This window comes from Eubalaena glacialis, chromosome 4, assembly GCF_028564815.1.
Source record: "Eubalaena glacialis isolate mEubGla1 chromosome 4, mEubGla1.1.hap2.+ XY, whole genome shotgun sequence".
Taxonomy (NCBI): domain Eukaryota; kingdom Metazoa; phylum Chordata; class Mammalia; order Artiodactyla; family Balaenidae; genus Eubalaena; species Eubalaena glacialis.
Window position 1 is genome coordinate 5,119,669 of NC_083719.1, and position 144,179 is coordinate 5,263,847.

At 48.0% G+C, this 144,179-nt stretch overlaps 1 protein-coding gene across 1 annotated transcript; it reads left to right on the plus strand.

Annotated features, from left to right (window-relative positions):
* Positions 1–20,120: 20,120 nt before the first annotated feature.
* On the plus strand, positions 20,121–64,611 carry UBE2QL1 (ubiquitin conjugating enzyme E2 Q family like 1). The gene is made up of 2 exons (XM_061187640.1): positions 20,121–20,946; positions 63,310–64,611. Exons 1-2 carry the CDS (start codon positions 20,173–20,175, stop codon positions 63,439–63,441), a joined length of 906 nt encoding a protein of 301 aa, XP_061043623.1. The 5' UTR covers positions 20,121–20,172; the 3' UTR covers positions 63,442–64,611.
* Positions 64,612–144,179: the final 79,568 nt, after the last annotated feature.

A 144,179-nucleotide genomic window follows, 5' to 3' on the forward strand; every position in this document is an offset into this window, starting at 1 on the left:
CAGACCCCAGATTCATCTGACCAAACCAACCATTATTAGCTGAAGAATGTAAATAATTACATTATAGAGACCAAAAGAAAGTCATGTAAGAAAATAGAAAGCAAGGAAATAAGTAACCATCAACTTCCCAGTTGGCATTTATTAAACTTAAACAATGTCTTATCACATCATAGTGCAAATAAAATATTAGGTACCAAATAAGACGAGTGTTCCTTTTTCGCTGACTTTGTCACCTTGGCATGTTTTCTGATGAGTCTCACATTAACAACGGTGGCAAGAGCCCATATGACATTTGCCCTGTGAATCCAATGTCAGCCGACAGACAGGCATGTAATTATACCCACAGGAGACTGAGCTTACTTTTCCAGCTTCACATGTTACAATTTAATAATATCTCATGTAATTATACATTGTTACAGCACGTGATGTCAGACTCACTCAGAACTCTTCTTTTGGGGGGATTTTTCAGTGCCTAAGCTGCACCCAAACGCTTTCCCAACCTTCAAGATGTTCTAATCTTTTTACAGATCTAACTAATAAAAATAAAGAAATAGCAAGGCAGCTGCTAAAAAGGGTCTCTTTACATTGACTGTCTGTGCCCTCACTGGTACTTGAGTGCCATGGTGTTTATGGATGTGATGCTTGTCTTGTACTGGCCATCATGTGGAAGGTACAATGGAAACAGTCCCCAACTTGGGTAGCATCTGCCAAATCCGTGGACTGATCCCTGCTTTTGTGATGCCCCAACACCTGTGTGTGAGTTTCCTGGGGCTGTCGTAGCAAAGTACCAAAAACTGGGAGGCTTAAACAGCAGAAATATATTGCCCACAGTGCTGGAGGTCAGAAGTCCTAGATCAAGGTATGGACAGGGCCATGCTCCCTCTGAAGGTGCTGGCCTGTCCCAGGCTTTTCCCCAGGACTTGTAAATGGCCACCTTTTCCCTCTGTGTATTCCTGTCCCAGCATCCAAATCTCCCCTTTTTATGAGGACTCCAGTCACATTGGATTAGAGCTCACTCTAATGACCTCATGCTATGGACATAATGTTTGCCCCCAAATTCATATGTTGAAGCTTAAATCCCCAATGTGATGGTATTAGGAGGTGGGGCCTTTGGAAGGTGATTAGGTCATGTGGATGGAGCCCTCACAAATGGGATTTGTGCCCTTATAAGAAGAGGCTGGAGAGAGCCGCTTCCTCTCTCTGTGCCCTCTGCCATGTGGGGATGCAGCAAGAAGGCAGCCATCTGCATGCAGATCCTCAGCAGACACTGGATCTGGTCTTGGACCTCCCCCTGCAGCCTCCAGAACTGTGAGAAATAAATGGTTGTGGTCCACAGTATTCTGTTATAGCAGCCTGAGCTAAGACACCTCACGTTAACTTAATTACCTCTCTAAAGACCCCATCTCCAGATAAGCTCACATTCTGAGGTCCTGCTTGCATTGGTTTGTTCCTTGATAAATGTGCTGGGGGGACATGTTTGCTGAGGGCCAACAGAGCACTAGGCCTTGTGCAAAGTCCTTTGTACACGTTCTCAGAGTTGATCCCTCCACAAACCCAAGGGGGTAGGTTAAATTTATTCCCAGTGGTACAAAGTGGCCGAAAGGACACCTAAACGAGCTGATCCACTCACACAGCTGGGTGTTGTAGAATCAAGATTCAGAACTGTGTCTAACCAACTCTAAAGGCCATGCCTTTCCCCAGTCCAACCTGCTGCTTCCAACTGCTTCTCTTTATCCTGGTAATTAAAGTAAGGTAGCTTTAATTTAGCTCTTATAAGGATCTGAGAGCCCTCAGCGCCCCTAGAGAAATCCAGAAGCCCCTTGTATGTCATTAATGTGTCACCTGGAGACTCACTTCCACGATTTTATATTTTCAACATAGGAGACAAGTCCAGCCTTTCAGCTTTGCAGTGATTTTTCCAAGTCTTGTCGTTAGGGTATTGGAGAGCCTGCATCTGATTATTTGCTTTCTGTTTTTTCTAAAGACAGAACTTCTTGCCTTTGAAGCAGGAAGCAGTGCTGCACAACTCCAGGGGGTACGTTCATACCGTGATGCCAGTGAGGAAAGCTTCCAGGGCAGTGGGCATTGTCATACGGACCTCAGATGGATGGGGCCCTCAGGGACCAGACTTTGAAGAACGTGCTTGAGGTCAGGATTGCGGGGGATGTCATCGCTTCTTCCTTCCTCGTTTCCACTCTCACCTGCCCCGTCCCCACTTCCCAGTCCAGCCAAAACGTGACTCGACTCGGAAGACAGACTGTGTACTTAGCCCCGCAAATCAAAACATTAGCCTTCTGCCGATTTAAGTTATGTCCATGACATAATACCATATTGACAAATGGAAAATCACTGTCCTGGGAGTTGGAATGTATTTCATGGGGCAGTGGTAGCAGGTAGAGGGCTTCTGATGGTCAGCAAGTTCATATAACAAAGGCCCCCTCCTGGGTCCCCAAGATTCTGTTCACCATCAACACCATCTCCTTCTTACTCTTTCATTCATTGTTTGCCACCTTCCATCCACTGCTATTTTATTTTTTCTCACCTTCTGTTATGGGTTGAATTGTGCCCCCCCAAAAGTCCTAACCCCTGCTACCTGTGAATGTGCCCTTATTTGTGAATAGGCTTCTTTATAGATGTAATCGGGTTAAGAAGATGCCCTTAGGGCAAGTCTAACCCAAAGAGTAGTGTCCTTAGAAGAGGAGATGCCATGTGAAGACACAGACACACAGGGAGGTCACCCGGTGGTCACAGAGGCAGCTGGAGTGACACAGCCGCAAACCCAGGAACGCCAAGGACCGCCAGCGCCACCGGAAGCCAGGAGGGGGCAAGGAAGGACTTACCTAGAGTTTCAGAGGGAGCTCAGCCCTGCCAACACCTTGATTTCATACGTCTGCCTTCCAGAACTGTGACAGAGCAAATTTCCATTGTTTCGAGCTGCCCAGTTTGTGGCGCTTTGTTACAGCCGCCCCAGGATCTAATCCTACTTTTTTCAGCCAATCACCTCGCCTGTTATGAGTCAGCTGGGGTCCAGTGGGGAGGCACCGACCGTTTAAATAAAATTCATCAGAGAACTTTTGCTAGTGGTAAGAAACTGAATTCATTGTAGACTAAAACCAAAAGCAAAAACAAAAATAACACCTCCTTTGAAAATGAGTGATTTCCTAGTATTATGGGCAGGACACAATATTCCCACTGTCCCTGCCCAGCTGTTTTGTCAGGAGCCGGGACTTGAGCTTGTGCTCGGGGTGGTGGAGTCTCTGAAGGGGACCTGGGACGGTGGTACAGATCAGCACCGGGCAGAACGCTGCCGGGTCCTCAGTGGGAGACCATCCATGGGCACTTTTATCACCAGCGGGCCGGCGGCCTCTCTCCTTCAGCCATCTTCCTGAGTTATTGCCAACCTGCCTGGCTCAACTTCTTCCATTAAGAAAGCACACTCACTGGGGAGAGGTTTTGTGGGTCATGAAAATGAATATGGACTCAGACTTTGAGGGCCGAGGAGGGACAAAGAGAAGGTCACATGGAAAACAGGAAAGCCCTTACTGTATATAGTCACCTACAGCACTGCTTCTCCATCCCACCTCGGACCCCCTCACCTGAAGTGTGCTAGGAGGGGTTGGTTCTATGGAGCACTTGTGTGTCTATCAATCTTTTTAATAATGGCCATTAATTGCCCAACAGTTTCCATCTAGGACAAAACAGAGGAGGGAGGGAGTGCTGATTAATTCTTTTCCCAAGAAGCTTCTAAACAGTGACCCGAGGCTGCCATCTCTGCAGCCCTTCTTCTTCTCGGTGGAATTCCCGACTCAGGTCCATGGTCACCGGGGCAGCGGCGGGTAACTCACTGCCCTGCCCCAGCCAGGTGCGTGAGTCCTGTGGGAGACCCTCTACACCATCTAGGACGATTGTGTGTGACTCACCACCAACGCCTGGAGAATAGACCAGGAGTGACCCTCGGGTGACCCGCCAGCACCAGCAGTTTATATGATTGTTGTGTCAAGTGACACGAGTCGTCCCTCTCTCAAAACCTGCCCTGTGCCCAGCTAGGTGCCTTTGGGGTTCCAGAGCCAGTGAACGGCCCTGGAGGAGAGTACTGTCCACTCGGGGCCATGCTTGGTTCCAGCCACTCAGTCACAACACTGGACATTTAAGTCATTGCCCAAGGCACAGAGGGTGATGGTTTCCTGCCTGTCTCACCAGGCCAGCAAGCCCAACCTGGCTACACGTGACACCGGGGGAGTTGTCAAATTACCCAGATCTAAGCCTCACCCAGGAGGTTCTATGTTTGGCCCTGGAGGAGTGGGCATCAGATTTTCCCAAGACAGCCCCACATGCCCACCCAGGTGAGCCTGTGTGTAGCCAGGTTGAGATGGCTGAATTAGAATATTATCCCCTGAAGTTATGGTGTTGCAGTCTATACATTTCTTTTAATTACTGATATAAAAGCCTAGCCTAGTCTATCACATTTAACAAATGTTCCTTGAATGAATGAATGAATGAATGAATGAACAAACGAATGAATGAACAAACGAATGAACAAACGAATGAAGCCTTATGTGCCTTCCTCAGGTTAAGAGGAAGAGTTTGTATGTGATTTGCCAATTCTGAGATGTAAAGACGAAGGTTACTTTCCTGCTAAACTGTGATTCGCTAGAATTTGTTATTTGACAGGAAAAGGGCAATGCTCTATGAAAAGTGAATGACACATTTTTCACGCCTGCAAAATTACCTAACAGCAGACCTCATTTGACCCAAATAAACCAAGAGTAATTTGACTTTGGAATAAGATTAAATATGGAGAGTTGCAGACATAAGCCACAACCAGGGAAATGGAAGCAAATGGAAATCGGTGAGTAAAACGGAGTTTCTAATAAACCATTTGTAAGTGTGACCGTGGCAGTGAGCTGCCAGGGCCATGCTGGAACTTATTAAACTTTCTCATTCTTTGTACAGGAAAAACCTGGTTAAACGACATCTTACTTATCAAGCTTCAAACAAACAACATCTCATTAAATTCAGCTCTGGATCTTTAATTCCTCTGACCATTCCATGAAGAATTTGGGGCTCCTACATTGGTTGATATCACATAACTTATTCCTACTTTCCTTCATTACTTACACATTTTCAAAATTATTTCTCAATGTCTTGATTTTCTGAAGGATGTTTTCCTACTGTGTAAATGTATGAGCCCAGAGGAATTAAAGATGCAGCAAATTCCCGGTACCAGGTATTTTCTTTAGGGGTGGTCATAGCCTCAAAATCACATGATTTTACCCAAATTTCTAACAATACAATTCAGTCACACAGTAGTTCTCCATGGAGTCTCTTTTCTGTGTTAAGTACCCATTCTTCTCTTGGCAAAGACACGCTACCAAGGAGACAAGGGAAGGAGCTACAGATGTGGCATCTGGGGAATCTTCCAGACTTGCTCTATTCCTGAAGTTCCATAACGAGAAACTCTGTCCTTTTAGGTTAAAGCAGTGTTCTCAACCAGGAGCAATCTTGCCCCCAGGGGACATTTTGTGAGGTCTGGAGACATTTTTAGTCATCACAACTGGAGTAGGGGTTGCTACCGGGATCTGGTGGGTGGAGACCAGGATACTGCCAAACATCCCAGGATACACAGGGCAGCTCCCATAACAAAGAATTGATTGGCCAAAAATGTTAATAATATCAAAGGAGAAAAACCCTGGATTGAATCAATGAAGTTTTAGGCATCTGAAATGAAAATAAAGCTAAAAAGGAGCATTAATGATGTCTTTTGGATCACTAAGGGAGGATCCACAGATATTTACTGAGTGGCTAATATGTGCTGGGAAACTTGGAAAATTTATTGTATCTAATTTTATCGCAATCCTTCGGAGGTAGGTATTATCCTTACTTTATTGATGAGGAAATTTAAGTTTCACGGAATTTAAATAACTTGCCCCAAATTATGTAACTCTTATCATGATGCTCCAAAATCAACCCACCATTTCACCAAAATGCCTCTACTTATCAAGTCAAAAAGCTTCAACAAAGCATGAAAGATGAAAATCTAAGACTGAAAGAAGGATGGCCTCACATGGTTGTGAGTAAGTTTATGGAACTCAATACTCACAAAAGTCAGTACCAGCTAAGCATAAACACAGCCCCACAGACACTATATAAATTCATTAATAACATTACTAATGGCATTCTCATGGGGAGATAGGCTGTTTGGGGCACTTCTCTGAAATTGACATCAGAAAGGACAATCACCTCTTTCCGGAAGCATCTCATACTCAATAGTCAATCAACAACTGCGTGTCAAATTAGTCTGAAATTCTTGATGTTCTGGTCAAAGACAAGATTCAGTGGAATGGGTCACAGATCTTTACTTGATAATATCTATGTTTATATGTTCTTAGCTGGAAGGAAGAGAGAGAAAGGCAGGGAGTGGGGAGAGAAGGAAGGAGGGAAGGAAGGAAGGGAGGGAGGGAGGGGGAAGGAAGAAAGAGAAAGAAAGAAAAAGAGAGGAAGGAGGCAAGGGAGGGGGAAGGGAGAAAGAAAGAGAAAGGAAGGGAGGAAGGGAGGAAGGAAGGAAGGAAGGAAGGGAAAGAGAGAGAGAGAGGGAGGGAGGAAGGAAGGAAGGGAGAAAGAAAGAATGAAAGAAAGGAAGGAAGGAAAGAAGGAAGTATGCAAGGAAGAAAGGAAGGAAGAAAGAAAGAGGGAGGAAGGAAGGATGGGAGAGAAAGAAAGAAAGAAAAACTGAGAGTGGATGAATTCAACTTCCATAGTGAGTAGACATGGGGTAGCTAAGTTGAGGAACACGTAAACATGTCTCAACTACCAGTTCAGGGAACTCCCCTTGAAGACAGGGTAATGTCCGCAAGCATATCAAGACTTTCTCTATTTACATATTTTTTCCTAGTTTAACACTATTTTCATACCTGGATATTTTAATATTAGTCCCAAATCTAAATATTATAAAATGTTCCTATTTTACAAAATCCAACAAATCCTAGACCTTTAACAAGGGAGTTCTCAGGTGTCTTCATGACCTCAGACTTGGTGATGTTTGCAAATAGTCATGAGATGAATCACATTTTCCACTTTGCATGCAGACTGTTCTATGTCACAGACACAGCTTTTGCATATTACTTTTAAAAATAGCTCACTCTGTTTCCTGGGCTGGCTCGTCCTTCCCCTGGGCTGGCTCGTCCTTCGCTTCTGCATTCCTCTGCAGAGGTTCCCAGGCTGGAGGGGCGGCAGGGCTGTGTGGGAGACTCCGGAGCACAGCCCAACCGAGCCTGGCCCTTTGCGACCCAGGGCTCAGGGACTCTGCCATCAGCCAGAGGTCCAGGGCACTGCTTTGACTTCCACCTCTGAAGCCTTTCCACGAGGAACTACCAACTAGTAGGAGTTTATCTCTGAAACCTGGGGTTGGACTAGATATGTTTTCAGGGCTCATCCATTGGGAGATGGGGGAGCAAGCAGCTCGTGGCCCAAGAAGCTGACTCTCCTCCCCGCACAGGTGCCAGCTGTTCCTCCACGACAGGTGCCGGCCTCTCCTCTGCCACAGGTGCCAGCCTTAGCTTAGCAGGGTGACCCCTCTCCCTGCCTTCCTTCCCTTCAGAGCCCTTAAGGCCTGACCCTTCCTCTCTTCAACAATAGTGCAGGGGGACAGGGGAGAGAAGAAATTTTCTCTCTCTGGGTGCAGTTGCCCACGTTAGGGGAGAAGAGGCCGGAAGGTCCCCTCCACTTCCACACCCCCCACTGAGGTCACAGCCTCCGTCAGCACAATCCCTGGGTGCCGGGTGCGCACCTATGGGCACCGGGTGCTCTGCTGGGCATTGAGGGCTGTGGAGGAGAAGGTGAGGTCGCGACTCACAGGCAGTCAGTTCATAACCCGCTTGGAGAAAAGAACAAGCAGAGCCATCAGTTAAAGTGATGTGCTTCTAAACAGCAGGGTGAAGGCAGTGCTGCAGTACTCAGCTCCCCCCGCTCTGCCCCTCTGTCACAGGTCCCACCTGGGTCACACCCAGAGCCCCAGCACCACCTCCTGGGATGAGCCCAGGGGAAGCTACAGGGGTCCCAGCAAAACACAAAGGGTGAGCCCTCCAGGGCTGGGGGTTAAGTGTGTGTGTCTGCCTGAGGGTTGTGAGGAAAGGCACAGAATGAATGGCCAGGGAGGAATTCCGCATTTAAGGTTTCGAGGACCACTGTACGGCGGTCTGGGCACATGCTCACCGCACATAATAGTGTTTTAGGGACAAATAAAATGTGTGCTCCAGCAGACTTAAAAGTGAGCCTTGGTGACACAGTGCTTCCCAGACTAGCTGGAGAAGAAGTTTGGAATGAGAAGCCACGGCCATGCAGAGCAGGCCAGGACTCTGTGCTGAAGAATCCCACCCCCTCCGTGCAGGGCACGATGGGGACTCATTGGGCCAACAGGCTTCTTCAAGGGTGCGGGCGTGGGTGTATTCGTTTCCTAGGGCGGCCATAACAAAGTACCATGTTTTCACAGTCCTGGTGGCTAGAAATCCAAGATCAAGGTGTTGGCAGAGTTGATTTCTTCTGAGGCTCTCTCCTTGGCTTATAGATGGCCACGTTCTCCCAGTGTCTTCACGTGGTCGTCCCTCTGTGCCTGGGATCTGTGTCTTAATCTCCTCTTCTTACGAGGACACCAGTCATATTGGATAGGGGTCCACCCTAATAACCTCATTTTACTTTTATTACCTCTATAAAGGCCCTATCTCCAAATATAGTCACATTCTGAGGTATTAGGGGTTAGAACTTTGACATGTGAAGCGGGGGTAAGGGACCCAATTCAGTCCATAACAGGGGAAAATTGTGAATGGTTGTCTTGAGGCATTCATAGACCTCTCCTCACCCTCAACCCATGCTCAAGTTGACTAATTCAAATAACTGGCAACCCAGGGGGTCACAGGTAACCGGGGAAGGTGAGCTGAGGGGTCTCCGGGAGCTGTGAGCCTCTGGGGCTGGGGGTATCATTTTCAGGCACAGAGAACATAATCGGGGTGGGGTGAGGGACAGGCCAAACCCAGTGCAGGGAGGAACTCTGCAGGAGGGAGGGGACAACGGGGCTGCAGGGTGGAAATAAGGGCTGGATCCCACCTGCTTCTCGTTAGCTCAGAACTGGCCCTGCTGCTTGGATGAAGCTGGTAGTTCAACATACACATCTGACATGAGTGAAATGACTGACAGCCACCAAAAAGGATCCACACCTCAACCTGAGTGGTTCCTCTACCTCTTGAAAGATATATTCGCAAAAATGTTCTGCCCTGCAAGACAAGATTCTACATTCAAATTCCTCTATCCCAAACCCCAAACATTGTTTATATAATGAGTCTGAAAATAAAAGAGAAATGTTAGAAGACGTTCTTCATGAATTCTGATAAGGATGTTATTCTTTTTGGAGGCATCCTAATTAGGAAGCTACACAATAAACCCCAATTCCAACAGAGTTATTCTTCTCTATCAGGTAGATGGTAATTGCTTTTAAAATGTATATATATATGTGCACAACTCGTGGCTTATCTGCTTAAGCTATCTGTTTGGGGGAAGTAATATCTAATCTTCTTAAATTGCCTAATTTTTTATTCTGCAGAGTCTCACTCAGAATAAAATCTCTTTTAAAAATATTGCTGCCTAGATGAAAAAGCAGCATTGAAAATATAGAATATTTTCTCAGAAAAGATGAGGTTGCAGAGTGATAGATTCAGAGGGGGGTCTTATGAGTGTTTGCTTCCCAGCTACTTGTGAATGCAAAGAACAGCCATAAAGGTTTAGGCTCTTCAGCCGCTCGGGCTCAGACACATTGGGCAGCTTGGGATGGGGGTGGCCTCCAGGCTCATCCAGACCCCAGGAAGGGGGTGGGGGAGTTCCAGGCATTTTAGGAGTAATCCAGTGTTGATTACCCCCAGGGTCACAGAGAACCATGACAGTAGAAATGCTGCAGTGCCTGGATTTCTACACAAGGACCACTGCACAAACACATTTCCAGCCAGGCAGTCTCACCGGTGGGATTGCTTTGATCAAAACACAGGCTTTTCTATTTAAATATTCATTACTGGATTAATTCATTTATGCATGTATTCGATCATTCAGTAAAAATACGTTCCAAAATGCCATCCTGGGCTTCCCTGGTGGCGCAGTGGTTGAGAATCTGCCTGCCAATGCAGGGGACACGGGTTCGAGCCCTGGTCTGGGAAGATCCCACATGCCACGGAGCGACTAGGCCCGTGAGCCACAACTACTGAGCCTGCGCGTCTGGAGCTTGTGCTCCGCAACAAGAGAGGCCGCGACAGTAAGGGGCCCGCGCACCACGATGAAGAGTGGCCCCCGCTCGCCGCAACTAGAGAAAGCCCTCGCACAGAAACGAAGACCCAACACAGCCAAAAATAAACAAAAATAAATAAAATAAAATTTAAAATTAAAAAAAAATGCCATCCACTGAAATATAGAATAAATTTTATCTCACATTGCTTTTGAAGATATTCGTTATATATCTTAAAATCTCTTCCGTTGTTCTTTGAGCTTTGTTTCCTTGGATGTTAGTTCTTTGGTTAGGGTTGCTTTTCCTCAAATATTTGGTGGTGTTTTATTCTCTGTGCATGTGGGATTGCTCAGGAATCCCTGCTCACCCCCTGGGGAAGGCTGATTCTGAATTTGTTTTCCATGATTGAGGGTGAGGGGCACGCTTCCAGAAGGAGTGAACTGGTACTGGTCATCCAGGGAAGCAGCTTCCAATTCATCCTGGGATCTCCAGCTGCACCCATGCTTTCTCCTAACTCTGGGTGCATCTTCCAATGTTGCCTGTTGTGGCACAGCCTGGGTCACCTCAGTGACTGTTTGGAGTCCCCATCCTGTCCTTTATCTTCATGCAGTCTGAAATAGTTCCAGCCTCTGTGGCAGAAGTTCCACGTGTGTGTTCACTGAACTACTTTTCTCTGACAATCTTCTTCAATCTGCTATTGTCTTTCAAGGATGCCTCCAAGTTTCATGTCCACTAATGATCCTCTTTCTTGTTTTCTAGCAGTAATGCTGGTGGGAGTGTAAAACAGTTCAATCAACATGGAAAAGAGTTTAGAAGTTTCTTGCAGAGTTAAACATATGCTTAGCCTTTGACACAGCCATTCCACTCCTTGTTATAACCTGAGAGAAGTGAAAACATATATCCAAAAAGACTTGCACCTCGGTGAACATAGAAGTTATATACACAATATTCAAAACTGGTAACAACCCAAATGTCCTTCGACAGGAAAATGGATAAACATATTGTGGTATATTCATGCAATGAATACTACTGATCAATAAAAGCAACTACTGACACATACATGACATGGACGAATCTCACCATGAAATCATATACTGATTATATATCATTGACAGAAGCCAGATATAAAAGAGTACATATTGTATAACTCTATTAATATAAAGTTCAAAAAAAAAAGCAAAACTACTTTATGGTGATACAAGTCAGAACAAAGGATGCCTTTGGTGGAGGGTTAGGGTAGGCTTGACCTCAAAGAACATAGGGGAACTTTCTGGAGTGATGGAAATACTCCATATCTTGATTGAGGTGTAAGCTACACAAGTGCATACATTTTTCAAAACCCACTGAGTTGTGCAATTAAGATCTGTGCACTACACTGTATGTAAATGAATCATCTATTTAAAAATTTTTGAAAATAAGACACTATTTGAGTACCAAATTTGCAGAGTTCATTTTTAATTATATTTTTCAAAGCTGACATGAGAGCAATAAGACATTTATTGTCATACACTGCTGTTAAATAGCAAAAAAAGGTTCAGAAGATTCCATTATACTCTAACGCTTTGAAAATGCATAAGATAAATATAATACATGTTCTCAGTTTCAGCTAATTACAATATTTCACTCACCACCCCTCAGCTTGCCAGGAAGCAGAACTGACTTTTCTTTCTCAGAATACTATATTTGGACCTATATTTAGACCTAATATTTAAGGTAACAGTGAGTAGAGACACCACCTTGACACACAATATCAGCTGTCATTTCACACTTCCACACAACGAGAAAGTAACTGTCTTTGCCTCAAGCAAAGATGAAAAGGACAGGAAACACGAGATGATTATCTCTGGAAATCTCTCCAGGACCAAGCAGTTTCTTCTTCAGAAAAGAATGCATGACTCATTTCATCGGTCAAGCATGCCTTCAACTGCCAGAGAAAATCTAAATTCCGTTATTACAAAAGCCATCTTCTCCACTCAAAAAGCTAAGTAGAGCCCAGGAGGAAGCCTTCAGAGATCGTCATGGCGACAGTTCACACGGGTCCTCCAGGCAGTCCGCACACTGACCCGCGTTTGGACTGGACCACCTGACTTTTGGAAGTCATGAATGAACAAAGGGGTCAGGATGTTCTGATAGCTCCTGAAAGTCGCTGCAGAGGGGAAGCAGCAGCAGGCCGAGGCAGCACATGGGGATAGCACACAGCACCTGTACAGCCATTTCTGGCACTGATGGCAGTTCTGGGAGGTGAGCAGCTAAAACCTAAAGGCAATACCCTTCTTTCTTTTGGCTTCCTCAGCACCCCTGTTTCTTCTTTTGTTTCTCAAACACTTCAGTGGCTTTGTAACCAATTATCTGGATTAAATATCTCCTGTTGAAAACACTTAGCATAGCTCTGTGTTCCTGATTAGACCCTAACTAATACAGGGCTTAGGACCAGGAGTGGGTCCAAAGACTGAGATGACCAGCTAATGGCTTTGACCTCGAGCACAATGATGGAATCGATGCTGGTGGAAAATGGAAAATTGGTAGTTAGTGTAAAGCAGCATCACAGTTCCGTAATGATCACCACCTGTGGTTGCCTGAGATGTGGGACATACTTGAAAGGAAGGTTTGGGGAGAGCAAGTAGCTGCTGCACTTGACCATGATGGTAGAAATACTGATGACAGTGGAAAGGCGGAAGATGAGCTCCTCTGAGCAGTGGAGAGAGAGCTGGCAGAAGGAAAACAACAAGCTCAGAGATCAGAACACTCGGTCCAAGAAGAGTCAGAGCAGGCAGGACACTCCACGATGGCCCCATGAGACTGTCGTAACCCTTAGAGCGGCAGGACCGGTACAGCGCAAGACCAGTCCCCAGATTTGATTCTTGAGGATGCAGAATTAGGAAGTGCATTGAATTCACAGCCTTGCCAACACTCTGATGTGGGACTCTGAGCATCGATTGGGAAGAAATAGCACCTGAGAACTGAAATGGGCCCATTTGGGTGACTCAGAAAGCTTTGAGAACCTGCAACCCTGACACTCCTTGCCTGTGAAAGTAGTCTCTCCACACCTGAGTGAAAATACTAGCTCCTTTGCCTGAAGACCCCATACTGATCTTGCCCAAGGGAGTTGCCTTGCAAGGGAAGGCCTGTTCTCCCCAACATTCAGCCGCCACCCCTCACTGCCACCAAACCAGAGCCCAGCTCACCCCAAGGGGACAAAGGCCATGTCTGACCCAAGAGGAGAGAGCTTGTACTCCAAAGGAATTGCAACGCAGTGTGAGCTTACACCCAATCCGAAAGGCAGAGTGAAGAACTGCTCAGGTGCAGGCTAGAGAAAATGCCCGATAAAGATCATGTGCACACATGATCTGAACTTCTTCACTTTGGTGTACTCGCCTAACTTAGCTATTAAGTACAGGTGGTAAAGACTTCTACCTGACCCCCAGAATCCATACCTCCCTGTTTCTTTCTAGTGAGTTTAACCTGGCACATGCTATCCAGTGAAAAACGACATCTCCCGTGCCGCCTTGGAGATGGGTGTGGACTTGGCTATGAGTGGCATATGGAATTCCCAGGACATTTAATTACAGCTACATCCGGAGTGAGCAAAAGGCAGCAGGTGAAGCCACCAGGGAGGCCACGTGGCAACTGTCTTGTCCTATTACATACAAGAGAAATAAACTTCTTATTCAAGCCCCTAGATTACTTTTTGTTAAAGCAATCTAACCAGTGCTCTACCTAATGCAAAACATATTATTTCAAAATAAAAACACTGCTATATATTACTTAAATTTTCATGTGAATTAGTTTGACCAAAGTGTTTTCCTTCCAGAATCCTTGAAGTTAAGTCCAAGATGGCCTGCTATGTGGGATGACACCCAGCCCCTGTAGCAGACGTCCTTAACTGATGACCACATTCTCCTCTAAGCCCAACATCAATCAATCCTTCTCAACGCAGCACCTCTGGCAACTCCTAGTCATTGATCCAAGTTAGTGAGGAGATAAAACCCGTTGGCGCACCTGAGTTAGGTTTGGATGGAAACCGCAGACTGGGGTGGTCACTGAAGTGAAGGCTGAGAAGCAAGAGCAGCATGAGGGTCCCATGAGTCGGGGAGTGATGGACGGTAAGTCAGGACAAGCACTCACAGAGCACATGCTCTGTGTAGACGTGACTTCCGGCAGGGGCGTCGACATTGGAGAGAAGTTGTATAAGTCAGAGTTCTTGGTGACAAACAACAGAGTTCATCAACCAAAAAGGAACGAGTAGATGTCACTTGAAGAATCTCCAGGATGATCAGAAATTTGATTTGAAAAATTGATAACTCATAAGGACCTACTGTAGAGCACAGGGAACTCCACTCAATACTCTGTAATGGCCTATATGGGAAAAGAATCTGAAAAAGACAGGATGTGAGTCACTTTGCTGTACAGCTGGAACTAACGCAACATTGTAAGTCAACCAGACTCCAATAAAACTCAGAAAATAAAGAAATTTGATCTGGAGGCCTCACAACCTGAATGACATATCAAATTATACCACTGAGCCACCCCAAGCAAGACCCTCCTGTTCCACCCCAGGGGAACAAGCACTATAAACGGCACCATGGCCCCTGAGCTCGGAAGCCCCATGAGGAGTCGTTGCTCCTGCCTGAAAGCTGGGTCACTAGGTCCACTCACCAGGACCAACCCCTATGGGGCCTCCATCTTCTAACCTGAAGTTCTGCTTTGATGCGTCGGATTGGCTGAGACCAGGTCCCATGTCTGTGCCTGGCTGCAAGGAATCTGGGAAAGCACGTTTCTGGCTTCGAGGAAGTGAGAATCAGAAAGACTTGTACTGTATTGGTTATCTATTATTGTGTAACAAGTTGCCCAAAACATGATGGTCTACATCAACAGTGTTCCTTCTTATCCCTCATGGTTTCTTTGGGTGGGAAAATCAGTCAGGGCACAGTGGGGATGGCTGGTTTCTGTTCCTCAATGTCTGGGGCCTCAGCTGGAAGGCTCAAAGGCTGGGGGCCAGAACCGTCTGAAGACAAGTTCACTCACGTCTGGTCCCTGCTGCTGGCTGTCTGCAGAGACCTTAGCTGGGTTGGTGGCTGGACACCCACACGTGTGGCCTCTTTAATGAAGGTTGGGCTTCCTCAGAACATGGCGGCTGGGTTCCCAAGGCAAGCATCCTGCCAGAAAGCAGTCAGAGCCCTGTCCTCTTATAGCACAACCTATGGAATTTGAAGACTGCATTGTGATAGCACTGGATGAGGCATCAGGCCTGGGGCTCCGGGCTCCCTCTCCATCACCTCCTGTGACTCTGGGTAAGATCCTCACTGCTGTGACTTCAGACGTCTGTGCTGTAAAATGAAAGGCTGAGTTTTCAATTAAGTAACAAAATACATCTGCATCCATCGTGGGTCTTGAGCAAGTGCAGAGGTGAGTATGGAACATTCCTTGACATCCTCAAGCTCTTTCCTTTAGAGCCTGCTAGAGCAATTTTCTACAGAGTGCTCAGAGGGTGATAAAGACATCCTCCCCAGAACCCCAGCTCCAGGAGGGCAGGGTTTCTTCACTGCTGTCTCTGCAGTGATGACTGCATGCAGTAGGTGCCCGCAGAGCAATAGTGCAGCACCATATGAAACTGTCTGGGTTTGAATCCTGGCTTCACTGACCATTCACTGTATTATTTTGGACTAGTTACTTAATTTCTCTATAAAGTAAGGCTAAACATGGTACCTACTTAGAAGTTGTTATGAAGATTAAGTGAATATCTATATTTATATAATATATATATAGTGCTTGGGATGACACTTGAGATATGAAGTGCCATCTAAGCACTGGCTTTGATGATCGATGAACGAATGCCATAATAGGTCAGGTGACCTGGTGACATCAGAGATCAACACTATGCTGCCTGGCAGTGAATTCTAGCAGAAAATGTTTTTGAATTTTGATTGTGATCTTAACACCTTTGTTCAGGGGAATAAACAATGTGCATGAATTGGGGGCTGATATTTTGAGCTAGTCTGGTTGATGCCTTTATGAGACTGGGGCTCCTAAAGAAACAGGACCAACTGGAAAAAAGTGGGATACAGTCCTTTGAGACAAAGAATAAATGGGCAAACCCAGTTCTGCATCTCTTTATAAAAACTGCCACTGGAGACAGCTGGCCCCTGGCACCATTGATTCAAATGCTCATGGGAGCATCACTGGCAGGTACAACACAATTCCCAGACGACAGACAGACAGACGGCTGTGATAACCAGCTGCCCTCCCTCCCCCCCTCCCTCCCTCCTTTTCTCCCCTTCATGGCAGATTGGCCTCAGCTCTCTCTGCAGAGATCCCCTAGCCGTTCCCCTCCCCACCCCATCACTACTTGCGAAGGGAGGAGGAGATAGAGACCCACAGCTGTCCTTAGAGATTATTTTATTTTGCTAAACGCTCTCAATTCAACTGCCTTAATGTTGTAAACTTAATCACCAATAAGCTAATTTTTAAAAACTTGCTAACAATGTTTTTCATTGTAACTGCAATATATTCTTTTTCAGAGTATTTGAAAATCAAATAAAAGAGACTAATTTTAAAAACAAAATGCAACCTCTGGGTAGGTGCCCGTTCATTCCTCTGGTGACGTGGAAATTTCTAGAATCTCCTGGGACAGGAGAAGGAGGGGGCCCTTCTTCCCACTGCTGCTGCTAGCATCCCGTCACTGAAGCAAATGTTTGAGTCCATGGACTGCAGAGTTGAGGAGGGGGTATGTTGAGAATACCTACCTGTACCAACGTAATAATTGTTACCATTTCAGTGTTCCTCCTTCTAGTCTTTTTTCCTACACATAGTTTTATGCAGTTGTAGCTATAGTGTGCATACAATTTTGCACTCTGCTTTCTTACTTAAAACTATTATGTACATCATAAATATTTTCATTTTGCTATATAATCTTCATAACTGTAATGTTATTGCTGCATAATATTCTCTCAAGTGGATTAGGTATGATTTACCTTCCACTTACCCTATTGTTGTAAATTTAGGTTGTTTCCAATTTTTAACTAACATTTGCCTTTAGCCCTTTAACGAGCGGATCAGAGATGCTGAAAGTGTGACAGATAATAATTAAGATGACCTTTATCTCACCTGTCAGTCTGTCCTGCTTTGGCCTCTTGTCCCAGCATCAGTATTAACTGTGATCCTTTCACTTTCCAAAAAAAAACAAACAAAAGCCCTGCATTCCAAGAATAAATTATATGATCACCCTAATAATACTTCCAATCAGAATTAAAGCCCTTACAGATGGCTGCCTGGGATTTCAGTTACACCATTCCCAAACCACACTGGATGACACCCCTGCTTCAGGTAGGAAACGTTTCTCCAAGGCCTCCGCCTAGGTCAGCTGGCCTGTGGGGATGACAATCACACCCGCGGACACTTTCTCACCTCCACCTCCGGGATTGGGACTGAAAGCCAACCCCGGCAGAAACCCTGCAGTGCAGTGTACTGTCTGGGGCAGCTGGTCAACCTCAGCACAGGGCTTGGGGGCACAGGGACCAGGATGTAGGTCCCAGCACACGGCTGAGCTGGGCTAGCTGCTGAGCTTCTTTGAAACACAGTTTCTTCACCAATAAAATGGGTCAGATAAAACCCGAGATGGCTTCTGTGGCCGTGAAATGATAAAACATGTAATGCCTGCCTGTCCCCACCAGTGTCACCTCCCGATCTTCTCACATCCCCTCTTCCCATAGGTTAAATGAACTCAGGGTACTTTACAGACAGACTTTGTCATCTTCCTGCTCAACCTCTCTTTAAAAATCAGAGCTGGACAGAACGGGTCACAAAAAAGCCCATGAGGCCAGGACAACTAGATCTCAGTCAGTTGCAGCCAAGATTTGGTCACCAGCCACTGGTCTTGCCTGGGCTGCTGCGCTGCCCACTCCCACCCACTGGAAAACAGCCTCCGGGGAAAGGCACCTTTATATATAGTCACCGATCCAGGGGACCACGTCCCAGGGTTGCATGCACTTGCCACAAACCGGTGAGGATTGGCGGGCACCTCACTCTACCGGGAAGCAACTCTAGAAAACCGAACCACAGGCCCATTACATCTGAACTTACTTCAGCGGTGATCTGAAGAGTTATTTTTCACAGGGAAAATTTTTAATAATTTATAAAAAGTGAAAATGGTAAAGACGTTTAAAAACGATCGTCACGGTGACATCAGAATGAACGCGCTCTGCTGATGAATTTAGAGGCTCCTCAAGATGAAAGTCAAACCAGGAACAGCGGTGAAGTTTGGAGTCAGTCCTTGGCCATTTGGGTTTTCGGGGTGATTCCTCCTATATTGCGGGGATCATCACCGCCCCTCCCCTTTGTGCAGCTGGGCCACACACACTAGACCATGCGCGGCAGCGCGATTCCTGCCAACGTTGACTCTTCACGGCTTCCCTGGTTGTTCCAGCTTCTGGGGCTCTGAAAGTGCTTTTTGCTTGAAATTTCACCAGATAAAAATAAGTTTCAATGAGTTAAAGGCAGAAAGGGAGGGGAGGGATGAAAGCGTCCAAGTTGAAGGAGGATCCCCACCCCTTCCGCGGCCAGTCCCGAGGTCACCCGCGGGTACCGGGGACTCCGGGGCCGCAGAGGGCCCGCCCCGCGCCCTGAGCACCCGCTGGCGCCAGAGTCGGATGCGTTTCCCCACAGCCTCTTGGAAACGACTCGAAAGCCAGTGCTCCGTGGTCCCTTCCGTCCCCTTTCGGAACGCAGGGACCCCCTGGCGTGGCGGGGAGGAGAGGAGCCGGGCCCGGTCGCAGGGGTGAATTCGCGGAACGGTCATCCTTTAAAGTCGGGACTCGAGGGGTTCTTTAGGGGGTTGCGGAGAGCACGCTTTCCGCATCCTCCTCCCCAGGCCCTGATTCTTTGATCAGTCCTTAGGAGAGCACTGGTTCCACAGACCCCGGTCCAGGATTGCGGTGCGGACACCAGTCTCCATCTGGTACACACGGCAATCGATAAACAGCTTGCTTTCCATCCTTCTCCGACGCCCCTTCCCCTCCGGATTGCTCCAACTAGGTTAAGTGAGGTCGGAGGCTCGGGCCGGGGGCCGCCGAGCCTGGATCCCGGGCAGAAGGACCCGGAGCCTCTGAGACCCTCATTAGCGCGCGCGCACACATGCCCCTTCTCGCCCTGCTCCCCACCCTCGCTCCGCTCCGGCCGGCCGGTCGGCTCCGCGCGCCGCTCCCCCGCAGCCCGGCGCGCGCCGATGTCTCCCCCCAGCGGCCGTGCGCGTGTCGCCGCGGGAGCCGGGCGGCTGGCGGGCGGCGGGGGAGCGGCGCGGCGCAGGCAGTCCCGCGGCTCCGCCCCGCGCCCCCCTCCCCGGCCGGCAGGACCGCCCCCTCCGCGCCGCGCTCGGCTCAGACTGAGCAGCCGCCTTTGCAATGTCAGCAGCCGCGGCGGCGGCGGCGGCGGTCGGGGCCCCGCGGTAGCGGCCAGCGCAGCACGGCCCGGCGGGCGCGCACGGCGCGAGCCCGCGGCCGCCTCGCTGCCTTCGGGGCGCTGCGGACGGCTCGGCGCGCCCCGAGGCGGCGCTCGGACTCGAAGCCAGCCCGGCTGCGGCCGCTCACAAAGGACCGCGGACACCAGGCTCCGGGGGGCTGCGCGCAGGGACCGGCCGGGGGACGGCCCGCCGCGGCGCGTCCCCTCCACGCTTCCCCTCCCCGGGCGGCTGGAGCCCGAGTCAGAGCGGGCCCCGTCATATGACGGCGGCGACCCAGCGGCCGGCGAGCGCGCGTGCTGCCCGCTCGGCTGCGCCACGGCCGCCGGCGCCAGGGGTGGCCCGCGCCGCGCCCCGCTGAGTGGTCGCCGGTCGCCGCCGCCCCGCGCCCCCCGCGCCCCGGCTCTCGGGCTCCGGGGGCAGGAGCCGAGGGGAGCCCCGCGCCGGCGCCGAGCCTAAAATGGCCACGCTGCTCCGCAAAATCGGGCTCATCCGCCTGCACAACCGGGACACCGAGGACCCCAAGCATCACCACAACCACCGCGGCGGCGGCGGCGGCGGCCAGCAGAGCGCGTCGCTGCGCGGCAAGGGCGGCGCCAAGAGCGGCGGCCACAAGCCGCAGCAGCAGCATCCCGCCGGGGGCGCGGGCGACGCCAGCCCCGGGCCCGGCAAGGGCAAGGGCAAGCGCGCGGCGGAGCTGGCCCCGCGCGACAAGCCGCCGCAGCCGGCGGCGGGGGCGGCGGGGGCGGCGAGCGGCGGGGGCCCCCGGGAGCGCGCGGCGGGCGCCAGGGCGGGGCCGGGCCCGGCGGCGGCGGCGGGCGGCAGCCTGGTGCCCGCGGCGCGCCAGCAGCACTGCACGCAGGTGCGCAGCCGGCGGCTCATGAAGGAGCTGCAGGACATCGCGCGCCTCAGCGACCGCTTCATCTCCGTGGAGCTGGTGGACGAGAGCCTCTTCGACTGGAACGTGAAGCTGCACCAGGTGGACAAGGACTCGGTGCTGTGGCAGGACATGAAGGAGACCAACACCGAGTTCATCCTGCTCAACCTCACCTTCCCCGACAACTTCCCCTTCTCGCCGCCCTTCATGCGGGTGCTCAGCCCGCGCCTGGAGAACGGCTACGTGCTGGACGGCGGCGCCATCTGCATGGAGCTGCTCACGCCGCGCGGCTGGTCCAGCGCCTACACCGTGGAGGCCGTCATGCGCCAGTTCGCCGCCAGCCTGGTCAAGGGCCAGGTAAGCGGGGAGGAGGCCGGGGGCGCGCGGGGCTGGCCCCTCGGCCCTCTCGCTCCCGGTGCGCGCGGGGCTGTGTCTCTACCCCTGCCTGCCGAGGGGAGACGTTCCCGGGCGCCTCCGCTCCTCTTCCCTGAGCGTTCTCTTCTTTCTCTACTTTTCCATCCCGTCTCTGCGGGTCTCCCGCTTGTTCCCGGTCGGTCCCCATCTCTCTAGACTTCGCTCTCTCCCTCTCCGCACACCCACTCTTTTCTCCTCTGTTCCTTCTTCCCTCTGGCTCTGCCCCTCTACCCTCTGCCCTTGTCTCCTAACCCGCTGTCCCCGTGTGCTCCTCCCTTTCCCCCATCTCCCTCTCTCCCTTTCCTCCTTCTCCGCCCCCGCCCCAGGCTTCCGCTCTCTCCTCCCCTCCCCTCCCGTTTCCCCCCTTCTCCTTTTTCTTGGCTTCTCCCCATCTCCGGACCCCATAATCTCCCTGAGGGTGGAACTTCACGTGGACTTAGGAATCTGAGTATCCAGCCCAGTTTATTGCCCCCTTCCCCGCCACACACACAAAGTTCCCCCCCAACAACAACTCAGGGGGGCTCTGCAGGTGGGGGGCTCTGCAGAGGGCCTGCTGCCTGCTGGTGAACCTGCCCCCCTGCTCTGCTCCCTCCTGACCAGCATCTAGCGCAAAGGTGAGAATTTTGCTCTTGAGAAATTTCACTGGAGAGGCAGAGGTGTGGTGTGAGTGTGACAAGGCCAGGTGCCCTCAAGGAAATGCGTGGTACCTGACTCTTTCCAGGACCATCACCTCCTGGGTAGTTGTTCAAGGTCTTGGTCTCTCTCAGACCTGTTTCTTCCTTCAGGTTCCCCCTGCCCGGGGGGGTTAAATCCATTATCAGAACTAAAGATTTTTAACTAAATACTGAAATCAGGGGCAGGCTTGGTGCCTGAATCTTCTCACCTATTGCACCAGACGGCAGCTTTACCAAAAGAAACCCCAGAGAACTTGAGAGCAGAGAATGAATGAATCTTCTGAAATTTGTTCCCCCCCCCAGCTGCAGGCAGAGGCATGATGGTTTTATCTTCCCACATTATATGCTCCTGATCATGTTCAAGTTGGTTGAGGTTTTCCCAAATCGCTATTGAACATTACTTAATACAATTATAATTTTATATGGGTGTCTTTTAGATTTATGAAGAATCCCTGTTTTGTTTAGGAGACCCGGAATGACCTCGATTTGATCTTTCTACAGCTAGCATTTCAGAAGCCATCAGTCCCCTGTCACCTGCCTCTGTCCCTTTTACGGCAGGATCTTGCACACTAATCAAATAATGCTTGTTCTGCCAATTTCACTAGAGGTGGAGCCCCTGGGATTCCAAGCAAATCGCATTGTGACTCCAGTGGAGAAAGGCACTTAATTCTTGACTGAGGGCTGTTGTTACCAAGGACTATCTTGCTAGTCCATATTTTCTGGGGTTTAGCTTCCGCTTATTTCTCGCGTTCGAAATAGGAGGGACCTGGCGGCTCTAGAAAGGTGAGGTTTAATGCTTTAACATCAGAAATTCACTCTGAAGCCTGTGGTTCAGCGCTGGCTCTGATGGGAAGAGGCTGTGATTCGATACAAGCCACGGGGGTGGGAGAGGGTCCTGGTTTATGTTATTATCAGGATTTATACAAGTGATGGGGAAAAATATTTTGCAGAAATGCTTCTGTTATTTTTTCTGAAAGCACTGCTAATCAGAACTCTCTGGAACACTCTCTTACCTTCTTTCATTCTTCACAGAGATGACTTTGGGGATGAGGGGCAGAGGAATATCATTTTGCCTTATAATCACAGAATCATAGCATTCAGATTTGGAAGAGATCCTAGAGGTCACCTCAGCCACAGCCTGCATTTTGAAAGATGTAGGAAAGTAAAGATTTCAAATGAGAAGTAAGGACTTTTTTTTTTTAGAAGAGATATATCTTAGTAAGTTAAATGTTTTCCACGTTCACATTAATGCTGTGAATGATAATTCTCTTGGTGCCCCTGCATTTCTATTAAATTAGGCAGGTCCTTGTGTATACATTTCTTTTCTTTGTAATCCAAATTGAGAGTCTTCATACAGTCAGCAAGTCAGAGACCTTACTGTTGAAAGTAATGATCAATATGTTTATTTATTAATTTCAAAATCTTACTTAGTTGAACTCAGGGCCCTCCACCTAGCATATTGTGTTATATCACCTATTCTAAAGTCTAGTTATGAAATATCTGAAAGGAAGGTGAGCACTCAGCAATTTATAAAAATACCAATTCAATTTCTTTGCACTTTTCATGCTGACTTCAACATCCAAAAGAGAGTCGTGTAGGATATACACAAACAACTCGAAATGCAGTGTAAGAACAGGAGAAATGAATGCTCATCAGTGTTTCAGGATTCTGTGCAGGAAAGGATCCTAATAGTGTCTCAGGGCCCTCAGCGTTATGGTGCCTTTCCTGCTTTTGTAAATTTCCTACCTACAGGTTGTTCATTGCACTTACTGTAGTTACCGAATTATTTCCGTAGTTAAAGGTAGTTAAAGGACTTTGGGAAAGCAATCAAAATACCTGATTAGGTATTCAGAGAGAACCAAGAGTGCTACCAAACCAATAATTACTTTAAAAGGCAGAGCCGTTCCATTCTAGTTGCATTCCTCCATCTGTTGGCACTTTCGTTTTTCTTAAGCAATGAGATTAGAAAAGGCTCGTTTTCCTCTTTCATCAACTACTAAGCTTAACTTTCTGAATTGGGGATATCCTAAGTTGATTTTGTTTCTCTACCTTTAGAGAAATCATAAAATACTTTTAAGGGTTTCATTGGTAATATTAAGAAAAGATCTGCTTAACCATTTTGTGGATAGTATTAATGTTGGCGTTTATCACACGGTGTGACAGATTCAGTCATTTCACGAGACCTTTACCTGACTCTTGGTGCCCATGTTATCAAAATCTCTCATGTGCTACCTTATGGATTGTGGTGGTTTTAAATTAACTTAAAAATTTCTTGTATGATATATTCTTTGTAGAGATAATGACATACATACCTTGCCTATTTGTTTATTACCAAATCCTCTTTTGACTACAAAGAGACATTTTAGGTAACTCTTGGTTCCTGCAATTAAATGAAAAATCCCCATACCTGGGAGGGTCCTGCCCAGGCCGGGCCTCAGCGTTCACTGGCGCGTGTACCAGGTCTCGCACCTGGGATGATAGATGATGCGACAGAGACCCTCTCCTTGCAGCTGTGTGAGCAGAGGTCACCCAAAAGTGGCCTGAGGGCGCACTAACTCAGGGTTCTACTTTCACATCAGTTCGCCTCCTGAGTGTCCCCTTTTTAATTAGACATCACCAGGGGCAGGGAACCAGATGGCACTTGGAAGACAGTTCCTTACTCCTCCTCTGTCCCCTCAGTGCCAGCCACGCGCCTCAACCCGGCATGAGGACGATGTGGCAATAATAGCAGCGGCATTTACTGTTTGCTCCGTGCCAAGCTCTGGGCCAGCGAGGCACTTAGGGTGTTAACCTTACCTGATTCTACTGTTTCAGTGGTCACTGTACAGGCGAGGAAACCTCAGCTCCACACGGTCAGGTGAGATTAATGCAGCCTCGTGTTCTAACACTAGCAATGAGTGCGAGGCTCTGAATACCAGTGCACATTAGTAAAAGTCAGCAATGGCAGAGTCACGCCCGGGCCACCTGAGCCCCTGGCCATCTCCAGCCAGTGGTTGGCGGTGACCGGTGTGATCATCATTTGTGTCCACAGAGCACAGGTACACAGTCAGCTGTCAGCAGAAGAGTGAAAGCAACAGGACTAAAACACCTTCAGGTCTTAGTGTTTGAATTAAAAATTGCTAAGCGATTCCGGAACAGTTATGTTTCCTGACAGCACTAGTTTCTGGAATTTTTGAGCACAGAAAACTGGCGGATGTTGCCACGTGTCAGTGTGTGATGGAGAAGTAACAGGCTCTGCAGATCAGCTCTGTTTGATGATAAAGTGCATCTCTGAGGTCGACTTTAGGGCTTAAAGTGTTCTGCGCCATGGGTGTCACTGAGAATCTTGCACATGGGCGCGCACACACGCACACACACACAGAGCCCGTCTTCAGAACCTCTTCCAAAGTACTAGGCCTGGAAATAGCTTTTTCCTTATGGCTACACAATCTCCAGGTCTTATCAGAAAAAAGTAATGAAGATAAACAGCCCTGTGGGTTCCTAAAGTTTATTGGCTTCTGAACTATTATAATTCACACAACATTTTTGAAAGCCCTGTGTGAGTGTGCTAGGGCTGCTGTCACAAAGTCCCACAGACTGGGGGGCTTCAACAACAGACATTTACCTCTCACAGTTCCGGAGCCCAGAAGTCTGAGCTCAAGGTGAGAGCAGGGTTGGGTCCTTCCGAGGGTGTGCAGAAGGATGAGCTCCAGGCCTCTGTCCTTGGCTTGCAGACGGCCATCTTCTCCCTGTGTCCTCACGTGGTCTTCCCTCTGTGCCTGTCTGTGTCCTAATCTCCCCTTCTGGTGAGGACGCCAGTCGTATTGGATCAGGGCTCCATCCTAATGACCTCAGTTTAACATGATGACCTCTGTAAAGACCCTGTCTCCAAATACAGTCACCTTCTGAGGTGCTTGGGAGTAGGACTCCAACATATCAATTTTGAGAGATCACAGTGTAGCCTATAACAAGCCCAAACAGGAATTTCTTAACCAGTTCAACCTCTCATTTCTCTAGAGGCTATTGCTGGTTTGCAAAGTAACATAAATGATGTCCATCCGTGTGAACACAGGACCACACTGAGGAGACCCCAGGAGGGCCTACTTGGAATAGAGAGATGGTGGCCGCTTTAAAGGGAAGCTGGGAGAACCTAGCGTGTGAACAGTGACAGCCAGGGGGTGGGTCCTGCCATGTGACTCACCGAGGAGAGTGGATTTGTGGAGGAGTCTTATGAGTCACCATGTTGTTGTGTCCTGTGCCCGTGTGTAGGTGACGGAGGTCATTACCACCCAGGATGACTCTGCAGCTTGAGATCTCCATGTGCTCGACTGTTCGGAGAAAAAAATAGCTTGTTCTTGTATCAAGTAGGACGGGCAGGAGGACGCAGACAGGACTCTGCATCCTAAAAATAGTCCCATGCCAACTTGGCAAAAGCTCCCACACGCCTGCTCCCTGGCAACTCTGCTCATCCCATGGCTGACGGTGCAGTTAATAATAGTAGTGGCTTACTTTACCCAGAGTTGTAAACTTCGGAGAATGTAAACTTGCAAAAAGAGGATGCAAATGCATTTCTGTTTACTTTTCTGATTTATAGTAAAGGGTGTGAGAGGATTGTTTTCCTTTTTAAGGGTCAGGAGAGTTTGGGGGGGTTTGTTTGTTTAATGGAAAGTGCCAACATGAACGCTAAGTGGAAGTTTGTTTTAACCCAGAATCCTGCCCTTTCTCATCCTCACGAACAGGTGTGTGTGAGTCCAGGTTTAGAAGGAAGGCAGCCTCAGTGGTATCACTCTGGGGACAGCTAAGGAACCAGCCAAATGGCTTTCATGGTTTTTTTTTAAGCAGCCACTAATAGTGAGTTCTTTGAGTCACATTTCAAATCTCCTGAATCCTAGATTTTTGCTGTGTTGATAGGGTCGTGGGGAGATGGGGCGGAGGATGGGGAGGGGGTAACTCCTTTCCTCTCTGCTGGTGGTCCTCAGCCCCAGGTTAATTAGATGCTTCGGGGAACCTTTAAATTATTCCAGTGCCAGGCCCTTATCCTTGAAGATTCGTACTTCTTGAGGCTAAGATGAGGCCCTGGTAGAGGCCTGTTGGAAAATCTCCTACGTTGATTCTAGCAGATAAACCAGGGTTGGAAAAACCACCCTGGACCAGAATTACTCATCACGTCTACCATCTTCGGTACATCCTCCCACCAACAGCCAGAAGAGGGAGCTTCAGGTGATGGTGGGTGTAATGAACCCCTTACCTTCCCCCCACCCACCTTGGTTGCACTCACTGTCCTGTGTCCACCCCGACGAGCCCTCTGGAAGCCCTACTTTTGTAGAGGAGGTCATCATACAACCCGGTCCTTCCCCCCTGGACCAAGAAGAAGTGTGAACCCTGAAAAAGGAAATGTGCTCAAAAGAGTTCCTCACCCCCGGATCGGACACGGTTGTGAGGGCTTGGGTGCACGGACCCCCCAGAACTGTGGATAATTAGCTAGTTCACACAGCACGGGTACTGAGTGTCCACTCTGTGTCGGGCACACACTGGGCACACGTTGGTGAATCAGATTCACGGAAAGTGCCAGCCACGGAGAACTGTCTGTCTAGCGGGGATAAAGTGAAACCCACTCACATTTGTCTGTGATGTGCCAGGCAGCTCCGCAGTTGTCACTTGCTTAGTATTTGGGTGAGTGCCCGTTCACTGGTGCAAGCGGACTGGACACCTGGCAGTGGCCTGCGTGTGCGCCAGGGACTTGAGAGAGGTGGGGTCCTGGGGTCAGCTGGGTCTTCAAGACTTCTGGGTGACGTTCCCAGAAGGAATGCTCATTGCAGGAATGCTCACTGTTATGTGATTGTAACACTGAGGGTTAGCCTGTTTTTCTGAACATAGTTTCACTAATAAATGGGAGGATCTGGCATTTCCCAAAACAGACAAAGAAGTCGTTGTAATGGCAGAAATATTTCCAATAACATCTGCGCTTTCCTACCCAAGGAGTCAGCAACCTAAGATAAGGTTTAATTGTTTTTTTTTTTTAATTAATTTATTTATTTATTTATTTATTTTTGGCTGTGTTGGGTCTTCGTTTCTGTGCGAGGGCTTTCTCTAGTTGCAGCAAGCGGGGGCCACTCTTCATCACGGTGCGCGGGCCTCTCACCATCGCAGCCTCTCTTGTTGCGGAGCACAGGCTCCAGACGCGCAGGCTCAGTAATTGTGGCTAACGGGCCTAGTTGCTCCGCGGCATGTGGGATCTTCCCAGACCAGGGCTCGAACCCGTGTCCCCTGCATTAGCAGGCAGATTCTCAACCACTGCGCCGCCAGGGAAGCCCAGGTTTAATTGTTTAATTCCCCATCATCACACACTTCATTCCTTCTTTCCCTCCTTCATTCAGGACCCGTTTGCTGAGGGTCTACCATGACTTGGGCACTGAAGACACATGGTCTTCAGCATTCCCGTGGCGACCTTTCCCCATTCTGTGTCACCCCCGGTCCTCCTCCTGGTCCTCTCCGCTAAGGGCAGGAGGAAGCAAGCCGAGCGGGAGGACCAAGGCCCCCAGATCGAGAACCTCTAGGGAGGAAGCAGAATTGGGACCAACCAGGTGGCAAAGGCTCGGGAGAGGAGGGCAGGGCGGGAGCAGGGCGCCGGGGGGAGTGGCCGGAAGGTGCCCTTCCCCACCTGGCAGGCCTAGGTGTGGTCACGGAGCAGGACTAACCGGGCCTCCTCGTTCACGTTCCCAAGCCTGGCTTTTCCTCTCCTCCCTGCCCTCCTGCCTCCTTAGAGGCTTGTCATCCTCTGCTTGGATCCCTGTGATGCCCCTGTCCAACCTCTCTGTCCCTTTCCATCCTCCCTGCTGCCACCTTCCTGGGTCCTCTAAGATGCACACCTGGCTTTCTCACACCCTTGGTTGTGACGGTGACGGAATACATCCAAGCGCCCAATCGCTGCCCAGCCTGGGTGCGGCTCTTCCACCTTCCACAGCCCCCAGGAAGGCCTTCTCCCACCAGCCCCTCCAGCCAGGGCACACCAGCAGGTCTCCACGTTTGCTGAGCTCACAGGTCCGCCCCCATCGGGAAAGCACCCCCTCATGCATCAGTGGAGCCCTGCCATCCCTCAGAACCCTGCCGAGACGTCTTAACTCCTGCAGAGGGCCCTGCGGTCACTCCTCCAGTAGGGGCAGTGGCTCCCTCGTCTGAACACCTCTGCGTTGTCTGGAAGGTGTTCATTTCGCGCTCATCCTGCTAGACTGCACTTGCCTATCCACAGCTCTGTTTCCCCTTCCCCTCGCCCAGTGCCCGATACATTGTATGCGCTGAATAAACGCGTCCGCTGTGCGACTAGCTCAACTGCACACACACGCCATCCCCTCCTCTTGTCCCTGTTTGGAATCCGGTAAGATTGTGAACTTACCAGGTGCTTACCGTGGGCCAGCTGCTGTGCAAAACACTTTAGTGGGTCACGTGATTAAATGCTTTCAGCGGCTTATGGGGTGAGTGCTGTTGTTATTCCCATTTTACAGAGGAGGACACCAAGGCTCGCTTAGCCTGGGGAAGGCAGGGCCCTGCCAATCTGCGGGTTAGGGTCTTCAGGAAGCCCCTTCCTCCAGTGAATGCCTGAAACTGACACAGATGAGCTAGGTGCCCACAGGCGCCACTGTGATCCCTCCCCTCACAGAACTGCTTGTTTTTCCTTTGATCACCTTTATAATGTATCCTATGAAGGATCATCATCTTAGAGAGCTCATGAAAGACAAAGTTTCCCTGACTGTAGGATCAACCAGTAAAATTACATAAAGCTTAAAGGAGGTTGGTTTAATTCATAACTAAAACTAATCTAATAAAAAGTGACTTTGAATTCTGCTGGATTGAATTACAGTGATTTTTGTTGTAGTAATTTTATTTAAAAGGGGATCCTGGCATCTGCCTTTTCATAGACAAGAGAGATGGACGCCTCTTGGTTATTCTCGCAGATCCGAGAAGAACCAGAGGCCCCTTCCTGCCACCTCTGACCCCAAAGGCCACCCTCAGCATCTGGGGACATCTGAAGACCCCTCCTCAGAATAATGCTTTTAAACGCACAAAATAAAATTCATAGGCTTTCAAAGGAAAACAGTCATACTTAGAAATAGTTATTGCTATTTTTAAAAAGTGATGAACTAAAATATGAAATTAAAAAGCATGTCTTTATTAACACATTTAATATCAAGGTCTAGTTACTGCCCTAACTGGACATAGGAAGGAGAACTGATGACATTTCAAGTTGTCTACAACAGCTGTCATATGATTTTTAAATGTCTGGGGTTTCTGTTGGTGACAAAATCAAGGCAATGCTAAATCTCTGCTTTGTTACTTCCAATCACAGTTAAATGAAGTGCTGGACTACAGTTAGAGTTAATGAAAATAAAGACATTTTTTTTCCATCCAAGTTTGTGTTCCCTGGGGATGCATGGCCCCAAGAACCCCAAGGTGGTACATAGCTCTAAGTGTTGACAGCTGTCTTGGGAAAGAACTTAAAGTTTATCATGCAGCTCATGGCCAGAACCTCTGGGAACGAGGTTTAGGAGCCCAACATATAGCTCAGTCCTACCGTGATCTTGTTGGGTGGGATTAGGATAAAGCCGTGGACCTTGAGCAGGGGCAGGGCTCCAGTACCACCCCTCCTCCCAAGCCTGCTTCCCTGCTGGGCAGGTAGCCACCTCCCTGAGCCTCAGGTTCCTCATCTGAAGATGAGGAGCATAAACCCACTTCACGGATGTGTCATGATGCTCAAAGGAAATGATGTGCGGAGGTGCATTGCATAGAGGAGGTGATCAATAGGTGTTCCTTCTTTTTATAAAAGTAGAATTTTATTGAAATAAATACATAAGAAAAGTATGACCAAAGACCCAGAATTGGGTTTACATTCAACATTCATTACATGAAGCGTTCTGCTTTCATAACTATTAGTACTTCAGAGCAATATTGACATACAGTTGGCTCAAAATTTTTTTATACTTGACCAGAATTTTATAAATATTCACAAAAATCACAGGGTAGCCTCCTCTTCGCCCTCTCAGAACTGCCACCTCTCCTTGTGGACTCTTGTCATCACCTCTGTTGACTCTCCATCATCAAGTCATTTTTCACCATCAGGTGTCAATTTCAGATAATAACCACGATCATGTTATTGACCAAGCACAGATTTGAGAGCTGTTTTTTCACCTCTACAGCCTTGCTCTCTAAGAATCCTATTTGTTAGCAGTATCTTTAAATTAGCTTAATTTTTTGCTGCTGCCAAGTTAGAAAATTACATAGAAGAATATAATTAATTCAAACATTTACCTTTATCACCTCTCAACACACACATTGATACTGTTCCACATTGTTGAGATTCTTTCTGTTTTACAGAATACGATGTCCACTTGAAAACTTTTGAGCTACCATTCTGTTTCAAGATGAAAAGCCGGTTCAGAAATCAAACGTAAAATTTTTTTCAAATGCTGTGGATTCCATCAGTTATCACAGGTCACACAGAATGAACACAAATTGCCTCAGTACAACTGAAAGAGAATTTCACTGAGTCAGTGATCCTTTGCCTGACTGATACCTTTAGGAAAGGCTTTTTTCTGTAATGAAATTCAAGAGAAATCTAGTTGAAATGTTCGACCTACATACGTATATATGATATTATGACAATTGGAGGCTAATCAACAAAGAACACCAATCTTCTCTTATTGCTTAGCAGTTAAGGCCCTGAGCATCTAGGGTAAGGCTTCCTGCATTTGGTAGGAAAGTGACTAGATGTCTTCAGGGTTCTTTCCAGCTCTTAAGACTTAGATGAATGGAACCAGCATTCTCACAAGGAGTGGGAACAGTATACAGTTCATCGGTCCTCCAGGATTTTTATGCTGTTTTTGTTGTACGCTCACTGATTTCCCCATAGTTTAGCAATATTGAAGTCTGAAATTCGACCTCTGAGATCACTAGAGACATGAGGCATCCTCCTGTCCCCCGGGGTTCTCAGCCTGCAGTGTGTATCATTCTGAGAAGCGGTGTTATCTTCTTCGTGGAAGTGGAGTCTGTAACAATATCTAAATCAGTGCGTGGGCCTGGGTGGTGTTGCCATAACTACCACGTTAGGTTGGTAAAGTTTTCAGCATCATAGTCAGCAAATAGAAACGGTTCTACCCAGCACTGCTCAGATTGTTTTCTTCACATTTATGTATGTCTTTTTCCCACCTGTAAACTAATTACTTGGCTGTCATCAAATCTTTTGATTGAGGTCATTTCAGTTGCCCTACCCTAAGAAAAACATCCAAGGCCCTCAATCTGCAGCTTGGCCCTGACCATGTGCCACTTAGAGTCTCAGAGGCTGGCTGGTCGCCCCATTCAGATAAGGATGCGCCCAGCAGCTGTTGGTCCACACCTGATTTGATTGCCTCTGGGGCCAGGATGCTGCACAAGAACAGGTGACCCTTGTTTAACCCTTTCAGGCCATTTGAAGAAAGGATAGATGGTCTTACGCCATCTCTGTGGCCAGAAGACACCCGGAGACTTCAGAACTGGGTCTTGGTCAGTGCCCAACCCAGAAAGACACCCATGGCTCAGAACTCTAAACCCAAATGTGGGAGGAGATGTATGAAGGATGCAGCCAATGGCAGGATGTAAGAGGCATGGGTCTGCATGGAGGAAGGAGTGAGGGTGCTGCCAGCAGGTGCTGAATGGGGGTCTGTGATTGAGGTGGGCAAAACAGACCCCCATCCTGGAGCAATACTTGCATCCACTGTTGCTGCTTACAAAGCACTTTACTTGTGTGGTTTCCTGGAGGTCCGAGACGGGGTGGAGTCCAGCTGGGGAGCAGGGCAGGCTGGCAGCCCAGAGGGTACAGCAAGTGCCTGTTTTCTTGAGCTCCCAAGGGCAACGTGATTGAACCAGACCATTATTCCTCAAGTAGGAAGTAGGGGCTTAGTGAGAATTTCCAAGGGGCATCTTCTCTCCCTATTGTCTCATTTTGTAGCATCATTAAGTAGAAGTTGTCAAATATTCAAGTCTGAAGGACCACTAACTAGGAAGAAGACAGTCCACCCTGAAGGGCTGGACAGAATGAGCTTGTTACAGAACTCGGGGAGGTAAAAGAATGCCCTTGCTAGTGTGCATTCAGGACAGAATGAGCCTCGTCCAAAATTCCTGGGGACAGTCCCCATAGAGTCAATGAAAACTTACATACTGTGCCATTAAATTAAGTTGCCCCAAAAGGCTGAGGGAAATGTTAAGATTTCTGCTGCGAGGAAATGCTTCTGACATGTCTGCCTTCGAAACCTACAGTGAATTTTGTAATTTGTTTGGTCTTTAGAACAACGCAGTGATACCAACTAGTCTTATAAGTCAAGCATAGTTTGAGTGAGTGATAAAAAGAAGGGAGAGTTTTTCATAAGTAATCTTACCTTTCAGACATATGAATGTCTAAATCATCCATTTATTTGCTACTTAGTATTTTCCTTTCCTTTTCATGTTATTTTCTTTACATAATTACAGTGAATATTGGTGCATTGTACCCAATCTTCATTTCTTGCCAGTCTCATTTATCCCACTACTTTCTGCTACTCTTCGAAGTCAGTAAGTCACAATATTTACAGATCGGTAGCATTTTAGAAAATTTTTCAGAATGTTCTAGAAGGTTTTACTCTGAGGTTGAGTGAGTGAATCCTTTAAAATGTATTTCTTGCAAACCTTGAGCATGTACCATGTGTTAAATTTATAATACAGTGATTCCAGTATTTTTTTTACTTAAACAATAAGACTTTTACTATTGCACAAACCAGAGCCATGTGCAGCAGAGAGTCTGGGGAAAGAATACGGGTTTAGTAGTGACTGGAAGGGAAAAGAAAGCCATCAATGAAGAGGAGAGTAGTGTTTCCTCCGTGCTGGGCCTTGGGTGGGGTGCCCCTCCATTTCTCTGCACTGGTGTAGACTGCAAAATTGTAGGCCTGCAGTGTGGCCATTACCTGCTCCCACACTGCCTGGGCCTCAAGCCATGGTCAGGCCATAGAGACCAGGTGCCAGGCCTTCATCCAAAGATCTCCCCAAACCCAGTTAGGCTTAGCATTTGTGCTATGATTTTATACTGAATTTTTGTTCCAGAATATGCTAAGGTTTTTTTTTTTTTTAAAACAGATTTGTGGAATCTTGGGATTAAGCAGAGCTGGGGAAACACATAAACCCAGATTTCAGTGATGCTTACTGAGCTGTGATAACATTGGCATTTCCTTGCCATGCAAAGCAAATTCTGTCCCCAGTATAACATGGTTTAGAATTCTGTGCTAGGAACACCGAAGCTACAAGAGATTTGAAATCCTGCACCACACAAAATTCCAAAGTCAAGGTGGTGAGTTGTCTCATCAATGAAAAAGAAATGGGAAATAGCCCCGGTCAGTTCCAGGAGAACTGTTTAGCACACAGATTCTCCGTTTGTTTGTGCGTTTGTAAGGTTCTGAAGTCCTTTATCAGAAGTAGCTGATTTCACTCTCTCATATGTGAGGGCCCTTGTCCACTTCTGGCTGCTTTTCTCAGCTACAGCTGGACTGGACTGGTTATGTTGAGGTCAGAGGGAAAACAAACTCCTACCAGCCCTCCCTGGGGCTCAGAGGGTCTGGGGTCTGGGAAGGCCGCCTTTGCAGGCCTCACTGCTGGGCTGCACAGCCCTGCCCCGAGTGCACACACAAGCCTCTGGTCACAGCCAGTGGGATGCTAGCACCTCCCCAGGAGAAGCATCTCCCCACAGGGGGAGCATCTCCCCACAGGGGGAGCAACTCCCCATGGGGGCAGCAGTTCCCTGTAGATGGTGCACCTCTCCTGGGGGGAGAGCAATTTGGTGGGGTGTGTGGGATCCAAGGGGACTAGCCCAGCCCTGGACCTTAGTAGGCAGTCCACAGCTGTTGTGGAATGAAGTTGAGTTGATGACCTTCAGGTACCGCAAGGCCATGAATCATCAAAGGAAGATTAAGAGTGATGAGTGCACTGTAATTGCAGTGTCGGGAAAATGGACATTTTTAGCAACAGACACTCGGTCAAGATGGTGTTTTCTGGTTGATGCTAAGTACCAAAATAATTCTACCCTCTGCACTGTGTCCATCCCATGTGATTTAAATCTTTCGTTTTTCTCTAAACACTGTATTGATTGATCCTGGTGTCTTAGTAAATGAGAATTCATTTTATGAGGTTTTGTTTTTGATCATGTGCCCTTGAAATGTCATCATTCTATTTACCGGAAAATACAACAGGTGGACGCTGGATGGAGGCTGGTATTTAGAGTCCAAGAGATAGTGAGTGAGGGATCCTGCCCACTTCCTCAGATGATCAATCCACATGTAGGGTTCCGTGATTATTTTGTCAAGTAATTTTAATATGAAAGAGCTTCCCTGTAACCATCTCTTTTGTTTCTCTGTGGTCTTATCCTGATTGGAGGTTTCTGTGTTGCCATATAAATTCATTCTCTCCTCTCTCCCTTCCTCTCTCCCTCCTTCCGTTCAGCTTACCGGAGCCTGCAATGGCCTATGTTATTATTGGAGGGCTCACACCTAGTCAGGGTGGCTCAACAACAGACATTTATTTCTCACAGCCCTGGAGGCTGGAAGTCTAAGATCAAGGTGTCGGCAGGGTGGGTTTCCTCTGAGGCCTCTCTCCTTGGTGTGTGGATGGCCGTTTCTTCCCTGTGTCCTCACGTGGTCATCCCTCTGTGTGTGTCTGTGTCCTAATCTCCTCTTCTTACAAGGACACCAGTCAGACTGGATCAGGGCCCCCTCTACTGACCTCATTTTACCTTAATCACCTCTGTATAGACCCTGTCTCCAAACAGTCACATTCTGAGGGGTTAGGGCTTCAACATACAAATATTGGGGACACAATTAAACCCATAACAGATTCTTCCTTTCAAAGCGTGTGAGTTTTAGCCATTTGTTTTCCTCTCCTGACATTGATCTCCGATTTCCCATCTTCCCGTCCTTGTCCCGGGATCTGGCTACCTCCAGGCCCCTTGACTGAGTGACCAGACATTTCTCATCTAAGCAGCCCCTTTCCCTTCTGCCCTTTCCCTTCTGCATCCACACGTTCCTCCTCATCAGTGTTAGATTTCCCACGTTTCTTTGTTTTTCTTAGCATTTTCAGAATCTTTCTTTTCTACTTTTCCCCAGAAACGGCAATTGCCTTTGCTTTTTCACGCTTTCCTTTTCTTCTCCACCTGAAGGATTTCTTCTGGCTTTGTTTGCTGTGGGCTTCTCCCCCTACTTTTATTAAAGCCAGTGATCAGGGGCCCCCCATCTTCTCCGGCGCTCTCCCCCAGCTCCCCCTTTTTTCCTGCATGCCTTGTGATTTTTGCTCCACTTTTCCATGTCACGACTCCTATAAATCTCCCCACTCCTGCCCCCACGCTGCTCCTCCCGTTTGTCCACGGTTGACCGGAGTGTTCTTTTCTCTCCATTCTTTCCAGCCGTCACTGTCTCCAGTATCCCCGTCCACACTGGACCAGCCGCCCATCCTTTTGCCTCTCTCTGGTTCAGAGTTTCCTCTCCTCTGCTTCACCGGGGTTCTGTGCCGCCTTCTCCTCCCAGTCATCGCAGCCCTGGGAGCAGGTGGCTGAGAAAAGGGATGCTCTGCTCCGTGCATTTTCCCGGGGGCCTGCAGACAAAAAGAGGACTCTGGGCAAAGCCACGTTGCAGAGGGGATGGTGTCAGGCAGGCAGTGTAGACATGCCGGGTGGACCAAAAGGGAGAGATGCTGTTTGGTTGACGATTATTTCAAACAATGGCTTGGGATTCAGTGATCCTGGAAGGCTGCACTAATGGACCAGTTGAGGTCAAAATTATAGTGAATATGCTTTAATCCAATTGATTTTTATGCTGATACACCCAAGTTGATGCATTTTTTTAATCAAAAGTGATTTTTATCATTTTAGATGTCTTTAGATGTAGGACGCTTTCTGAAAGCCTCATTTCCATTCTTATGGTAATTTTATTCATTCAGTTTAGTTACGTGAGAAAACAATTCTTCACTGGTAAATTTATTGATCATGTCTGAAACAAGCACTTAAGAGTTTGAGGGATACATCAGATCGCAAGGTTTATCAGGGAGAACAATTTTATTCTGCCATTTGCACTGTGCATGCATTCTTGTTTTATTGAAAAGTAGAGGAATTCATTAAAATATCCCACAATATCTCCACCAGCCTGAGAACAGGCTAGGACAGCCCTTCGTGATGATTCCCGGCAGAGGCGAACGTGATTTATACACACAGCCATCCCCGTCTCCTTCCAGCGTCCTTGAACTCCTCTTGTTCAGCTTCGGTCCACCTAAACGATCCCTCCTATCTCTCTGGTCCTCTTGGAACCTGGAATTCTGTAGAGCAAGACAGGCTTGGTTTTATCACCAGCCTTGACAGAGGACAGTAACACTATTTGAGCCCTTCCTGCATCTCTTCAATCACAATTATGTTATTTCTGTGGGTCCAGACGAAATGCTTTGCAGATGACCCTCAGCATCTTTGCCACGATTGATTGCCAAGGCCAACTGACCCCAGATGTTACTTGAGTGGAGGGATTTTTCCATAAACTTCACAAATATCAGAGTCTAACAAAATGTCATAAGACTGAGCCCTTAATACATATAATCCAAGGTTTCTTATAAAATAAAAATGCATGTTTAAAGTATTAAGGTAATTTTCTTATTCAAACAGCATACACTTAGAGGTTTACATTTTAATTTCAGGATGATATCGCTGACTTTCACAGGATCATAATTAAAATGATCTGTGGGGTTTTTTTCTTTCACTAAATGCATTTAACCACAAAAAAAGCCAATTAAATGAGAAATAACAAATGGGTTTTCTCTGTTGCTGCTGACTTTGATCTTCCCCCATGATGATAATGATTTATTAGAGAAGTAGATGGCTCTCATTCGGTTCAATTTAACAACAGTTATTGAGTTGGAATCAAATGCCCTTCTGTGATGAAAGTGAGACCAGGAGATTTTTTTTTTAATCTTTATTTTATTTTTAATTGACTTTATTGAAGTATAGTTGATTTACAGTGCTGTGTTAGTTTCTGCTGTACAGCAAAGTGATTCAGTTCTATATATGTATATATATATACATATGTATGTGTGTATATATATATATATATATTCTTTTTTATATTCTTTTCCATTATGGTTTATCATAGGATATTGAATACAGTTCCCTGTTGTTTACCCATCCTATATATAATAGTTTGCATCTGCTAATCCCAAACTCCCACTCCATCCCTCCCCCACCCCCCTCCCCTTTGGCAACCACAAGTCTGTTCTCTATGTCTAAGAGTCTGTTTCTGTTTTGTACATAAGTTTATTTGTGTCGTATTTTAGATCCCACATATGAATGATATCATATATTTCTCTTTCTCTGTCTGACTTACTTCACTTAGTATGATCATCTCTAGGTTCGTCCATGTTGCTGCAAATGGCATTATTGCATTCTTTTCAATGGCTGAGTAATATTCCATTGTGAATATACCACATCTTCTTTATCCATTCATTTGTCAATGAACACTTAGGTTGCTTCCATATCTTGGCTATTGTAAATAGTGCTTCCATAAACATAGGGGTGCATATATCTTTTCAAATTAGAATTTTCATCTTTTCCAGATATATGCCCAGGAGTGGGATTGCCAGGTCATATGGTAGCTCTATTTCTAGTTTTTTTGAGGAAGCTCCATACTGTTCTCCATAGTGGCTGCACCAATTTGCATTCCCACCAACAGTGTAGGAGGGTTACTTTTTCCAGGAGGCATTTTATGATAGAGACTCAGGTAAGAGCCCGCATTGGTCCATGGCCATCACAGGCCAGCAACACCAAGGGGAGCCGAGGTGCAGGTGTGTTTCTGTGCACCAGCGCTGAGTCCAGAGACTCGAAGGTCCTTAGAAGGAAGCACATGGTGTAATGCCTTTGTCCCCTAAATGCAAGATGGTCCCTCAGAAGACTGTCCTTCCCAGAGGGCAGTCCGGGAATGGCCTGTGTCCACTCGAGGCAAGGATTGTGATAAGATGGTTATAAGATGCTATTACAGCTTTATCATCATCATCATCATTAATTTTTTCAATTCTTACCATGACTGTCAGGGGCGCAGGATTTCCTGAAGGGGCCACGAAATGCATAGATTTTGTGATAATGTACAAAATGTTGATGTTGTATGTTATTCTGTTTACTATGTAAAATTCTTAAGTTTTTTCTGATTATAGAAAGTAGTACATGCTTATTGTACAAAATTCATGCAGTACCAGAAAGTACAAAATAAAGAATGAAGAGATCCGGAATTCCACCTGCCAGAAATAATAATTTTTTACACACACACACACCACACATACACATACACACACACATACACACACTCACACACACAATTACACCAGTGTAACAACTTAAACAGTAATGGAATTATGCTCTGCGTGATAGTCTGAAGTTTGCACATCTTTTCTCGCCAGTGCACTGTGGATGTCTGAATATTAGGTCAGCTGATCTAGATCGAGGTGACTCTAAAAGGCCACAGAGGACTTCCCTTGTGGCGCAGTGGTTAAGAATCCACCTGCCAATGCAGGGAACACGGGTTCGATACCTGGTCCAGGAAGATCCTACATGCTACGGAGCAACTAAGCCTGTGCGCCACAGCTACTGAGCCTGCACTCTAGAGCCCGTGAGCCAGAACTACTGAGCCAACGTGCCACAACTACTGAAGCCCGAGTGCTTAGACCCCGTGCTCCACAACAAGAGAAGCCACCGCAATGAGAAGCCCGTGCACCGCAACAAAGAGTAGCCCCCGCTCGCTGCAACTAGAGAAAGCCCACGCGCAGCACCAAAGACCCAATGCAACCCAAAATAAATAACTTTATAATAAATAAATAAATAAAAGGCCACCGAGCACCCTGGGTGTGGAGTCGTGCATTCCTGATCTGTCCTCTGGGCAGCCTTCCCTCTTATCTTTCCTGTACATCACAGTCACTCACTTGCGCTTCTGTTACCATGAAAGACACTCCCAGAAGTGGGTCACTGGATCACAGGGTGTGGACACTCACATATTGATGGGAGAATGTTGTCAAATTGCCTGTCATCAAGGTTATGCCAGGTTACATCCCATCAACAGCATGAACTAGAAGCCTCCCCACACCCCAGTAACTATTATTCCAATCGTACTTCCTAATCTCACTGACAAAACAGATCTTTCATTTTCTTAAACTCTACACTTAACTGCCTCCCTATTTATTTATTTAATCTGTGTATTTGTGTTTTTTTTTTAATTGAAGTATAGTTGATTTACAATGTTGTGTTTCAGGTGTACAACACAGTGGTTCAGTTTTATATATATATATATATATATATATGTACATATATATATACACGTATATATGTGTATATATGTATATATATATATTCTTTTTCAGATTCTTTTCCCTTATAGATTCTTACAAAATATTGAGTATGGTTCCCTGTGCTATACAGTAGGTATATAGAAGTGTGTATATGTTCATCCCAAACTCCTAATTTAGCTCTCCCCGCCTTTCCCCTTTGGTAACCATAAGTTTGTTTTCTATGTCTGTGGGTCTATTTCTGTTTTGTAAATAAGTTCATTAGTATTTTTTTTTTTAGATTCCACATGTAAGTGATGTCATATGATATTTCTCTGTCTGGCTTACTTCACTTAGTATGATAATCTCTACGTCCATCCATGTTTCTGCAAAAACAGATCTTATTTGTAAACTTATGTATTTCTTATTTTATTGAGGTGTAGCATCTGTATTCGTTTGCTAGGGCCACCATAACAAAATACCACAGACTGGGTGACTTAGACAACAGACGTTTATTTTCCCACAGTTCTGGAGGCTGGAAGTCCAAGATCAAGGTGTGGGCAGGGTTGGTTTCTTCTGAGGCCTCTCTCCTGGGTTTGTAGATGTGTTTCCTCCGTGTCCTCACATGGTCGTCCCTCTGTGTGTGTCTGTGTCCTAATCTCCTCTTCTTATAAGCACACCAGACCTATAGGATTAGGGCTCGCTCTAGTGACCTCATTAACCTTAATTACCACTGCAAAGGCCCTATCTCCAAGTAGAGTCACTTAGAGATTAGGGCCTAGATCAGCTGAGGACTCTGAGGGCCTGACGGGGCGAGGACCTGCTTCCAAGATCACTGACATGGTGTTGGCAGCGTCCAGGGGCCTGGTGTCTGCTGGCTGGGGCCTCCCCTGTTCCCTGCACCTGGGCTTCTCTCGGGGGCAGCTGGCTTCCCTCAGAGGGAACTGGTGAGAGAACGAGAGAGAGCCCAAAACACAGAGGCGTCATCTCAGAAGGGACATCCCATCTGTTCTGCCATAGTCTGTTCATTAGAAGCAAGTGACAGGTCCTACCCACACTCAAATCACAGGGGCATGAACACCAGGAAGGGAATCACTGGGCCCAACTTAGAAGCTGCCCATCACAGGATGGGCAGTACTTGCTGGTTTTGTCAATATGGCCTTTTTTTTATTACATCTTCTAAACATTTATTATTGATATATAGGAAAACTATCAAATTTTCATATACACATAATGTATTTACATAGATATATATCAATTTACACCTCATTTTTACTGTGACTTTTTCTTTTTGCCTCAGGTGCAGAGAGAATTAGGTTAATCATGGCCCACCAGTCTTTCTCTCTCTCATCTTTTACTGAAGAAATGATCGCTAATTTTGAAGTAGTTTCATTCATCCATCTTTTCACGGCAAGAACTGTGTGTTAAGACCCATTTCCTCACCCTATATCACAAGATACACCCCTATATGATCTTCCATTGGCTTTATAACTTTACATTTTGCATTTTAAGTGTAATCCGTTTGCTTTGTGTGCCATCAGGTAGGAGCCCAGCTTCTTCATGTACTGAAGAACCACCTGGCCGTCTTCCACTGTCTTACTTTTTTGCCATTTTTATCGTGTACAAGTCCCATACAGATGGGATTCTCTTCCGTTCCACTCGTCTATCTCCCTGCTCCTGCACGAATATTATTCTGTCTTAGGAATACGGCCTCCTAGTCTGTCTAACATCGGGTAGGGCAAGACCTCCTCTTTGCTCTTCTCAGCTCTTTGTGGATCATTCATGCTCCATGTGAACTGTTTTCAATTGTTTGTCAAGAATTTTATCATAGTAGTGAGCTCTCATTTCTGCAAGAGAGCATCACACATCACACATCAGTATCACACAATGAACGTGTATTTCCTGCACACAGTCTGATGTGGGCTGGCGCCCCTCTCCATCTTGTAGCATCTCCATCTGGAGCACGTGAAGCAGATTCACAGATTCCCAGCAATGGAAGCTGAGGATGGGTGAGCCCAGCAGCTCTTACTGCCCACACTCAGAACGGATATGCCCACTTCTCACCGCCCACTGGCCAGAACTAGCCACACGGCCACAATCTGATGCCAGGGAAGTGGGAATGTAGGAGAAGCATGTGGCTGTTTCTGGAGAACCAGTGCTCTCTACCACATCAAGTTCCTCAAAAATAGCCATGTCTCAGACTCACCAAGTTGTACACGTTAAAATATGTACAGCTCTTTGCATGTCAATCATACCTCAAAGTGGTTGAAAAAAATTGCTAAGCCATTAGGATTTTCTGCATAGGCAATTGTATCATCTACAAATAATGAGGTCAACAGAATATTGCATCCCATGGCACAGGAAACCTCTTAATACCATGAGAGGCAGGCAAACAAAGCCAGAGCGAAACGATTATTTTTGCCGCTTCAAATATCAAGATTGAATAAGCTTGGGCTTCCCTGGTGGTGCAGTGGTTGAGAGTCTGCCTGCCAATGCAGGGGACACGGGTTCGAGCCCTGGCCCAGGAAGATCCCACATGCCGCAGAGCAACGAAGCCCATGCACCACAACTACTGAGCCTATGCTCTAGAGCCCGCGAGCCACAACTACTGAGCCTGCGAGCCACAACTGCTGAAGCCTGCGCGCCTAGAGCCTGTGCTCCGCAACAAGAGAAGCCACCGCAATGAGAAGCCCGCGCACCACAAAGAAGAGAAGCACACACGCAGCAACCAAGACCCAATGCAATCAAAAAAAAAAAAAAAAAGATTGAATAAGCTTGATTTTTGTATATTTGAATCTCAACACAAGCCAACGTAAATATTACATAACAAAGCCAGGAAGTTTTGAAAAATTGCCCTTGTACCATTTAAAATATCACTGCAAAATATACCTGGGATTAACTTTCCCATTACTGGGAAAAGGGCAGTTTTGCTGATTTACTCCTTCACTCCCTTTGATGTGTGATTAGTGCCTCCAAGATAAACCCTCCCCCAAATTATTGACTGTAAACATGTCAACCCATTTTATGAGGTACTTTCAGTAAAAGTGAAAGATTTTACTTTGAAATTTGTCTTCTGAAAATGTCGACTTTGTTAAAGATTCCTATTGGAAAGCTCTGATCAGAACTGGCGCGCTGGTTGGTTTTGAGTCTGCAGGGCTAATATGGATGTTGGTCTGCGCTCACAGTATCTGGCTGGTACCATCCACCACCGCAATCTGTGACTCCATGGAGATCACCCATCCAGCATGGAACGCTAGTTCTTAGGCTGCTACTAACAACTAGTTCAAGCAGGGGGCAGTATGGTGGAACGGGGTATACTGTGGTCAGATAAGGTTGGGATATCCTGGCTTACTCAGAGCCATTAAAACTTCTTAGAGCCAATAACATGGTGATATTTCTTGTGAAAGTTCAGACGCGGTTCTACGATGCAAAATTTGGCATCGTGGGTTTCAAGTCTAATTCCAGCAATAGTTGCTGAGGCACACTGCCGTTTACTACCTCTGCTGCCACAAAGAAGTGATTTGCCCTTTCATTCTCCACTGGATCATTTGCCAGAGGACGAGTGTTTCCACCTCCCGGGTGAGGATTAGATGAGCCAGTGTGTGAAATACCGTATGGGACAGGTTTTGGGAAATGGCAACCCGTGTACTACCTTTTCTTTGGAATTCTGGCTGGGACGTAAAGGAGCCTTCAGATCAGTGCTGATAATCCTGTAAGATTCCTCGTTCCCTCCTCAGGGAGTGTGCTGGTGCACACGCTGGGTGCCGGTTATGTAGTTGTGTGATGCTTTCATTGAGGCCTTGGGTACCCAAGACAGTGAGTAGAGATGCCATAGCCTCACGTGTTCATCCTGACACATAATGAGAAGTGGCTTTGTTCACCTCCAGCCTGTGCCCTGTGTTCACAGGCATACGAAAACAGGTGACTGTGGGAATAAAATACATAATCATAGCTGACCTGAATTTGCCTTAGAGACTAAATCCATACATTATATCCATGGTTAAAATTAAGTATCCAAAATTGAAATATAATTCCCTTAACTTACAGTAGGCTAGCAACTGACAGCCAGCATGGCTTTCTCATTCTTCCCACAAATGTTACCAAACCAAACTTGGGTCTGCTCACCCACACGCAGTAAAGCCAATCCACTGACACTGGGTTGTGGTGAAGGAAAGCACCGTGTTTTTTCCAAGGCATCCAACATGGGGCCAAGCAAGGAGAATGGGCAGCTCATGCTCAAAAGACCCGAAGTCCCCGACGGCTTTCAGGGAAGGGTTTTTAAAGACAGTGTTAAGGGTGAGGGTCAAAGGGTGCCTGATCAGCTCATGGACATTTTTTTATTGGTTGGAGGTGAGGTAACCAGGTGGTATTTCGGGAGTCAACATCATCAACCTTCTGGTTCCAACCAGTCTGGGGTCTAAGTGCTTGTGGGCAGCATTCAGTTAATTTCTTCTACCTGGTGGGGACTTCAGTATCTGCAAAACAGCTCAAGGATATGGCTCAGGATGTTATCTATAGCTCTTGAGAAGGAACTAAAGGTCCTTGACTTTGTTTTATGGCTAAACTATTAGTATTTTGTCTTGCTTGACTGTTTTCCTTTGTTTCTGCATTTTTCACTTCTCTGATTAGATTTGTTCTTTGGGACTCGGGGAGGGCCTAGAAGGCTAAAGCTTTTCTATAAACAAGAGGTGGGGCTGGGGGAGAGAAGTCTGTCCCCCAGAAGGCCCTGCAGTGTCCAGCTCGGTTTCAAAAGCTTAAAAGTAAGAATCTTCAAAATATTTGATGTATGCTGTTGTTTAATTAGAAATCTAATTTATAAAAACTGCATTATTTAATTTTATTACATTTTAGATGTCTTGAGAATATATTTGTACTCAATTTATATAGTTTTTATTAGGCTTAATGTAAAGTCTATCATTTAAAAAGAGTTCATGTATCTGCAAAACACAGTTTGTATGCATCGTGTGTGCAAACATATCTCTAGGATTTTTTTCTCGAAGGCTGTGTCTTTATAGAGGCACCATTGGGCTCTCTGTGGCTAAATCAGTTTTCTTGGCTACATTAATTGTTATTGTGTACAATTATATTGACCAAATAGTTACCCAACTTGATCTTAATAAAGGAAACTAAAGTAACTGGATTTGCCATGGTGTAGTCTTGACCTTGAGATTATGTTGCTAATGATGTATGAATCAGAGGTTCCTTTTGGTCTCACTTCTAAAATTCCCCAATCTGTGGGGTTTGGTAGCACCTAGGAAGCTGCTGCTACTGCCTTAGATAATGTGGGAGGAATGTTTAGGAATCCGATGGGGGTCCCAGCTCCAGTCCTGACTCCAGCATTTCTTGATGGGGTGACCCCATTCCCCACCTGCCAGCACCCACTTCCACCCTTTTTATCACTGAAGGTAATAGTTGCTCTCTCTGCCACACCAAGGAGCGAAGATGCAAATGAGAAAGGTCAGTTGAAAATGATGTAGAAACCATAGCAAGCTTTGCAGGGATTGTCCTCAATTTGTAAAACGGGTTTCGTTTACACAGCATTGTAAAGCAGAAGTAACCCGCAGGTCGATCATAAGTCAACCTGGCAATTCTGTCTCCATTACAACGCCCGCCCTTTGTGCTTTGGCGTGCTCTTTCAGCAGGATGTGTCGCACACGCATCCCTGCGGGTCTGTGGCTGCAGCTCTCAGCACTCACACGGGTTTTGATAAAAGACAAGCCCCCCGACCCGTCACAGGCAACAGCAGGTTCGTATGCCATGGAAAAGGACTGGAGGGAGGGAAAGACTTCTTCCTCTGGCTCCAAAGCTCAGTGCCTTCGTACAAAAGAGGAAAAGTAATTTGGGGAAACAATGAAATGACACAAATATAATCCTGATTGAGATGAGAGGAGGTGGTGGGGCTAGGAAAGGACCTAAGAGTCTGCTATAAATAAATAGTCTGATATAAATAAATAAAATGATCTTTTTTTTAAAGGGACTGGCACAATTGGGTATATTGCCTGAAAATTCCATTTAGCATTTAAATACGATTGTGAAATGCTCAATTAAAAATTGGACCAATAGCGTGCAAACCTGCTGATAATCTAGGCATATGTGGGAGTGAGCCACTGCAGCAAACCACCCAGTATTTATGTTTCCATCACTGATGGCTGCTTTCTCTAGTACAGCAGAGCACTGAGGGGCAGGGACTCTGGAATCCAACTGTGCGAGTTCAAATTCCAGCTCCACCACCTACCTGCTGTGTGACCTTGGACAGTTTACCTCCGAGCCTCAGTTTCCTCATCATGATGGCAGGTATAGTGATCTCTCTGTGGTGTGGATTGAGCGAGTTCATACATGTAAATCCCTCAGAGCTGTGACCGGAACAAGTTTTACCTATATTGTATTACAAAGTATGCGTTGTTTGAAGATTCCCAGTGATGTTTATAAAAATCACTGACTGAATTCTTTTCTCTACTCATTATGATTCTGACTTCATCAAAAGGAAAAGATTCTGTAACAACACCCTTACACAAATACAAGAGCTGAAATCAGAACATCCCTAAAGTAATGACCTAAAAGTAATAATAGCCATCCCAGGTGCTTGTAGAAAATCACTTTTTAATTTTTATTAGGTCAACCAAAATCAGCCCCTCAGTTTTCTAAGCTTTTCCGACAGAGACCAGAAATTTGAATTTAGAACCCACTTCCTTTCTTGATTACAATCTTGAGACTATTTTCTGGGAACAGAATACCACGTTTTCCAGAAAGATCCCCACCCCCTTGTTTCTCAACACAGAGCAAGCTACTTCATGCCATATTGTTGGCCTGCCTGTTCTCGCAAACAGAAAAAGCATGTGTTGGGTTTCCTCTGCACCGGAACCAACACCTGTATGACACCAGCAAATACGGATGACAGTATGTAGCCCTGAAATGGTTTGCATGCCTGACTTTTATCCAGGTCTTCATAGCACATGGCTGAGTGGGCTCTTCCTACTCCTAGTGTTTTCTTAATTTAACAAGAAAATGATGTAAGGAAGGCAGTGTAGGGAGGTAGGGTGGGGGAAGCCAGGGGAGGCAGGGGCACGATGCAGGGAGCACTAGACTCCAGCCTTGGACGTGAAATGCTGGCTTGTGATGGATGCTCGCGGGGCAGAAATGCACAGGCTTCCAGCACCCGTCCCAGTTATGGGTGCTGCATTTCACCCCAAGACCCTCCAGAAAGTACGCCTGATGAAACACATGTAGCTGTTCAGATCAAGTGCACTAGGATTCCTGTGTTAGGATGAGGTCTTCACACCCATTGACGTGGCTCGTGGGGAACTGCCTGCTCTGCTATCTGGGGAGTATCTGCAACCTCGGAGGCAGGGGGTGGGGGAGTGTTGGTGGCGCTCACACTTCCCTCCTTCCAGCCTCCCTGAGCACTGGCTCTGCCCCCAGCCCTGCCCCTCATTAGCACAGCATTGACAGCCAGTGCACAAGACGGTCAGAGTCAGTTCTGGGGCAAACACACCAGGCGTGGCTCAAGTTTACTACAAAGTGCTTGCTTACTAAATGCTTTCCAGCATGTAGCTGACCACTTTTCCCACGGGGGGAAAGCACGCCATTTTTTTAATTGGAGTGTAGTTGATTTACAATGTCGTGTTAGTTTCAGGTGTACCGCAAAGTGATTCAGTTACACATATTATTGTTCAGATTCTTTTCCCTTATGGGTTATTACAAAATACTGAGTAGGCTTCCCTGTGCTATACAGTAGGTCCATGTTGGTTATCTCTTTTATATATAGTATTTGTGTGTGTGTTCATCCCATCCTCCTAATGTATCCCTCTCCCACTTCCCCTTTGGTAACCGTAAGTTTCTTTTCTATGTCTGTGGGTCTATTTTGAAAAACCCCATTTTAAGACCATGGGGGGTGCTCGGGGGTCAGGGAGCTGCTGTGGAGGCGGGACCTGAAGAAGGATGGGGTGCAGGCCCCCACTTTGACTCATTATGGGATGGAACGGAAACTTGGGGGCCCCCTGAAGAAGCACAGGTGAATCTCACAAGTGTGCAAAACCCACCCCAAACCTACGCCAGTGTGTGCGGACATGCTGAGAAAGGAAAGGAGCCCCGTGAGTGACACGTTCCTGGTGACACTTTTCTGGCTCTTTTCGTTGCTTGGAATAATGTTTCAGGTCACATCCTCCTAGGCTGAGGGAGGGCCTCTGGGTGACATTCCAGACTTTGAGAAATGGTTGACTAGAAAGTTGGCGGGTTTTGTGCAAATTGGGGAAGTGTGAGGTACAAGCTATGCAGTGTAAAATACACTCAGGGGATGTATTGTAGAACACGGGGCATATAGCCAATATTTTGTAATAACTATAAATGGAAAATAACCTTTAAAATGGTATGAACAATAAAAATTTTTTTTTAATTTATGTAGAAATAAAAGGTCAAAGTAAAACTAGGGACGTTAGAGAGAAATTCTTTAATCAGGAAGGTAATGAGTTGGATGCTAGCAGTGTCCACGCAGAGGCAGCAGTGGCTGGCCTGTGGCACGTGTCCAGCAGGAAGTGACCAGCATCTGGAGGGAAGGGGAGGCTGAGGTGTGGACTCCAGAGACCCCGCACAGGGCATGTGTGAACCATGACCTGTGGACAGGAGACCAGTCTGTGTGGCTCTTTAGAGACTAACTGCGCATTCAGGGCTATCGTCCGAGGCTTCATCCACATCCCATCACAATCGTTTCCATCTTTACCCCGTGCTTCAAGAAAGAAAACCAAGCTGACCACAGACCCTGCCCTCTTGTACCCGTCCTAATAGAACCAGGTGAAGGGCAGGAATGAGGCCTCTCCAGTGGGCAGAGCTGAAATTTCACATCTTTCTGAACACCACTGCTTTACTGAAAATCAGTAAAGTAGCAAAGAATAAAGTAATCCACACAGAGTCTTTGTCTTGCTGTGCTTTTTCGGCAAAAACAGACACTTCTCAAAAGTAATATATATTAGAGAATTTGTGCTCAAATCATAACATTTTCACCTTTGAATTTTTCCGGAAAATACCTCTTGCAACTTCCAGTGATTCCAGAATCTCATTTATTTTTTTAATGTTGCAGAATTTCCTTTAGCACTTTGACGTTCCTGAACCAACTGTGTCGTGCGGTGGGAACTTTCTCTGTCACTATGTCACATTGCTCGTGGAAAACATTGATGCTGGGAGATGTCACCGTAAATTGCAAAGATGGACGTGCCTCCTGAAACTAGAAACCATCAAGCCATCCCGAGAGTGAAAGCATATGTTACCTTGGTTGCCTGTGAAAGTCTTGGGTTACTTCTTGATGTAATTTTTCTAGAACAACACAGTTTGGGATTCTTTCATCGAACTCTTGAAGCTTCAGCTGGCAGGGCCGAGGGCAGAAGGCAGCTGCCCTCTGTTTTGACAGGTTAATTCCCTGAGCTGATTCCTGTCACCTTTCCGAGTGACAGTCTCGGTCTCCTTTATTTCTCTGGACTTCCCACCGCTGGCATGGCCGTAACTCCTGTCTGTGCTCACCCAGAATTGCTTCTGTCGACGGGAGTGGGTAATGAGAGTGTCCAGGTCACCTGCTTACTGAGCGTCATAAAATCAACAGCAGACCCCCCCAGAAGGGCATCGGCTGGAAGCAGATTCTCTCCCCCCAGCCCTGCGCACGTGGGGTGAAGCTGCAGGAGTGAGCGGCCCTTGTCAGCACGGCCGCTTTCTATCGGGAGGGCACGGGGGCACGAGGTGTGGGCAGCGGGTGTCTCCTCCCACTGGCAGCCGCGAGCTCTGGCCACCCCAGGATAAAGGAAGACCCGGCCTCTCCCACAAAGCCCCCCCACCGCCCCAGCCCGTGCATCCCTTCTTGCATCTCCCCCAGGCAGCAGCAGGAAGGATTCACGTCCCCAGTGCCTGGTCCTTAAATCAAGGCTACGTGGCCGGACAGGGGCAGCCTCACATGTCATGGGGCCCCAGTGGGTGGGTGGCCGTAGGTCGGAGTCGGTGGGGTCCCACCCCCAGAACAGGGGGCTGCAGGGAATGGACAGGTGGACTCCAAAGCCAGTGGGGTGCTGGGGGGATGAACCACAATTCTCGTCCTTCTCAAAATGTGTTCCCAGAAGGGAAAACATGGTGCCCTTGGAAGGTTGCCTGTGTAGGACGGAGGGTTGGATTCGGACCTGAGAAGTCCAGTTGGGTAGGAAAATACCACCGATCCCTGTTCACTCGCCGGGCAGACAGGAGCTGTCCCAGCCTCCATGTCCCAGACATGGAGCTGTCCCAGTAAGAAGGCTGCTAAGTGACCGCGTGCTTGTCAGTGGAGCCAGGTGGGGAAGCGTGTCCATGCTGAAGGGCCGCCACCGCGGGGACCGTCCGGCAAGGCAGAGGGTGCACTCAGGAGCTTTTCTAGAACGCCACATGCCGGCGGCTGGACTCAGCTCACAAGTAGAAAATCTGGAAGCGGTGGCTGTGTTGTGGTAAACAGGCACTTCAGCCTTGAGAATGGAACACGCCGTCCTTGGCTCGGCCTGTGGCCAGCAGCTCCCCCTGCGTCCTGCAAACGGAAACCACAGATGGCTGGTGTCCCAGGGAACAGGACGCGTGGCTGAAGGAGGCCTCGCTGAGCGAGGCCCCCAGAGTTGGGCAGGGGCCGGAGGTCCACACGCCTGTGGCCAGAGGGCCAGGCTTTTGGTGGTGAAGGCAGATTCGGTGCTGAACGGCTCGGGGTTTCCATGGGGGGTGGAGGCCCGGAGCGCCACGTTGAAAGGAGGCTGCGGTGCAGAGGGATAGAGGGGTTCAGGGACCCCGGGGCCCACATCCAGTGAGGGAGGGCCAGGCCGGGCAGCGTTCCGTGCAGCGGAGGGTCGGTATCTTGTTCTCTCGCTGACACCTGCGAACCTTCTCCATGTTCTGAGAGGCAACCTGGCCTTGGGGTTCAGAGCGTGGCCTCCGGTCCTGCGTGGGGCTCCTGTGTGGCTTCGAGCACGTGATTGGCTTGTCTGTGTCTGTCTCCTCATCTATAACTCAGGGTGGACGGTAGCGAGCCCAGCTGGCGGGGTTCCAGAGAGGGTTTAAGGGGTCTGTTCAAGCCCAGTCCTGAGAACACTGCCCAGCACACAGCAAGGATGAGCCACCACCACCGAGACTGCCTTTAAAGGGTACGTCCAGCTGCCACTGCCTGTGTCCCTACACAGCTAGTGGAACCCACTGGGACCCAGCCACTTAAGCAGAAGTATTAGCGGAATCTCCAGAAAACATAATTTTGAAATGATTATCTGATACAGTTTGAAGTTTTAGCAAAAAGTTCCTTTTCCCCTGCTTGCTTCTTCCAAGAAAATATAATCTGTCTTAAAACAGATTCCATAATTGCTAGAACTTTCTTTAAAGTGTAGAAGAAAGAGATGCTTATGTTTTGCAAGAATCAAAAATATCCATGAGGTATGCCTTTGATGCTGCCAATGACTTGAGGATTTTTTAGTGATAATGAAGTTGTCCCTTCGTATCTGCAGGGGATTACATTCCAAGGCACCCATTGGATGCCTGAAACCGCGGGTAGTACCGAACCCATATACTATGTTTTTTCCCATATACTACGTGGAGATGCTGGACAAAGGGATGACTTACATCCCAGGTGAGATGGAGTGGGACAGGCACACTTCATTTTATTGCACCTTATAGATGTGTCTTTTACAAATTGAAGGTTTGTGGCAACCCTGCATCAAGCAAGTCTATCAGTGCCATTTTTTTTCAATAACTATTTTTTAATTAATGCTGTTTTTAAATGTTTAAATTGTTTTTTAGACATAATGCTATTGTGCACTTATACTATAGTGTGGTGTAAACATAACTTTTATAGACACTGGGAAACCAGAACATCTGTGTGACTCACTTTACTGCGATATTTGCTTTATTGCGATGGTCTGGAACCAAACCTGAAATATCTCCAAGATCTGCCTGAGCATGAGATTTCATCTCGCTATTCAGAACGGTGTGCAATTTAAATCTCATGAATTGTTTATTTCTGGAATTTTCCATTTAATATTTTTGGACCATGGTCAACCGAGGGTAACTGAAATCACACAAGGTGAAACGGTGTCTAAGGGGGACTACCGGGTTAGATAATGTGGTTTCACTTTAATTTCTATTAAATATTAATATTATCCAGGTTATATAAAACTGATGCTGACTTTGTCATCCTGAGAGGTTCACAAAAATCAAAAGGAAATATCTGAGGACATTTATCACCTAATAATTGGGAAGCTATTTTAGAGACTGTCACAGAGAGTCTGTCCTTCCATAAGGTTTCTCAATGGACAATTCTAGAATGTTCCACCAAGGAAACATTCCTTCCTGACTGCAGTGGCTTTGCATCCTGGGCATTATTCTCATCCTTCGCCCAGATGAGCGTCAATGCCGTGGAAAGCTGGCCTGTGGTCCTGCCGGGGAGGGAGCGCGAGTCTGGCCTATGGCACTCATGTGTTTACTCCTTCATGCATTCCCACGGCTGCCGCCCACGAGGCCCGGGCCAAGCCCTGGACATCTCCCTCACCTGCCCTCACCTGGTGTCTCCAGCAACCCGCACAAGGTCTGTTCCGTGGCAGGCACTTATTAATCTGTGGGAAATACAGTTTGCTCTTTTGGGACTTTCTCATAGCTAAGCTGCACTTTTCCAAAGAACTAGATTTTTTTTTAACATGCAGTGATTGCTAAAAAATAAGGTCGAGAAGAGTTTTTAAAGTTCTGATTTTATTACGAATCAAGCGAGCATCACACTTCTGAGTTGACTCTTGCTTCCTGAGGGCTGGACCACGGATGCTCTTCGGACGCTCGCAGGCACCCTTCGTGGGCCGCCGTCTGTGCCCCCCTCCCCGAGGTCCCCTTGCTGGGTCCAGCTGCTAAGCCCTCCGCTTCCTGCTTCTCCTTTTGCCTCACCTCCCACCCGCTCCCAAGGGCTCGTATCTTACCCTGGAAACCTGTTTCCTCCAGGGTCAGAACCTGGCTTCCTTCCCTCAACGACAGATCCCTCCCAGTCCCGCAGGCATCGCCCACCTGGCTGCTCTCAGCCCCTTTCCCTCCCCCCGAGTTGCCTCTGTCCTGGGCCAGGCCCTTGCCCATCTTCTCGGGGCGGTGGTAGTAACGCAGCTGGCCCCCACCCCGTACTTGACGGCCACCCACATCCCAAGTGACCCATCCCAGAGGAAACCCAGACCCTGCGCTCTGTCCCCTCCAGGAGAGATGCAGGTGCTGACCTTTCTGTCAGCCTTACCTCCTACAGTGGGGACAGTTGTGCCCCAAAGGTATATTGAAGCCCGTCCCCTCCCTCCCCTCCTCCCCCCACCCACCTGTGAACGTGTCCTTATTTGGACACAAGGTCTTTGCAGAAGTAAAGAAGAGATCATCCTGGGTCAGAATGGGCCCTAATGCCATGACCAGTGAGTGTCCTGGTAAGAAGAGGAAGTGTGACACAGGGACAGAGAGATGCATAGGGAGGAGGTCACATGACCTGAAGGCAGAGATCGGGGTGATGCGTCCACAAACCCACGGACGCCTGTGATTGACAACAAACCACCAGAAGCCAGGGGGAGGCATGGGACAGATTCTCCCCTACAGCCTCCCGGATCAGCCCTGCCCACACCTTGGTATTGGACTTCTGCCCTCTAGAACTGAGAGAAAATTAATTTCTGTCCTTTCAAGGCAGCCAGTACGGCACTCTGTTACGGCAGCCCCAGGAACTAACCCACCTCCCATCCCTGCCTGCTCCCTCTCTGTCCTCCCGGGAGCACCTGGACACGTACTCCGCCTGGTCTCCCTCCCTGTGTTCTGGATAGATCATTCCACTTGTCCTTGAGTCCAGCTCCCGAACCTCCTCCTCCAGGAAGTCTCCCCTGCCTGGCCCCCCAGGCCAGGTTTGGTGCTCCATCTGCACCCCGCACAGCACGCTCCTTGCACGGACTAGAGCAGGCTATCTCAACAGGGGGCGATTCTGCCCCGACCCCCGGGGACACTTGGCGGTATGTGGAGGCATTTGTGGTTATTACATCGGGCACAGGGCTGCTATTGCATGCGGTGGTTAGAGGCCAGAGATGCTGCTAAACCTCCTGCAATGCACAAGACAGCCCGACCACCAAGAATGATCCATCCCCAGATGCCAGTAGTGTCCAGGCTGAGACTCTCTGATCTAGAGAACACTCGCTTCTGCAGAGATATATTGTATGTTTCCCTGCTTGTCTACCCCAGTCCTGGTGGGGAGCACCATATCACCCACGGCTGTGGCCCAGCTCTGCCCGCCGCATCACCTCCCTTCTCGTAACTGGGCTACAGGTCGTAACATCAGACAGTCTTGTTGGTATCCATGGGAGAAAATAAGCGTTTAACCTCTTGGGTACAGTCCCTTCCATGTCGACGACTTTGATAGACCCAAGCATGTCTTTAAGGATCGGTCAACCACAAGGGTGACGCCCCTGGATGTGTGTGCAGTGAAAGGTTGTGTCCTGATGGGCAGAGAGTCACAGCTTCCTTCTGGGTGTCCCCAGGGGTTCACTCAGCCATCTTTCCAAAACACAGCATCACCTGCTGGTGCCCTGCCCGCCTCAGGTGGACGCACGCAGCCCACGATGCACTGAGAACATTTCTGCTCGGGAGAAACTGCAGTGCCTTTCTCCAGCAGACGGTATATCCACGTGTACGTGTGCACAAAGCTTTCATCCTGGTCCCTGAATGGAGGATCCTGGCCTTTTCCACCTAAAACCACCCAAGGGTGGCTCCATTCTGTCTACCTGGCAGTGCGGCCCCTCGTGCTCCTCACCACAAGTGCCCTGTCCCCAGCATCCTTTGTTCCTATGGAATGTTCTAGTGGTCTGTCTTGAAACTTGCTTTTCTAATAGCCTTTATGTGTGTGACTATGAATTAGTGCCCAATGTCAGAATTATAAAACAGACATTGTGTCCTCAAGGTGTAACTTCCAGAAAGATAAACTTAGCTTTTTGTTTCTGAGGTGAATATTTTGAGTTGACGATTTCTAGAATCTGCCTTACAGTCTTTTTTTGTGATTTATATTATAAAAATGAGACCTTTAATATATAGTAGAATCCTTACAACATTTTGTAACGAGGATATAGAAGTTTGATTTTTTTAATTGTAGCTGAGGTACAATATTATATGTTACGGGTGGTCGTTATAGTGCTTCACAATTTTAAAGGTTATACTCCATTTATAGTTATTATAAAATACTGGCTATATTCCCTTTATTGTACAATATATCCTTGTAGCTTATTTGATGCATAATAATTTGTGTCTCTTAAACCCCTACCCCTCTCTTGCCCTTCCCCCCCCACAGTGATAACCACTAGTTTGTTCTCTATATCTGTGTCTGTTCCTTTTTTGTTATATTCACTAGTTTGTTTTATTTTTTAGATCATACAGTGTTTATCTTTCTCAGTCTGACTTATTTCATTTATCACAATGCTCTCCGAGTACATCCACATTGCTGCAAATGGCAATATTTCATTCTTCTTTATGGCTGAGTAGTATTCCATTGTATAAATATACCACATCTTCTTTATCCATTCATCTGTTGATGGACACTTAGGTTGCTTCCATATCTTAGCAATTGTAAATAATGCTGCTATGAACATTTGGGGTGCATATATGTTTTTGAATTAAAGTTTTGGGATTTTTTTTCAGATATACACCCAGGAGTGGATTTGCTGGGTTGTATGGTAGTTCTATTTTTAGTTTTTTGTATCTCATGAAAGATCTTATCAACAAAATCTGGGGGACTTCCCTGGCAGTCCAGTGGTTAAGACTTCACCTTCCAATGCAGGGGGTGTGGGTTCGATCCCTGGTCGGGAAGCCTAGATCCCACAAGCTTCGTGGCCAAAAAACCAAAACATAAAACAGAAGCAATATTGTAACAAATGCAATAAAGACTTTAAAAATTGTGCACATCAAAAAAAAAAATCTTAAAAAAAAAAAAAAAGATCTGGAACTAAATTACAAATAGTTAGAGTGGGGTGAGGGGATGGCGTTAAATAAGTTTGCTATAGGATGTCGAAATAATGGAAGCAAATAGAAGCATGAGCTTCTGCTTAAAACCCAAGGAGGGCACAGGGACCTGAATGCCCAGCAGAGGGATGGGACGCAAGGAAGGGCTGAGCCTCTGTGTTTTTGGACACACTGATTGCCTGGAGGGAGCCCGCCAAGCCCCTCCCACCCCCACTAGCAAAGCCCTTTCCCTGGCGGGTTCTGTGCCTCCTGCGAGACAGGCCATGACGCATCTCTCCCTGGTCCTTCGACCTCGAGGGGCCTCTGGTCATCGCCCGGTGGTCTGGAGGAGGCAGCTGTGCTTGGGGGGGATTAAGCTGATCAGTGGAAGCCCACTTTCCTGACCAGCCCTGATGATCAAGCTCAAGTAGAGCGTTGTCTGTGGGAGTTTAATGAGATACTACGTGTGAAAGTGGCTACACCACTGCAGCACATCAGCAGATGTGACCGGACGTGGACCAGATGCCATCTCACTTGTGGACAGAGGCCACGTGGGGATTCAGGGCGTTTCACGTCGGAACCTGACACCAGCTCGTTAGCCGCTCAGTTGGCCTGACGGTCTGTCCCCACCACGTCATTCTGCCCCCTCCCCTTCCTGCCCTTTCAACACCCTCTGCTTCTCCTTCCCCACCTTGGCTGGTGCTGGGTGGGACCCCTGACGGGCAGCAGGTCTCCCCCCTGTAAACTCACCGTCCTCCTAATCGACGTAGGAGGCCTGGGGCTTCCCTCGGGAAGGTTACTCTTGGGTTCCGGTCACCGCAAGGACCCTCACATCTCTCCCAACACTACAGTCACGCACACACACACACACACGTGTGCACATCCAAACACACATGTGAATGCTCATGTACATACACACACATGCATATGCGCACTGGTATGTGCACACGTGAACATGCATGCACGCAAGCACATACACACATATGCACAGTCTCAGACCCATGGTAAGGGCTGCAGAGTCACATCAATGCATTTCCACCCGCCACTGCTTCTCTTTGATGCTCCATTGGAGAGGTCCAGCAGGAGTCCCTCCCTCACTGGTCAGTGGCTTCAGAGTCGTTGTTGTGATTTGGGAAAGTGTTTCTGTGAAGTAGTCTCATCCGTTGTAGAGTTTTATCTGTCCTTCAGAACTTGTAAGTTGATCTACTTTGAACAGCAGACCTTAAAAGAGAGGTGAAATCACTGCTGTCTCTCCGGGCGGACCTCCTTTCAGAGATGCTTGTTCCTGTGCTTTCCTCAAGCTGAGCATGTGACCCAGCTGAGCTTCCCCTCCACAGGCAGCGTCCTGGAGGGAGTCCACACTGAGCACAGCACATGCCTGAAACCGGCGTCGGAGGGTTAAGGGTGCGTGAGTGCTTTTAGACTAAAAATTACACTTTCCAAGACTTTAAAATCAAGTAGCAGCAGCTCTATAATTCAGCCCAGGAAATGAGTGAGGAGCATCAAAATTTTACATGAGGAGTCTGGAAATTCTAACTAGTTTTAAAGGAGCCTGTAATTCACGGGCAAGTGAAACACAAAAATGTCATGAAAGTATGTTTGCAAAGGAAAAAAATAGTGAGAAGGACAATCTAACCAAGTGACAAATACTGAATGAATATATTTATGTAAACAAGTTAAAATGACATTATCAAAAAGGCTGAGAAATTAGCCCTACAAATGCAAAGTACTAGATTTGCCTGAAGATTTTTGTGACCAAATAAGCCAAGTCATAATATCTGCACGAAGACAGAGAATTTTGTGTGTGTTTTTTTTCCCAAGAGGGCAGAATGAAACTAACTTTGCCAAAGAATAAGGATGAGATCCTCTGTGATAGTTTCAAAAATAAAAATCCACATTTATTGTGTTCATCCTGTGCCTGGCACTGTGCCAAGCATCTTATACGTTTTAACATATTAAATCCCTATAAAAATTCAGTGTCATATAATACTGTGACTATGCTTATTTTACAGATGAGGAAGTTGAGATTCAGAGAGGTTAAGTAACTCACCCAGGGTCACACAGCCAGGAAGTGTTGGAGCAGGGATTTGAAGTCAGGTCTATTGAATTCTGTACACTCACCCAACACACAGACACACACACACACACACACACACTGTGCCCTAGCTTCACCAAGTGTCTGCCCATCCTTCTCTGAATACAGCTGCATATTTCAACCACCACTTTTGGACCCCTTATCTTCACCCATCATGACCTGATAAACATTTACTACCCATATTTCAAGGCTCAGTTCAAGTGTCTTCAAATGTGGAAATCTTTCTGACCACACAGACAACAAACACTACCCCTTCTCTTTTCCTCTCCTGCAAGGTAGAATCCATCCTCCCCTCTGAGCCGTAAGTTCCATGAGGACCAAAATCATTTCCAGTTTAGAAAGCCCTGCAGTCCCAGTAACCAGCACAGTTCCTAACCCGGGGAGGACTTGTAGCGGTGAATAGAGATGGACTGTCTCCTCCTTGCTCTGGGCCGTCTTGATTCCATACACCAGTGGCTCTCATTCAGGAGTGATTTTGTCTCTGAGGGGACATTTGGCGATGTCTGGAGACAGTTTGGATGTCATAGCTCAGGAGGTGCTGCTAGCCTCTAGTGGGCGGAGGCCACGGACGCTGCTGAACATCCTATGGTGCACAGAACACCCCACGACAAAGAATTATCCAGCCCATGCTGTCAACAGTGCTGGGGCTGAGAAACCCCGACGTACCCCTGCTGTCTCAGCAGCGACAACACCCCCGATTCTCTCCCCGTAATGATTCTAAGGCCCTACAGGCAGGGGCCAGGATCACTTTGTCTTTCTAAACCCAGCACCCAACATACTGAGTGAGTGAATGAATGAATAAATGAATGAATGTACAGGAGGTGAAGAAGTGACAGAGCCAGACTGAAATTCAATGTGCACATCAGGGTAATGAAAGCCACGTAAGACCAGGTGGCCTGTCCGAGGACCTGAGTCTGGGGTCGCTTGTTAGCTGTGTGGAAATGTTTTCATGTTGATCATTGTGATTGGCCCCCCAAAAAGCTATAAGCAAAAAAAAAAAAGGTCAAACCAAAGCACCAACTAATGATTTTGTTTGACAGATGCAGCCCCAGAGAACTGTGTTATCATTAGAATTGCTTGGCATCAATATTACTGAGAGATTTTGAGATTTTTAAGGTTTGTTAGGTCAGAATCCTATGGTTGCACATAACCCTACGTTTACAATCTGGAACAAGACAGATTGATTGTAATCAGAAGAGAGAATTTACTTTTCTAACCTCTTAATGCTTGCACAGAGCTATCACAGTGGGCTAAGTAAACTGTCACATCAGGTCCTTTGGCATTAAATACAAGTAGCGGTATTTTAGGGAAAACAACAGTTATTTGAAGGAAAATCTCCAGAAAAGACTCTCTGAGTATTAGTTACATGGAAATAGATAAGAGAGAAATATCAATGTTAGGAAAATAAGAAAAACTGTTCTTAGTTGGTTGTACACACCTTAAAATTCTCAAAATGTTTTCAAATTCAATATCTTATCTGACATTCATAATGATGCTGTAAAGTGGGTTTTGTCCCTGATTTATAGAGGAAAATACAGAGGGTCAGAGGAGTTAGGCTGAAAGTTTCCCCGAAATCCAGACTCTAGGAGACTGTACCCTGGAAGGAAGAATGGGAGCTGCAACATCACTAATTATTAGAGAAAAGCAAATCAAAACTACAATGAGGTATCACCTCACACCAGTCAGAATTTCCATCATCGAAAAGTCTACAAATCATAAATGCTGGAGAGGGTGTGGAGAAAAGGGAAACCTCCTACACTGTTGGTGGGAATGTAAATTGGTACAGCCACTATGGAGAACAGTATGGAGGTTCCTTAAAAAACTAAAAATAGAGCTACTGTATAATCCAGCAATCCCACTCCTGGGCATATATGCAGAGAAAACACCAATTCAAAAACGTACATGCACCCCAATGTTCATAGCAGCACTATTTACAATAACCAAGACATGGAAGCAACCTAAATGTCCATCGACAGACAAATATATAAAGAAGATGTGAGATAGATATATATATGTATATATATAGATATATATGAAATGGAATATTACTCAGCCATAAAAAGAATGAAATATTGCCATTTGCAGCAACATGGATGGACCTAGAGATTATCATTCTAAGTGAAGTAAGACAGAGAAAGACAAATATCATCTGATATCACTTATATATGTGGAATCTAAAAAAATGATACAAATGAACTTACTTCCAAAACAGAAACAGACACACAGACATAGAAAACAAACTCATGGTTAACAAAGGGGAAAGGCGGGGGAGGGATAAATAAAGAGTATGGGATTAACAAATACACACTTCTATATATAAAATAGATAATCAACAAAGAGCTACTGTACAGCACAGGGAACTATATTCAGTATCTTGTAATAACCTATAATGGAAAAGAATATATATATAATACACATATTCTGGGAATATATATATATATATATATAACTGAATCACTTTGCTGTACACCTGAAATTAACCCAACATTGTAAATCAACTATACTTCAATTAAAAAAATAAAGAAGTTCCCTTGTGCCCTAGTGGTTAGGATTCGGCACTTTCACTGCTGAGGCCCGGGTTCAATCCCTGGTCAGGGAACTGAGATCCCGCATGCTGCATGGCGTGGCCAAAAAGCAAAAAAGAAAAAGAAAAAAAAAGAATGGGAGTTGGTTCAACATGAGAATGGCCCTGGCCCATCAGAGGCCCGGGATGGACAGAGTGCCCTCCCCTTCTTGGTGCAGTGGGCACCTCAAGGGCATATCAGCAAGAATAGCTCAGCCGCCCTGGTTTTCGAGCCCCATGTGTCGCTGGGTGATGCTTAAACAGCCCATCAGAGGAGGACAGGTGATCTATGAAAAGATATTTGTTAGCTGCAAACTAGGGTGTAAGACAGGGGGCGAGAGGGGAGTGCTTTGTGGCCAGCTGAGTGCAGTGAAGATGCTAAGACCTCCGAGTGCCACACACGGTCTCTGTCTCCTGGCTGCTGAATTGACTGAGTGCTGGTGCTTTATGTTCATAATTCTTCTCGGGAAGAAGAGGCAACAAAGACTGGTCTGTTCATTTGGGGGTTTATCTGTTGTTTTTTGTAACAATTGAGACTTTCACAAAGAATTAGCAAAGTATATGTTCATGCCAAGAGCGTTGGAATATTCCAAGATTATTGTGAGCTTGTATTTGTCTGGCTGCTTTTAGTTCAGAATTCTCAAGTCATACCATAAATTTTCAGTATTATAAAAAAGAATGATAGAGATGGTTAGAATCTGCATTTTATACAAAACAATAGCCCTTTACTTGCTCCCACTTATGTAAAAATTGATGCCGACATCCCTGCAAAGATGCATTTGCCTATGTTTAATGAAATAATGTTGGACTTTGATCTTGACCCACATGATGATGATTATAAATGTATTAGCTTTTCATAGTCCCTTTTTATAAGTGTAACTACACCACATAAGCAAAGCAGGAGAGACGGGGAAGTTTCTGTAAGTCAGTAAATGGTGGTTTCCTGTCTTCTTTTCCAGTTTTCCCTCACCCTTTAGCAGCTCATTTCTTGTGCACCAAGCAGCTAATTAGAAGAGGTGGTCTTGCCCTTGATTGGCGGATGGAAAAGCTCAGCCAGAGGGATGTCCAGAGCAGCCAGAGCAAAGCAGTAGCTCTGGGTTTCTGACTCGCCCCCCGCCCCCCAACTGGGCTTTGCTCTGAGTCTCCACTGTTGAAAAGACAAATGTTAAAAAGGAACCATAAGCTCTGAATTTAAATACGTGAAACAGCCTCCCATTCCCAGTTTGTAGGGATCCGGTGTCATTTTCCCCGTGAATGAAGACGTCTTCCCAGGGGAGTTATGGGTGGGTTATCAGAGAGACCTAGGATGGGAGGATCTTGCTCCCCAAGCCACACACACTTGGATGGCTGCTGCCCTCAATTCCTGTGCAAGGGAACAGGTATGCGATGTAGCCCAGCCAGGCCCTGGGGGTGAGGTCCAGGTCCCGTTCAGGTCCCCTTACACAGATGGCACATGCCCGCAGTGTGCTGTAACAAAAATATTACATGCCGAGGGCCTGTCCAGAGAGCATTGTCAGTGAAAGTTCATAAGCAACAGGAGACTGCTGAGAACGGTGTGCACGCATTTGCTAGTGGGTGAAACTCAGGGTGTTTCCATCCCACCCACAAAACACGTGCGTGGGATGCTCGGGAAGACAAGCAGATCTTCCAGGACGGACGAAGGGGAGTCAAGTGCGAGGAATTGTAGCTGAGAGGCTGAGAGAGCGTTTCCGTTGACGGGCCGCGAGGGGGGCGTCGTGGGGAGCGGCTGAGCCGGGAGCAGTGAGAGTGGTGCCGACTCATCTGATGGAGGGTCCAGCTCCGCCCACCTCCTCGTGGTCCTCTGTCTGCCCATTCCCTCTGAGGCCAAGTGAGCCTCATTCCCCAGGGCTCCCTGGAGGGGTGGTGATGGCCTGAGACACGGCCACCTCGGCGGTGTCTGCTGGTCCCTTCTCGCTCATGGTCTAGAGCCTGCGTCCATCCTGAGCCGAACCAGACCCTCTGGTCACTGCAGACCCAAAGGCTCCGTCCTTCAGACCAGAGCACCCCTGGTCACTGCGAGGGGCGTGGACCTCTCCCGGCACCAGCCCCCTACCACCGGCGATTGTGTGAGGAAGCACTGGCCTCCCCTGGACCCCTCACTGGGGACTCGAGGACAGGCTTCCGCCTCCGTGTAAATGGCCCTGCCATCTTCTCAGGAACTGGTTCCCTCATGGCATGAATTACAAGAAAGTCACTCATCGCTGCTGAGCTTGAACATAAAAAGTTGGAGTTTTAAAGTGTGTGCATGAATCTATAAATATACACATCTATACATAAACATGTATCTCTAAGTTATCATTAAAGGCATCCTGTGGTGGGAGGGAAGGGAAGTTAGAACAGCATTTTGCCTCCGGGATGACGGGCTCCGTTTCGCATCGATGCTCCTTTGATAAAGCTGGTCCTCCCAGCTTGGGCGCGGGACCTGGAGCAGCGGCCGCCTTCCAGCATCCTGGGATTAGATCGTTCTGAGCACGCCAGCAGCCCGCGTGTCTCTCTCTCCCCAAAAAGCTTGCCCGCCACCGGACTCCTCCATCCATTTGGTAACAAAGCTGTGATGTTCCGTATCTCTCCTTTCATCACACTGGTTCAGACATCAGAAATCCCCGCCACTTTGTGTGTTCTTAACAACGTGGGCGGGAATCGGGATTGCTGACGGGTTCTAACCCGGTTTATCTTTTCCTCTCACTCAGGGGCGGATCTGTAGAAAAGCGGGCAAATCAAAAAAGTCCTTCAGTCGCAAGGAAGCCGAAGCTACCTTTAAGAGTTTGGTGAAGACTCATGAAAAATACGGCTGGGTCACCCCGCCCGTCTCTGATGGCTGATGTTTGCAACGTGCATTAGACGCTTAAGCCGCCTCTGCACACACACAGATACCCGACATCTCCTCCTCCACGCTGAGCATCTTTCATCCTTTTTCACTCCAGCCGGAACTGAATCCTGAATGCCAAGGAGACGTTTAAGTTATTTATGACCAGATGTGTTTACAGAGAGAAAGAGGGAGCCAACGCTGTTTGGGATTAGGTTTCGATTATAAATGAATGATCATCTCTAAGTCACTTTAGAACAAATGTCAAGATGGTGACATTCCCCAGCCCGCCTGCCCCTCCGCCCGCCCCATCACTTTGGCCCTTAGCTTCTTTCCATGACAGCAACTCCGAAGAGCAGGCAGGAGACTCAGTGCCCCACGCTCGACCCGTTTACATGTAAAAGGCGCCGTTCGTATGTAACAGGGACGCCCTGCATCACCAGTACATGTTTGCTGTGCTCTGTATCTCTGTTTCTCTCCCTGGCAGGTCAACATAACTTGAAGACCTGTCTTCCTGTGGCCCCATGTCATGACATGTAGACCTCATTTGTGCTATGACCTTTGGCTCATGAAAACAAAAATTTAACATCGCCAGGTTCTAGTGATTTAAAACAGCAACGGCCCACTTGGTTAAACCGTGCTCCCAACGCTGATTTTGCAGTGTGTGTGTGTGTTGTCCACAGCTCAGCCCGTGCCCGTGGGTGAAGCCGGGCGTGCTGTGGCCATGATGGGGCGCACACGGTGCAGACGCCAGGGGCGCCCTCCCTGGGGCTCAGAGCAACGGTGGTGAGATGCGGACAGTCTCTGCCGATAGCCTGAGATGCTCCTACGACATTTGTGTTCCTGTCTTCTCTCTGCTGGTCAACCCACCACCAAAAGCAAAAGACAATGTCCCATTCACTGAAGTCACCTTACTCATTTTCTCCTGTGTGCTCGTGACAGGGAATGCCAGAACTGCCAAAGGAGACCCAGTGACCGTACGATGATTTGCATGGCCCAGTAGTCACTTGTGTGTCCCCGAGGCTGGGATGCGTGAGCACCCTTGCTAGGATATAAACTTCTGTTATTTAACTCCCCACAATTTCATTTTTCTCTTCTGTTAAGTTACTTAGAACTTTCTAAGAAACACCATGAAATGAGGAAACACTGTTTATAATAATATGCGGAAAGAGGTTAAAATGTTCATTCCAAGTGGAAAAATCTTATTGGACACATTTTAAATAAAATCATGCATACCTGAATCCAGTCACTGTGGGCTATCCTTCCATTTAAAATATTTAATCTATTTACAAAATTTAATATTTCAAATACTACAAATACCACGACAGCATTCTGCAACAAGGTGCAGGAAAAGAGTCTTAGGAACCCATGGTCTTTGCAAAAATCCAGTGGATTAAAATCTCCCCCAGAAGCAACCAGAGAGACAATTAGAAACTAACTGGAAGCATTAAGGGAATGATTTGGCCAAACTCGGATGTTGCCAATTGTATTTTGCCACTATGAAGGAAGGGCAATTTTCTTTGCTGATTATATTAAATTCTTCAGGCAGTTTTGGGTATTCAGAGACCTGTTCACTCACCCAGGTGATCAGAGATCTGAGACACCACGCCTCAAAGGACGGGGGTCAGCTCCTTCCAGCAGGTTTGGTCATTCCCCTAAATCTACCCTTTATTGCTACTTTTATTTTTTTTTTTACAACGTTCTGATGTGCCCCAGATATACATGCAGTTCTGTGCATGCAGCCAAAATGCTTGACCTTCTGCTCAAGTTCCCTGTGAATAATAATAGTCATGAAATTTGATGACAATGAACTTAAATTGTCCATTCACCTGATCCTCTACAGCGGAATTCTCCATCCTGGAAACCTGACGTTTAACCCATGGTCTTTGGGCCCCTGGGCTCCTGGTTGTAATGGAATTACACGGTGGATATTGAAGATCTAGGGCAGAAACACTGGCTAGGCAGAGCACCTGAGTTTCTTTCTTTCCAGATAGTTTCCTCTTCCAAATTTTAAAATAAAAACAACTTTCTTTTAGGAATGTATGTATATATTTGGACATATGTCTATATATCCAAAGCTGGGTCACTTCAGTGCTGCTTATTAGCTGATTGAAGAGCTTGGCCAAGAGTTGGTTCAGGTGTAGCCAGGAGGTGACTTATAACCTAAGGGTGGGAGAGATTACTGCCAACAGCAAGGGGGAGGGAGACCGTTGGCTCAATTTCAACCTCTCTGTACACCCTAAACTTGACTTTTTTTCCATGGCATTTCCAATAGGTTTTTTAGAAACTGGAAGTTATAGAAAAAATACTCTTTAGTAAAAGAAATATTATTTTTCGCTGAAATTGGTAAGACTTTCTTATTTTAAAAGCAGCAGAGAATAATTTAAAATTCAACTATTGCTTTGACTCTTAGTCTGAAGCAGGAACAACTCCCTTTCTGGGGGCTGGAGAAAAACATGGCAGTGTTGGCCAAACAGCAGAGCCCTCTGGCCATGGAAGTTTCCCGATGACCCCACATGTGGGTCCTGCTGGGCTCACATTCCCACACAGGCCAAGAGATCCAACCCTCTCCAGGCCGACAGCAGGGGAGTAATTGGACGGGCCTGCAGATGTCCATGGCCCACCAGCTCCACACGCCCGCTTACGGACAGGAACTTGAATCCAGCCAATGGCCACAGAACCAAGGGAAGGAAAAAGTACAAACTCACAGGTGCCTCCTTTCCATTCAGCGGTTTTCCTGGACTGACTGCCCTTGCTCCTGGGTGTCCCCTCCACAGTGGGCCAAGGGCTGTGCGTGGGACTGCACGTGGCTCATCGGCTCCATAAAGATCAAGAATTACCTCTGCTTTGGAAGTTCTCTGTGAGCAGTAAGGTTCCACGCTCACACACACATGCACACTCACACATACACACACACACACAGTCCCTGGAAGACTCACAATATCTAAAATTCATTACTCAAAACCAAATTAGGCCTCAATTTTTCAGCCCCCAAGTTTACTCCATTTTTCACAACTCAGCCTTATCTCATGAGAGGAAAATCTGTGGCCTCGTGAGAAAGACCCGGTATAGAAAGACAAATGCCCACGGTGTCTGTGTGGTACTGGCAAGTCACGTCACCTGCTTGAGCCTCAGTTTCCTCGGCCATAAACTCCTACCAGGTTGGCGTGAGAATTGACTTAAACAATGAGGGAAAGTGCTTGGGAACCAAAAATTGTCATATGAACTTTATGTGTCATTTTTATAGTGTGGGGAAATTATAGTAACAACAGGATTTCACTAGAACACACTTGGATAAAGACTCAGATTGAACAATTACAATGGTTCAAATACAATTATCTTATAACCCTACACTGGCTTTCTGTCCCCAATCCCTTACTTTAAGTCAATCAACCAAACTTAGTGAGCATCTCTCTACCCACTCAGATACAGGGAATGTAGAAGTTAAAGACATGGCTCCTTCCTGGAGAAACTCATAAGACAAGAATAACACACAGACAGCTAAATGCTAAATTGCGTTGCAGCAGTTGTCGACGTGGTGCAAGGCCAGAGGCTCCCTGACTGATAACCAGGGAAGATTTCAGAGTGAGTCAGGTTTGAGCTATGGCTGGGGGAGCGGGAAGGACAGGGGTCGGACATGGTCTCCATACACACTGGCCCTGGAGGGGGGAACTGGGCAGCCACTTGTCACTTCTCCCATGCAGGGACCCTGTCTGCAGATCTGATTTCAGGAGGCAGGACAGAGTCCAACCCCACAGCCTAACATGGCTTGCGGGGCTGGCCCCTTCCCTAAGAATTGGATTTTCCCTGTTTTATCTGAACTCCTAAAAGCATGCAGAATTTTCATGGAATTTTCTTTCTAGAGAAGCAGGGCTGCTTCCCATCTGCAGTGAGGGCAGACCCATTGAATCTAGGAGACATTTAGTCTAACTTTATACACCCTACAGTGGAGGCCATAAACCCAGAGAGGTTGAGTGGCTTTTCCAAAGTCAACTGGAGAGGTGAAGATAAGCCCACTGTCTGGGTGGTGCTTTCTGGTCCTCCCTGATGCTTCCTATGGACCATTTGGCAATTCACATGGACCACATCCAAGAGCACACCTTTTAGCTCACTGTTGGGTCAGAAGAGCCACAGGTCTTCCAAGCTGGCTGGGAATCACCCAAAGTCATCCACTCTGCGTTGAAAGCAACTGGGTGCAAAGGGCAGTTTTCACTCCCTACTGTTTTGGGAAGCCATGGCGAGGGGCTTAGAGCTCAGTCCATGTGGCCACGATCAATACTTTTTTTCCCTCCAAAGACATTAAAATAATGTACAGCTTCATTCCTTAACTTTATGCTATGATGCTATGTTCTATCTTATCTGTCTGATTTTTGCAGCCTCCAGTTTACATAGTATTGAATATCACTCAATCCCTGGGCCCATCTGACCTGCAGTATGTGACCAACGAACGAGGAGAGCCAAACACTGTTGTCATAGGGAAGGAAACAAGCAATGTTAGCTCTGTTCCAGAAGAAACACAGGCGCAAAGTGTGCTGGCCAAAGAGACATAATCAAGGCAGAGTATTTGAAAAGAGCGTAGATCCAAAAGTAACCCAGATTTTATCACAAGGTCATAATAACACTAAACAAATAGTAGAATGGACCTTGAGGAGTCTGGTTCCAATGTCATCCTCTTGGGTCATGAAGGCAGTATGTGGTGAGAAAATAAATACCTGTACTCCTTCTCACTGCAGATTCACCCTGTTTGTCCTGCAGAGTTAAAACAAGGAGGTGCGTCCCCATTTCTTCTATGGGAGGTAAATTAAGTGGCTGTCCTGCTTTATAGACATGCAATCACTTTGTATCTCTAGATCTTGGGCAATCACTTGTGATGACACTAACTGAGCTAAAATAGAATGGTTGTAAATTGATATGCTTGGTTTCACTTCCTGCTTGTCCCTTTTACCGAAGTGATTTTTTTTCATGAACGTTGTCGCCATTTTGACCATGGTAGGATGCTAATCTACACGCAATAGGCTACTGGAAACTTTCAAACTATCACCACAGTTGTCCTAGTCTGTGATGCTCAAAACGGGGGGTGGAATTGCATGTGCCATAAAATAAATAGGAAAGAAATATTGACTATTGAAAGGAGGTGAATGCACGGGTCACATAATCTAGAGGCACTGTCCTCATGGGGAAAACAATGGTGCTGAAAAGACTTTAAAACCAATAAATGTCTTTCCACGGAATGTTGGTTGTGTTCTTGCATAGTCTGTGTTCAGGATTTGTCAGAATTTCTCTGGGTTTCCATATGTGTTATCCTCTGTGGTCCATTGTGGGCAGCTCTCTGTCACGTGGTCCCCTCTGATTTGCTTTGATTTATTTGTGGTTTGCCAAATGAAAACTTTGAAGCATGTCACAGGTATTCTCTATAAAAGTCAATGAAATGTAATTGAACCAAATCTAATTAAGCTTTCATGTGATTTAGAAGATTTCTCCTTCAGCTGCCATATGCATTAAAAAGATTTGTAAACGTGTTTGCTGATGATTCCCATTAAAGTTTCTCAACATAATTGAAATTGTGTGCTTAGCACAATACTGTAGCCTAAACTAATACTGAATTACAGAGATACTTCTCTGGAAAACTCTTATAGAGTAGTAATTCTAGAAAGCAACAATTTTCACAAAACCTAAGTTCAATTTATTTAAAAGATACTTCAGCCAACTTTTCACACTAGTTGGCTTTCAGTTTTTATTTTATACTGTTTATCAGAGAAACTTCTCAGCCCTGTGTCAATATTTGGAACTGTTTTCCAATCAAGAGCATACTTTTCTTTTAAAATCTGAAAATATGACTATTTTGGTGTTGAATAGGCACGGGCTTTGGAATCAAACAGCCTTGAATCCCGTCTGCCTCTCATCACGTGTAGATAAGGAACTTGGCCACTCAGACACTGTTTCCACTTTCTAAACTAAAATTATGAAGTTACTATTTACAGCTGAGGCTGCTGTGACGAGACAAGCAGCAAGTCTTGAAGCCCTGTGCCTGGCAGGTAACTGACACTCAATACATTCTTTTGGAAACAACAAAGAGATTGATCTGGTACGGTCGAGCTGACAGCTTGAGTTGGCTGTTAGGATCTACTTTAAGTTGTTCACTTCATCCCAAGTGAATGTGCACCCTTTCCTTTGGGCAAAGGCATGGAAGGTCCTCCATCAATTGGGCACTGGCTCTGCCTTTCTCTTGGTGACGGAGATGGACGTGTGTCCAGTCACACTCTTCCCTGAAGTGTATCCAATCCCAGCTGGTGGGGGAGTTGACTGCGGTGGCCTGGGTAACCTGTGTCCAGGGACACGGTTTCCTTAAGGCAAAAGTTAAAGACCCAGAAGGATTGCAACTGACCCATCACCCTAAGACGTCAAGGTGTGGTCTGTGTCCGTAGGATAGGGGCTGGTCAAAACTACATAAAATGCGTGCTCTTGACCTCTGCTATGTTTGTCACTTAGGTGTTTGTCTTGAGTTCTATTTCCATGCTAGAATAACTGTTACATGTTAATGGAAACAAGTTACTTTGACTTAAACACAAGGATAAGGTAGAGATATTGAGGTAGATGTGTACACAATCTGTTGGCAAAAATGAAGTTTAAATCAATCGTGTTTAGTCTGGTAAGCCTTCAGGTGTAGAGATTGTGTATAATCTTGCAAGGATTGGTCCTTATAGAAGCAACAGGGTCAGAATATGGTGTTTTGAAAGCAAAACTTTTTGTTTAAACTTATCCCATAGCATTTTTAAAAATATTTTTTGAGTCATGAAAAGTTTCTTTAATAAATAATTTTGAAGGTTAAATCCAATCAAATAATTCTAAACAACATGAATAAACTTTCCCATGGGGAACTATTCCTTTTTTTTTTTTCCTTCCTCTTCTTCTACATTTGCAAAGTTTTTAATTTCTTAAAGACCTTTTAGAACTATCTTCTCATATCATCACCTTAGGCAACACTTTGAGGTAGATTTATAGGCAGTACTATGCCAGGCTTACAGATAGGAAGCAGGGGTTAAAAGCTTAATTGATTTTTCTAGTCTGATTTTACTTAAACGTGGTCAATTACTTTCCTGTGTCACTTAAACATTACATTAAGTTAATCCTAAAGCAACTCTTAAATCTCTAATTTCAAAGGATATTTCTAGCTACAACTTTCCAAAGTTTACTGCTTTTAAATGATACAGATCATTTTGCATTAGACAGTACTTCTTATTTTTACCAAATTCTGTGTGTCTACACACACACACACACACACACCTGATTTATGTAATCTTATTCTCATTGTTTCACAGGTTTTCTTCTTCCTTTACTCTAGTTTCTCCATTTTATGGTGTTGCTTTTCCATAAAACATGCTAATTTCTGAAACACTACACAATTGCATGCCACGCCACCGCCTCTCTTCCGCAATCTGGAGCTTCTGGGGGTCTCCGTTCTCACCTGCTGGGGGGCTTGTGTCCTCTGTCGGCTGTCCTCAGAGCCCTGGACTTCGTGGCATCCAGGGTCCAACTTTCCCACACTCAAATGGTGGGAATAGAAACTGTTTTTAGTAAATGATAGCTTGGAGCTTGCTCATATTTACTCTAGAAAGTTAGTGTTGGAAATAAAAGCAAAGGCTCTGTATTCTAATGTTCATGCCAATCATTTATTTAATAAATGAACTGGAAAGGACCTCAGCGGTCACTGGGAATGATTCCGGCATTTAATTTGGTTCAGTCGGCCCCAGGCTGAGTCCTCAGCTCAGAGCCCGTTCAAACACTTCCCTCCGATCACATAGGGCTTTTTGTTTTTTTTTTTTTAAATGGCACAACTTTTTTTTTTTTAACTTTGGGTTTATTTATTTATTTATTTATGGCTGTGTTGGGTCTTCGTTTCTGTGCGAGGGCTTTCTCTAGTTGCGGCAAGTGGGGGCCACTCTTCATCGCGGTGCGCGGGCCTCTCACTGTCGCGGCCTCTCTTGTTGCGGAGCACAGGCTCCAGACGCGCAGGCTCAGTAACTGTGGCTCATGGGCCTAGCTGCTCCGCGGCATGTGGGATCTTCCCAGACCAGGGCTCGAACCCGTGTCCCCTGCACTGGCAGGCAGATTCTCAACCACTGCGCCACCAGGGAAGCCCCATAGGGGGATTTTAAAACTAGCCTGTCCCAATGACTTCGACTAGTGAAAGGACTCTTTACAATAAAAGAAGTGTAACCTAGGGACCTCACTTTTCAGAAGGGTGTTTTTAAGGCACCAGAAGTTAAATTCAGAGCATCGTGAAGGTCCTCGTCCAACACACCGTGAAGCTGGGACCAGAGACGAGGGCCTTGCTATTCCGGTCATATTGTCTTAGATGTGCAAAATATATCTACACTCTCACGTATGTGTGATGCATCTAAGAACTAGGCATTGTCTTAGAACATAAAAAATATATATATGCTTATAGACATATAAAATATATATATATATAAATATATATGTAGTGGTGAGTTGAATAGTGGTCCCCCAAAAGATATGCCCAAGCCTTAACCCCCAGGACCTGTGAATGCAACCTTATCTGAAGTCTTTGCAGATGTAATTAAGTTGAGGATCTCAGGATGAGATCACCTTGGATTTAGTCTGGACCCTAAAGTCAATGGCAGGTGTCCTTACAAGAGAAAGGCAGAGGGAGATCTGAGAAACTGAGACACGGGGCCGGGGGGGGGGCGGGCGGTGGCGGGGTGATGTGAAGACGGAGGCTGCGATTGAAATGATGAGTCTACCACCCAAGTAATGCCAAGCGTGCCCGGCAACACCAGAGGCCAGGAGGGAGGCGGAGGAGGGATTCTCCCTCACAGCCTCTGGAAGGAACCAAACCCAGGTTTGGACTTCATGGGTTGGCAGGTTATTAGATGCTGTCCTACTAAAAGCCGTCCCTTTGAGCTTCTCTCTTTAAATCTCCGAAAATGTAAGTGCCAAGACGTTCACGACATCGGCACTCTCTTCCCTTGGGGGCAAAGATCACAGTGGCGTGATGGTGCCAGGGTGGCAGGTATGGAAGGAAGCAAGCGGGAAAGAAACGGAAAGCTTGCGAAGAGCAGACCCAGGAAGGAAGATGCTCCAGGTGTGTCAGCCACCCCTGAAGGTGACCCCCCAGTGAGTCGCACTCTTGTACAATAACCCCCCCACAGTGGAGGTGGGGCAGACCGACAGAACATGGCAGAGGTAACAGGGTACACCCCTTGATTATGTTCCGTTTCCTGGCAAGAATGAAGCAGTGGAGCCTAGTCTTTACCTGAAAGCAGAGATTCTCCTGCTGGCCTTGAAAAAGTCCACTGCCAAGTTGTGAGGGTGCCTCGTGGTGGGAGACTGCAGGGGCCTCTAGGAGCTGGAAGCGGCCCCCAGCTGACACCTACAAGAAACAAGAGGCCCAGTCCTACAGCTGCAAGGCCTGGGCTTGGAAGAAGACCCCCAGCTCCAGAAAGGAACACGGCCTGGCTGACCCCTGATTGCAAACTGGCGAGACGCTGGGCACAGGATCAAGCCCAGCTCTGCCTGGACCCCACACCACCGCAAAACGTGAGACAACAGACGTATGTTATTTTAACAGCGAACACCTACAATAAAAATAGCAATAAAAAGTTAATATACCAGGCGAAACTCACATTTTTGTCCTCCTCTTCCCCGATTGAGAGACGTTGAACTCCGTGGTGAAGGGAAGGTTCTGGTAGAGGACAGCGGGCCTGCACTTGCCCAGATGTTAAGTGATGCTTTCTTTGGGGCCCCTGGGCATCGCCGTCGTTTCCTGGGGCTGCCATAACAGACCACCACAAAGTAGGTGGATTAAAACAGCAGAAGTGTATTCTCTAACAGCTCTAGAGGCCAGAAGTCCAAGATCATGGTGCTGGCAGGACCACGCTCCCTCGGAAGGCTCTGGGGAGGCTCCTTCTTGCCTCTTCCAGCTTCTGGTGGCCCCTGGCATTCCCTGGCTTGTGGCTGCATTTTGCCAATCTCTACCCCTATCTGTGCCAGATTCCACTCTGCCTTTTCTTATCTGGGCACTTGTCATTGGATTTGGGGCACACCCAGATAATCCAGGATGATCTCCTCACCTCAAGATCCTTAATTTAATTACACCTGCAAAGACACTTTTTCCAAATAAGGTACCAGGGGTTAGGACATGGACATATCTTTTGGGGAGCTGCCAGTCAACGCGCTCCAGGCTTCCCTGCCCATGATGTTGAAATTCACACGCACGCCATATCCCAGCTCTGCCCTTGACTCTGGGCCAGAGCCTCCCTCCTCTGAGTCTGCGGATCACCCTCTCCCGAGAGCACCGTCCTGCCTGCTCCTCCATCAGCCCACACTCGGCGCTGGAAGCCTGAGCTCTCGGGTCCCTCTTCTCAGCATCCTGGGCCTGGGGAGGGGGAGGGGACGGGGGCAGAGCTGACAGGCCAGGCCACCCAAGGCCCTGCAGCGGGAGGGACAGGGGGTCCGCTGTTTCTCCAAGTGAGACCTTGGGGAGAAAGCGAGAGGAAGGCCGCCATGGTTCCGCTTGGTCTGCGGATCCACAGAGGACAACTCCGGGTCAGCGCATCTCATTAGGAAACCCCGTGCTGACTTCTCTGGGAGAGGCAATCATAACTTCCAAACTGCACCTTTCCCCTTGAACTGGATTTTCCTCTCTCAAATCAGCGCTGAATAATGAACACCTGTGGGGAGCTGTGCACTGAGTCACCAGCTGACACACCCATCCTGCCATTTGGTCCTGCAGACGCCTCCCCGCAGTCTTGACTCATCACCCTCTGCTCTCCCGGCTGAGAACAGACGGAAGTCTTCCGGGACCACAGAGCATGAGAAAGAGAAAGGGAAGATTGGTCTTGGGATAAAAAGGCAAATCTTCTCCAGGAAGGGAAACCCCCAGCCCTGTAAATTCATCACCAACAACTGTGAAGAAACACCACCACCCTCTGGGAAGCAGCTCTGCCTGGAGCCGACAGAGGAAGCCCTCCGCCCTTCCCTCAGCTTCTCCTGGTCACCTGGGGTACCCCCTCCGCTCTCTCCATTGGCTGGAGGTTCAAACTTCTCCCGAAAGAGTCTGTATGGGAGTTGCCCCCAGCACTACATTTCCCCGTGTTGGTTGTTCCTGTAGCCTGAGCTGCAACGATTCAGCCCCAATTCTGCTGCGTCTGACTGGTGCAGAGCAGATGCTGTAAGGTCTGCTGGCGGCTTAACTAGAAAGAGAGAATGTTTTAATTAGAGGAAGATGGGGAATAGAGACTAGATGCTCAGCATCACCCCCTTTTCCGGGCTGGCAGCTTCTGAACGGCATGTTCAAACAGGTGGGGGGTTCCAGGCCATGTAATTACTCTCCTTTCCAGAGCTCATCCAGGCTGGGACTCAGTGAGACACCAAGTGGTATGCGAAATAATCAATCTGCACTCAGATGAGATTCTCTACGGGGATTAGTTGGACCTGATTCTGATGGTTTCCACTGGAAACGATGGTCCTGGAGACCAGGCCCCCTCAGAGCCCCGGGGTCTGAGGGGCGAGTTTGCTGCAAAGGATTCGGGGGTCGGCTGGTGAGATGAGCCTGCAGGAGGACTTGTCCCTTCCGATTCCAAGCCTGAAACAGAAGACTGGCATTTCTCAACCACAAATAGGACACCAACCAGCAACCCAGGCAGGACCTGCACAGAAATATCCGTCTGGAGTTCACCCTATAATTTACTTTCTCTGTCATGGGGAGAACTATATTTTTTTCTTGCAAGAACTTCCTTCCCTTCCCCATAATTCTGAATGTTGGACGGAACTAGGAGATGCACCAATAAAAGATTCCTGTCCTGCCCCAGTGCCTGGCCAGGATCCACGTTTCAGCGGGCCCAGCGGGGCCATCAGAACAAAGAGGCCTCGGCGGGCTGGGGGCTGGGGGTTGGCCTGCTTGGGCCCAGAAGGCATAGAATTCGCACAGATTGGTCCAAACTGCCCACTCGAGCTTCCTAAGCTTCCTTCTATTTGTGTGGGTTCTTTTTTTATCATTTTTTTTTTTCCATCTTGGTAGGGAGGGAAAGCCATATATTTCCCATAATCTTTACTTAGAAAAAAGAGGAGAAAGCAGGAATGAAAAGGGAAATGCATGGTCAGAGAGAGTCGCTGTGAGCAAGAAGGGGGGGCAGAAATGAAAATATTTAAGGTGCTGTGGCTACATCAGGCCAATCGAGGGGGCAGACGCCGGGTTTACCTGGAGGCTGGGGACGGGGTGGGACCAGGGCATACGGACAGGAAGCCTCCAGCCAGGGCGCCCACACCCGCCTCTCTGTGTGCCCTTCTCAGGGCGTGCAGTCAACCTGGGGGTGTCTCCTCAGATCCCACACTGAAGGCTCAGGCCGGCCTAGGGCCCACAGGTCTCGGTGCCCCGTTGACCCAGGAGCACTGCCTTCAGGTGATCCAGGAGCAGAACTCAGCCATGAGGACGAATCAGACAAGATGGCTTAGGAGCGGGGGCTGGGCTCACTCAGGAGGGGGTGGGGCTTGGCAGAGGACACACCTGCAGCACGTGTCAGGCGTGACCTGCCCACAGATGGAGAGCCAGCACCAGGTGGTGAAAACCTAGGCCTGAACTAGTGTGGCTGGCAGACCTATGGCCCCTGAAGACATCGAATGGGCGTCCTAACCCCCTCGACCTGTGACCGTGTGACCTCCCTTCCGCGGCAAAAACAACTTTGCCGATGTGATCCAGTGAAGGACCTGGAGACGAGAGATGATCCTGGACTATCTGGGTGGGTTCAGTGTCATCACAGGTCCTTATAAAAGGGAGGCAGGAGGGTCAGCGTCAGAGAAGGAGATGTGAGGCCCGCCAGCAGAAGCCGATCGCTCTGGAAGCGGTCACAGGAGAGGGAGGCAGGCGCCGCTAGAAACTGGACTCGTGGCAAGTCCCCAACCTGTTTCCAATAAATGCGGCTGCTGACAGTGCTTCTCAGACGAGGCTGTGGATGACTCAGCGGAGTGTCTGACTCATCACGCGCGGAGCGGGGTGCCGGCGAGGGAGCAGAAGTTAGCACCAGCCCTGCTTTCCCTCAGCGCGGTGCCTGCCCTCGGGGGAGCGCCGGAGACCCCCAGTCCTGGAAGTCGGCAGGAGACAGGAAACCGAGCCCTCGGCGGCAGCGTCTGGGGAGCAGAGCAGCGGAGAGGCTGAGTCTCTTCTTGCCCAGGGGGGCTGCGGTTTCCCCCACGGCCCCCGAGCCCAGCCGCCTGCTCACCGGCCCCCACACGCCGAGCCCAGCGTGGTCTCCGGCCACCCTAGGCCTCCCAGCAGCACCCTCACACTGCCGGAGCACCCTGGGACTGAGGGTCTCCAAAGAGCCTCCGTGCTGCTCAGGGAACGTCCCAGAATCAGGAGCAGCGGGGGAGGCCGTCCCGGAAAGCGAGAAGTGAGGGCACCCCGCCTCAGGTCCCCCAGTTACGTTCTGCAAACGGCTGCCTGCAGGTGCAGAGCACAGTTCTGAAACCAGCCCTGCCGCCGTCGAGCCTGATCTCCCAAAAGTCAGTGTGGTCGACCAGCAACGTGTCAGGGCAACACAGTCTCCTCTCCTCGAGGGGACATGCGTCTGGGGCAGAGCAGAGGCCATCGTGGCATATCTGGTTCTGGGGCATCATTCCCAAGCCTCTCACTGTGTCCCGTGGGCACAATTACAGAATCCAGAGTGGGCAATAGCATCGTCCAGTAGATTCAAACCACTGGACAACCGTCCCCCGAGAGTGTTGCTCACTGGTGAGACGTCCACCCGATGTGAGATGTCCACAGCTGAGATGCCCGTGTCCCGGAATCTTTCTCCATCCCAACGCCAGGATGAGCCCTGGACACCTAGAGGGGTGGACGGAGCCATGCCCTGAGAATCACCTCTGCAAGTATCTCCCCTGGCCAGCATCTTGGCCGGTGGCCGGGGTGAGCTATGGCTGGAATGCTTATGAGATTTGCAGAAGGCCGGAGTCAGGAGGGAAAGTGATTCCACACATCATGGACTGAAGGCCCACAGGCAAAGTCAGCAGGCTGAAGTGCTCGCCAAAACAAACTAGGTGAAATTTGACAAACACCACTGTGAAATCCTGGATCCGGGTTACACAGATAGAGGCGGAGAGGCTTTCTCTGTAATTCACGGAAGAAGAGGATCGGGGATTCGACGCGGTGACACGCTTGCTGCCACCAACACCAATGTTTAGATCCGTGGCCGTCCGGGGACAGCCGCCATGTGGGCGTTGCTGGGACCACAATAAGCGAAATGATTTTAATTCCAGACTCCACACTTCTCTGCTTGACAAAATGTGGGAGAAGTGAAAAATCTGAAAATCCTGCCATTCCAATGGACCTATAAAGCCTGGGTTTTATATATATATTTAAAATTTTGTTCATGTTTAAATTGATAATGAACAGATGAGAAAGTAAGGAAAGTTCTTAGAAGAAACAAATAAGGCTGGACCCCAAATCCCTAGAAGTTAGGGGTCCCTGAGGCCAGAGGCTGATCCAGGACACTTGGTGATTCCTGTTCCAGGAGGTGTCCGTTTGTCTGGGTATGTGGGGATAGGACACAAGCTTTTAGTGAGACACCTCCCATACTTTTTTACAGCACACCTGAAGGACTCAACTCCACTTACAGGTGAAGAAGGAAAACCCGAATGATCGACATAGAGACACATGCCGGGTGGCAAGAGGAGAGAGACCAGGGTCCCGCCGGGCAGGTGGGGAGCAGAGCCAGCCAGAAGATGCTCAGTGGTCACCCAGGGCACTGGAGGGGGAGGGCTGGGCATCATGGGGGGCCAGCCGAGCGATGAGTGCCAGGTCGGGTGGATTTCCACTGTAGGCCTGAGGTCTCAGCCACCACCAAGGGGCAGGATCACGAGCCGCTGGGAGGGGAGGGGTCACAGGCCTGGGGATGGGAGACAAGAAGGGTGATGTCCAGGCTTAGGGAGGTCTCACAAACAAGTCCATTTATAGTCTCTTTCACAGAGAACATGGGGCTCAGGGTGGGGCTCACAGAGGACGGGATTATTAGAAAGAGGACTGATCAGCAGAGGGTAGAGGGTATTTCCAAGTAGGAGCCAAGCCTCACTGGCAGGGCTGATGCAGGAGGCGATGGTGAGTGAGAGAGGAGATGCTGGGACCCAGGTCCAGGTAGCAGTTAGACCTGCGTGGTCCCAGCATCCTGCAGAGCCAGAAACAGAGCAGAAAACAGGAGACGATGGATGGAAACCCTGAGGCTTTAGAAATGGCCTGTGCTTGACTCGACTTGCCTGGGCCGCTGTTCCCAGTTGTTCTGTCAAACGCTAGACGCGACACTGCTGGTATTTTAGGTGTGGCTAATGTTTACGGTAGTGGACCTTGAGTAAAGCAGATCAAGCTCCATGGTGTGGGTGGGCCTCACCCAGGCAATGCAAGGCCTCAAAAGCAAAGACTGGAATTTTTCCTCCTTGAGAAGAAGGAATTTGGCCTCAGGACTACAACATAGAGGGAATTCCCTGGCAGTCCAGTGGTTAGGACTCTGCATGTTCACTGCCGAGGGCTGGAGTTCGATCCCTGGTTGGGGAACCAAGATCCCACAAGCCACGTGCAGCAGCCAAAAAAAAAAAAAATGCACTATAACATAGAAGCCCTGTCTGAATGTCCAGCCTGCTGCCCTGCGGAGTGCAGACGCAGGACTGCAGCATCCACTCTCCCCTGAGTTTGAGTCCTGTCTCTTTCACTGGAGAGCCCTGATCATATGCCCATCTCTAAGTGGGGGGCATGGGAGGCTTCCCAGAGCACTCTATAAACCTGATCAGATACTTCAAGGACCACAGAGGCTAATGAAGCTTGGGACCCCGTCGGCTCCCGGCGTTGGCGCCCCAGTTAGAGACTTTGTCCTGCCCCCACAGCATCCGCACTGTCTCTGATGGGGTGTAGTCACTCAGGTTCGGTTGTAAGTTCTACCTCAACGCAGCTTAGCGGAGAAGTGCTGATGGGGCATGTGTGAGCCTGGCTGGTTCCAGTTCTGTTTACCTTTGTTTCACGGGATTGAAAGGATCTTTTCTTCCACCAAAGTGCACATCTACGGACAGGTTTTGATCCGTCTTCCTTGTTCTGTACCTGCCCCCTCGACCTGGTACTGAGTGATGGTGAGAATCTCCACGTTGCATCACTGTCATGGAAGGTTTGGAGAAGAGAAGTGTGTTGGAACAATCCTGTGGGAGTGGGATGAATTGGGAGATTGGGATGGACATGTATACACCAATATGTATAAAATAGATAACTAATAAGAACCTGCTGTATAAAAAAAATTTTTTAATAAATTAAAAAAAAATCCTACGGTGTTCTGTCTCGGGCCGGCCGTCTCTATTCAGGGAGGGGCATCACCACCACCAGGGGAGGGGCACCCAGCTGGGGACGACGGCAGGGGTGGAGGTAGACGGTAGGAGAGGCCGCTACAACCAAGGGTCCATAGGCTGGATGACTCTGGGGGAAAATCAGCCTAACTGTTCACTCGGACTCAGTCAAAGAGAAAACTGGTTATTTAATTTTGTAAACGTTATCATCGCTGACGTATAGTCACATGCTACAACAGAAAGAGAGTAAAAGATGATTTTATGTTACTAAAAAAGAACATACCTGGAGTCTTAGGGAGATTTATTTCCCCCTGTGTCCCATTCAACAACATTTATCCACTCCTGGGATTTCAAAGTGTCTTAGGTCCTGGGTGCATTAGGACAGGTGGGTTCCCTTGCAGAGACCAGAAAATGCTGGGTTTTGGAGCCTTTGCTCCTAGGGCTTGAATTTTACACTCTTCTCTTAAATTTGGTGAGAAGGTCAGCGTAGACAGGGGTTGAGGAAGATAGAATCTGGGTAGAACGGGTGGCAAAAAGGCCAGTCAGGGTAGGTGGCTGCCCCACTTGGGGCCAGGGTCCCCGGTAGACCCACCCTGGGTTGCAGGTGACACCAAGGAAGGCGGGTTGTTTGTTACCAGAGCTATGACGTCCTCCAGTCAGGTGAGTGTTAAGGATCTCCCAGCGAGGCGGGCACAATGGAGTAAATATTGGGGTGGCATTCGCAAAACTCCACAGCAACCGTAAGCACCGGGGCAAGCGACAGCACGTGCCTTGCAGGACGAGGCGCCGACCAGCAGCAGCAGGACGGACGCCCGGGGGCGGCCTGATGGAGACTCACCTTGGACAGAAGAGGTGAACTTGGCTCCCAGGGGGGTGGGGGGAGAAGGAAGAGCCGGCAGGTCCCAGATACGTGGCATCCTGTCACCTCCATCGAAAATGCATTGGTGTTTTAACTAAGAACCACATCTGGCCTTTTCTTGAAATGTAAATCAGACCAGGCCGTCGAAGCAGGTTTGCAAACTGAAATCAACCTCTCTTCCTGGGGTCCCAATGTCACAAGGAACTCCTTTGACCTTAGGTGATTCCAAGCTGGAAGGAAGTGAGCCACCATCCAGCAAAGAGCAACAATTAGGCCAAAGACACAAAGTCCGAAATAGGGAGAGAGGTGAGCACCTGCCAGGTGAGTTCATGGCAGCATGGCTGGCTTGGGTGCCAGAGGCAGAGGTCAGGAGTGAGTTCTCCCGGGGAGGGGCCCCTCGGGGTTGAGGACCTAGGCTGCCTCCTGCGTCCCCGGGCCCTGCCTCAGCCCACTCACCACTTAGCCCCTGGAAGAAGCCTGGTGTAAGTTGCACCAGCCAACGCAGCAGCCATGGGCCACACGCGGCCAGTCCAAACTGAGATGCTCCGGATTTCAAAATCTGAGTGTGCCAGGAGGAATGTGAAGTATCCCTTTAATGATTTTTATCTTAATTACATGTTTAAATCATATTTTAGATACATTCGATTGAATAAAATATATTATTGAGGGCTTCCCTAGTGGCACAGTGGTTGAGAATCTGCCTGCCAATGCAGGGGACACGGGTTCAAGCCCTGGTCTGGGAAGATCCCACATGCCGCGGAGCAACTAGGCCCATGAGCCACAACTACTGAGCCCACGTGCCACAACTACTGAGCCTGCGCGCCTGGAGCCTGTGCTCTGCAACAAGAGAGGCCACGACAGTGAGAGGCCCGCACACCGCGATGAAGAGTGGCCCCCACTTGCCGCAACTAGAGAAAGCCCTCACACAGAAACGGAGACCCAACACAGCCAAAAATAAATAAATAAATAAATAAATTTTTTAAAAAAAAATATATATATTATTGAAATTAATTTTATCAGTTTATTCTTACTATTTTAACATGGCTAAAGAAAGTTTAAAATTACACATATGCAGCCTGCATTGTGTTTCTGATGGACAGCGCTACTCTAAGGCTTGTGGCAGCAGCCTCTAGGATGGCCCGAGGATGCCCACCATCCTGTGTAATCCCTTCCCCTCAAGTGACTGCTTCAAGCCACAAGGACACGACAACATTAAGGGAAAGCCACTTCCGTGACGGGGTTACGAAAGCCAGTGACTCCATCTTGCTGGCAGCCTCTCCCTCTGGCTCTGGAGGGGCCCACATGACAAGGCCCTGAAGGCAGCCCCCGGCCAACAGCCCTCATGAGACTGGACCCTGCCAACCACCATCAGTGGGGGCCGATCCTTCTCCATTTCAAGCTTGAGGTGAATGAGGCCTGGCCGATGCCTTGATGGCAGCAGAGGACCCAGCCAAGCAGGGCCCCAATTCCTGGCCCACAGAGACTGTCGTGGAATAAGCGCATGTTGCTTAAAGCCACTACATTTAGGAGAAATTTGTTACGCAGTGAGAGCTGACTAATAACAGCCCTCCACCGGACCTCACACGAGAACACAAGTTCCTCTGGTCTCTGGCCTTTGGACTCTGCCTTGTTTGGGGTTAAATTCTCCAGGCTAATGGGGCAGACCCAGCCCTGATCAGGAAGGAGTTGGTTCCCAGAGTGATGAGGCGACCCAGACACAGCACTGCCATTAGGTGGAGCGTGAGAAACAGCCGTGGCTTTGCGGCAGCCCCTCAGCTTCAAGAAAGCCGCCTCTCTGTAAGCGTGGCCCCCCGAGCATCTCTGAGGTCTCAGGTGTCATAGTTATAATGAGATAATTAAACTGCATTAGGTGGTCCACCCTGTCTGTAATTTTAAAGCACTCAATGAAGACTCCCACCTGGGATGCTCTTGTCTGGAGGCTGCAGGAAGTCCATCCCCACTCTGGTTTTCTCTCCTTGATGGTGGGTGGCCTGGCCTCACCTTGGAGCAGGTTCAGCTCCACGAAGGGACATGTGCAGAGGGCAAGCCCCACCTGGTCAGCATCGTGAGGGGCCCCCAGGACAGTGATACATCAGACAGGAGTGGAGATCCTGCAGGGCTCCAGGAGGGCTGCAGGCTGGGTCGGGGCCGGGGATCCCTGAGGAGATCCGGCACAGGCCTCCCAGACAGCCCAGGCCAGCCGGCTCATCAGTTGTCCCACCCTGAGTCACTGGGTCACCACCCTTTAGGGCCTGATCCAGTACACCTGTGGAGGTCCCCAGAGAATGAACATGCACACACACACACACACACACACACACACCCCAACACACACACACACACACACACACACACACACGGCCTAGGCTCCTCCCTACCCCTGGGTCATTTTGGAGTTCTCAGGAGTCATTTAATGACACTCAAACCCAGGGCCTCTTCTGGCTTAAGAGTCTGGCCTCATAAGCTGCTGGTGGAAAGGTAAAAGGATGCAGCCACTTGGGGAAACAGTCTGGCAGTTCCTCAAAGAGTGAAACACAGAGTCACCATGTGACCCAGCAATTCCACTTCTGGGTGTATACCCAATGGAAATGAAACCATATGTTCACACGAAAAATTTTACAGCATCATTCTTAATAGCCAAAATGTGGAAACAACCCAAATGTCCACCAAATGATGAATGAATTTAAAAAGTGGTATATCCATACAATGGAATATTATTCAGCAAACAAAAAGCAATGAAGTATTGATGATGCTCTAATATGGGTGAACCTTGAAAACATTATGCCAGCTGCAAAAGACCACATGTATGATTGCATCCATAGGAAATGTCCAGAATAAGCAAATCTATAGAGACTGAAATTTAGATGAGGGGTTGTCAGGGGCTGGGAGAGGATTAGGGAACTTGCAGGGGTGATAGTTAAAGGTACAGGATCTCTTTTGGGGGTGAAGAAATATTCTAAATCTGACTGTGGTGATGATTGCACATATCTGTGAATATACCAAGACCACTTGCATTAGTCAGGGTTCTCCAGAGAACAGAACCGATAGGATGTGAATATAGAGAGAAAGAGAGAATTATTTTAAAGACCCTGCTTTACTCATCTGACTTAAACATTAATCTCATCCAGAAAACACCCTCACAGACACACATACCTGGACACCGTGGCCCAGCCAAGTAAACACAGAAAATTGTCCGTCGCACCATTGGATCGTACACCTTAAATGACAGACTTGTGTGGCATGTGGGTTATAGCTCAATTAAGATATTTCTTAAAAAGGACTCCAGCCACAGCTCCCACTTACGTCAGTGCCGCAGCACTGAGCACGTGCCGAGCTGGCCCTCCAGGTAGCACCCCACACCCCTGCGATCCTGTCAGAGATCAAGAGTCAAGATGCCAGCCCTCCCACCGAGAGCACACAGAGTCAGTGCCTGGTGTGGCATGGGCTGGCTCTGGTGTGGAGCCTGCTGAGGCCATAGGGTCACAGGTCCAGCTGGGGAAGCCCACTGGACAGCAGGACCAGTCTGGGGAGGGCGGCTCGGGGGTCAGAGCACAGGGGTCATGGTGAGATGCATACAGAGGACGTAAGACAGCTGGGGCAATGAGTGAATGAGGGTCACATGAGGATCTAGGGAAGAGAGGGGCAGAGACACTGGGGCAGGGAGCCGAGGGGCAGCCCAGTTTGGGGCACAAAGGAGAGAATAAGATATGCGCCGTTTCTTCCACAGCCTCTCAGAGTCAATCTGTTCCTGCTTCAGTCACAGCCCATGGATTCAGCGTCTTCCAAACTGCGATTCACAAAGCTGGGGGACTTGGTATGCATGAGCCCCTCACGTCGTTCAGGATGATGGTGGGATTTGATGGGGGAGGGGGGAGGACTCTAAGCCCAATCACATTTTAACCAGAGCTGTGCTTCTCATCTCTTTTATGATGCACTGATGTTCCCATAAAATAAGGTTTAGAAAAATGGTTTTCAGTTGTATAAACTGCTGCTGCCGATATGTGGAGATGGGGGGCAGGCGTTGGAGGAGCCCCCGGCTTCACCACCATGGCCGGGATCTCCACGGAGAAGCATGCCTGCCCCTAATCCCAGGACAGGGTGCACAATCCCTGCAAATGCGCTTGACCTACAAGAAATGAAAAAGAAGCGAGTTCTCTGAGGCCACCGTCCTTGGTGCCAGGGACGGCCCTGGGCTTGGGTATCCACACCAGGGTCCACTTCTAAGCTCTGGAACTTGGAACCAGCCCCCATCCCACCCCTGCCTCCTTTCTTCCCGTGGACCCTGGTCCCCATCCTCACGGCTCCCTCTGCCCAAACTTTGCCCCTTCCAGGCGCCCTCTCCCTGGGCCACTTTGGGCTCCTCCCCCTTCCCCTCCCACCTGCACCCAGGACCTTTCAACTCTGCTCTCGACAGCACCTTGGAGGCTTTGAGGCTTCCCTTGCTTTGCAGTACTCATCTCTTTTGTCTACAACTCCCTTTGGCTCTGGAGTTTTGCTAGGAAAAAAAAAAAAAGTGAGATAGCCTGGTCACTGCTTAGGACAACGGCTGCATCCCGTGTCACTGACAGGTCCCCAGTCCCTGCATCGGGGCATCAGGCTCCCTATCCCATTTGCCCCTTCACTTCCTACCTCTCTGCCTCCCCCTCCAGCTTCCCCTTCTTGCTTGCTAGCTGCAATGGTTACCCTCTCAAGTTCTCTGCGCTCTTTGGGTCCTCTCATTCATCATGGTTCTACCTATTATTTTGATGTAATCTCTACCCCAGGCCTATCTCTTAATATCTAAGCACCCAACTCCAAGAGCCTGGGTGCTCTCTGCCTAAAATAAACTCGGGATCTTTCCTAATGTACTCCTCCCAGTGTCTACCCAGCCCTCAGGCATAAAACGTGAGTGTCATCTAAACCTCTCTCTCTTTTCCTTACACCTCCCGCACCAATTAGTCGTCAAGACCTGTGTCTTGTGCTACCAGGATGTATCACCATTAGTTTTAATCTCCCTTCTCCAAGTGTGTTTGGATTTTGGTTCAGCTACGTATAACCAAAAAGCCTCCAAACAACAGAAATTAAATGAGGTTTCATTCTCTTATGTAAAATAAACTCAGAGGTATAGTCTCTGGCAGAAGTCCAGACTTAGCTTCTGGTATTAAAAGTCTGGAGTTTTCATGCCAGAGATTTATTTGGGTGATGGATATGGTGACCGCATGGATGTCAGAGACCAGGCTGCTCTAGCTAATCCATCATTCTCTGTATATTACCTTATAATCCAAAATAACTGCTTGAGCTCCTGCCATCACATTCATATTCCAGATGACAGGAAAGAGAATGGGAGGAAAGAAGGATAGGTTCTCTGTCTTTAAAGATAGTCCCTGGACACATCACACAACACTTCAACTTATGTCTTATTGTGCAGGACCTGACTGCAACATAAGTTGGAAATGTTTGTCTTTTATTGATGTCCCAAACAAAATCAGGGTCTGTTACTGTGGGAGAAGGAGAGAATAGATATAGGGAAGCAATCAGCCATTGTGGCCACAACAAAGCACTTTTCTCCAACTGAGTATCAAAATGAAGTAGTCAGCTTGCACTTAAGGGCCTTGTTTTTTTTTAAAAAAAGCTGTAAACTGTAAAGATTAGAGCTACAGCTAGTCAGTTAGATGCCTACATGGAGAAGCAGGCACAAAGCTATACCTAGTCATGCACAGGAGAGGTATGTCTCCCACCTAAGCAGAGCCCCATGGGGTGGAAAAAGGGCAGGCAAAATTATTTCTCTGTGTGTGTGTCTCTGTCTCTGTCTCTCTCTCTGTCTGTCTTTCTCCGTCTGCATTGTTTCACTGGACACGCAGATATGACATGACTCCACCGAGTCCTGGCTAGCCTCATGGCCTCTCCTCTCCGCATTTGTCTGCCCTTTTCCCATCCATCATTCCCTCTAACCCACTCCCACCTCCCACCCAAGCCCACTCCATGGATCTCAGGTACAAATCCGCTCCTGATTCACTCTCTCCATCATTGGTCCAGGTAGGTACCTGTCCTGCTCTATGAGTTTATTTATCCCTGACTATCCTCCTCTCCCATCCTAACCTTCACACACACACAGGCACACACACACACACACAGGCAGCCAGTCCCGTATGAGTGATGCACATCCTTCACTTGTAGACTCCCATAAAACATGGTGGATATTTGTTTTGGGCGCATACATTCTTACATAATTTACTTAAGTGTGTTTGGCTGTGGGTCTCGTGCTGCTTCTTACTTTTTCCAACCAGCCCTATGTTATTAAGACCTATCACTATGTGCAGGGATACTCTGTGGGTCTAGCTGCCTCCGGTGCTTGACGATGTGTGTATCCGAGAGGGCTCCACCAGAGAAACAGAAGCAGCAGGAGATACGTACATACATAGCCAGCTGTGGGGGGCTGGGCTGTGGGGTGGGTGTCAGGAAGGTCAGGCCGGAGCTCTGGGCCCAGCTGAGGCTGCTGTCTGTCCGCAGACAGAATTTCCTCTTCTGGGAGCTGCAGCTCTGCTCTTCAGGTCTTTGATTGAATCAGGGCCACTCAGATTATCCAGGATAATCTTTCTTACTTAAAGTAAACTGATTACAGACACTCATCACATCTACAGAATTCCTTCATTGTAACACTGGAATAGTGTGTGATGAACTCTGTCCCACCAGCCAACACACAAAACTAAACTTCCTGGCACCTGCTCTGCACCCTGCCCAGCCCAGCCCTGGAGACACACCCCGACGCCTCCCCTTCCCACCGCATCGAACGTCTTCACAGGAGTTCCCATAGGAATCTTGGTGACAGTTTCTGTAGGATCCAGGTGTAGGTGCTAGGCCATAGCTCTTCATATACTTAATTTTCCTAAACTCTGAGGGATTGAGCTAAAGAGTGGCTGTGCTCCCCCCAGAAGTGCAGGAGGGTTGCATCCTGAGGCACAAAGGGCATCATCCACCTTTCAAATATCTGCAAGTCTGATGGGTGTAAAGTGATAGTTTTCATGGGTGGAAGGCCATAGTGTTTTTCAGTTTGCAATTCTTCCATTGTGAATGGGTTTAAAAGACTCTTGTTTTTGTAAGTCTTTGAAGGTTCTTCTTCTATACGTTGCCTCTTTGTACATTTTGTTCATTTTTCTATTGGGGTTCTTGACTTTTGTTGGTCAATTTCAATGTTTCCTTGTATAAGTTATTTTTCAGCTACTAGTTTTAGACATGAGAAGCATCTTCTCTCAATAAGCACTAAAGAGAAATCTTTATCGAGGTATCCCTAAATTCATCAATAGTCTATTTTGTCTTATAGTGTTCGGGAAGTTTATTTAACAAGACCTCTCCCCCTCTGTATTACTAAGATACCCATTCACATTCTCTTCTATTGCTTTAAGGAGTTGTCACCTTTACTGTGTATAATATTCCCACATGTACAAGGTTCTGGCTCTGGCTCTGTCTTGTTTCACTGATTCTTTTTTTTCCTTCAAAAACACTATGTTGTTTTTATTACTACATCTTCGCAGAGTGTCCTGATATCTAGTAGGACAAGTCCTCCCTCTTTCTGCTCTTTTTCAAAGACTTTAGAGATTCCGCACAAAATTTAGAGTAAATTTATCAAGTTCCTCAAAAAAAAAATTTAACTGCAAATGTGATTAGGCTTCACTTAGGAAGAAATGTCTTCATCCCCTCCCAGGGCGTGGATTGTTTCCTATTAATTCATATCAACTTCCAGGTCCATTTCTAGAGTTTTAAGTGTTAACCATAGAAGTTTCTTACAGGCTTAGAAGATTCCTACACACTTAATAGTTTTTGTTACTGTGAATAATGTCTTGCTTTTTAATTATATTTCTATGTTGATTATTTCTGATGTCAAGAAACATTGTTGATTTTTAAAACTTAATTAGATACCCATCTACATTGCTAAACTTTCTTCTCATTAAAATCGTTTGCTGATTCTCCTGGTTTTTCTTATAAAATGATCATATAATTTGTAATTACTGGTCTTGTGTTAAAGTTACTCATGTATTCGACTCCTTGGAAAAGACAGAATCCATGCTTGACCCACCTTTTTTCACGCTGGCACCAAGCACAGTGCAAAGATGTTCAATTAATATTTACTGAATGCATAAACGAATGATGAGTCCTCAAAAGAATGCGGTAAACATATTGGGGCCATTCAGAAGTGAAAAATCCTGTCAAATTGGGTTTTGAAATTGGGTTGGGTAAAAAACATACATGTTTACTTGAGTAGGATGGGTATGTGATTGAGTCTAACCCAGGGCCCATGCTTTGGGGACTTATTGTCAAAGAGAAACCACCGTCGAATCAGCAGACATACGGACAGTATGGACAAGTGAATAAAGAACAAAAGATAAATCAACACGATGTTGCAGGTCAGCTCCACACAGAACTGCTGGGTCCTGGCAGGTGCAGCCAGCGGCGCCTGGTCCCTCCAGCCCCGCCGGCTACCTCCCTTTCAGGAACCCGTCCTGGCTGCCGCTGTGGTTTCCATCCTCTGCGTCCCCTCCTCCCGCCCCAGCTCTGACCAGGCACTTCCGGTTCTCGTGCTTCTCCCACCCATCTGCTTGGCTTTCTCGCTAATCTCTCCTCCCCCCACACACTCCCTGAGCTCCCACCATGTCCAGCCCACCTCTGGTTGTGGGTGACCTGGGACACTTGGTCCCTTTGGGGCACTGTCGGCAGGTCTTTGCCAGGTGGGACTTGGAAAATCAAGCAGGAGGCAATGACGGAGGCTGGAACAGGCCAAGACAGGGTGGGACTGTGCCCTCTTTGTCTTCTCCTGGGGTCACAAGCCTAGAACAGCCAATTGTTCGATTCCCCCCTGGAGCTGCTTTTGGCTCTGATGGTCAGGAGGAAACAGTTTCTCCCCTGAGACTCTGGAGCCACCTGGTATGTCTCTGGGCAAGTGTATCCGTGTCCGCCCCCTGGGGGCTAGAAGCTGGAGCTCTTGGTCTCACCCTCCACGGGTCTCCTAACCCAGGGCTTCAGCTGCCATCATAGCCTTCACGGAGACCTTCACTTGGAGTTTCTGCCACTGCACTGAGTGGGCATTTGGAGAATATCCAGGGGCAAAGACCAGCCCCGTGGTTTTCCTTATCCTGGACCTTTTACCACAGAATAGTGTCCAGTGACACCTAGGCTGGCCAGCTCCACTCCTGCCCTCTGTCCGAAGGTGTGGACCTTCAGTCCTCAAGTTGTCCAGGGCCTCTGAACAAGCTCTGCCACTTGGGCTTTGGGTCAGATGACAGATGGGCCCCCGAGCCACGGCAGAGCCTCCTCTGCCATCACCAGGTGGCAGTCTGACAGCGTGAGTGTTCTGCGTTCCTTCACCACCCTCCCCAAGAAAGACGTGGGGGCCACAGGCAAGACCCAAGCCCAGCTCTCCGACCTTCTTCTCTAGGACTGGCGTAATGAAGATAGACGATCACTGGGGGCACCAGCGGGCAATTATTTCCCTGTTTTTTAATAGAAAAGAGAAAACGCCAGCAGATCTAATTTCTAGGCAGAGCAGATTCTCATTAGAAACTTGCAAATGTGATCTGTTCTCTTCCCCATGTAGTGTGTGTCATTTATCTTCCTCTGGAAAGGGATACATTGATCTTTGCAGAACTTTGCTTACAAAGAATAGAAAATAGTCCCAAACTCTCCCTCCACACCAAAAAGGAAACTGGGTTCCTCCCTTCCATGGCAGACTCCCCCAGCATAACCCCCAGGAGGGAAAGGAGGCTGCGTTCGGCGTTCATGGCATCTACTTAGCTTCGTCCCCACGACTCAGCTCCTGAACATTCTTCATCTTAAACAGTGCCTCTCAAACTCCATGACACCTGCAGGACAGGTGTGTAGCTTTTTGGAGTATAGGATGGTTAATTTTAAGTGTCAAGTTGACTTGGCCATGGGGTGCCCAGATATTTGGTCAAAAATTATTCTGTGCGTGTCTGTGAGGGTGTTATGGATGATATTTACATTGAAACTGCTAGAATAAATAAAGCAGATTGCCCTCCCTAATGTGGGTAGACCTCATCCAATCAGCTGTAGTCCTGAACAGAACAAAAGTGCTGACCATCCCCGGAGTGAGAGAGAATTCTTCCTGCTTGAGGACCATAGAGCTGGGACATCAATTTTTTCCTGCCTTAGGATTCAACCCCAAACATTGGCTCTTCCTCAGTCTCCAGCTTGATGACTTACCCCGCAGATCATGGGGCTTGCCTGCCTTTATAATCATGCGGCCAATTCCCCGTAATAAATCTATCTCTCTGTCCATATCCTAGTGGTTCTTTCTCTGGAGAACTCGGACTAGTAGAGAACATTAACAATGTCTTTGTTTCCTGGCTTCAGGAAAGATCAGGTGAGTTCCCATCGGTCTCTGAGAGCGCCAGGAATGGGGTAAGGACAGCTCCACCACCTCCTACTTCTTGATGGTCACCTTTCTGGACCTCAGGGCATACATCACTAACAGGAAGAGGTGAGAATAATAATCTTTTGTCTCTTCATTTCTAACTGTTTCTCTAAGTGTCATGAAGGTTGGACTCTGGTCTGTGTGTCCACTGCTCATTACCAAGTGTCTGGCAGAATATCTGGGGCATATAGGTGGTGCTCAGGGAGTAGTTGTTGGATGGATGCATGTGGGGGGGGGGTGGATGAATAAAGGGATGATGGATGGATGGGTGGAGGGATGGATGGATGGATGGATGGGTGGAGGGATGGATAAAGGGATGTATGGATGCATGCATGAATGGAAGGGTGGTTGGATGGGTGGATGGATGGTGTGATAGTTAATTTTATGTGTCAGCCTAACTGCATTACTGGTATCTGGTTGAACATTACTTCTTGGTGTGTCTGTGAGAGTTTCCAGAAGAGATTAGCATTTGAATCTGGAGCGTTTGTGATATAGTAGATTGCCCTTGCCAATATTACTGTGCATCATCTAATCCTTTGAAGGCCTGAATAAAACAAAAAAAGTGGCACGAGGAAGGATTCACTGGCTCTCAGCCTGGCTGAGCTGGGACATCGACCTTCTCCTGCCCTTGGTGCTCCTGGTTCGCAGGCCCTCAGACTCAGAGTGGAGTCTACACTATCAGCTCTCTGGCTCTCAGGTTTTTGAACTACACCACTGGCTTTCCTGGGTCTCCAGCCTGCAGAGGGCAGATCACGAAACTTCTCCACCTCCATAATCATGTTAACCAACACCTTATAATAAATCTCTCCCCAGATTGATAGATACATAGATGATGGGTAGATGTGTGGGTGGCTCGTGAATCCAGTTACTCTGGACCCTTTTTCTTTTCTCCATACTCATACTCTGGTCATCCAAATCAGTGCCGGAATCTTCAGTAGATCTTGTTGGGACCTGCCAAGCACAGCAGAGATTGGCATGCATGTGTGCTGCTGTGCACCTGTACAAGTGTACGGCTCTGTAACACAGGTAGAGAACGGGGAGACAGGGGAACAGAGACTGGACATGGGCTATGTTCTGGTGTAGACGCGATCCTAACCCACTGAACACCGAATTCAGGACCCATTGATGTAGATCTTCTGAGTCAGTCTGACTGAGAAAAGGGATTCCCAGCAGCTGAGTTTTCCCGGGACAATGCTGGCCCACCTGCCCCTCGGGGGGTCGTGAGGGAATCCAGTCTTGGGCTCCTCTGGTAACAGGGACATTGCCCAGGCCCACCTTAGACTTATGCTGCTACACCAGCCCTTGAGCTCACCTTCCATGACCCTTTATTTTCCAGCATCATTGCAGGTTGAGCTGAGACACAGAAGTGGTTTCCCAGGCCAAAAAAAACAAACATCGTAAATAATGTTTAGACAGAACTCTCAGGGATTTAGACGTGTCTGATGTAAGCACTCATACATGGATACCCACAGCCACACCCCTGAAGGGAGAATTCTGACCCTGGTTACACATGGTGGTGATTGAGTGTGAGCTCTAGGAAGGCCGGTTGCCCAGACACCAGCCACATCCCACCCTCCAGTGAGGTGACGGTGTGCAGGGCAGTTGCCCTGGGAACACAGGTGGCCGCAACTTTTTGAGTTCTTGGTCTGCTTTGGATGATTTGGGGATCTCGTGTCGTATCGCAGCTTTGGGTCTGAATCTACCTCCTCTGCCCCATTCTTATTTTCTGCATCCAGCCTGTGGCAGCCTGGAAAAGCAGCTTGCAACATTAATTGGAAATTTACCAAAAGTCAAAGTCACAAACAGGCTCTGAGTAAAAGCTGCGTGGACTCTTCCACGTTAAAAATACACATACGCGTAAATGCGCATCAGCAGGTGACCGTCGTTAGCAGCGGCAGCATCCACAAGATCAATGTTACCGTCATCATCAATATCAGCATCATCACCAATAGCAGCAGCATCAGTATCATCGTCAGCATCAGCCTGAACAGCAGCAGCATCCACACGATAGCATCAGCATCGTCATTATCAACAGCAGCAGCAACAGTGTTCTTAACTAGCTCCGGGCCAGGCATCCCTGGTCGTGCCTCTGCCCACCCGCATCGGAGAGTGGAAAGAGATTACTCTTCCTATAACAGAACGAGTTGTTCTGTGTGTCTTCCTGCGATCCTGGGCGTGTTTGATCACCTCTGAGGCCCTGCCCCACTGCTGAGCCACGAGACCTTCCTGCTCCAGGCCTGTCTCATCCCTGGCACATTCCTGCTGCCATGTCTGTTCTGCTCTTTTCTCTTCCTGAAACTCCTCTGCTTCCCGCCTCACCCATACAGGTCTGCCCACCTTCTCCCAGAAGTCTTGCGCTCCCCTTGCCTTCGCTCACCCCAATTCTCCACCTTGGCCTGTACCTCCCACCTTGGGAATTAGTTGCCACTGTGGCCTCCCAGCTGGTGATTCCCACTGTGTAAAGCTGGCAGGTCTTTCTTTGTGGCCTCCACGTACTGCCTCCGCCTCAGGTCTGGAGCCACAGGGGTTCAGCTGGGGGCCCGAGACAGGGAGCAGGATTAGGGTGGCCGTATCGCAGCTGCCAGCCTTGACATGACCCCTTTTCCCAGGGGTCTTGCCTTTTCCCTCACCCATATCCCTTTTCCCAGGAATTGTTTAATTTAGTCAAGTTAAATTAGTTACTGAGTTACCTGGTGCTGTTATTCACTATAGGTAGTTTGTCATGTATTGTTGACTCAGTTTTATTTGTATTTCCTTTTCGTGGCTGTAATCGAATTGTTCAGAGAGTGTGCCCGTGACCAAGCTCTCCAATTTACTCTTAGGGACGGGGAGGGTGACTGGGGTCTAATCTGGCATGCCCCCCCGAGGCCTTGGGCAGCCATCTAGGGAACTGAGTTGTACAACTAACTTACAGACCCTAAGGTTTGCCACAGAATGCCGGCGCAGGGGGGGTGCCCGGTCCAGGTGGGCCCTGAATAGATGGTGGTTCACTGAGCAGGTGAAGGTGAGATGTTGTTTAACGGAGCGGAAGCCTCCAGGATCTCAGTGAGTCTCAACCCTGCCCTTGCAGGTGGGCAACGCGGCTGGCAGGCTCACCCCTACCTCCTAGGCAGTTTCCTCATCCTCTTGTGTCCCGGGAGGATTGGCAGGATTGGTGGTGCTGGTGGTGTAGACAGAAACCCGAGGAATGTCACTGAGCTGCAGAGACGGCTCAGGACCCGAGACGGCCATTGCTTTCGTTTTTTAACATTTATTGAGATATACTTCTCATAACACACCATCCACCCACTTGTGGTCTACAACTTGATGGTCTCTGGTGTATTCACGGGTATATGCAATCATCATTGCAGTCCATTCTGGAGCATTTTCATCATCTCAGAAGAAAAGCTTGTGCTGTTTGTTTCCAGCCCCTCACACCCCACCCCGACTCCCACTAATCTACCCTCCGCCTCCATAGACCTGCCCGTTCTAGGTGTTTCACGTAGAAGGAATCATTCCATACATAACCCTTTGTGTCTGACTTCCCTCACAGGGCACAATGCTTTCAAGGTTCATCCACGTTGTATCAGGATTTCTGCCCTTTTTATAGCTGAATGATATTCCATTGTGCAGATAGACAACATTTTATTCGTCCGTTTGCCCACTGATGGTCCGTGGACATTTGGGTGGCTCCCACCTTCAGGCTGTTATGAACAGTGGTGCTGCGAACATTATGTATTGCTTCTTGTTTCGGCTGCTTTGTTGCTTTCTACAAGAAAGTGAAATACGAAACAGTTTTTCCCATGGCTCCAGGCCCATACCCCAGGAGCACATGCTCGGAAGCACCCCTGCCAGGCATGGGCTGATTCAGGACCCAGCGACAAAGCGAACCCTCAGCTGTGGGAGGGAACCACTTGGCCCCCAAGCTGGGGGAAAGGGGCATAGTTTAAGGACAGTGTCCTGTGGGGACCAGCGTGGCCCGTCTTCCCTGGCAGACCCCTGGGCACCCCCAGCCTCCTGGATCAAAAGCGGTGCCGAGCTCTCCCCAGGTGCCACAGGGTTAGCCAGGGGAGGGGCCCTGGCCTGGTCCTGGGAGAGAGGCTCAGGATTTGGATGGGAAAAGCATCTTGAACCTTTTGGGCGTCAGTAAGTGAAGCAGAAGTGATGGACTCCTAAGGTCGGAGCGGAGGAGGGCCCCGGGGAAGGCCATGTGGCTGGACAGTCTCTGCTTCGTTCACAGCCCCGAGCTTCCAAAGCTGGGGGAGGAGGGCAGGGGACTGGGGCACTGGGTGCTGGGGGCAGGGCGGGGTTTGGCTGGGGTCCTGCTGGGACGCCTGGAGTGTTGCAGATCCAGCTGGGAGTGCCATTCTGCCCCTTGAAGGGGGCAGCTTTTCAGAGCGAGGCCCACTCCCCGCTGCTCCTGTTCCTGCTGTTTGAGGGGCTGGCTTTCGCCACAGTGACCCTGCCAGGCCTGCGCAAGTCACCATCCCTTCCTCCTTCCCTCCCATGGCCCTTCCTGCAGAAGGAGTCACTGAGCCCAGAAGGGCTGGAGGCTTCGGTCTCTCTCCCCCCACATTTTTGGTAAGTCTTCTGGAATAAGTGTTTTCTTTCCCCTAAGCTGTCAGCGCTTGGTGGGGGAAGAGCAGACCTGCTGGGGTCTCTGGGCCGCTGGCACAGGGGTGACACCCGTGGGCCCCCTCAGGGCTGGCCCTGTAACTCTGCAGGGTTTCCTCCTTCCTGGCAGGGATGAGTTTCCCGGGGAGGTGAAAACCGGGCTCAGGGCTGTGGCAGGGGATGAACTGACACCCTGCTGGGCCCTCGGAGGCCCCGTGTGTCACGTTCACCTTCCCAGCCCTGGCCCCAGCACGGGGCTCCGCTCGTAAGAGACAGCTGACCAATATTTGTTGAATAAACAAGTTTATTGATGTTTCTCCCTTGCCAAACAAGATCAGCTATTCGGGGAACCCGTTTATTCTTCCACATAGAAAATTTAGAATAGGGACTTCTCTGGCGGTCCAGTGGTTAAGACTTCGCCTTCCAGCACAGGGGTTGCGGGTTCGATCCCTGGTCGGGGAGTTAAGATCCCACATGCCTCGGGGCCAAAAAACCAAAAAACATAAAATAGAAGCAAAGTTGTAACAAATTTAATAAAGACTTTAAAAATGGTCCACATCAAACAATCTTTAGAAAAGAAAAAAAGAGAAAATTTAGAACAGCGTCCAACTGTGACATTGGAGGAGCCCTAGGGCTCATCTGGCCCGTGGTTCCAGACCCCGGCTGAAATGCTGATGCCCAGGCCTTTGCCAGGCCATGAAGTAAGGTCCTCTGGGTGGGGTGGGGGGGATGTTTTAAAGGCTCCTCGGTGGCTGTAACATGTGGTGTGAACACCAGCCTTTGCACAGATGGAGAAAGCAAGGCTCAGGCAGGGTGAGAACTTGATGGGCGGCTGGGACCAGGTCTCTGGTCCTGACTCCTGGTCCACGGCTCCTCCTGTGCATGGTTTGCACACCCTGCCCTTGCAGGGACAAGGGGACTTTCTAGACACCACCCCACGGGGCAGCGACCACGATCTGCCTTCCCAGTCAACCTCCATGGCTTCTGCACTCAGGATGCCCCTGTGCCCAGGAGGCAGGTACCAACACGCTGAAACCTTGGTCCCCATAGCCACAGCGCCTCTGCAAAGAGCCACCGCACAGCCATGAAAGGTAAAACCCCGTGGACCTCAGCATCAGAGCATCGGGTGGACACAGCCCTTGGCAGTGCTGGACAGGACAGGTCTGGGCATTTACAGAGCTGCTGTCTCCCGTCTTACCTGCAGCCTGGGGACAGGGGCCAGCGGGGACAGGGGCATTGCTCTTGCAGGACGGCAAGGCAAGAGTGTCAGACAGTAGAGGTGTCTGCCAGCCTCACCTGCAGAATGTCTGTTTGTAACCAATGACTAAAGGAAAAAACATCGCAGATGCAGAGCTGGAAACTGACCCAGCGCCTAATGCGCAGCCGCATGACGCCATCTGAGACCAGCATGAGGACCAGGTAGCTTCCTGAGTCTTTGCTACTTTTCATGCTTTGATCAAGGAGTTCATGAACAAGGAAGCAGGTGACAGAAGTGAAGTGGGGAGGAGGGAGCAGGGCAAGGCGCGCCCACTGCCTCCTTGCTGTGTGACCTGCTCAAGTGTCTGCGCCTCTCTGTGCCTCAGTTCCCTTATTTGTAAGAACCAGCTGAGATGAGCACTGCCTAGGGCCACCACGTATGTTACATAAGTTAATCCGTGTAAGCCCTGGCGTAAGGCAGTGCCACGTGCCTGGTGTCCGGCGGATAAGAGCTGCGGCTGAGCGCCCTGGCCCTTCTCAGCCCTTACCTGCTCCACCCGCTCTTCCTTCAAGGAGTCAAATCGCTGCAGCTGTTGGTGCAGTGAGGGGTGGGTGTCCTTCACAGAATCATTCATTGTCCCACGAGCACGGACTTGACTCTGCCATGTGCAAGTGCGGGAGATGCTGTGGATCCGAGGGTGGGCAGGACACATGGATGGACCGGCCCGGCTCCCAGGGGAGGGTTAGCACGTGTCCTGAGCTCCTGCAGGGCATAGACAGTGAGCTGCGATTCCCCACTGTGTGACCCGAGCTAAGCCTGAGGTCAAGCCGGGCCTCAGCCCCACAGGAAATACGAGAGGGTCAAACTTGGATCTGAGCCCCTGCCACACCACCCCACTACTGGAGGGTCTTTCAAATCAGCTACTGGTTGTTTTACTAGCTTCTGACGTGTGCTATCTGGGCCTCTTCCATGTGACATTTAGTTCATTTGGGTGTAATTTGGTGAAATCCAACTCAATAAATATGAATTACCTACAGATTTACCATATTCACTTTGCATCACCATGACAGGAAGAAAGTTTCCACAAGACACAGTCTTTACTGCAAGAGGGTTATTATGGGATACAGGAGACCAAAAACTATTTCAGCGCCAACAGGCATGATGTGGGGAGTGTGAGGATGGGCTAGAGGTGAAGGTTGGGGCTGGGGAAGAGGCAAGTTGGGGAGGGAAGCTTTGGGGGTGAACTTGGCCTAGATTCTAGAGGCTCATGATTGGCTGGCTGGTCACCGTTTTACCCAATGGGGTCAAATGCTGGAGTGTGCAGAGGCAGGAGCAGCTCTGCTGGGAGAAGACCCCTGCAGAGCCTGGACCGCAGGGGGACACTGAGCCCAGGACAGCAGAGCCCTAGAACAATCCTCAGGTCATGAGGTTGGAGGACGGTGACTCAGATATTGGCAAAGGGAATGAGTATTTGATGTGATTAAGAGTCACTTCATGGAGAAAGTGGAGCCCCCGTACAGTGCTAGGCGGAATGGAAAATGGTGCACCCACTTTGGAAAACCATCTGGTAGTGGTTTAAATGATTAAACATAGAGCTACCCTACAACCCAGCAATTCCGCTCCTAAGTATATGCCCAAGAGAAATGAAAACGTGTCCATGCAAATACATGTACATGAATATTCACTGCAGCACTCTTCACAGTCGCCAAGATGGGGAAACAACCCAAATGTCTATCAGCTGATGAATGTACAAACAAAATGTGTTCTGTCCATACAATGGCAGACTATCTGGCCATAAAAAGGAAGAAAGTACTGATACATGCTACAACATGGAGGAACCTTGAAAACATTATGCTAAGTGCAATAAGCTCTTACTAGAGGACAAATATTGTATAACTCTATTTATATGAAATGTCCAGAATAGGGACATCTATAGAGACAAAAGCCAATTAGTGGTTGCTCAGGGCAGGGGGGATGGAGGGGCAGGAAGTTGAGAGCTGAAGTGTCTCCTTTCTGAGGCTGTGAAATGAGGTAACCGTGATTGTGGTGGCATACATCTGAATACGCGAAAACTATTGAATTTTACGCTTTCAGTGCTGAATTGTATAGTATGTGAATTCTATCTCAATAAAGCTGTTTTAAAAAGTCATTTCAATGGAAGCATTGGCAGACTCATGTGAAAGACCGGATATGGGAGATAACAAAGAGGGAAAGGGAGTCCCACAGGTCACAGGAGTTGCCCTGTTCATGTCTCAACTCTCGTCTGTTCCCAGGGGGTCCTGTAGGCCCCCTGGGCTCCTCAGTAAATAACAGGGGAGAAGAGAGAGAGCAAGGCACAGCCCGGGCCCAGGCAGCATTAGTGAGTCCACAGTGCACGCACATAACGATGCACCGCTGTCGGTAACAGGGAGACTAAGGCTCTGAAAGCAGAATTCAAGCATCTTGAAAGCTAGAGGGAGAAGAAATTCCCCGTGGCCTCTGAGTGTTCAGTGCATGCATCTCAAGACCTCCCCATTAGTCTGAGGTGTTTTCCAGATTCAGCAGGAAAGCACTTTGAAAGCTGCAGGTGGATTAAGAGCCCGGGAGGGACAGAGCCCCAGTGCCACTGTCACCACTCATTCTGCAACACGGGACAAGCCGTCCCATCCTCCACCCAGCCTTCTCAGCTGTGCATCACAGGTCACAGACCCAGATCTTCAGAAATGTGTTTGCACTAAGAATGCAATAAAAAAAGATATTGTAAACCATTTGTATCTGTCATGACTTTGAAAAATGTTAATCAAATGGCCGTGTCCAAGTTACCCTGGGCCTGCTCCAATTTTCAGAGTAGCAGAAGAGGAAAGGAGAGAAAACTTTTATTAAAAACTGAACAATTGGAACAGGTAGCAAATTTTTCCTCAACATCTTCCAAATTGCATATTTTTCCTTTTCTGTTGGAGCTATGAACACAGCTTAGTTAGTCAAGTGAAGAACATTTCTTCCTGGGGAGATGGCTGTCTTTAGATGTTATTATTTCTGTAATGCCCCACTTTGACATGGGTGGAGGGGAAGGGCCCAGCAGTAATCAATATCTTCAGGACCCCCGCTATGGAGAGAAACACTGCAGGAAACAGAAAAGCAGACGCTTTCAGCTTTCTACCTTGTTTTCTCCTCACGTATCTAGGAAGAGGGACCTGCTAGTCTGGGGCACATCGACAGTGTCTGCTCTACGCCATGCCTGAAGGCCAGCTCCCCATCTATGTCCTATGGGACAGAGGAGGACAAAGAGAGAGAAGCAAGATGCAAGAAAGGATGCAGGTGAGGGGGTGGAGTAAAAGATGTGTGCCCTGGGGTCTGCAGGGAGATGTGTGCGGATCACCCGGGACCTTGCAAACTGCAGGGCTGGGGTGGCCTCCTGACAGCGGGCGTTTCTAACAGGTCTCAGGTGAGGCCAACACTGCTGGGGCAGGGACCACACCTCAGCAGCGGGGGTGGAGGGCTACAGCGGGGGTGCAGTGAGCAGCGCTGACACGAGCTTCCCAGGGACTGGGGGGAGAGGGGAAGGGGAGCAGGGGTCTGCAGGGTCCTCACGGTGGCCCCCTCTCCCTGCCATCCTGCACCAGTGCAACGGGGAGGGGGGAGAGCAGAGGAGCCCAGGCGAGGCGATGCCCTCAAGGGTTTTAGGTGGAGAAAGAAGGGGAGCGGGAGCTTCAGAGCACAGGTGGGGGAGACAGAAGGTCTTGCTGGTGGCCCGTGAGGCCCTGGGCTCAGGGAGGGGCTTAGAAAAGCCAGGAGAATGAGGAGCCAGCAGCGCTCGGGCAGGTGACCAGCCTCTCCAGACTCGGATGCTTGTCTGTACAGAGCCGACCGGCACTGGTGCAGGGACATCCATCCCAGTGCCCTGAACACCCCAGACCGGCACCAGCGGGAACGGGGCAGCAGGTGCCTCGGGGTACGGGAGTGAGAACCAGTCAGACAGGACTTGTGCTGGCCGGGGACCCGCACAGACGCTTATGGCTGGTGTGACAGTCCCCGCGGGCACCAAAGGCTCCATGTCCCCCAAGGTTTTCCCAATTCTCGTGTTACTTGTTCTTTTGGTGAAGGCTGTTGAAGATGGTCATTAAAACTGCAATGACATCTCAGAGCGTGTGCTCCTTTCCTGGGGAGGTTGAAACAAATTCACACCCATTGTGTGGCTTGAAAACAACCAAGATTTATTGTCTCAGAGTTCTGGAGGCCAGGAGACTGAAATCAGGTGTCTGCAGTCCCTGTGAAGCTCTGGAGGAGGGGCCTTCCTGCCTCTTCCAGCTTCTGGTGTTGCTGGCAGTCGGGGGCGGTCCTTGGCTTGTGGCTGCATCACTCCCATCTCTGCTCTGTCTTCACGTGGCTTCCCCCCTGGGTATCTGTGCCCAGATGGCTCTCCCCTGACAAAGACACCAGTCATTGGATTAGGGCCACCCTAATCATCCAGTGTGACACCTTCACTTGAGGACCTCTGCAAAGACCCTATTTCCAAATAAGGTCACCGGCACAGGTGGGAGGGGTTAGGACTTCTCCATATCTTTGTGGAGACTCAGTGTAACCCACACCAGAGGAGGAAGCGCATGAAATAACCGCTAGTCATTAACGCTTTCGTTCACCTTTGTTTCTGCCCCCATTAGCCTGCTGGTCACTGAGAGACCAGAAATGGAGGCCCACGTTGATGTGCTGCACAGCTGGTAGCCCAGGCAGCTCGGCTGTGTCTGGGGCAAGAGGGGCCAGGGAAGGAGAAGCAGTGGGGTGGGTGCTGGGGTCAGGGGTGGGGTCAGGGACTAAATGAGGGGAAATTCCATGGCCCAGGAAGGGGGCAATGGTTCTAAACACCCCCTGCAAACTCCATCCTGGCCGGCCTTTGGCCCTAGTGGTGTCTCTGGATCCAAGATCTCCAGGGTCGCTCAGAACCCACCACCCTTTTAGGTTCTGAGGGGCAGCGAGTGGACACACCTCAGAATTGAGAAGATAATTCCCAGGGCTTGAAGCCTGAGAACTGCTACTTCATAGATTTACGGGAGCTCAGATTTGAGCAATTATAAAGGTCACTGAAATCTTCTCTCCCATCCAAACAGAATCCCTGGTTTTCATAAAACACTGAAGAGGTTGCCCTGCAGGGAGGGGAGGACCACCCAGCTTAGCATCACCCGCCCTAGAAAAAAGCTCAAACCCTTTGCAAACCTGGAACTTTTCTTCATTGTGGAAGAAACTTAAGTTCATTGGGAAGAAATACTTTGTACAAAAGACGCATAAGGAGAGAAAGTATACCTCTCGCGACCCTCACCTCCACTCCAGGAACGTACCTGCCCTTAAGTGTCTGATGTGTGTCCTCCTTTTATCCACGTGCGAATGCACATCACCTTAGAGTAAGAACGTGGTCCCGTGGGTGTCACGGGTCCCCCAGGCACTCTGTGCTACACAGGCTCCTGTCACACAGCCACACACGCCCCTCCTCTTACAGGGGTTTACAGCCTGATGACAGGGCCAGGCATCCTAGGGTCTCTGCTCAGGACCCCCCTGTCCTGCTGGCCACTCCAGCGCCCCTCTGTCCTTCCTCATCCGCGTCTGCGCCATCACTGCTGTCTCTGTCGGCTTTGTGCCAACAGGCAGTCTGCTCCCCGCCCCCCGAGACTCCACGGCCATCTGGACCTGGCTCTTTGTTCAGTGACCTCCGAGTGGGACATTGTCTGTCTCCTTTACACATCCAGCCACCTGGACATTTGGCCTCTTGTCACTTGGAGATTAACATGGACACCCGTGGGGTTCATGGGATGAAATTTAAACACGTCGTTGGATTGGTTATATGCTTCCCCCACCTTTTTTTTTTCATTTTTAGATTATTTTGATGTTTGTGTTTCTGGCAGTTTTGTTCCAGGTAAATGTAACAAATGAGCGAATTAGCTCAATGCAGATAAGGGTGTTCCGTGATTGAAATGATGCCTTTTTGGCCCAAATCTAGACCCCTGTGCCTGCAGGAAGTGCAGGACGGGGTGATGGGTCCCCCTTTGAAATCAGGGGGTGCAGCAGGTCAGGGAGAGGTCAGACAGAGCTGGAGCAGGGCAGGAGCATGTGTGCATGGACACATAGAAGTTTCTAAACCGGGACCAGGGTCACAGCTGAGCCTCTCCGACCGGCTGGTTGCACACACTGTTGTCAAGGCTCTAAAATCCTTCCCTTCGCCTGGAGCTGCCCCAGGGCTGCTTATAGCCCAGGAGTGGGTATTTTTAGAGCTTCTTCATTCAACTAATTTGGTTACCTTGGGTGTAAAGAAGAAGGGTCAGCATCCCTGGTTTCCTCGGGCTGGTTTTCGGGGCTGCTATAATAAATACCACACGCTAGGTGGCTTAATAAAGGAGAAATTTATTCTCTCAATGCTCTAGAGGCCAAAAGTCCAAAGTCAAGGTGTCAGCAGGGCTGGGCTACCCCTGACTCTGGGTAGAATCCTTCCTCGCCTCTTCCAGCTTCCGGTGGTGCCCACATTCCCATGCCCCTAACCTCTGCTCCAGTCTCTGCCCCATCTCACACGTTGTCCTGTGCACGTCTGCGTCTCCTCTCCTCTTGTTATAACCACACCAGTTACATCGGATGAGGGGCCACTCACGGTGGTGTCACTCATCATAACTTATAATTACAACCGCCATGACCTTATTTCCAAATCTGTTCACATTCTGAGCTTCCAGGGGTGAGGATTTCAATGTACCTTTTTGGAGAACATGATTCAGCCCATAACATCCCTCTCTTCTCTCAGTGACAAGATGGCAGCACTGCCAACCGCGACCTGCTTATACGTCCACAGTACCTCCCAGAACCCCTTGACGTGGTGGAAGTTATCAGCGGGCTCTTCCGCGGAGCAAATTTAAGTCACATAATTACGTGCAACACTGTGATCGTTCCCATCTTTTTTGGAGCGAAAAAGTCAATTTTTTCAGCCTGTAGCTCAGGGCAAAAAGGTAGTGGTGCCCCTCGATGCGCCCTCTGACTGATTCCTGTGCTTGCAGCGTGAGGAGAGGACTCCAATGTGGAAATGAGAACCTGAATGGAGAGAGAGGCTCCCCCCATTGCTGGCCGAAGTGCTGCCCTGCTGGGACATGGGAGCCTCACCCACCTCCCCCCAGGGACCTCCCCAGATCCGCAGGCTCCAGGCCACTGGCATAGAAGTGGTGGGGCTGGTGCTGAGGGGCAGGGCGCCTCCTACGGTCACTATGAGAGCAGCATCCTTCACATGGACTGAATGTGTCCCCCCACATTCCTACGTTGAAGCCCTAATCGCCAATGTGATTGTATTTGAAAACGGAGACTTTAGGGAGGTAATTAGGCTAAATGAGGTCATAAAAGTGGGACCCTAATGCTACAGGACTAGTGCCACCTTAAGAAGAGGAGATTAGGACACAGGTATGCACAGAGGGAAGGCCGTGGGAGGACACAGCAAGAAGGTGGCCATCTACACCACAAGGAGAGAGGCCTGAGGAGGAACCAGCCCTGCCAACACCTTGATCTCGGACTTCCAGCCTCCAGAGCTGCAAGAAATGAAAGTCTGTTGTTGAAGCCGTCCGGGCCGTGGTCCAGTGTCACAGCGGCCCGAGCTGCTAATGGCCGTCCCCATCCAGATGTGAGGTCTGGAGCAGGGCTGGGAGGGGTTCAGGTGTATGGCTCTGGCAGTGGGGGGACAAGGCTGTGGCTGAGGGGACTAAGAGGCCATGTGCCTTCGGTGTTAGTCAGCTCAGGCCGCCGTAATGGAACGCCTCGGACGGGGCAGCTTAAACAAGGGGGTTTTACTGCGCGCGGTTCTGGAAGCTGGAAGTTTGACACCAAGGTACCAGTACAGTTAGGACCCGGTAAGAGCCTGTCCCTCACTTGCAGAGGGCCGGCTTCTGTCCTCACCTGGCTGAGAGAGGAAGCTCTGCGCTCTCCTCCTCTGCTGATAAGGATTCTAATCCCATCGTGGAGGCCCCGTCCTCAGGACCTCATCGAAACCTGGTCACTTTCCAAAGGTCCCACCTTCTAACACCCATCCCACTGGGGCCGGGGCTTCAGCCTTTAAATGTTGATGGCGCACAAACATTGAGTCCACAGCACCAAGCCAGGCATGAATGGGAAGGAGGGCGGAGGGTGAAGCCGTGTAGATGGCTCAGGGGTACGGGGGGGGAACTGCTTGCATGTGGCACAGGGGGTGCCACACGTTCTGGGGCGGGGCATTGCTGACATGGCAGAGGGAGCTGGAAGGTGGTGACTTCGGCCTCAGGCAGGGCTTCCATCCAGGGAGAGGGTGAGGGAAGAGCCAGGCCCCCTGCTGAAGTGAGACCCAGGGAGAGCCAGGGAGAGGAGGCCCAAGGGCCCTCCTCTTGTCACTGAGGATGCTGACTCCCGTTTGGGGCCTCTCTCTCTCCCGGGACCCCTGCCCTCCCGGCCCCTCAGAAGTGAGGTCCCTCCACCTGTGCCTCTCCCGGCTGCGCTCCTCCGATGGCACCGGTATGTCCTTGTGGCTCTGCACGACCTCTTGCCCGCCTGCCCTGGCTCCACCAGGCCGCTGAACTCCCGGGAGATGACACCCCGTTGTTCCCATTCCCGGGCCTGCCTCTTCCACAACCCACCTCCCGCACCCAGCAGGGGCCCGTCACGGGGGCCACCCTTCCTCACCCTCCGAGCAGAGCCTGGCGCCCCCTCCTCACCCATGTCCAGTTGGTCCTTCCTCCAGCCACCCAGACCCTCAGGCAGTAACAGAACTCGGGGTCTCCTCCATCCCCCGCAAACCATCCCCACCAGGGTAAATACCGCGACGGCTGTGCTCGTTCACAACCATCACTCTGCTTCTCCCCCTCCCCTCCCCCAAGATCCTGGACTCCTGGGGGCAGAGGTCAGGCCTGGATCACTTTGAACCCCGGCAGTCGGGGCATCGAGCAAGCCATCTGGTACATGAGAGAGGCTTGCCGGTTAGTTTTTAGGAAATAATGAATAAATCCCTGAGACAAGCTACAGTTCATTACTTCTAGACAAGTCTGAAAGCTGTATGTGAGCATTACGTTTAATACTAACATTTTAATGGTTACGTAAATAAAATATTTAATGCTTTGTGTCTGGGACACTTTCAAATTGTCCAAGAAAACTCATTTCTAAGTGAGCCTTTTCACCTCTCATGGCGTCCCTACTCAACTCTGTGTTCTGTGCCAGGAGGAATATAAGAAAGGTTGATCAAGACTGACTCTCCTTCCTGTTCTAGAACTTTCCAGCCGCTCCTGCAGCCCCTCCCAGCTCAGTCTGGAGGCCGAGGACCGTGGTGGCCACCTCTCCTGGGAGCAAACCAGAGGCTGGGGGTGGAAGGGGCCACTGCTCAGCAGAGCCTGCCTGGACCACACGTGCCTCCCCGGAGTTCTGCAGGCAGCTGACCACGGGCACAAGGCCATGTGGCGGAGACCTGTCCCAGCTGTGAGTCGGCCTTCCACCCACAGGTGGCCCTCTGCCCACGGGTGGCCCTTGGACAGCAAAAGTGGGGCCTCTTGTCCCAACCCTGCAAACAGCCTCACTGAGGTAGCTCTACGTCTTGCTTGGGACACTGTGGAAGGCCCCAGGAATGGGTCAGCCCCAGCAAGAGGGAATGGGGTCTTGTGGACAAAGCTCCTTCCCCACTTCTCTGCAGGCCAAAGTGAAGCAGCCTCCCGCTGGGGCCTTCCCTGCAGGGTCACGGAGTGACCTCAGCTGAGTGCAGCACAGGGCAGCAGACCCCAGGACCCACTCCTGCCTTCTCTGCTGTCTGTCTCCCAGCCCCACAGAATGACCATTTCCTACTCGTGCCCCTTCCTTGAGGAGCCAGCCTCCAGACCCTGGGGGCTCCTGGAAATGCCGGTTCTGGCTGAACCCAAAATAAGCCTCCGTGTCCAGAAGCTTCCCATTAACATCGGGGGTCAGACCTCTCTCCTGTTGAGCCAGTGTCCAGCAGAGATGGATGCAGGGCACCACCTCTCTGGAGAAGAGGCAGCCCACCAGGACGCCCTTCCTGCCTGGGAGGGTTTGGGGTGAATCAGTACCGAGGGCAGCTCTCTGACCCAAAGCTCTCTGCCATCTCCTTGGTTCTGTTTGATGCAGGTCCTGTGTCTTGGCAACCCAAGAGTCTAGATGCCAGGGCTCTGGCCAAGAAGAGCTGTTTTTCTAAAAGAGCTTGTGACATTCTTGGCAGAGATGAAAGAGAATGGCCTTCCTGCCACCCAGCCTGGCTGGTAACGCTCTAAAGGGTGATGGGTGCTGAAACTCACTTGCAAGGTCTCCCTCCAGCAAAGCCTTCGGATGCACGGTTTCCCTGGGACTCATGCCTTGGCTCACAGCCCAAGATGGCAACAATACGAGGAGGTGAAGCCCGACCAGATGCCAGACTCCTGCAGGGACCCCGTCCCCTCCCTTCACGAATGGTGGATGCGAATATTGGCAGAGGGGCCGCTGCCTCGGCCCTGGGCTGAAACCCCTGCCAGCTGAGAGCTCGGGCCCGACATCTGGTGGCACTTGGTGAAGGAACCCAGGGGGCCTCGCTTCTTCTCCCCGGGGCTGTGCATGGGGTGGTCACGTCCCTCCTACCTTAGCTGAAAGGGGCTCTGGAAACTGATTTTTTTCAAAGGGTGTAATGTTGTCTTGGATGACATCGGGTTTCCCTTGGTAAGGAAGGCAGAGGTGAACACGGGACCGGCAAACAGCAGCTCTGCCCCAAACACAGAGAAGGCCCTTCAGAAGGAAATGGGGGCCCAGTGACCCTGCTGCAGGGATGGGGCAGTGGATCCCGGGAAGGAGAGGCAGTGGGTCAGTCCATGTCCTCAGGTTGCAAACAGAGAATAGGAGAGAAAGAGCAGTACCTAGAGGCCCGGGAAGGGCTGTTTGCCTCCTTGAGACAGTAAGAGTGAGGCTCACACGGAGCTGGGGGAGGAGCTTGCTGGGGAAGGGGCCCCCCTAAGCCAGACGTGCTCTTGCACAGGCATGAATTCCCCACCCAGGCACCCCGCTCGGAGGCCTCTCACTGAGGACCTTATCTAGGGCTCTGGTCTCCACTGCGACTCAACACCGCTCCATTCCTGGCCCTTCCGCCCTCCCTCCCACGGCCCCCCAGCCTCTAGGTTTGGAGTTCCCGGCAGCGGGATGATGTTCCCAGGCTGGGCTGATCCTCCTGACGCCCACTTGGCGCCATGTGTCCAGGGCGCACGTGAAACATGGGAGCCGATGCCTTCCCCTGCCCCTCACACTCCTCATGAGTCACTAACCAGACCTCGGCTGTCACTTTCAGGTTGGCACGTTGATCTAACTGACCACCTGGACACCTGATTGTTCAACAATCTCTAGTTTCTAGCGTCGATCTGGGGCCCCAGCCTCCTAACAGGGGTGGAGATGCCAGGAGACCAGCTGAAGAGGAGCCAGCCTCAGAAGGCAGCACCGGGGCCTCAGCTGACGACCCTGCAGGCTGAGCCCTGGTGAAGGTCCCCTGGTAAGGTTGGCCCCTGTCGCCAACCCCGGAGCCCCCTGCGCACTTCTCCCAGCAAGGATGCGGGGATGCAGAAGTGTCCTGTCACTCACTGGCCACTGAGGGCCACAGGCCCAGCTCCCCTCTCCATCACTGCTGCTTTCTGCCCCTGGCACAGGGCCTGGTGGACACGTTCACCAAATACTCCCTGAGGTGGGGAGGGAGGGAGGGAGGGAGTGGATGAATAATGAAAAAATGGCGCCCTAAACTCGCTGAAGAGCTGAAGCCAGAACCACTTGCTGCGTGGCTCCTGTTTCCCCTCCCCAAGCACCAGGCCAGCATTCAAGTTACTCAGCAGGCAGAAGCAGTGTCTCCCTTTTACTGCTGACTTTGGAGCCCTTGGGCATCCCAGCCCCAGTGGACATGCCTCCATGGACCACACCTGTCTCCTCACTCCTGAGTTCACGTCCTGTCCACAGAGCTGGCATGACCCTAGTGCCTGTCTCCAAGGCCAGGCCTCAAGGGAGAGGAAGCTTCCACATCCTGTACCTTGGGGCTTGATGTCGCCCAGCCATCATGCTGGGAGGAAGCCCAGGCCACATGGGCATGTCCTGGCCAACAGCCTCACTGAGGTCCCAGCTGACAACCAGCAATGGCCACCGGACATGTATGAGGATGGTTTTGAGATGACGGCTGGATGCAATCGTGCAAGAGACCCTGGTCAGCTCCTTAAAGGAGGAGCCGGAGGAGCAATAATATGAATTTAAAAGTAATAAAATTATTGTCTTTGCTTTAAGCCACTACATTTTAGGCTGATTGGAGATTCAGCAGTAAAAACTGGAAGAAATGGTCAACTAATAAGTGTTGTTAAAATTGAAGTAATAGCTCCTTCCCTGCCCATCTTAGAATCAGCCTTCTGAGCTGTTAAATTCCATACAAATGAGTCATAACTCTTCTTAGGAAAACTGCAGAACGCTCTTTTTATCACTTTGAATCTCTTTTGAGAAATATCACCTGCATTGTGGGCCAGATCTTTAAATTTTAAAATGTCGATTTGCAACGCGGGCCCTAAAGGCTACTCATAAAAAAGGCCTCAGAGAAGCAACTCCCTTTGTTCATTAAGACAGTATTTTCTGCCTGGCTCTCTCTCTGAGCAGCATAAAACTGTTTGCTCAAGGAGCCAATATTTGAGCAGGAACAAGTTGCTTTAATAATTGATAATTAGATAACTTTAATATAGAATGTAAGGTAGAATGAAACACAAGGTAAATGCATGCATAAAAGTGAATGGGGTTCCCAGCACTCCCAGCACAGCGGCAGCAGTGGTGGAGATGACGGCCCAGGCAGACAATGAACTTGCTAGCACACGGAGCCAAGGTGTTACCGTCCTCCTCTGAGCGTCTGCAGTTCTACTCTATTGAACTCGACCTTGAACCCATCCTACTTTATACCATGTTCTTTCTAGTTTTCCTGGGTGTGGTCCACTCATCCAGGCCCAGCGAGCCCCTCAAGGGTGAGGAGGCTGTCTGGGGACCCACTCAGTCATGAGAGACTGCCATTTGTTGAATTAATGCATCAAAAGCCATCTTGTCCAGAGATTGGTTCAAGATGGCAGAGTAGAAGGAAATGCGCTCACTCGCTCTTGCGAGAACACCAGAATAACAACTAACAATCATCAACAGGAAGACACTGGAACTCACCAAAAAAGGTACCCCACATTCAAAGACAAAGGAGAAGCCGCAATGAGATGGTAGGAGGGGCACAATCACAATAAAATAATATCCCATAACCACTGGTTGGGTGACTCACAAATGAGGAGAACAATTATACCACAGAAGCCACCCACTGGAGTGAAGATTTTGACCCCTATGTCAGGCTTCCCAACCTGGGAGTCCGGCAATGGGAAGAGGAATTCCCAGAGACTCAGACTTTGAAGGCTAGCAGGATTTAATTGCAGGACTTCAACAGGACTGGGGGAAACAGAGACTCCACTCTTGGAGGGCACACACAAAGTAGTGTGTGCATCAGGACCCAAGGGTAAGGAGCAGTGACCCCATAGGAGATTGAACCAGACCTACCTGCCAGTGTTGGAGGGTCTCCTGCAGAGGCAGGGGTGGCTGTGGCTCACCGTGGGGACAAGGACACTGGCAGCAGAAGTTCTGGGAAGTACTCCTTGGTGTGAGTCCTCCCAGAGTCCACCATTAGCCCCACCAAAGAGCCCGGGTAGGCTCCAGTGCTGGGTCACCTCAGGCCAAACAACCAACAGGGAGGGAACCCGGCCCCACCCATCAGCAGACAAGCAGATTAAAGTTTTACTGAGCTCTGCCCACCAGAGCAACACCCAGTTCTACCCACCACCAGTCCCTCCCATCAGGAAGCTTGCACAAGCCTCTTAGATAGCCTCATCCACCAGAGGGCAGACAGCAGAAGCAAGAAGAACTACAATCCTGCAGCCTGTGGAACGAAAACCACATTCACAGAAAGATAGACAAAATGAAAAGGCAGAGGACTATGTACCAGATGAAGGAGCAAGATAAAACCCCAGAAAAACAACTAAATGAAGTGGAGATAGGCAACCTTCCAGAAAAAGAATTCAGAATAATGGTAGTGAAGATGATCCTGGACCTCAGAAAAAGAATGGAGGCAAAGATCGAGAAGATGCAAGAAATGTTTAACAAAGACCTAGGAGAATTAAAGAACAAACACCTAGAAGAATTAAAGATAAAACAGAGATGAACAGTACAATAACTGAAATGAAAAATACACTAGAAGGAATCAATAACAGAATAACTGAAGCAGAAGAACGGATAAATGACCTGGAAGACAGAATGGTAGAATTCACTGCTGTGGAACAGAATAAAGAAAAAAGAATGAAAAGAAATGAAGACAGCCTAAGAGACCCCTGGGACAACATTAAACACACCAACATTCACATAATAGGGGTCCCAGAAGGAGAAGAGAGAGAGAATGGACCCAAGAAAATATTTGAAGAGGTTATAGTCGAAAACTTCCCTAACATGGGGAAGGAAATAGCCACCAAGTCCAGGAGGCGCAGAGAGTCCCACGCAGGATAAACCCAAGGAGAAACATGCCGAGACACATAGTAATCACACTGACAAAACTGAAAGACAAAGAAAAATTATTAAAAGCAACAAAGGAGAAACGACAAATAACATACAAGGGAATTCCCATAAGGTTAACAGCTGATTTCTCAGCAGAAACTCTACAAGCAAGAAGAGAGTGGCATGATATATTTAAAGTGATGAAGGGAAGAACCTACAACCAAGATTACTCTACCCGGCAAGAATCTCATTCAGATTCAGTGGAGAAATCAAAAGCTTTACAGACAAGCAAAAGCGAAGAGAATTCAGCACCACAAAACCATCTCTACAACAAATGCTAAAGGAACTTCTCTAAGTGGGAAACACAAGAGAAGAAAAGGATCTACAAAAACAAACCCAAAACAATTAAGAAAATGGTAATAGGAACATACATGTTGATAATTGCCTTAAATGTGGATAGATTAAATACTCCAACCAAAAGACACAGGCTTGCTGAATGGATACAAAAGCAAGACCCATATATATGCTGTCTACAAGAGGCCCACTTCAGACCTAGGGACACATAGAGACTGAAAGTGAGGGGACAGAAAAAGATATCCCATGCAAATGGAAATCAAAAGAAAGCTAGAGTAGCAATACTCATATCAGATAAAATAGACTTTAAAATAAAGAATGTTACAAGAAACAAGGAAGGACACTACATAATGATCAAGGGATCAATCCAAGAAGAAGATATAACAATTATAAATATATATGCACCCAACATAAGAGCACCTCAATACATAAGGCAAATGCTAATATCTGTAAGAGAGGAAATCGACAGTAACACAGTAATAGAGGGGGACTTTAACACCTTACTTACACAAATGGACAGATCATCCAGACAGAAAATTAATAAGGAAACACAAGCTTTAAATGACACTATAGACCAGATAGATTTAATTGATATTTATAAGACATTCCATCTGAAAACAGCAGATAACACTTTCTTCTCAAGTGCACACAGAACATTCTCCAGGATAGATCACATCTTGGTCACAAATCAAGCCTCAGTAAATTTAAGAAAATTGAAATCATATCAAGCATTTTTTCCAACCACAATGCTATGAGATTAGAAATAAATTACAGGAAAAATCTGTAAAAAATACAAACACATGGAGGCTAAACAATACGTTACTAAATAACCAAGAGATCACTGAAGAAATCAAAGAGGAAATCAAAAAATACCTAGAGACAAATGACAATGAAAACACGGTGATCCAAAACCTATGGGATGCAGCAAAAGCAGTTCTAAGAGAGAAGTTTATAACAATACAATCCTACCTCAAGAAATAAGAAAAATCTCAAATAAGCAACCTAAACTTTCACCTAAAGGAACTAGAGAAAGAAGAACAAACAAAACCCAAAGTTAGCAGAAGGAAAGAAATCATAAAGATCAGAGCAGAAATAAATGAAACAGAAACAAAGAGAACAATAGCAAAGATCAACAAAACTAAAAGCTGGTTCTTTGAGAAGATAAACAAAATTGATAAACCTTTAGGCAGACTCATCAAAAAAAAGAGGGAGAGGACTCAAATCAATAAAATTAGAAATGAAAAAGGAGAAGTTACAATGGGCACTGCAGAAATACAAAGCATTATAAGAGACTCCTACAAGAAATTCTATGCCAATAAAGTGGACAAACTAGAAGAAATAGACAAATTCTTAGAAAAATATAACCTTCCAAGACTGAACCAGGAAGAAATAGAAAATATGAACAGACCAATCACAAGTAATGAAATTGAAACTATGATTAAAAATCTTCCAACAAACAAAGGTTGAGGACCAGATGGCTTCACAGGTGAATTTTATCAAACACTTAGAGAAGAGCTAACACCTATCCTTCTCAAACTCTTCCAAAAAATTGCAGAGGAAGGAACAATCCCAGACTCATTCTACGAGGCCACAATCCCCCTGATACCAAAAACAAAGATACTACAAAAAAAGAAAATTACAGACCAATATCACTGATGAATATAGATGTAAAAATCCTCAACAAAATACTAGCAAACAGAATCCAACAACACATTAAAAGGATCATACACCATGATCAAGTGGGATTTATCCCAGGGATGCAAGGATTCTTCAATATATGCAAATCAATCAAGGTGATACACCATATTAACAAACTGAAGAATAAAAACCATATGATCATCTCAGCAGATGCAGAAAAATCTTCTGACAAAATTCAACAGCAATTTACAATAAAATCTCTCCTGAAAGTGGGCATAGAGGGAACCTACCTCAACATAATAAAGGCCATATACAACAAACCCACAGCAAACATCATTCTCAATGGTGAAAAACTGAAAACATTTCCTCTAAGATCAGGAACAAGACAAGGATGTCCACTCTCGCCACTATTATTCAACATAGTTTTGGAAGTCCTAACCACGGCAATCAGAGAAGAAAAAGAAATAAAAGGAATATAAATTGGAAAAGAAGAAGTAAAACTGCCACTGTTTACAGATGACATGATATTATACATAGAGAATCGTAAAGATGCCACCAGAAAACTACTAGAGCTAATCAATGAATTTGGTAAAGTTGCAGGATACAAAATTAATGCACAGAAATCTCTTGCATTCCTATACACTAACAGCGACAGGTCAGAAAGAGAAATTAAGGAAACAATCCCATTCACCATTGCAACAAAAAGAATAAAATACCTAGGAATAAACCTACCTAAGGAGGTAAAAGACCTGTACTCAGAAAACTAAAAGACACTGATGAAAGAAATCAAAGATGACACAAATAGATGGAGAGATATACCATGTTCTTGGATTTGAAGAATCAATATTGTGAAAATGACTATACTACCCAAAGCAATCTACAGATTCAATGTAATCCCTATCAAATTACCAGTGGCATTTTTTACAGAACTAGAAAAAAAATCTTAAAATTTGTATGGAAACACAAAAGATCCCAAATAGCCAAAGCAATCTTGAGGGAGAAAAGCAGACCTGGAGGAACCAGACTCCATGACTTCAGACTATACTACAAAGCTACAGTAATCAAGACAATATGGTACTGGCACAAAAGCAGAAATACAGATCAATGGAACAGGATAGAAAGCCCAGAGATAAACCCATGCACCTATGGTCAACTAGTCTATGACAAAGGAGGCAAGGATATACAATGGAGAAATGACAGTCTCTTCAATAAGTGGTGCTGGGAAAACTGAACAGCTACATGTAAAAGAATGAAATTAGAACACTCCCTAACACCATACACAAAAATAAACTCCAAATGGATTAAAGACCTAAATGTGAGACTGGGCACTATAGAACTCTTAGAGGAAAACATAGGAAGAACACTCTTTGACATAAATCACAGCAAGATCTTTTTTGACCCACCTCCTAGAGTAATGGAAATAAAAACAAAAATAAACAAATGGGACCTAATGAAACATAAAAGCTTTTGCACAGCAAAGGAATTATAAACAAGACGAAAAGACAACCCTCAGAGTGGGAGAAAATATTTGCAAATGAATCAATGGACAAAGGATTTATCTCCAAAATATATAAACAGCTCATGCAGCTCAATATTAAAAAAACAAACTACCCAATTAAAAAATGGGCAGAAGACTTAAATAGACATTTCTCCAAAGATACAGATGGCCAAGAGGCACATGAAAACCTGCTCAACATCACTAATTATTAGAGAAATGCAAATCAAAACTACAATGAGGCATCACCTCACACCAGTTAGAATGGGCCTACAAACAACAAATGCTGGAGAGGGTGTGGAGAAAAGGGAACCCTCTTGCACTGTTGGTGGGAATGTAAATTGATACAGCCACTATGGAGAACAGTATGGAGGTTCCTTAAAAAGCTAAAAATAGAATTACCATATGACCCAGCAATCCCACTACTGGGCATATACCCAGAGAAAACCATAATTCAAAAAGAGTCATGTACCCCAATGTTCATTGCAGCTCTATTTACAATAGCCAGGACATGGAAGCAACCTAAGTGTCCATCAACAGATGAATGGATAAAGAAGATGTGGCACATATATACAATGGAATATTACTCAGCCATAAAAAGGAATGAAATTGTGTCATTTGTAGAGACGTGGTTGGACCTATAGTCTGTCATACATAGTGAAGTAAGTCAGAAAGAGAAAAACAAGTATCATATATTAATGAATATATGTGGAATCTAGAAAAATGGTACAGATGAACCAGTTTGCAAGGCAGAAATAAAGACACAGATGTAGAGAACAAACATATGGACACCAAAGGGAGAAAGCGAAGGGGGGTGGGGTGATGGTGGTGGGGTGAATTGGGAGATTGGGATTGACATATATATACTAATATGTATAAAATAGATAACTAATAAGAACCTGCTGTATAAAAAATAAATTTTAAAAAAAACATGTAAAGCACAGGGAACACTACTCAATACTCTGTAATGACCTACATGGGAAAAGAATCTGAAAAAGAGTGGATATATGTATACGTATAACTGATTCACTTTACTGTACAATAGAAACTTACACAACATTGTAAATCAACTATACTCCAATAAAACTTAATTTAAAAAATAAAAGTGAATGGGATTAATAGCATCATTGTAGAAAAGGCCTCCTACTGCCCAGCAGGTCAGTGTTTGCTTGACAAGAAAAATCAGTCACCTCAGACTCCTTCAAGAGGGTCAGAGCGTGTCAGCCAAGAGCAGGGAAGATTCAAGGGCAGTTTACTGCCTGGGAAGGAAGTTCTTTGCATGTCATCAGGGACTTGTTCAAACAGTGAGTCTTTACAGAGCACAGGCTTTGGCTTCATCTACAAGAAGCCTTGGGAACACAATGCTACTTTTGGTGCTAGAAGGACCAAACCAAGACAGTTTCAAGGAAGTTGTTGACAGGGGCGTGATGGCTCCATGCAGACTCTACACCTGGGTTCTAGAGCAGCACGGAACAGAAGGTGCATTTGCTTGGGGTGGAGGTAATCAGGACCAACGGGAAGACTCTTGCAGCCTTACAGCCCCTTTCAATATTTCCCAATACACCCCTGAGCCGAGAGTGTCTGTCAGTCTTGGAAGATGGATTTGAAAATTGAAGCCAAACCACAAGATTTATAAACAGTGCATTTGTTCCTGGTCTTCTTGACATGTGGTAGCTCAACTAAAGTAAGTTTTCTGTTCTCGTTTCCTCTCTTTTTTAAAAAAAAATTGGACCTCAGAGGTGCAGAACTGGGGTCTGTGTATAATCCTAGATTCAGGTTATAATACAACCATTGGTCCATGTATGGCTGTCTTTGTTAGGTACGCATGTCTATCTGTCTGTATATGATAAACACCCTGAACTCACCAGCCAGCTCAAGCATGAGAACACTGCAGATAACGAATACCTTCATATGTGCTCTTTTCCCGTCATCACTTTGCTTCTTTCCTCAGAGGCAACTACTGTCTTGAATTTGGGATTCATCATTACTTTGCTTTAAAGAAAACTATTATGACATACACATGTAGGCTTAAATATTTTGTGTAGCTGTGCATTCTTAAAACTATATTAAGAGGCTCTCATACTATATGAAGTCTTCTGGGACTTGCTTTTTCATGCAACCTTATGATGCTAGGAAGCATTGTGTTTTTAATCTGGCTGTAGTTCACTCACTATCACCCCTGTATAGTAGTCTATGTGTGTGTGGACTCCGTTTATATAGGCAGTTGGGATTCTTCCAGTTTTTTTCCAGTGCTATTGGAAACAGCACTGCTATGTGCATTCTTATTCGAGACTTCTTTTTTTTTAATTTTTGAATTTTATTTTATTTATTTCTTATACAGCAGGTTCTTATTAATTATCCATTTTATACATATTAGTGTATATATGTCAATGTCAATCTCCCAATTCATCCCACCACCACCACCCCTGCTGCTTTCCCCCCTTGGTGTCCATACGTTTGTTCTCTACATCTGTGTCTTGTTCGAGACTTCTTATACACGACTGTAAGCATCTCTCTTCATGGTTTCTAGGACTGGAATTGCCAGATTGTTGGGTAGGCTAATGTTCAAATTTACAATGTTCAAAGATTGATTTCCAGAGTAGTTTTAACAACTTACGCTCCCACCAGCAATGTATAAAGTATACTCTTGATCTGCTTCCTCTCCAATACTTGGCACTGCTGGGCTTCATAATTTTGCCAAACGTAGGTGTGCAGTGGTATTTCATTATGTCATGGGCATGTCCCTGATTTCTAATGAAGTTTATTATAGTTTACTGGGCCCCTGTATTTCCTCTTCTCTGAAAGGCCTGTTCATATCTTTCACCCATTTTTCACATCAATTGTCTTTTTCTTATTAATTTCTAGAAGTTTGTTTTGTAGTCTGTGTCAGTTACATGCACTGCTAATACTGTCTTTATTCTAGCTTGCCAAATTCATCAGTTTCATAGTGCGGGCTTTTGGTGTATTGTTTAAGAAAGCTTCTTCTACCCCAAGGTCAGAAAAATAATCAATCACCTATATTTTCTCGTTAAAAATTTTAAAGTTTTGTTTTGATGTTCCTACATGTAAAGTTGACCTTTGTGTCTGATGTGAGGCAGGGATCCCATTTTGCTTTCTTCTGTATGGACGAAGAAAAACCACTTTTCTAGTTCCATTTACTGAACAATCTCCCTTCAACCAGCAATGTCCCATGTCACCTCAGTCGTGTATCAAGTGGTTCTGCTTGTGGGTTCTCTGTTGTGCCCCATTGGCTGATTTGTTATCCTTAGCCCAACACCACACTGTCTTAATTGCTATAACTTCATGATAATACTTGACGTCTGCTAGGCAAATCCTCCTCCTCCTTATTTTTGTTTAGAATACACATGTCTCTTTCTCAGTCCTTTGATCTTCACTACACGTGTTAGAAATCAGGTGTCAAGTTCATGAAAACCCTGTTGTGATTCTGAATGGAGCTGCCTTAAATCTAGAGACCTATTTAGAGAGAATTTGTATTTTTGAGAGCCATTTTGCTTTCCTATTCACGAACATAGGCTATCCAGCCATGTCTCTGGTCCTTCTTTAATGTCAAAGTCTGTACAGATTTTCTGTGTAAGGGTTTTACAAATAATTTCTTAGATTTGTTCTAAGAAACTTACAGATTTTTTTCTACTATAGCGTTTTTTGCTATTCACTTTTCTTTTTTATTTTATTTTATTTTTTTTGGCTGCGTTGGGTCTTCGTTGCTGCGCGCGGGCTTTCTCTAGTTGCAACAAGCGGGGGCTACTCTTCGTTGCAGTGCATGGCTTTCTCATTGCGGCGGCTTCTCTCATTGTGGAGCACAGGCTATAGGCACTCAGGCTTCAGTAGTTGTGGCGCGTGGGCTCAGTAGTTGTGGCTCATGGGCTCTAGAGTGCAGGCTCAGTAGTTGTGGTGTATGGGCTCAGTTGCTCCGTGGCATGTGGGATCTTCCTGGACCAGGGATCGAACCCATGTCCCCTGCACTGGCAGGTGGATACTTAACCACTGCGCCACCAGGGGAGTCCACTATTCACTTTTGAAAATCAATTTTTCATCTAGCCACCTTGCTAAACACCCAATTTTTCTAATAATTTATAGACTTTTGTGTTATCACTGTAGATAGTCATATCTACAAATAATCATTTGTAGATATTAATATTTGCACATCTGCAAATAATGACAAGTGTTTCTCTTTTTCATCCTATGCTATTAATTCCTTTTTATATGTAATGTCAAAAAGAAGCATAGAGATGTGGGACAGCTTTGCCTTGTTGTTGATTTTAAAGTGGATGCTTCCATGTTTCATCATTAGAATGATTCATTGTGTATATTTTAGGTACCCTTTATTAGGTGAAGAACATGTACTATTACTCCTAGTTTAATAAGAAATTTTTATTTTTCATCATGAATGGTTAATTTTATAAGAGGTTTTTTCAACTTCTACTGAGATGATTTTCTCTCTCAATACAATGACGTTTTCAGATTTTCTAACATTAAATCTTCCTTGAACTTGTAGGCAATTTTTAGGTATTGGTTATTATCATTTTCATACACTCTGGGATTCAGTTTGCTAATATTTTGTTAGGGATACATCTTCATAAGTGAGATGGGCCAACAATTTGGCTTTCTTATACTATCCTTGGTTTCAAGGTCATACCTCGCTTATAAAATGAGCAAAAGCCAGTTCTCTCAAATAAATTAATTTTCTGTCTCTCCTTGTTGACATTTTCAAGTTAACAGGGCCAGCTCAGTAAGCAAGATGGGAAGGAGTTCAAAAAGAGACAAGAGGGGCATTTTAACAAGTTATTAGGATACGAACAAGAACATGTTTTATAAAGACAGCCTATTTCAGTGTTTCTCAACCCTGGCTGCAAAATAGGATCACCTGGAGGGCTTTTAAAAAAAATGCCTATGACAGGCACACCCAGGCCAATTAGACTAGACTTTCTGGGGTCGTGCCCAGACATTGCATTTTTTAAAAGCTCTCTTGAGTGGATCTAACCTGTAGCCAGGATTGGAAATACTGGCACATAAGAATCTGGATTTTCCTTTCCAAGAAGCAGTATCACAGATCTTCATCTTATTAATAGAGTGTCTGCTGGCATATTTCTGAGTGGTAACAATGGTGCTGATCACAGCACAAACAACAGAGACACTCATACTCGACAACTCGTGATTGAATAAACTATGGTTCTTTTATTCAATGAAATCTATGTAGCCACCCAAAGAAAGTTCTACAGAGATGTTAGTGATCTAGAGTTCATGCAGATTATAAACCAGTAGGTACTGACCATGACATTTCATAAAACATTTAGAGAGGAAAAATCGCGTGGATAAGCAACAAATAACCTCGTTAATTGCTCTGTGTTGCAAGTAGGAATTGTTTTAGCTTGATTTTATGGGGGTTTTTTCCCCTAGCCTGTTTGAAATGCATAGGAAGTTCTTAGGCAAAAGGAAAAAGATAAATGTAAAATATAATGAGACAGTTACATAATATCTTACTTTATTTAAGACAGTTTTGTTACAAGGACAAATCCACTCATGTCAGCTCCAGCTTCCGTATGCAGCACACACACGCTCAAGATGACGTCAAGCTGGCGTAGAACCAGGACACGAAGGTTCAGGTGCAGCCCCTTCTCCGAACTCCTGTCTCTTTCCCTCTCTGAGAACCTGCTCCTGCTTCCGTCTCCCCGGACGTCCCGTTTGCCCAAGTCTGTAGCTTGCCGTAGAGGGCCTCGGACCTAGTCATGACCACACGATCTTTGAATCCAGTGCCATCCCTTTGGGCAAGTTGCTAAACCTCCTCAAGGCTTAGTTGGTCATTTATAAACAGAGACATAATGGGACAACCTCACATATTTCTAGCAAAGTACCTGTTGCCTTAAAAACATTCAGCCCATGTTCACTATAAAACATCAAGTGTGATTATTACTTGTTGAAGATGTGCGATTAAACCTCAGCATTGCCCAGGGGGACAGAGGGTAACAAGGACATTCTTGGGGTTGGGGGGACAACAGCATGGACCAACCTCAGCATCCAGCAGAGCCAGGAGGAGGGAGGCTGACGTGTGAAGGGGAGAGGGTGCCTGGAAGGATGGGCTCCTGGCAAGTCAGATGGATGGCCTGCTCTGGAAGGACCAGGACCCAGAGCCCTTCCTGCTTCCGGAGCCTGAGGCTGGAACGGGGGGCAGCCACCCTTGACCTTTGCCATCACCATGAGCCAGGACCTAACTGTCCCGACCAGCACGGCCCGAGGAGACAGAGAGGCTGGACACGTCGACATAAACAAGGATGGGCGCCCACAGGAGAGACGAGATTTTTCTCCAACTTTCTGCGGACTCTAATCCCACTAGTCTGTGCAGGCTGCTCACTGAGCGTTCGCCGGAGCCCAGGCACCAGGGCTGTGGCACTTGCTGACCTGCTAAGTTCTCTGACCCACCCAGGCCACTGCTGTGGCCTCAGATGCGGGGCGTGAGGCACAGAGGTTGGAGGCACCTATCAGCCCCCTCCCCAGGGCACAGCCCAGCCTCTCCCCTCAAGCCCGTGCTCCCCGGGATCCATGAGGGGTGTCACTACCCCCACTCCACTGCCTGCACCCCTTTCGATCTGTCCCCCTCCGAAGCCACCGCCCAGGTCTCTTCTGAATGACCGTGCTGACCTCTGAGATGCCAGGACTGCCTCAGGCCCACGTCGTCCGTACGACCGTGGAGACCTTTCCCAACCGCCCACCTGACAGTGTGGGCCCTGCTCAGAGCCCCTCCCTTGCTCCCCATCACCAGCCGCCAGGTGTCCCAGGGTCGTAGAACGTTATCCTAGGAGGTGCTCTTTGCCAAGTGCTTTGGGGGGAATGCATTTGGAGAGGGCAGCACCCCATCTGCCCTTCCTGGTATCCATGAACACAGGAGCATGTTCAAGGCTCTGAACTGAGCCCAGAAAGAGGCAGAATTTACTGTCCTAGAGAGAAAGTAGAGCAAAGGTAACTGGGCAGGGGGAGGGAGGAATGGGGAGTTAGTGTTTAATGGGCGCAGAGTTTCAGTGTGGGATGGCAGACAGTTTCCGGAAGTAGTGGTGATGGTTGCACAGCACTGTGGACGTACCCTGTGCCACTGAACTGTGTACTTAAAGATGATTAAAATGGTCACTTTCATATGATGTATATTTTACAATAAATAAACCTAAATAAACAAACAAAACCCCTAAATTTATCTCATGGTTTCCATGGCACTCGAGCACATGTCAGCTGGGTCCTCGATTTCCAGGCTGAAATCAAGCTGTCAGCTAACTGTGTCCTTATCTGGAGGCTCAGGTGAGGAATGATCACCTTCCATGGCCCTCGGGTTGGTGGTGGAACATATTTCCTTGCAGTCGTAGGAGAACTGGGGTTTCCATTGTCCTGCTAGCTGTTAGCCGGGGATGACCCTCAGCTTCTAGAGGTCACCCTCAGGCCCTTGCCATGTGGCCCCCTCCATGGGCCCCTCAAACTTCCAACCTCTTGCTCCAGGAAGGGCTCAGTTCCTTGAAGGGCTCACCTGATTAGGCCAGGCCCCCCGGGATCCTCTGCCTTTTGATTAACTCAAGGTCGACTGATTAGTAACCTGCTTACAGGCATGATATCCCATCAGAGTCACAGCTTCTGCCTGCAATCCAGGGGGCAGCTTATAAAGGGCATGCCCACCAGGAGATGGGCATCTTAGGGTCATCTTAGAGTTCTGCTACCACACCTGCCCATGTATGTAGAAGTCCCACTAAATCGGATTTAACCTACAATAGCCAGCTGGTTCCACTGAGGTTCTCCGCTTGGCTTGTAGAGCCTCCTGGGAAAGAAGGTTTTACTTTGAGACATAGAAGGAATGAAAAATTAGTCTTTACCCTTCCGCAGGGCCAGCCCGCTTTGAAGACCTCAGGAGCAGCATTTGCAAGACACAGGCAGCTGGAACGGTTAGTGTGAGTCGCTCCATCTCTCTGCAAAAGAGAACCCCTTGTGGTTGTCAATTAGCTGTGCTTGCTGGCTTAACAGTCTGTCGCCTGGACTTGAAGGTAAAAAAACTGGGTCAAACGAAATGATTTTGGGCCTGCGAAAGAGTTACGTCTGCTGACCATCCTGTCTGTGCTCTGGACGCTGTCAGTGCTTGGAGGGGCGTGGACAATGGTCTCCAGCCAGGCTGCCCGTGAGAGCCCCTGGGGACCCTTAAGAAACGGGTGCCTGGGTCCTACCCACCCAGACTGATCACATCACGTTCTCCTGTGTATTCGCAGCTCTGCTCAGGTGGCGCTAACGGGCAGCCCAGGCAGAGAACCACTAGATTGGATAATCATTTGGGGAACAAGTCCTAGTAAGATAACAATTAGAAACCAAGCTGATTTCGTTGAAAGCGTATCCAGCTTATTAGAGCAAGAACTGGAGCCCTGTAGGGAGTGGGGATACAGCTTAGAAAGAACTTGGTTTCGTGCAATGGGGGAGGGATGGCTTGTTTCCAGGACGTCCAGAGTCAGAGGAGGATTCACGGGGCCAGAGACGCAGCCCACTGCGCACAAGTTCAGCACAGCCCTCATGGAGCTGTGGTCTCCTGGGCACGTATAGCAGCAACACGATGTGTCCCAAAAGCTGCTCAGATCCTGGCTGGTTTTGTGTGTGTGTGTGTTTTTAACTGGAGCACAACAGGATTCAACTCTGTGATCTTGCACTTTTGAGGTGAGATAATTGTATCGTGGTGTGCTAAGAGAAGGCACATCTTTTTCTCCTGGAAATTTATGAATGAGATCATAGACTGTCTTGGATTTGCTTTAAAATCATCTAGGGCAGGTGTGTGTGTGTGTGTGTGTGTGTGCGTGTGTGTGTGTCAGGGGGCGGGGTCTGTAGACATAACAATATAAGCCCCAATGTGACTTGTCAGAGTTGAGCGATGGTTGCATAGGGAGGGTTCATTGTACCATTCTCCCCACTTCTGTGCATTTGAAATTTTCCATAATAAAAAGTTAACAAAATTAATCTGATGAACCAAGAGACAAAAGAATAACACATCAGTTAAAACTTTAGTTACCTTAAGAAGAAACAGCTGAGCTCAAAGCGGCACTGAGCTCTGCTGCTGCATGAGAAGATCCTCACAGCCCTGAACCTGGAAACCACGTGCATTGTGACCTGACACAATCGTGCGATCCGGCGTTGGGCTGGGACCTGCCCCTGCCTTGGCCGTGGGCTCCTGACAGAGAGAGAGACAGCGCTCTGGCTAGGACCCCCTCCACCAAGATCTCCGGGACAGCAGGGCCAGGTCTGCATCTCTTTGCACCCTCAGCGCCTGGAACAGCACGTGGTGCAGAGAAGTGCCTGAAAAATCACTGGGCATTTACAGAAGCAAAATAAACCAACTGATTTCTTCTTCTCCTTCCAGGTCTGGTCAGGCCCTTGCAGAAGATGCTTCCATCTGGGGATCCCTGTTTCCCAAGGATGTAAACAATGGAGAGAGTGGAGATGTTGAGACAGAAGGGCCTTAGCAGGGGGAGCAAAGGCAAACAGCAGACGTGCAAGGTCTGGACCAGGATGGGACTGGTCGTTTCTCCATGTGGCACCCAAAGGAGACGAGAGGCTTCTATTCTGGATCAGGGGTGAGCCGCGTGAGAGATGCCGAAGAGCTTGCTGAGCGGTCATCCCATGGGGCAGAGGTCATGGCTATTCTCTCACCAGCCATCCTGAGCACACGTCATGGCACTGGGCACGTAAGGGTGCACTGTGGAAGGAAGGAAGGAAGGAGGGGGAGGGAGGGAGGGAGGGAGAAGGGGATAGAGGGGAGGGGAGGGGGAGGGCAGGAGGGATAAGCTCATTATATCAATAGGAAGTTACGGCATATTCCACACTGGAATGTGGATGGCTGATGATCAGTCACATCCAGCCCCCAGGCCCACAGCCTCCGTCGGGGCCACCTGAGCCGTCCCTTTTCTCCACCAGGAAGCTCTCCCACTCCTAATCTCTGCCAGAATGCCTCGCCACAGCCAGCTCTGAGCAAACAACCTCTGCTTTCCTCATGTGGTGGGTCTTCTTTTATTTCTACAGCCCTCACCCCCAGACTGTTTTCCTCCCACTTCTGCCCCCGGCTGCCCGTGCTCCCTCCTGCTCCTCCTTCATTGCAGCTCTGCAGGTCACACTGTCAGTTGACCTTCTGCCCCTCACTCCTACCCCTGGGGTGTCCCCTCAAAGCACCTCTGCCCTCCCTCCCTCCCTGCCCTGCTCCCTCCATGGTCCTGTTCCCCTTTCTGCCTTTGCTGGTCTCCGGACTGGGGTTACTGTATAAAATACAAGATGGGAGTCAAATTTGAATTTCAGAGAAACAACAAATAATTTTTTAGTATAAGTATATCCCAAATATTGCATGGGACATACTTATGCTTAAAAATATACAGTCATACCTCGTTTTATTGCACTCGTCAGATATTGCATTTTTGCAATTTTTCCAACAGCATTATTTTTCCAACAGCATTATTTTTTAACTAAGGCATGTACATTTTTTAGACATAACTGCTACTGCACACTTAATAGACTACAGTATAATGTAAATATAAATTTGCATGCACTGGGAAACCAAAACATTCCTGTGACTCACGTTATTGTCATATTCGCCTTATTGTGGTGGTCTGGAACCAAACCCAGGATATCGCTGAGGTCAGCTTGTACACCTGTTGTTTATCTGCTAGTCAAATTTGACTGCGTGTCCCGTGTTCTTATTTTCGAAGGCTGATGACCCCACCCTGCGCTTCCCCAGGTGGCCATTTACCCCCCTCCCCCAGCCCAGTGATGACTTGGGACAAGAAAGAATGGCCTCTGGCAGCAGGACCTCTACGCCCCCAAGATTTCAAAGAAGGCAGCAGAGACTCAGGACGCTGATGTGCACACAGGGAGGTGCGGGAGCTGCACTACCTCTGCGCTCCCCCGAAGCTGGGGAGGGGGCCCTGCCGGCTGCTTGAGTCACACAGTCACCTACGTGTCACGAATGATCCTCTAATCGACACCGTGCGGTCGTGATTCCACCTATTTCATATGGGGAAGCCGAGGTCACAGCAGGGCTGGACCCGCACTCTGGCCTCATCGTGTGGTTGGGTGCCCACCTCATCCAGGTGACCACAGGCAGCAAACACAGCTCCCCCTCTGCCCCCTGAGGCATCCAGGCTGTGAGCTGGGAAGAGGGCGAGGCGGGGGTACCCCCCGAGAAGAGATTCTCCGAGCCTGGAAATGCAAGAGGATCATTCAACTCTCCTGCCAACAATTACCTCTGCTCCTGGAACGCACGTGCTTGTGCCTTGATTAGAGCCACACTCGGAGATGCTAGCTGTTAACTTGATAAACCTCAAGCGACATCTGTCGGGTAGAAAGGATGACCCCAGATGTTATGCCACAGCGGCCCCGTGGGCTAGTGCCCAATTTTGCATCTCCTATCAAGCTTATTCCAGCATCTCCTTTCCAGCTGACTGTACCTATCTCCATTCCTCAAATGCTCATTAAACCAGTTTCACCTTCCTGCCGCTCCCCTCGTTGCCTTATGAATCATCAATGAATCGTTGATCCACGGTCACTACACACTTGTCTCAGAATTGGGTTTTGAAATTCTCGAAATTATACCTGGACCCCATGACGGCACGCTTGTGCTTACCAGTTTTTTTTTTACATGCAGCAAATCAAGCCGTGCTTCCAAAAAACCATATACAGTAAAAGTCTGACGTTACGATTAGCTACAGGCTAATATTTATCTTGTCCTCAAATACCAGCATTATTTTTAAAAGAAAAGAAAAGGCTTGCTGGGCTGTGGGGTCCATGGCAGCAGCCAGGACCTGAGACCTAGCCCTGACTGGAAGATTGTCACCCACTTTGGTTTCCACTTCGGACTGTCATCACCTCCAGGATGGGGGGGGAGGGACACGTGCTTTCGTATCTTGACATCTGGTGATGGTGCTGTGTCCTTGTCTACAAAGCCCTAAGGAGCCAGAGCTACTCTGAACGGCAGTAATCATAAAAGGCCCTTCAGGTGAGCTAATTTGATGGGCCAAGCATGCAGCCCACAGGTATGTATCTGGCGAGACCCCCTATCGAGATGGGAAAGTGAGGCAGTTATCTGATGCAACACGGATTGTGGAGGGGTCAGGGGGCCCCACTCAGGAGACGAGGGCTCAGGCCCTAGCTGGACCCCGTGCAGTCTGCTCCCTCGCCCAACAACCAGGGGGTGGACAGGGGCCCTCAATCCCAGCTGCGGGGAGAGGCGATTTCAGGTTTCCTGCTCTGGAGGAGGCCTGCCAGTCTTGGGGCTCCTGTGCCTCCAGTTCTGTGACTTTGGGTGACGCCCTTCTCCATCCCGAACGCCGTTTCCTCACCGATAAGCGAGCCGGGAGGGCTGAGTAAGCTCTGAAATTCTGCATCTTGGTGGGTGATGATATTCCCGCCCCTGATTATGGAAGTTTATAATAATCATATTTTTGTTTGCATGACAACTTTTTTGGTCTTAGCTCTGACTTATTTGATGCCAAGTCCTTGTTACGACAGCCAGCTCTCCACCATTTTATACCGTCTCTTATTCTCATTGTTCCCTTGGGGAAATACTGCCTGCCTTCTAACCGTTTCTAGAAATGCACTCCGGCAAAACACCTGTGGTGCTTGTGCCGGGCTCTCCCAATCACGGGGTGAGAGAGCTTCTGCTATGGTCGGGGGTCGGCCTGTGAGTTCTCTGCTGTGGCTGACCCACAGTGATGGTCCTGAAGGGGCAGAGCAATGGAGGCTGGGGGAGAAAGGCCCCAGGCACCTCGTGACGCCTTGTATGCCATGATGGGGAAGCAGGGCACTGAGGGGGTTCTCCAAAGGCCTGCAAGTACTTCTTAGAGCCACTGCGCTCTCTTCCAAAGAGATTGATCCCCGCGGGACATTCACACGTGTCTGGGAAGCTACTGAAACCTCAGCATGTATTCATCCTCGGAAGATGAATGATGCATCTTCAAAACAGAGGAGGATCTCCCTGATTCATAGTGGCTTCCAATCCTGGGACGAGGGAGGACCACACACGAGAGCCAGTGTCCGTCGGTGTGAGGTTGATGGGCGTTGCCGATTCAGCTGATGCAGAGGTGACGTGGCAGCGGGTCAGCAGGAAGGGGAGGGCCCCAGCTCAGGGATTCTGATGACTCTCCCATGGCTTCCAGACACACTTTTCTTTGAGTCATTGCAGGGCTGTCTGGTGCCAGCCTGCAGCCTCAGAGGGCAAGGCCACCACCAGCTGGGCTGTGCTGGCCACAGACGAGCCTGATGCCTGAGTGGTCCAGGCAGCCCGTCCTGGGCCAGGATGTTGGAGAGGCACAGGGGTGGGGTGGCAGGGCACAGTTCCACCCACCGTGAGCTCACGAGCAGGCACCCAGCCCAAACGCAGGGGAGGCGAGAAGGAATCTAACTCCGCACGTGGGCATCAAACCGCCTGGGAGGTTATCCCAGGGTTTGAGGACGTGTTTCCTTAGCCCCAGATCATCTCCTTACCTGAGGCTTAGGTGAAGAAGGAGTGATCTGCTCCAGCAGGGGGACAAAAGCTTTGGCTACCTCCTAAATGCACTATGCATCACTTTGGTCACACGAAGTGGTTAACTCTTGTCTTGGTAACTCAAATGGCTTACACAGCAGAAATTTATTACTCACAGCTCTGGAGCCTGGAAGCCCAAGATCAGGTGCCAGCGAGGTCGGGTTCTGGTGAGGACTCTCTTCCTGGTTTGCAGATGCTGATTTCTTGCTGTGTCCTCACGTGGCAGAGAGCAGAGAGATGGCAGCTCTTCTGTCTCTTCTCATCAGGACACTAATCCCATCCTGGGAGCCCCACCCTCATGACCTAATCACCTCCCAAAGTCCCCACCTCCAAATACCATCACATTAGGGATTTGGGTTTCAACATGTAAATTCTGGGAGGACGTAAACATTCAGTCCAAAGCAACTGTATTACTTTTGTGTACCATTTATTTTTAACAAGTAATATATATATACACAGGACAAAATTTTAAAGTATACAATGCATTCCCCTCTGATTCCCATTGCCCCAGATACCCGGTCTCCTCTCTGGAGACAAGTGCACTGACAAGTTCCATGGGCATCTTCCAGAGATAGCCATATAAATAGTGCAAAAGCTGGCAGGCCATATGGGCCATTCTGCACCTTGCTTTTCTGCACTTACCGATGTACGTTAGAGATACACATCAGTAAATATAGAGCTGCCTTATTCCTTGAGCAAGTCTTATTCCATTGTGGACATACAGCAATCTATTTCATTGATCCCCTATTAGCAGCTGGTTTCCAATCCTTTGCTCTGACCATGCCATGGTAATTAATCTGAATACACACCCTTTTCCCACTTACCAAAATATTTGTTGTATAAGTTCCTGGGAGTATAATTCCCAAGTCAAAACTTATAGGAATTTAAAATTGGACAGAGATTGTCCAACTGCCATCCAGAGAGGCTTAATCAGTGTGCACCCCATCAGCAATGTGCCAGGGCACCTTGCTCATAGTGTTACAGGGGAAAGACAAACTATCCCATTGCTTAAATTTGCATCCTCTTATAAGACTGGGTATATTCCAGATGTTTACTGGCTATTAGTATCTATAGATTTTGCCTGTTTCTCTGGGTGTTGATCTTTTTCTTTTTGATTTGGAGGCACACTATTTATTAAAGAAATTAGCCCTTTGATTTGGCATGCTTTTCAATTTATCTTCCGTCTTGACTATTTTATAGTTCTTTTTTCCATACAGGGGATTTTTATGTAGTTGAATTTTTGAATCTTTTCTTTCATGTTTCTGGGTTTGGGGTCATATGTTTTAAAACCTTCCCCACCCCAAGGTTGTAAAAATCAGTTGAACTTTAGACGCCCCCTACACACACACACACACACACACACACTCACACACACTCTCACACTCACACACACTCACACACACTCACACTCACACTCACACACACACTGTATTAAATGCAAGTCTACGGCAGTCACACTGCTAAATGTCCACCCATAGAATCGCTGATCTTCTAAGCTGGAGGGAGATCAAAGGTCAACAGGTCTAGGGCTTCCCTGGTGGCACAGTGGTTAAGAATCTGCCTGCCAACGCAGGGGACATGGGTTCGAGCCCTGGTCCGGGAAGATCCCACGTGCCGCGGAGCAACTAAGCCCGTGCGCCGCAACTACTGAGCCTGCGCTCCAGAGCCCGCGAGCCACAACTCCTGAAGCCCGCATGCCACAACTATTGAAGCCCGCGTGCCACAACTACTGAAGCCCACGCACCTAGGGCCCGTGCTCCTCAACAAGAGAAGCCACTGTAATGAGAAGCCCGCACACTGAAACAAAGAGTAGCCCCCGCTCACTGCAACTAGAGAAAGCCTGCATGCAGCCAAAAATAAATAAATAAATTTATTTATTAAAAAAAAAAAAAGGTCAACAGGTCTGGCCCCCTTGTTTCAGCAGTGAGGGAACTGAGACACGCTTGTGGTGACCATCACCACCTGCAGTCCCATTGGCAACTGGCCATGTGGCTGTGTGAGCACTGGCCACAGGGAACCCACCCTCGGTCTCCCCTGGATTCTGCCCAGCCCTACCCCACCTCCAGGCCCAGTCTCTCTAGGGAACCAGGAGAAGAGCTGAGGCATGGCTTCCATTTATAAAATTCACAGTGTTTCTGGTTGAAATTCCATTGATATTTAAATCATGCAATGCCTTAGGCTGGGGGCTTTGGCAGGAATCTCAAGATACAGGTAGAATTCCAAGGAGCAAAGAGAAGAAATTCTTCTTCCTGCCAATCCTTTTTCTGGGGGGATAGAAAAACACGTTCCTGAAAATGCCCATCCTGACCGTGGCTTTCCCTGGAGAATGACACACCGAACGGTACAGGATGAGGAGCTCAGAAGGGGGACCACTCTGCCCATCCATGCACAGCCCTTGGGGAGAACCCGGTGGAAGATGCCCGGGCACCTTACCAGAGGGCGGGGATGGAGGGAGAGTGGCCGCGAAAGCTCTTTTGGACACTGAGGGTTAACTGTTGCTGCTCGGTGGGACCCAGCCCACGGGTCACCTAAGAGAAGCTCCTCCACTGGGATTGGAAGTGTCTGATTTGCTTTTCTTCCTCGTCTATAAAATGAGTCATTTCTTACCCATCGCACGGGGACGATTCACTTCCCAATGGCTCTAAATCTAAGCAATTCTCTCTAACCATCTAATACATGACCTCAAATAGATGCCTGGCCTCCTGCTCCACTGTAACTCCTGGGAGCCCAGGGCTCAGACGGGGGGCACAGCACCCCAACTCTAGTGAAGGGAGGGCAGAGCCACCCCCAGAGAGAGCTGGGCTCTGTGAGCAGGTCGGGGAGCTCAGGGCTTTGGTGACTCCCCCTGGCGAGTCTGACATGCAAAGACCCACTGCCTCACCCCGCTGGTGAGCATGCCTGTGCAGCTGTAACTGGTGCATCTTCAAACCCCGGATCTCCGGGAACAAACGACGCACTGGCCCCAGGAGCTGCAGAGGCTGCCCACACCGCACAGGCGAACGAACGCGCTGCCGACTCCGGTCCCGCATGGCTTGGCTTTCCCAGGCTTGCTCGGCTCCCGGGCTCTCAGCCAAGGGGACAGCAGGGGGCAGCTCTGAGTCAAGGGGACAGCAGGGGGCAGCAAAGGCAAAAATGCGATGGGAGGCTGGCGAGGCAGTGTGGCCCGGCGGGGGGAGGGGAGGGTTGTTCAGAGGCCGACATCAACCACTGGCCTGATCTTTATTATTCACAGATATCGGGGTGCCCTGTGGCCTGTGGCTGGCCCTACTCCGCAGGAGTTAGCCCCTATAAGAACTCGTGGAAAGCACACCTGTGTGCCCTCCTAGACGAGGGCCGTGCCGTCCCCGCGAGCCCTGCGGATCCCAGGCACCGGATGCTCACCCTCGCCCATCATCGAAGGAGCCTCGGAATGCACCCACCCACCCCTCCCCAGGCAAAGGGAACCAACATGCTCCTGGCGCATCCCTCTGTCCCCAGGAACAGCCCGAGGTATCTGGGCGCCCGGGTCCCTCCTCCAATCCAGCCCATCCACAGCGACTCAGACCTGCCCCCTGCTGTCCCCTTGGCTGAGAGCCCGGGAGCCGAGCAAGCCTGGGAAAGCCAAGCCATGCGGGACCGGAGTCGGCAGCGCGTTCGTTCGCCTGTGCGGTGTGGGCAGCCTCTGCAGCTCCTGGGGCCAGTGCGTCGTTTGTTCCCGGAGATCCGGGGTTTGAAGATGCACCAGTTACAGCTGCACAGGCATATGCTCACCCGCGGGGTGAGGCAGTGGGTCTTTGCATGTCAGTTACAGGAAGGACCCCCACGCCCCCGCCCCCAGGCAGCACGTTTCGCAGAAACGTGGAAGCGTTTGCCCTCCATGTATGCACCCCCTTCTGCCCCTTCCTGATGGCAAAGAGGGAGAGGAGGACAAGGGCTCAGGGACGTCTGAGACCTACCCGGCCTTCTGGTCCTGCAGCTCCAGGGGGAGCTTTTAAAATCCTGTGGCTGAAACTTGGCATCTCTCCTCTCACTCCCCCTCCTGGAGATTCTTGATACTGTGCCTGCATGGGGGGGAGGTGCTGGGAGGGCCCCAGGCTGGGAAGGGGGTCTTCTACATAGTTCCACCTGCCAAGATTCAGATGAGCTTAATTTTCTGCAATTAATGATTTTTTAATGTTCTTAGTGTCATGTTCCAAGTGTAAAATTCATATTCATAATGTTGAATAGATATGCTTTTTAAGCTACATCTGCACAAGACTGCACGAGGAGTCTCTCCTCCCTCCACAGGCTGCCCTTGCGAGGCAGGAGAGAAACCCCAGCTCTGTCCCTGGGTAGAGCCCTCTGAGAGCTTCCTCCCGTTTCCTCGTCCTGAAACGTGCCAGGCAATGATGCCCACCAGGCAGCGTGTCTCCATGTGGGAACGAGGCACAAGCATTCAGCAGGTGTTGTCTTAGGAGATGAATCGGAGATCACGTGGGAGTCGCCCGCCAGGTAGACGCTTCCCAAGCACCGGCTGGTTCAGGTTTGGCTCCTTGAATCTCACAACCGGCTGGTGTCCCAGGGGTGGGGGGATGGGGGCTTGTTTAACCCCTTCCCTGAGTCCTGTGACCAGCTGGGCAAAGCAGACACACACACACACACACACACACACACACACACACACACACACACACAGAGGTGACCAGAGAGCCAGTCTCACTTCCTTCCAAACCGTAAGCCTGAGGGAAGGACAGAAAAGCCAGTGTCCCGTCGAGAGGCTGGCATCCGTCATACAGGACGCCTGCCGCTGGGATTTGCTCACCAACACCAGGCCCTGCGGAGAGAGGCAAACCTCCCCATCCTGGTGGAGCTTGCTGTCTAGAGGGAGGGAAGCAGACAGAGAGCCAAGCACATAGCTGCTAGAGGGCATGTGGAAGCGAAGGTGCAAATGCGACTGCGAGGGTTTATGACAACAGGTGAGTACCTGGGCGGGGCCCCGTGGCTTCAGCTGGTGAGAGAGAGGGCTTGGGAGACATCTCAGCTCCCAGACTCTGGGTGACACCTGACACCACCGTTGTGGCTTTTATTTTGATTCCTTATGCACATCATGCTAGTGAAGACCTCTACTGGGACTGTCACCCCTGGAGGGTCACAGCCAGCCAGGCAGAGGTTAAACACCCCTACAAACACACCTGGCCACCGTTCAGCCCCGTGAGAGGATAGGGAAGAGCCTCATCCGTCCGACTCCTGGGACCCAAGTCCTAGAGCAACGGAGATCCACGGAGATCCCCGCACCTAACCCAGACCTTACTTAACCCGAGGTCACGTCAGTGATGCCAGCAACACAGCCTCTCCTGAAATCTAACCGGAAGCACAGGGAAAGCCCACCTCCCAAGATGATGGCGCTAACCTGAAGGCACCCATTTGCCCACCACCTTCACCCCTTTAACTTTGGTCACTTTGATGAGTGAATAATCAAAACTCCTTGATACTATCATTTCTCATTCTTAAGTCTGCGTGGGGCTGTCTAGTGGTCACTTGCACACCTTTTTCTGCAAATTACCTGTCTCTCCTTTGCCTACTTTTCTCTCAAATTGTTCATCTTTTTCTTAGTGATTTGAAGAAGCTATTTACATAGCATGGAGGTGATGTGTTATCTGTTATACCTATGGCAAGTATTTTCTCTCAATGTGTCACTTTGTAAAAATCTTTGTTTATGATGTCTTTTATCTTTATCAAATCACTGAACTATTTAAATAAAGGTTTTTTATATACCTTTCCAGTTCATTCTCTTGGATTTTCATACATAGATAATTATCTGACCTGCAAATAATGGCAGTGTTGCTCCCTTCTTTCCCTCATTTCTTCTCTTGGTCTCACTGTACTGACCAGGTTGTCGATGTGGACTAATTGAGACAATAGTGAACAATATCTGTTAGTCGGTTCTGGTTTCTAATATTTTTACCGTTAAGTATGATGTTTGATACAGGATTTCTGATAAATACCCTTCATGAAGTTAAAAAAGTTCCCTTCTATTCTTATTTTTATTTTTACTTATAAGGTAAGGAATGAGTCTTGAATTTCATTAAGTCAATATTTTAATTTTTCTCCTTTAACCACTGAATATTCCTTATGATTCCTTATGTAGCTGTATTAAATGTATACATTCATATATAGTTTATTTTATAATGTAAATATATAATAAATGATATCTACAGTATATATAATAAAATATATAATTATATAGAGAATGTAATTCCTTATGCCCCGTGAATACATCATAGCCCATCCCTTGTTTTAATTCCCTGCTTGTCTTGCCTCACTAATATTTTACTTAGGTCTTTTCACATCCGTGGTAGTGATGTGTCAGCAGCAGGGCTTCCTTTTTCGTATGTGTCCTTGACCACTTGGGGCCTCCTGGGTACGCCAACATAGAATGATGGGGGAAATGTCCTAACTTTTTCTATAAAGTGAATTTAACATAGGAAAGAGGTGTTCCCTGAAAATTTGGCAAAGCTCACCTGGAAATCCCCCTGGGCCTCGTGCCTGTTTGGGGCGAGGAGGTGGGTGCATCTCCAGCCGCCCTTTCCCTTTGTTTCTCTCCGTTTCTTGGAACAAATCTGGTGATTTCCTGTATGTTTTCATTTCACCCATGCCTTCAAGCCCATTGGCACGACAGCGGATGGGTGTGTCCTTGCACACTTACAAGTCTCTCCAGTAGTGCAATTGCCTTCTCTCACTGCCTCTTTCTTCCTTGAGCAGTTTACCAGAGATGTGCGCACTTTACTGGTCTTTCCAAAAGCTTTTGAATGATCGGTCGCCCCTCATGAGTATGTGTTCTGTTTCATTACTTTGTGTTTGCTCAGGCTTGTTCATTGATACTCAAATCCCTATATTCTACTTTGCTTGTCAATTTCTAATAGATGTTATTATTAAAATGTCTTAATATAACTGTGGATTTGTCAATTTCTTCTTCTATCGGTAATATTTTTTGCTTTTTTAGTATTTTGTTGTAAGGTGTTTTAAGGTTAAAGGCTGTTATATATTCTTGGTAGATGATTTCTTTTATAAATGTAAAATATATTAAATATTCCTGTTTTTCCCATTTAATGTGCCTTACAATGAATTCTATTTTGTTTGATATTAATATCAACACACCTGATATCTGTCCTAATTTAAAATGCACATATTCCCTGACCAATAAATGTCACTGCTAGGAATTTATTCTAACCCACATGCCATGTGCAGTATTGGAAATGAAAGGTACAAGGTTATTCTTGCAGGCTTTTGGGGTAGTAACAAAGGACCGGAAACAACCCAAGTGTCTATTCACAAGGGTTTGGCTAAATGGGGGGATCCTGCCCCCTAAGAAAGAACGAAGCTCCTGATGTACTGATATGAAATCATTTCCAAGCTGCATTATTAAATAAAAACAAACGCTAGGAGCAGAACATTCTGTATAGAAGTCATGTTTGTGTAAAAGGGAGAAAATGCCTGCATGGAATATCTCTGGAAGAATATACAGGAAATTACTGATGCTCGTGGCTGCCATGGAGGAGAAAGGGGGCCGGGCGAAGGGGGGGCGGGGAGGCATCTTGCTGATCTGAACCTCTCAAATACTGAACGCTGTGAATGTTGGACTCTTCCAAATAATATTAAAGTAAAACATCCACACCTCCATCTTTCGTTAGTGTTTGCCTGTGTCCGTCTCGTTTCAATTGTTTGAGCTGTTTTGTGTTTCTTGTGTTTTCTTGTTATTTCTATCCTTTTTCCCCATTCTTTGCTCCCCTTAGACTCATAAAATTTTGTTACCTTTTTCCTCTAGTGGATGGGAAGTCATAATTCCTATTTTTATGTCTCTACCATGTTGACAAACACGTGTCAATTGTGTAGGGGATGCACCATGCTTGGGCACACAGCCCAGCCCTGCTTCCTTCCCTGGGCCTAGCGTTCTGATCCAAACTTCCTGCATGCAGATCTCCAGCCCGGGGCTGTTTCCCAGGGAACCTAACTAAAACATGCATTGCTGAATCAGCCTTAGACAACCGTCACCTCCCTCCCAAGCAGGACAGGCCCTCAGCACACCTCGACCTTCCCTCACCCACCGGAGTTGACTTGCTGATTATCACTGGGAAGCAGAGTCCTGCCCACTTCTATATTTATATGTACTTTATGTCTCTGCCTTTCCAAAGATTGGGCCATGCAAACGGTCCAACGCTAATAACGAGAGATCAGTTATTAAAAGGCAAATCTGAACATTGGCGCTGGTTGCATCCCATTTAGTGCATGCTCTGGACCCTTTATACTGTTTGTACTTGTCATTGTTTAAAACTGGCTTACATATTTAGACATTTTGTTACTGGGAAATGCTATCTGTTGCAACCAAAATCCACCTGGAAAAACAAACCACAGATATTTATTTTTATTTTAAAAAGTGTAGCCATTCTCCTGATACCAATGACAATCTTATAAATAATCTAATTAGAACACAAATTTGCATAATTTCCCAGGTGCTTGGATACTTTTAATGCAAGGCCGATGTTTTCCAGGTTTTATGAGTTTCTCATTCGCTACTTTAAAACTATCTTCAATACTGAAGTTTGACTTTAAGGATGGAAGGAGCTGGTGATGGAAATTGGTGCTTGAAAATCAAAGAATGGGGTCCATTACACAGTTCCGTATTTCCTGCCGAGACCAGTTCCTGAGCTGCTACCGCTGGCATGAAACACCCCCTCCCCGAGCCCATGAAAAGAAGTGACAGGAGGAGCATATGACCCAGGCGGTGCTGTGCGGTTCCCGGGCTTTCCCTCCGTGTCTGCCTGCCTTAGTCACCCCTGAGACTGAGGACCTTTGAAGCAACAGAGCCTGTGAGCAAGACCACAGTTTAAGCTGCATGCACTTCACCCAGCTGATCTCTGTCTGCCTGATCAAAAGGTTCTATCCAAGAGGGAAAAGAAACAAGGGCTATGGACTTCCCTGGTGGTGCAGTGGTTAAGAATCCGCCTGCCGGTGCAGGGGACACGGGTTCCATCCCTGGTCCGGGAGGATCCCACATGCCGCGGAGCAACTAAGCCCGTGCGCCACAACTACTGAGCCTGCGCTTTAGAGCTCGCGCACCACAGCTACTGAAGCCCACATGTCACAACTACTGAAGCCCGCACGCCTAGAGCCCGTGCTCCGCAACAAGAGAAGCCACTGCAATGAGAAGCCAGCGCACCGCAGCGAAGAGGAGCCCCCGCTCGCCACAACTAGGGAAAGCCCGCGCACAGCAACGAAGAACCAATGCAGCCAAAAATAAAACTAAATCTTTAAAAAAAAAAGAAACAAGGGCTTAGCAGTGAATGCCTTGTCCTAGCAGCCTAAAAAAATCAGCCTCCACCTTGAAACACTTGCTGTCAAGTGCTGTCCTCAGTGTGTCCCACTCTGTCACAACTTCAGCCCTATCAGGTGGGTGCCGTCATGATGCCCATTTCACAGATGAGGAAATGGAGGCCCAGAGATGTTAAGAAACTTGCCCGGGCTCACACAGGCAGTCAATCAGTCAGTAAGTGACTATATCAGTTATCTATGGCTGCATAACAAATCACCCCAGGATTTAGTGGCTTGAAACATTTATCGTCTCGTGGTTTCTGTGGATGAGGAATTTGGGTCTTTTCTGGGTCTCTGTCTTCAAGGTGTCTCAAGAGGCTCAGTCATCTCAAGGCTTGACTAAGGACAGACCCGCTTCTAGGCCCGCCTGCACAGCTGTTGGCGGGATTCAGTGCCATGTGAGTTGCTGCCCGAGGGCCCTCAGCTCTTTGCTCCTTCCACACAGCACTCACGTCATCAAAGTGAGTGAGCCAGGGCAGAGGTGTGCCGGGAAGAGCTCACACAGCAGGGCTGAGACCACTGTCCTCAGAAAGGCCTGAATGCAAGGCTGGCCTCTGGGAACTTGGATTTTGGGAGTGTTCCTCCCACCCTAACTGATTGGGAGGGTTTCTGTGCCTCGACTGTTTATGCAATGTCCTGAACACCTGCTTTCCTCGTGGAAGGCTGGGATTTTGAATGTGCCAGGCAGCGGGTGCCTACATGACCAGCCCCGGTACAAACCTTGGGCTCTGAGTCTCTGATGAGCTTCGAGGTGGACAGCACTTCACACGTATGTCGCAACTGGCTGGATGGTTCTCCCAGCCCACTGGGAGAGGACTCTTGGTTTCCTCCCGCCTTTTTGATGGCGGGAGTGTTCCTCCGCATGGTTAGGCATCATTAATCTCACCAGTGCCCTTGCCGTGGGCTTCTCAGGTCTTGCCAGTTTTCTGTTACCATAAACGATGTTGCATTGCATGATGTAGACACGTCATTTTGCTCACTTGCAAGTGCAGGAAGTGGACTTGCTGGGTCTGAGTTATGTATATTTGTCATTCTTTTTTAGGAACTTTATTTTATCATCTTCTCTAAGGTGGTATTCTAAAACTCAAAGGAAACAGAGGCTTTTAAGTGAAAACTTTGTCTCCCAGGTTGCCCCACCTGCAACCAACCCACCGCTATTTCTGGATGCGTGGGTCTCCTTCAGAGACGCCCTCTAAACAAATACGGGCATATCTGTGTCCTGGCGAGGAAACATTCGTTCTTCAGCCAGATCGGTCTTCTCTCCTGCAACGCTGTCTTTTCAGAGCAGAAACCCCTCACCAAAATGTTGATTAGAACTGGAGAGAAACCTTCAGTGTTAAGTGTTCATGTTAAGAACATCCTTGTCAATTTTTATTTTTGGTTTTTAAACGGTCTCATGAGGCTTAGCCATATGCCATCATCCTCTAGCTTATTTTTTAATAAAAGGGATTTTTTTTAAGCTTTCTTCTCCCTGTAGCGTCTGTGCTTCTTCTTAGCTGCTTTGTCCTGTTTGCTTTGATCCCTATATTCAATGACAGAGGCTGTTTCCAGACGTCTGGGGAATCCTTGGTTGTCTACTCCTGACTACGCAAGGGCTCCAAGGCGTCTCAGCTGCACTGCTGGGGAGAATGCCACCTGAGGGTGACTCTAGGGGGCCAGCTCTGGGAACCCTGAGGCCACGCCTTAGATCTTTCCCCTGGAGCTGGACAGGTTCCAGAGAAGTGTCTTCCAATAATCTCCCACGGGGAGACTGGCCGCCCCAAACATTCGGGAGCCCAGGGAAGGGCCGCCTGTGGACGGTTGCACAGCGGACTGCTTCTCGGCTGTGCTCACCACTGACTTAGGGGTTCACTCTCTGGGTTCTCTTATCACTACCTCTCAGTTTGCTTTCCAGCTTCTGAAATTGTGTTGCTTCTGTACTGCCTTCTCTTTGTCTTTGTTTGTTAAAATATGGTTACTGTAGTTTTACTAGGGCTTGGGGGGCAGTGAAATTAAACGCCTGGATTCAATCCGTGTCTCAAACCAGAAAAACCCTCCTAATTATCCTCTGCTTCGAGAAAAGTTCATAAATTTACATTTGACAAAAAAGCTTAGAGGTTTTAAATAGCCTTAATTTTAAAAGAAACAAGAAAACATACACTCATATATCACATTTGTTCCTCTGGAGCTTCACTCCTTACTGGCAATTTTGAAAAGCCGCTGAAACCATGAAAATGTGATCACTAAAAAGTAGCCGTTGCAATGCAACTGTCCCTTAAAAAGGGAGGTGGTCCTGCGATAGAGGCCCCACTCACAACTGAACTGCCGGCTCTGCTCCTGTAGGTCAAGACTTTTTTTAAAAATTGGAATCCTGTTAATTCAGGGAAGGAGCAGGCGGTCTCAAGAAAAAAATTTGAATTTATTTTTTCAAAAGGTAATGAAGCCTTGGTTATGTTAATAATAATAATAATAATAATAATAATAAATGTTATATACCAATTGTTGTACCCCTAATTAGGGAATCAGCGGAAATCATTTACATTTAAATTTGAATTATTTTCATTATGTTTTGGTAACTAAAGTTCCCGTATTTATCAAAACAGCCTACCTGCAGGCTGCTCATAATGTGATTAAAAAAAAAAAACTACTGTTTTAAAGAAAAAACAAACATACAAAAACAAAAAAAATTGGGATCCTGGCTTTGTCACTTACTCTGTGTGATGTCTGGTAGTTATTTATTTTTGCTTCAGTTTCCTTATCTGTGAGTAGGGGTGATAATACCCCCCTCCATTAGGTTGCTGTATTGAATGAGTCACATATCAGTTGTCAGTTTATTGTCTCATGGCTCCAAGTTCATCCATCATTGCCCTCTCTGCCAAAACGGATCTGGGTCCTTGAAATAGTTCTGCCAGCTCTGTCAGTAGAGGGCACTAGAGTGACACTGCAGGAAGAAGAGGTTTTGCCTCAAGATTCTGGTGTCCTTGCTCCCCAGCTGCCCCACTGTGTGCAGCTGCCCCGTGTCCAGCTCCTGCAGGGTCCAATGGCCAGCAGCGCCCAGCGGCCAGCAGCCTTCCCCGGAACCCTAGAGGGCAGATTTCCAGCAAGTTCCACCAACGCGGAGCCATAGCAATGTCCCTGCGGTCACACCCTCCCCAACAAATCCCGGGGTGAGGAATGATGGCTTCTTCCTGAGGTGCTCTCGCTCAGGGCTAGCTTCTCCTTCTGTCATTCCCATACCCTTCACCATTCTCTTTACTTTTTACCAGCCAAGCCCTCATTACCCCGACCCCACTACCGTAAGCCATCCTTCCTATTAAATTTCCTGTTCCCACAAATTACTATGTGGTTTCTCCTGGTCACACCTGATATGAGTCAGTGTAAGTAAATCACTTAAATATCATTGGCAAAGGCCTGACATTGTCCTGTTAAATGACTGTTATTACCTAGGCCTTGGTTTGCTTACATGTTAAATTGGGATGAGATCTAAATACTCAAGGGTGTTTTATCGACTGCGTGGGCCCACAGTAACTGTGATGCAGTGTGGACAGACCTGGGTTTGAATTATGGCTCTGTCATTTAATATTGGTCGTGACAATCTAACCATGCCTATATAGACTACAGCTATACAAAATGTTTGTGAAGTACCTCAACTGAACAAATGTTAGCCATCTTTACTGCAAAGAAAACAGCAAGCGTTCTAATTTGCCTTTACAGTATCACAGTCTTAGATGAGCTAAGGTTATATAAACCAACGGTCCTCAACCTGACCACAAGTCAGGCCATATGGGGTTTAGACTCCACCCCGGCCATAAGAAATAGAGTCTCCAATAATAGGGCCAGAAATCTGCATTTTAAAGAAGCTCTGGAGAAACGTGAACAGAACTAAGAGCTCCCCCTTCCCTTTGGTTGGTGAAGTTGGCCCTGGCACAGCCGGTGGGCATTGGAAGGGCCAGAGTCTGAGGCTTTCAGCTCCAGTGAAAGAGGGGATTAGTACCTTCAAATGTTGAACAAATAGAAATAGGAAAATCAGGGCTACGCTGCTTACGTGGGAAAAAAGGGAGGATAAATAGGGAAGGGGGACTACAATAGAACCCGGTGTTGGGTTGGAATCAGAGGTATTGATGTGACATGGTTTGAAACAATGTATAGGTAACACATACAGATGTACAAATGTAAGGTGTGTGCACACACACACATTCATTTCCTAGCTCTCTCTGCTGAGAGGGTCTGTAAGAAACAACACCCCAGTAGCCGTGAGCACACCTAATACCAGATGTTGGTTTCTAACTACCAGGTTCCACTAAAAGGATCCGGGGATCCGGGATGGCTCCAGGACTGGACCATCATTGTACCAGAAAGAAGCATGATGGGGACATGTGGAAGGACGTTAGAACCGACTAGAAGCAGCTCCCATCAGCAAATCCTGGGACAATGACAGTAACATATACCTTACTGAATAAAACAGGAATCCTTGAGTCCACATGATATAAATGAATAAAGAAGTAAATAGGGGAGAGGGGAAAAGTGTTTAGTGTAGAATGCAAACTAATAATGTAGAGGAGTGATAAAACTGCAAATTATCATTTTGCAGATCTCATGGTAAAAACTGGTTCAGGAAAAATTACCAAGAAATGCTAAAGCTGGTAAAGTTTGATAACAAAGAGATACATAGTCAAAGTATCTCCCTGCAAAATACCTGTTAAGGTTTTAAGTGAAGAAATGTGGAGGCAGTTTTACTCAAGTAAAACTTAACTAGGAAGCGACAAATCCACATCACAAGCCTCTTGATGTGTTCCTGGTGCCTTTGCTTTTAGCAAAGACATGCTGAAGTATTAAGGGATAATGAAACATGTCTGCAACTAACTCAATTGGTTCAGAAGAAAAATTAGTTACACACACACAGACACAGGAATTTAGGTGAAGGGTAAATAGGAACTCCTCACACTACTGAGCTGGAAAGTATTTCAAAATCAAGAGACTTAGGAGACAAATCAACCAAACACAGTGTGTGGTCTATTTGTCCAAACCAATTTAAAAAACAAACTGAGAGTAAGCAAATGTGAACATTAACGAAGCTATTTGTGGGGTTTTTTGGTCTTTATTTCTTCCCCATCTCCCAGCAACCACTTTTCTACTGCTTTTTTCTGAGTTCAACTTTTCTTTTTTAGATTCCACACATAAACGACACCATGTCCTATTTGTCTTTCTGTCTGCCTTATTTCACTCAGCACAATGCCCGAGGTCCATCCATGTTGTCACAATGGCAGGACTGCCTTCTTTTTTACGGCTGAATAATATCCCGTTGTATATATATGCCCCACATCTTCTTTACCCATTCATCTGTTGATGAACACTTAGGTTTACCCGTTTCCGTACCTTGGCTATTGTAAATCACATATGACTAACATGGGGGTGCAGATATCTCTTGGAGATAAGTTTCATCCCTTTTGGATAAATACCCAGAAGACTGCTGAATCATCTGGTAGTTCTATTTTTAATTTCTTGAAGAACCTCCAGACTGTTTTCCACTCCCACCATCAGCGTACCAGGGTTCTCTCTTGCCCATGTCCTCACCAGCCTTTCTCCTTTTAGGTAATAGTCATCCTAACAAATTGTGAGGTGACATCTCATTGTGGTTTTGATTTGCATTTCCCTGATGACTGCTGGTGCTGAGCACTTTTTCATGTATCTGTGGCCATTTGTCTTCTTTGGGAAAATGCCTACTTAAGTCCTTTGCCCCTTTTTTTAATTGGATTTTTTTTGAATTCAGTTGTATGGGTTCCCTGTATTTTTAGTATTAACAGGTTAAATTTTAGTATTAACCCCTTATCAGACATATGGTTTGCAAACATTTTCTTCCATCCCATAGATTACCTTTTCATTTTGTTGGTTTCCTTTGTAGTCCCACCTGTTTATTTTTGCTTTTGTTGTCATACCCAAAAGAATCATTGCCAGGAGCCATGTCATGGAGCTTACCCCTTATGTTTTCTTCTAGGAATTGCAGAGTTTCAGTCTACATTTAAGTCTTTAATCCACTTTGAGCTGACTTTTGTATATGTGTAAGATAGGGGTCCAGTTTCATGCTTTGTGCATGTGGCAATCCTCTTTTCCCAGCACTATTTATTGAAGAGACTGTCCTGTTCTCATTGTATAGTCTCAGTTCCTTTGCCAAAAATTGACCATATATGCATGAGTTTATTCCTGGGCTTTCTATTCTGATCTACATGCCTGTTTTTCTACCAATAGCATACTGTTTTGCTATAGCTTTTTAATACAGTTTGAAATCAGGAATATGATGCCTATAGCTTTATCCTTTTTCTCAAGATTGCCTTGGCTATTCAGGGTCTCTTGTGGTTCCATACAAATTTTAGGATTCTTTTTTCTGTGAAGAATGCCGTTGGAATTTTTTAGGGCTTGCACCAAATCTGTAAGATCATTTTGGGCAGTATGGACATTTCAACAATATTAATTCTTCCAATCCATGAGCATGGAGTATCTTCCCATTTATTTGTGCCTCCAATTTTTT

Excerpts from the sequence above, each read along its gene's own strand:
- UBE2QL1 (XM_061187640.1), top strand. The coding sequence starts at position 20,173 with ATGGCCACGCTGCTCCGCAAAATCGGGCTCATCCGCCTGCACAACCGG. Across the intron at positions 20,947-63,309 it reads CCAGCCTGGTCAAGGGCCAG|GGGCGGATCTGTAGAAAAGC; the intron begins GTAAGCGGGGAG and ends CCTCTCACTCAG.